This window comes from Hesperophylax consimilis, chromosome 8, assembly GCF_061612785.1.
Source record: "Hesperophylax consimilis isolate HC1 chromosome 8, BYU_Hcon_1.0, whole genome shotgun sequence".
Taxonomy (NCBI): Eukaryota; Metazoa; Arthropoda; class Insecta; order Trichoptera; family Limnephilidae; genus Hesperophylax; species Hesperophylax consimilis.
The window spans coordinates 31,132,577-31,276,755 of NC_142843.1; the positions used below are offsets into that span (position 1 = coordinate 31,132,577).

The 144,179-nt window shown below is 33.8% G+C and overlaps 3 protein-coding genes across 3 annotated transcripts; all 3 read left to right on the forward strand.

The window, feature by feature from the left end:
* The first annotated feature begins 903 nt into the window (after positions 1–903).
* LOC149421879 (nose resistant to fluoxetine protein 6-like) lies at positions 904–57,953 on the forward strand. The gene is made up of 13 exons (XM_089634124.1): positions 904–1,245; positions 15,580–15,815; positions 24,960–25,153; positions 25,589–25,725; positions 25,813–25,993; positions 34,830–34,985; positions 35,350–35,472; positions 35,606–35,851; positions 37,859–37,954; positions 38,360–38,489; positions 39,941–40,115; positions 52,860–53,002; positions 54,200–57,953. Exons 1-13 carry the CDS (start codon positions 1,035–1,037, stop codon positions 54,365–54,367), a joined length of 2,196 nt encoding a protein of 731 aa, XP_089490250.1. The 5' UTR covers positions 904–1,034; the 3' UTR covers positions 54,368–57,953.
* Positions 57,954–61,453: 3,500 nt separating this feature from the next.
* On the forward strand, positions 61,454–66,310 carry LOC149421880 (uncharacterized). The gene is made up of 4 exons (XM_089634325.1): positions 61,454–61,744; positions 64,446–64,681; positions 65,499–65,692; positions 66,163–66,310. Exons 1-4 carry the CDS (start codon positions 61,534–61,536, stop codon positions 66,308–66,310), a joined length of 789 nt encoding a protein of 262 aa, XP_089490451.1. The 5' UTR covers positions 61,454–61,533.
* A 131-nt stretch (positions 66,311–66,441) lies between these two features.
* On the forward strand, positions 66,442–99,637 carry LOC149421881 (nose resistant to fluoxetine protein 6-like). The gene is made up of 11 exons (XM_089634326.1): positions 66,442–66,567; positions 78,140–78,295; positions 78,665–78,787; positions 78,913–79,158; positions 80,134–80,229; positions 80,635–80,764; positions 81,539–81,713; positions 86,014–86,156; positions 95,684–95,729; positions 98,552–98,787; positions 99,497–99,637. Exons 1-11 carry the CDS (start codon positions 66,542–66,544, stop codon positions 99,635–99,637), a joined length of 1,518 nt encoding a protein of 505 aa, XP_089490452.1. The 5' UTR covers positions 66,442–66,541.
* The last annotated feature ends 44,542 nt before the right edge of the window (positions 99,638–144,179 follow it).

Sequence of the window (144,179 nt, forward strand, 5' to 3'; positions counted from 1 at the left end):
AAAATTCGTTTTCGTAAATGGACTCCTCAATATCCAAAGTCGTCACATTTTCTCTAGTTTTTGTTTTGCGTTTTATTCCGAGATAAATAATTGAAATTCCAAAATAATTTTTTAAAAAAACATCATCCATGGATCCACATAATTTTCGTAGTTGGACCCACCTCCGGGTTTTCGGGGTGTACACTTATCGGGGGTGCTATTACAGTGCCATTGGTTCAGGATATCGATTCTCCAATCCAGGCCGCTCACAATCGCCGTCAAAAGTGCATACATTGGTCAATATTCTTATTCTTAAGTCTCGTCGAAGGTACACACTTTCATACGCCAAACGTCAAAAGTCATTCCACCCGTGGGTCGATCCACTCGTCGAGAATCGAGGCCCTGAACAGTTTAGATTCATGTGCGGTGTCGCATAAAATAAATTTAGCTGGATTTGATGGCCGTGGTGCTATAAACTATACTTAATAAAGGTTCATATTCACTTAGTATAGTTTTTTTTCTAATACCTTTTACTTTTTCCGGCGCTGTAGGAGTGATATTTTCATGTGTCCGTCACTCCTCGACACACTGATCCTTCGATTCCTACCCAACCCTCATACCTTGTACCTTCTCAGAACTTCGTCTCCTTACTTTCCTTAATAAATACCATCCAAATAAAATTTCAATAGATGACATAGACCTTAATGGAAATCATTTTCCTCAGGGCCTCCTGTGTTGCGTTAAATGTAAAAAAACAACCTATGTGTAATTATGTACAGATAGGTTGTTTTTTTTACATAACAAAAACTGCACCCAATATTATGACGCACTCATAAATCAATATCTACATGCTATCATAATGCAATTTTTGGAGGTGTTAAATGCTATTTACAAAAAGCGAAATTAAATGTACTCAGCAAGCTATAAATACATAGCCGCTGTTAAAGCTAAGTACAGTATCCCGGCCTTTCTGGTTGCCTTAAGTGTTTTCCTCGATTTCTATGAAATATTTGTTTTATATTAGATCTTTTAGTCAGTCATTATATTCGGACTAGATGAGTTCAGGCAAACTGTTGGAGTGTGTTGCAGTGTTGGTGCTATTATTGTCACACGGTTGTGCGCTCAGTGAGGATGAAGGCTTGCGGAGGAGCTCGGTGTACTACGGGTTGGCTCTCACAGCAGTTGGCAGAGAAGGAAGCGTATGCCTGGATCAACTGGCTGATGCACTACAAGGAATACGAAACAGAGATATTTGGGCTATGAAATGTAACTACATTGTGATTGTACTTAGTAAATTCTTTTATTTTTTAAGGAAACAGTTCTACACACGTTATTTGACATATTGCGTGGGGTACTGGATTGTATAAACTAATGATGTTCCATGATAAAAAAGCATTAACATCAGAAATCAAAATATTATCAACTTTTGAGTTACCTAAGGTTTATACAATTTAAAATTTTGTTGACTTTTGAGATACCTAAGGTTTATAGAAAATAAAATATTATTAACTTTTGAGATACCTAAGGTTTACACAATTTAGAATATTGTTAACTTTAGAGATACCTAAATTTTAAACAATTTAAAATATTATCAACTTTTGAGATACATAAAGTTAACACAAAATAAAAAAAATTGCGTTCTCCGTATATTCAGGTAATTATTATATACTCCCAAAGCATGTTTGTTTTGCAAAAAAATAAATGGAAAACATAATGAATAGTGAACTATGTATTATAGTTGAATAAAAACAACATTGTGTTTTATATCTTCTTTCTATCTGTCTTCCATTAATATAAAGAACACCTTTTCAAAACAAGAGTATTCATATTTGATTTAAAAAATGCTGTGTCTTTGCACACCGGGCTTTTCCAAGCAACGCCGGGGGCTTTAGCTAGTTTGTTATTATTTCGGGTAAAGGCCTGGTTATTAATTTTTTTCATTCCTTCTGCGGCTCTAATCAAACAATAATTTAAAACATAGAAATTCTTTTGTAAACAGATAAACAATAATATGATTTGCTTGTATGTGACGACTGTGGACCGTGAGAGACATTTTTAAACACATGTTTCCGGACGAAAAGCATAATTTGCTCCTGAAAATTTTTAAACGATATTTTTTGGCTTAATTTAAATTTAAGGTTTTAATATTTTTATTTACTGTGTTTTTTTAAATGAATTACCTACTCTTTAAGATACTTTGAATTTTTCTTTTCGTTTATAATATCTACCTATCATTCCTAATATTTTATTTTATTTTTATTTATTTGTTTAACGCCCAGAGGGCTTTTACATGGTTGGTAGTATAATTTTAATTTGACTGATACTTTGAAACATAAAAAATAAGAATAAAATTACATTTGATAAAAGCTATGCAACAAGTCATACAAAAACAACAAACAGAAACAGAAAATTACAGCTATTTGTAGGTTTACATGATGTGTTTAGGAGTAGTGTTGAAATAAATGTTTTAAATAATCCACAAAACTTGCCAAGTTGGTATTGAATATGTCAACATCACCCAAGTAATGATTTCCCATGGTGTAAAGTCGTTGTATCGGAGAGTGGGCAATGTAGTTACGTTTATGTGTGTTGCTGTAGAATATTGTATTTTGTCGTGTTGTTACTGTGGGTGTATGTAAGTTTATAGGTTGCAGGAGTTCACAACAGTCGAATTTAGAGTTTAGTATTTTGAATAAGAACGTTAAATCGTTTATATTACGTCTATCTTCTAAAATCTAATGTATGTATTTTTACAGTATTTAATAATAATAATAATAATATTTTTATTCCAGAATGTGGAGAGTTTAGTGCAATCCCACACGTCCCTTATAGATATACATTTTTTTGTATAGTAAATATAATGAATTAACAAATAAGGACAACTATGCAGGGTGTGGTCTTGAGTGCGCTTGGGCCCAGCGCTCACTCAGGAGTGGCGCTTGGTGCTGGTAGGCTGCGTTCACCAACGTGTTGGCGGAGGCCATTAGCCGCATCCTGGCTCCAGTGACCCGGTGTCTCATCAGGCCGGCAAATCCATTCAGTCCTAGTTCCGTGAACATTTTCGATGCGCTGCTGTAAATAAATATTATTCTTGATGATCTCATCAAGGATAGATCTCTACACTAACAACCTAGAGGTAAAAACAAAAACATCCAAGAAGGATCACCTTCGCACAATGAGGAGAGTCTCCTTGTTTGGCAGAAGAGATATGGCGACAATGAACATGATCATCACCTGCCACCCTGAAGCAAGGAAAGTACTCATTGACAGCGGGTTGTGCTATCTAGGGTGGAACGCCTATCGCACTCGGGACTACCTGGGTGCAACCAGGTGTTTCAAATGCCATCAATACGGACACATCAGTAAGGCCTGCACCCAGGAAAAGGAGACTTGCTGCTACTGCGCTGAAGTGGGGCACAACTTAGAGGATTGCCCCAGGAAGGTACAGCCTGCTGTCTGTGCAACGTGTACCAGATTCAAAAAACCTACTTCTCATCCCACAGGTGACAGGATGTGCCCTGCCCACCAAGCCGCTATTGAGTTCCAAGTCCGTATGACCGATTATGGATCCAATTAACCCCATTCGTGTAGGTCAGATCAACCTGCAGCATTCCCGTTTGGCCACGCTGGAGCTTCAGCGGGTCATGCTTGACCTCAAACTTGACATTTTGCTCATTCAGGAAAAATACACCTGGGAAGGTAAGACACGTATAAGTTTTCCAGGGGCGGTGCTCGAAGTGGGCCATGCACCAGGGGCGGGTGTCCTGATTAACTCTTCTGTGATCAGCCCCCTCCTTCTGGCTGGACTGTCCGACGAGTACCAAACCTGTGTATGTATTAAAGACGGTGCAACTGAGATCTACTTGATCTCAGTCTACTTACCAGACCACGTATCCTGAGTCTGACGCGCGCCCTCAACGCGCTTAGAGGACGCAACGTAGTTGTGGGAGGAGACTTTAACGCTCGCTCGCCGATGTGGTTTGACTCTTGTGACTATAGGACGGAACGTTCAGACGCCGTTGAGGACCTGATTGCGGCGCAGGGTCTTTGCTTATTAAATGAACAGAGTTCTCTTTCTACATTCTCAAATTCACATGGCGAGAGCAAAATAGGCTTAACTATCTGCTCTGGGTCTGTTGCGGACAGGGTATCTAACTGGAAGGTCCACGAATTCAAAATAACCTCGGACTATAGACTCATCACTTTTACGGTTGGACTCAAGAAATTCACTCCTCTAAGATCCTCCTGGAGCTTCAAAACATCAAACGTAAATTGGGAAAACTTTGGGATCGCACTACGCGATACACTAAGGGACTTTAATCACGTAGCTGCCAGGGATCCGGACAATTTGGGGAACTTTTTTAATGCGGCTGTGGTTTCCGCTGCAGACTCATCCTTGGGAAAAATAAACCCAACGTTGAACATAAGAACTCCTTGGTGGTCGCCTGAGCTGACTTTGCTAAAGGGGGCCTACATAAGGGCCTACAGGGCCTTGGGTTCCGTCGGGCGACAGAATCACACGCAGAAAGAGGCTGATCGACGCCTGACGGAGCTCAGGAGAGCCCGCGGGTCCTTCAAACGGGTTATCCTTCTAGAAAAACGAGCTGCTTGGCAAAAATGGGTTAATGAAATAGGTAATGCCAACCCTTGGAATGTGCATAGCGCCATCAAGAAAACGGGTAAAGGTTCTGACCGGTTTCTTAGTATCATCATGGGGGAAGGGAACGCTGAGACCTTGAATGTGGCCTCCACTCTCAAAACACTTGTGGGTAAGTTAGTTCCTGTAGACTCAGTAATTGAGGAAAGCGACCACCACAAACAGGTAAGGAACCTGTCAAGAATTCCACCTTGTGACCTCGCCCAGGAGGATAGCTTCATTCAAGTCACTAGACAAGAATTTTTTTTTTTTTTGTTTATTAACCAATATACATTTAATACATAACTAACCAATATATATAATATATAATATTAGTGGTAACAATACCTCCCTAATTGAGAAATTCTTGTGTTTAGGGAAGGAGCACTATCAAATTGACAGTACTATACATACTTATCAGTTGTTACAATTTGGATTAGATGTAATAATTAAGGGTTTGGGTCCTAAGAAGGCACCAGGGCATGACAGGCTCAACGGTGCGATAGTGAAGCAAGTTTGGATCTACGCTAGGGAGGAACTCTTCCAAGTGATGGACACGTCCATGAGAAGAGGGGTTTTTCCCTTGGAATGGAAGAGAGGCGTGCTCAGAATTATCCCTAAGGGAAACGATAAACCGATGAATGACATCAAGGCCTACCGCCCTATTACTCTCCTACCAACAATGGGTAAGATTCTGGAAAAACTACTCAAAACACGACTACGGCAGACTTTTTCGGCTCCTACTGACAGGCAATTTGGATTCGTCCCTGGGAAATCCACCGAGCACGCTTTATTGTTTGCGCTCGATTGGGTGAAGGTTTGTCCGAAGAGGTATGTTGTGGGAATATTCCTCGATATAACTGGTGCCTTCGATCATGCATGGTGGCCGTTGATACTCACCAAGGTCAAAAACAGGGGCTGCTCCAAACAACTCTTTAAGATGATCGACAACTATCTCTCAGAGCGATCATCATCATATCCTTTAGAGACACCACCATAGAACGTAAAGTAGACATGGGTTGCCAACAAGGTTCCAACTTGGCCCCGGATCTCTGGAATATTGACTTTGATGACTCCTCCAGGTTACCCTTGCCTGAAGGAAGTATCACGGTGGACTATGCTGATGACAAATTGTTATTGGTTTTGGAGAACAGCAGAAAGGAAGTCGAGAGCAAAGCTGAAGAGGGTTTGAATCTAATACTTGAATGGGGAAAGAGAAACCGCATGACCTTCGCTCCCCACAAAACCATGGGTCTCCTGATGAAAGGCTTCATAAGCAGAGCAAGGAACCCGACCATCAAAATGGGGGATACCTCTATCAGATTTGTCGAAAATGCAAAATACTTAGGCGTTACTTTGGATCGATCGTCCTCCTTCCTGTCACACGTTAAGACAGTGTCCAGCAAGGCACAAGCGCTATTCCTTAAGTTGAGGAGAATCTCCACGGCGGTTTGGGGATTGCGTTCTCCGGCTCTCCGGATCCTATATAGGGGGGTGTATGTTGCGCAAGTTTCATTTGCGGCCTCTGTGTGGGAACACCGACTGGAGAACGCACTTATACTCTCAGCCCTCAAACGGGGTCAGCGAACCCCCTTGCTGGCTCTTTCCGGCGCGTATAGAACAGTTGCTTCGGACGCTTTGCCAGTTTTGGCCGGCATCTTGTCTATCAATCTGGAAATCAGGGAAGTGCTCATCAAGCAGAGACTCACCAGAGGACGCCCAACCACACACCTAGGAGTCACTCTGACTCCGGGTGGCGCAAGGACTCTCGTTGGGCTGCTTAGGAGAATGAGAGAACTGTCACTCAATGTGTTGCAGATCAGGTGGGATAGTTCGAGAACTGGGAGATGGACTCACTCCTTCTTCCCGTCAGTTAAAGCCAGAATGGAAGGGGCTTATCTCACACGGGATCACTACGTTACGCAGCTCCTTTCGGGACATGGGGAATTCAGGGGGAGACTTCACGCTCTCTCACTGGCCCCCCATCCCAGTTGCGCCTGCGGTGACTTAAACCAGACAGCGTAGCATATTCTGTGGCACTGCGAGATCATGAAGGATGCACGTGATGAACTAACGGCCGATTTGATTGTCGATAACAGACCAGTGGTTAACGCTGATCTAGTCGCTAACAGAGTTAATTTCGAATGTCTGAGGAAGTTTACAAGGATCTGGTTTGAGAGATGGCCTGTGCTTAGAGTTTCTGACTATTTGAACATAAAATTTTAGTCCCCGGGTGTATTTGTTCCTGAACTTCCACGGTTTAACTCTAATTCCTATTTTACACCTCTGCCTTATTTGTACTACGCTCTAATAATCGCTTTTAATTCTTCTTTCTTAATATGTTTTTGCCTTTAATCTCAATATGTATGTTTTTCAGCTCCTTATTCCTTTTTTGTTTTTTTTTTGTTTCTTCTTTCCTTTTTGTTTTTTTTTCCTCTAGCTCTACCTCTCGTATTAATGGCTCCTGAGACTACAGACATTTCTTTTCTTTTTTAACGATCATGCACATTTTATTTATTTTAATTTTTTTTAGGTGTTGAATTATTGCATAGCAATAAATTTTCTGCTTTCACCCTTTTAGGCCAGAACTGAACTCCGTGTCTGTAATGTAACATCCTGATCCCCAAAAGGGGTTGGTCAAGACCTGTCCCCACATACGTTCAGGTGACGTACAGACAGGAGGGGCTGACTCTCCTTGCCAGCACTACCCCCTGGGTCACGGGCGGAACTGAAGAAAGAGGGAACGAAGCCCCACGACCTTCCGTCCTGCCTCTGAAACTCGACGTTTTTCTCCTTGGGGTCTTGAGTTGTCCCCCTTTCCCGCTTACTGTCTTCAAGGCACCACCGAGTACCCAGCTTAAGGACGCGGTAAAAAGGCCTAGTAACTTCGATCGGATTTTCGCACCGTGCCCCGGGGACAGCCTAGCACTGAGGGATGCAGCTTCTCCATTTACTGTCTCCCCAGCTTCAGACCATTTACATACATGTATATTTCTTTTGTAAATTTAGGAGACGCAGTGCCGGCCGAACATGTACATCACTTTTCAGTAACCTGTTCTACCAGCTCATCATTATATATTTTAAAAAATTACTATTATTCCCCTCTTGTATATGTTTGGCGCTTGCATACCGCCACATAACCATGTATGCGGGGACATTGGAGGTCTAGAGTCCTTTTTTATGAAATTGTAGAGTCATTTATACCAAAAAATTAGCTTCCTTACGAGAGCCCCGAAGGGGTGATAATAAGTCACCTATACCGGGACGGGAAAATGGTGGGTCCCTCCAAAGTCCTAGTTCCGTGAACATTGTCGATGCGCTGCTGTATCTTTGGTATCCAAATATTATTCTACAGGCGTCATTATATTGAATTTGGAGTCGTTCCATCGAGCAAGTTTTTAATAAGAAATTGTATTTTAAGTCTTCGACAGGGATATTTAATTTAAAATTTATAAAACGTAGAAATTTTTTTTGTATTCGCTCAATGTTGTTAATGTGAATTTAGTAAGATGGAGACCAAACTACTGAGTTATATTCAATTAGACTTCTTACTAGAGATGCGTATGATAGTTTAATGGCTTGTAAAGAATTAAAGTTTTCAGTTGTTCTTAATACGAAGCTTAGTTTTTTCATACCTTTGTTAACAATTTGATGGATATGATTGGTGAAACTTAGTTTTTCTTTCAAAATAATTCCAAAATCTCTCATTTCCGTGACTCTTTCTAAAGCTATGTTATTGATGGAATATTCGAATAAAACAGTATTTTTGTTTCTGAAGAAAGTCAAGGTTTTGCACTTTACTACATTTAAAAATAAATTATTTTGAACGCACCAATCTCTAAACTTACTAATATTTGACTGTAGTATATGGCAATGATTTATATCAGTTATTTTCTTGTATAGTTTGATGTCATCAGCAAAGAGCAATACCTCGACATCGTTGAAGCAATTGGTTATATCATTGATGAAAATGAGGAACAAAACCAGGGCAAGGTGACTACCTTGCAGTAGGCAGATTTTATTTTAACGAACAGTTTACGATTTGAAAAATAGCTACTAAACCATTTTAAAATGTTATCCCTTATTCCTAGAGCAAATAGTTTTTGGATTAGTAGTTTATGGGATACTTTGTCGCATGCCCTCGAAAAGTCTGTATATATACAGTCGACTTGTTTATTTTCTGCAAATGATTTTATAATGAAGTTTTGAAATACCGTTAATTTAGTTGCGGTGGATCTTTCTTTGATAAAACCGTGCTGTTTTTGATAAATTAATTTTATTAATTTGGGATAGATTTCATAAGGACCAATGATTCAAAAAGCTTTGGCATTACTGACTGTATACAGATGGGGCGGTAATTAGCTATGTAAGTATCGTCTCCTTTTTTGTAGATCGGTGTAATGAAGCTAGATTTCAAGCGGTCTGGAAAATGTCCAAGGGACAAGAGACGGTTAAATAGTAATGTGAGTGGTTTAGATAATGTATTCTAATACATTATCTAAACCACTCACATAGAGCATTTTTTGAAGAGTATTGGTGGAATGTTGTCTGAGCCAGCGGATTTGTCAGTGTCTAAGGAAAGTAATTTTTTTCGCAACACTTTTGTGTGATTTGGCAGTTTGTTAAGTTCGTGGTCATATTAAATTTTTTTCGGGTATTTTATCATCTGGAGTGTCTTCATCATATACATTTTTGAAGAAGTCCGAAAAAAGGTTTACAATATCCTGTGTATTGTTTGCACTGATTCCATTCATTGGCATTATTGGCGGGTAGTCTGTGTTTACATTGTTCATTTTTTTAAGAAATTTCCAAAGGTTTTTGGATTTTAAGACAGTGTCCTCGACAGAGGTTATGTACATTTTGTAATATTGTTTGGAAAGATCTTTACATTTTTCCTAGTTTCGCTAAAGATTATATAATCATTTATGGATTTACTTTGTTTGAATTTTTTGTGTTGACTCTTTTTTTGCTGAAGAGAGGCTATAAGCTCTGATGAAAACCAAACCGGGTGTTAAATAAAACACGGTCTTTGTTCAAGGAGACAGGATGAACTAGCATTTATTGAATAGGTTATCGTACACACACAGATGGCGTTAGTAGTATTTTGATAACTAAAATGACACCTCCACTTATCAAAATAACGTACACAATACCTTTATTACAAAAGGAATATAAACATGTTATTTTTTCACATCCTGCATACCCAGCAACTGCATAAAATAATAATGCTTGGTTTTAGCTAAACCCTTTGTAAATATATCTGATGGCATTTGAGCTGTTTCCAAATATTTCAGTTGTACAATTTTATCATTCACACATTCTTTACTTATCACATTATAGTTTACTGATCACACAATTTTTCTGATGACACTATAGTTTTCTGGTCACCCTATAGTTTACTGGACACACTATAGTTTCACACTGGTCACACTGTAGATTGCTCATCACTGTCTTTTATTATTTCCCTGTAATGCTTCTTCTAAAGATAGTCCATTAGCATCATCAAACACACCCTCAGGAATACATATATTTAGCATCCCATACCGTTCTGGCTTCCTACTGATTCTGCTGGATCCAACACGCTGCTCTGGTGAATCGTCAGTATCTTCATAATCACTAGTGTAAGATTCAGAAGTGCAGGTATCAGGAGTGTAAGTATCATCTCATACATCTTCGACTAGTGTATCCTCATCTAAGGTTGTATCTTCTGAATTTCAATGTATCTTTGCAACTAGTGTCCCCCACTGGACTACAGTTTTCTCCATTCTCAGTGATTAGTATATTGACCTCTCGGTTATTTTCACCCTCCATGATAATTACATCTCTACTTGTTGTGATATATTTAGTTCTGGGGTTGTATATTCGGTAACCTTTTATGTCATCTGGATAGCCCACAATTTGCTTCTCAGACTTTTTATCCCATTTTTGGCGCTTTTCTTTAGCAACATAAGCCATAACATTGCTACCAAATATTCTTAAATGACATATCTGGTTTACATCCAGTCCAGATCTCATATGGAGTTTTTTCATTTAAACTAGGAAGTACAGTACGATTTTGTAAATAAACCGCTGTATCTGTTGCCTCTGCCCAGAATTGTTTACCTAAATTCTCATCAAACAATAAGCATCTAGCCTTTTCGAAAATTGTTTGATTATTACGTTCTGACAATCCATTCTGCTCTGGTGTGTATGGGTTACTTCTTTGGTGTGTGATACCTTCCTTCTTGTGATAATGATCAAACTCTTTGTTGCAGTATTCACCACCATTATCGCTCCTTAATATTTTTATCTTCTTATTTGTTTGTTTCTCAACTTTTGCTTTAAATTCTGCAAAACATCTAAGTGCTTCATTTTTGTGATTTATGAAATATACAAATATCATGCGACTGTAGTCATCAATAAATAGTATGAAGAATCTTGAACCTGCAAGCGATCCATGCTCCATGGGTATACATATGTCAGTGTGGACTAAATGAAGTAATTCTTTGCTTCTTGTACCAGCATTTGTGAAAGACGACACTGCTTTCCCTCACAGCAAACTGTACATGATGTCTTGCCAAGATTAACTTTTTCTTGAAAATTCATTCTTTCTACAACACTGGTCATTTTATTCAAGTAATTACTATTAATATGACCCAATCTGGGGTGCCAAGTATTGCCTGATACCGCTAAATTAGATATTATACTTTCAGGAACTTTTTACTTGTATTCCATTCTTAGTTTATAAACACCACCTGCTATAGCAACTAATTCTTTCTGTTTATTAAAAATATAGAAGCATTTTCCTTTGAAATCCACTTTATTGCCATTTTTAATTAACTGACTGACAGAGATCAAGTTTGCGGTAAGTTTAGGTACGCACGAAACATCTTTTAATGTAACTTCGTACTTAAATTTAGGGATAATCGTCACAATATTTACGTCTCCTGAGCATAAAACTGGCATAGCCATTTTATTAGCTGCTATTATCTCCTTAATACTCGTTTCATTCGACGGATTACAAACAATGTTTTCATTCGGTGTCATGTGAACACAAGCACCCGAATCTATAAACCAGTCAATTTTATTAAAGTTTCCACTCAAAGAAACAACAGAAAATGCATTAGACTTCTTCATGTTATGCTCTGATTCACTAACAGGACACTGATTTTTAAAATGTCCTTCTTGTCTACAACGATAACATCTGATAGATTTGACAGATTTCATTATAGTTTTGACTTTCGGTGTACTTCCTGCAACAACATTGCGACGCTGGCGCGCTCTAGCAGAGAATGCACCAACTGATTCGGCGTCATTTCCTGCCATGTCGATTAATTTCGTTTTTATTACATCTGCACTGATTGTTATTCCACTATGCTCGATGGCCAATATCATTGGATAAAATCTTTCTGGTAAACCTGCAAGTAATAAACTAATTAAACTAATTAAATTAAACAATAATTTGCGTGACGTAGCTCTGCATTGTTCCACAAGTTTCAAGGCGAATCGATATTAAACTCCTTAATAAAGTAATGCGTTTAGAAAAACCATTATCATCGAACATTTGTTTCAGCCTTTCCCATAAATCTGCAGTTGATTTAGCTTGCTTGATATGCACGTACAGACACGGATCCATTGTGAGGATTAACTTGGCTTTTGTCTTCGCATCGTCTGCTACTGATATATCCACAGTTTTCTCGGACTTTATGCACTGCTCCATACCTTCCAATATCAGTAAATTTTCCACAGCAAACGCCCACTCATCGTAGTTTTCTCGTCCTTGCAGCTTGGTTATACTTGCGAGGTATGAATTTGACGCCATTTCTGTTAAAATGTCCAACACTTTATGAGTTCGTAACAACTCCTTAACCCTATTCCCAACACGAAAAATATATCCGCGACAACAAGAAATTAGTTTTTAACACACACACAATTTGACTATTATCGCGACTGATTATTAAAACGCCTGGAATTATCTGGGCCCATAACCTGTTAAATGAAACACGGTCTTTGTTCAAGGAGACAGGATGAACTAGCATTTATTGAATAGGTTATCGTACACACACAGATGGCGTTAGTAGTATTTTGATAACTAAAATAACACCAGGTAGGTATAGCTCCTCGGTGTGTAAAAAGGTACATAGGATTCAATTGTATTAGAAAAATATAAATAAAGTTTATCTAACGATTCATAAACGTTTTCATCGGATAAAAAAGACCAGTCTGTATTTGAGAGATGGCAGTTAATTGAGTCGAAGTCGGCTCGTTTAAAGTTAAGGACGCTTTGTGAAGGTTTCCTTTCATTGTCACATGTCATATTTAATTTAATGTATAGGGGAGGATGATGATTATCTATAGGTAGAAGTGGATCATTTGAGAGTTCAGCAGACATTTTAGTATAGTTTGATAAAGCTTAGTCTTATAAGCGATTGTTACTGTTATATATAAAATTATGTTGATGAGAGCTTAGAAAGTTTACCATGTCCAAAATTTCACATGCACGATTGTTTTCACTTTCGTTTATGATAACACCACAGTTATTTGCTTTCCATATTAAGTTTGGTAAGTTAGAATCCCCAAGAATAACAATTTTTGAGTGAGGATATTTTGATGAAATTGTTTCGATGTCTTCACAGTGGTTTCTATATGACTGAGGGTCAGATAGTGGTGGTAGATAGGCCGTTCCAAATATAATTTTCTCGAGAGGAGTCATTATTTGCACAAAAAAATGTTCTATGTTATTGTGTTTCGTGGTTAATTTTCTTCCTGACAACTTTTGTTTTATTGCAATTAAAACTCCTCCACCTCTTGACTTGGAACTTGATCTGACGTTTCTGTCGCAACGAAATACTTTGAAATTAGTAAGACCGAGTTCAGTCGATTTGATTTCCGAGTTTAGCCAGGTTTCCGTAATTATAATTATGTCATGATGATGAGAAGGTAGAGCTGCTTGTAGGTCATCGAGTTTTGATCGCAGTCCGCGGATGTTTGGATAATAGTATTTTATAGTTCTGGTTCGGTTAGGTGGGATTGCTTGAATATTTTTGTAACTTCCTAGTTTTTTGGTCGATTCGGCACGATTCGGGGGGTGGAGTCAATGTATTTTATGGTGACATCTTCACCAATTTCTTTCCTTTTCTCCAGCTGAAGCCTCAGATCGCTTATAAATTTTTGTTGCGCCGGTGTTGAGAAGACATTGTTCTTGAGAAGACTTCGTTTGCTTAGAATATTTCTCGATTGTATTGAATTTTGTAGTTCAATTTTTATTGGTCATTTAATAATTTTCCAACCCTATAAAATTTAGAAATATTTTCATTTGCTGAATTGTCGATTATACTGATGACAGCTGCCTGGTCATCCAATATCCTGCCAGCTTCTGTCGTCTTAATGCTTTCGGGCACATTGCAAATAATAATATTTTTAGATCACACTTGTTGTTCATTCATTTCCGAAATTTCCTCGCAAATACTAAAGTATGCACGCAGTTCACCTTCTAAATCAGCAGTTTTGGATGCTACAGCTGAAGACATGGTACTTATGGAACTTAAAATTTCACATGCAATTGGGGGAATTTTAGAGATTTGATCCTTATTAAATTTGTTGGCCGGATCAAAAAGTACCTTATTTAAGGCATTGACAGCTATTTCTTTGCTTTGGAGGTGAGATTTTGTACATCCATTGTGAAACGTTTAAAAATTCACTATTCACTGCTTATCGCTGTTGGGAGTCGATGATTTGTTATTGCTTTTATTGACACAGTACACAAGCACTTCCAATGCTAAATACTGCTATGTTAGTAAATAAGTGCTGCTTGTTAATATTCGATAATATTTATGTGTAATAATTCACTGTAAATAGTTTAAATGTTTAATTTTGACAGGAGTAGATTAAAATATGTTTGTACTGTCAAAAGAGTATTGTTGTAATATAAAACCGATAAATGAAAAAATTACACAAATCGTATTTTTTCTTGCAAATTCAATATTTGGTATATTTCTTGGATAATTTTCTCGAATTTAAATAGGCATATGTTTTGCTATTTAGTAATTATGTGTGTTCGTTCATGTTTGATGTTATCGGCATAAAATAGAATGTTTCTATATTTATTTATTAAATCTCTTTATAATAAAACGATAATTTTATACATTTCGTGTTAATAAGAAAATATTATTGTTTAATATTAATACTTTTATTTTTTATTCCAGGGTGTTTTATTTTAAAAACAAATGCCTACAATTCTTTTTAAACAACAATAATCATACCAAATTAAAAATCAAATCAATATTGAAAGACAAATACCAAAACAGCATAAAACAATAACAAAATCAGAAAATTTGAAATAAAGTTTTTTTTTATATTAAGAAAATATTTTTGTTACGTAAAATTTCTATCAAAATATGCTAAAACATGAAGTTGTTACAGCTGCCTAGTCTTACCATGAGCGAAAAAGTGCGCATGCACGGTTCCTAATGGGTTCCTCAAACTCTTTCTGCAAACATTTTCTACAAACAGTTATTAAAATAGAAAAAAAATCATAATTCAAAAAATCGTGGAATTTACATGTGGGTGATTTGGGTAGACCTAGAGGTCTTCTATCTTTGCACTTCCACTTGACACTAATTTTGGGACACCTGTAGAAGCACAGACTTGGAAAAAAAATTTAGCTCGTTAAGGGAAAGCACTAGGGAAAGTCGTCTTCAGTTAACAGAAATACTAAAATCTATTAATCAATTTTATTTAGAACAGCTAAAATGGTAAATGACGTCCATCATAATTAGCAGTCCCCTGAAACAAAACAACGTTTCAATAAAATCATTAATCATTTTGTTCTGTAGCTGGAATCAATCATACTTCCAACACGTAGATAGTTAGTGTATGCAGTTATGTCTGGGATGCTATTATAGTGTCACTGACTTAGAGCAGTTGGGATAATTAATGTGTGGTTTCCATGGAATCCGATGCTAAAATGATTAACACCTCTCCAGTGATGGACGCATCCGGCGTGCCCACCTCCAAGCTGTTCTGGGGGAACACTTACTGGCTGGGCTCCAAGCTGCAATGCAACGCCGCGGGCTCCTCTGCGCGCGCCCCAGTGTCTCCCAGCCCGCGGGTCGAGGCCCTGTTCCTCCCCTCCTCGCGGCCGCCCTTCCCCGTGGCGTACTATGGGGCCTACTTTCTCCACGACTCTACGATGATGATGCCTAACAACTTCGAAGGAGAGGTAACAATGAAATTTATAACAATGAATTTGGTGAGGCTTGAAGAAGTGGGGAAGGATGCTCCACTCTGGAATGAAATGCAATATGCAAATAGAAGAAGTCGGGAACGCCCGAGGAAGACATGCATCAAATAATTTGAAGTGGTAATATGAGGTGTACTTGATGAATGAAGAAAGGCGTGTAAGGAAAATGCATGACGTGGAAATGAATGGTAGAAGAAGTCGGGAACGCCCGAGGAAGGTATGGCACGATCAAGTGAATCAAATACTTATTTGCGATAAAATGAGGCTTAAGGCGAAATATATAGTATAGTAGACTTGACCTGAAATTTGGCATTTCTGAGGCCACTTTTAGACGTATGTACACTTTTCTAGAAAAAAACACAAATTTTATTTCGAAAGATCGTTATTTTATCTAGTAAAGTAAGATGTTAAATTTTGAAAAAGTGTTACCGTTGGACGATGCCCAGATTTGTTGCATTTTCAAATGTGAATTTTTATTATACAAAAATATTTCAAATCATATAACAATACAGTATAAACAATCAATAAATTATCTATCATAAGTTTGTATAAGAATTTTGTTTTAATTTCAAATGAAATTACTAATAAATAAATCCGAGCACGCGTTTTGTGACGAAAATCCCTCAATTGGACTATTTATTTATGGTCTTACAAATTGGTATAATTCAGATTTTTTTACAAAAACAATTTACCAAGACATTATTGAAACATTAGAAATAATTTATGACCAAAAAATATATTCTTAAAGTATATAATAGTAATTAATTTTGATTCGCGTTTGTTGTTTGTTCGTTGTTTGTGATTACCACGGCGCAAGCCGAAATTTTATCACTCCCCGCTGCGACAGGGCGGCGAGCGGACGTCTATTCCACGCTAGTTTACTTGATAACATTTTAAAGAAATTCCTCGCTTAAAAATGAGGAGGAAAATACCCTCGGAAAAAAGTTTTATTAGATAGCACAAATTACGACATCAAAAACGTACGTGGGAGATATATTTTCAGAAAAAAAAGGTAAGTGATATTTAATTATCCGTGTACATTGTACGTACTCATATGCTACAGAGTCGTTCGAAAGAATGAGTCAGAATAAGCACATATTTTTTATAACATTTGGCGATAATTTTGTGTTGTTTAATTTCCAGGGAAAAGAATCAACTATGGACAGGAGTTTATGTCTGTCATCGTTTTTTTCATGTATAAATGTTAAAACTTATGCCAAAGTACGTGAAACTGTTTGTGATTGGTGGTCAAAAAGCGCCACGAACCAAATGAATTTCGATTCGTGATGTGCGATTCAAATCATTTTTTTGTTCATAATTTCTATTTTATTGTCCAATTCACTACTACATTGGTATAATTCAACATATTTAATATTTTTTGTGTTACCTTTTGTCAGTTTCATTATGTCATATTGTGAATTGAGCTTCTTGTTTTAGGAAAAAAGACAAGGTTGTTTTTGACATACTAACCTATGATTTTTAAATAGAAATTTACTCGTGAATTTAATAACATTTCGAAAATTAGACGAGTCAGGTCGCTCCGTTAATCATGAAAACAAATACATGAAAGCAATACAATATTATGCAATCGCATAACTACATATGTAGGTAGATACCGTAGAAAATAGTTTGAAATAAAACCTAGTTTTATTATATATACTACTTCAGTTGTAAGGAATAAACCCTCTTTTCAATGTCATACGTATCAAATTTTATATATTTTTATTTATTTATTTATTTCTATACATACATTACAGTGTCTACCAAATATTTACATTTGTATATAATACATAAATTAAGAACTGTTGTTAATATGGTGTTTTATGCTGGGTGTGAGGTAGGTTTGAGTAGGTGACACTATGGTGGATAATGTTATATGCTTCGTGAACACCTTACTGGGAGAACCTGTGCTGAAGTGTTTACGTGGTTATGATTAAATGGTACATGTATTTATGTGTATTGGTTAAATTTTCTTATATAAGTGTAAGTTGGGATTTTAAATTATTATTTTTTTTTAAATGGTTATTGTACATTGTTATTTAAATAAAAAGGAAAAAAAAATTATACGCACATATATATATATACACCCATGTATACATACATAAATACACATATATGCATGCATACACACATATAAGTAAACACATGGATACATACATACATACACATTCATCCATGATTATGTTTGGTTTGGTGTTATAATGTTTTGTATAAAATGGATATCTTTTTTTTGATCCAGGCTGTGATCAGTTTTTTGTGAATGTTTGTGTATGTATTTCCCATTAGTAATAGTTTCAGAGTGGTGGGCATACAATTAAAAAGTTTTGTAGCGTAATACTGGAAGTGTCTTTGTCCGTGTGTGGTGTATGTTATCGGTATGTTCAGGGTATTGTTTGTTGTCGACCTTGTTTTTATTGTTGTTTGAGGTGGCATTGGAATGTGTAGTTTCTGTTGGAGGAAATTTAGTAGTGCAGATTTGGCATAAAGTTGTCTTATTGACTTGACGTCTAATGTTTTGAAAATTTCGCTTGAATTTGTGTAGAATGGTACTTGCAAGATGATTTTAATTATTGCCTTTTGAATTTTTTGTATTGGGTCGATTGCAGTGTTTGTAGCGCTTCCCCAAGCCAGTATGCCATATGTAACAATCGATTGACAGAGTGCGAAATATATAGATCTAAGTATTGAATGTGGGAAAATGTTTTTAATTGACTTTATTAGGTGCATGACTCTTCTTTGTTTATTAGTAATGAAAGTTATGTGGTCAGTCCAGCGTAAGTGTGAATCAATAATCACCCCTAGGTATTTTGTTTGGTTTACCCTTTCTATACGCTCGCACTGGCAATTGGGTGAAGTTTGTTCACAGTCATGTAGAAACAGGTCTATGTTAGGTGGGGGTTGACCTCTTTGTGTAATACTATGTGTGATGTACTTTATTTTTATTGTATTAACGGTAAGAGTATTCCAGTTTAGCCATTTTTTGACAACTGATAGACTTTTTTCGGCAATTATAAATACGCTTTTGACTACAGATCCGAAGGTCGCGGGTTCGAACCCGGCGTGCGCAAATAAATTTTATTTGATTAATTTGTGTTATTTCACAATTAATTAATTAAAAATAATATATAGTATATTTGCGGCACGTTCCAGAGTGGAAGATACTCTCAGTATCGCCCTGGTGTAAGACCACCATTCAGAATTGAAACGTTGCTTGAAATGGCTTTAGCCGTGTTTGGTGACCAGATCTGAATAGCCAGGTACTTCCCCACCTTCCTCTTCCCCATCTCCCTCCCCTCCCCAATACCCTCAGCCTCACAACATACCCCAATTGGGGATGCCATAGTCTCACTGGCTCCAGACGGGAGCAGTTGGGACTCTTGTGCGGTAATACTGTAAAAAAAAATAAAAAAAAAAAAAAAAAAAAAAAAAAAAAAAAAAAAAAAATAAAAAAAAATGTGGCTGTTTGTCAGAGAAGTACTGTGTCGTCAGCGAAGGTCACGATTTTACCTTCAATTTTAATGTCACATAGTTCGTTTATGTAGATGAGGAACAATAGAGGGCCGAGTACACTCCCTTGTGGGACTCCGTACGTGATCAAAAGTGGATGACTTGTCTTGCTGTCAATTTTTACTTGTTGCGTTCTATCAGACATGAAACTTTTAATTAGATCGAATTCTATTCCATTAATGCCCATGTTTTTTAGCTTTTTGAATAGTTTTTCGTGTGAAATTGTGTCGAAGGCTTTACATAAATCTAAATAAATAGATACAACTTTTTTCTTAGTGTCTAGATTTTTGTAATGAAGTCCGTTACAGTAGCTATTGCATGTTCTGTGCTCATGTTTTTCCTGAAGCCATGTTGGTTGATCGAGAGTATGTGATTTGATTCTAGATAGTGTTGAAGCTGTATTTTAATAGTTTTTTCAAGAATTTTCGAAATGGTATTTAGTAGCGTTATGGGTCTGTAGTTGTTTACATTATTTTTTGGTCCTGATTTGTAAATTGGAATAATAAGACCTTTTTTTGTAAGCTAGGGAAGATTCCTTCTTTTAGACTAAGATTAATTAGGTATGTGAGTGGTTTTAGTAGTTGTAGACTTAGGACGGGTTGTTTCGGAGAATTTGAACAATTCATCAAATTTCAACGTTCATTTCTGGGTTCTGTGAATGTCTTATTCAAGTTCTGTTATTATATCATCATAGGCTAGTTGCATGACAGAACTGAAATAATAACAGAACTTGAAAAAATCTTTCACAGAACTGGAAAATTAACTTTGAAATTTGAAGAATTGTTCAAATTCTCCGAAACAACCCGTCCTTAGTGTTAAGATAGTTTTAGAGTTAACACCATCCGGTCCTGTAGTTGTGTTATTCTTTAATGATTGAATTATTTTATTAGTATCTTCTAGCGTAACATTATGTAATTTGAAATGTCTGTTGTAATTATCATTACTGATGTATATTTTTTATTTATTTATTAATCTTAAGTTAGCTCACATCTTCGTGTGTGCTAATAGTTTTATAAACATATAAACATGTTCATTGTTTGGCAAACATAATCTTTCTTTAAATATTTCACTAAAGTCACAAAAAAAAGAAACATTAATAATTGAAATAGACATATTTTCTGTTTGTTGTATTGTTTTGAGGTTCCTGGATATCTCTGAGAGGAAACGTAGTTTTTATATTTTCAGCTAGGCTAACACCAATATTAGTGTAGTGTTTGTTTATAAAATTGAGGATACGTGTGGAATTCTCGTGGAAGTGGAGTTCTTCATCATCAATAAGTAATTTTTTATGGTATCATCTTTTGTTGCGGCGTGAATGGACTGTAATTTGCGATTTGCACCGAATAAATTTGCTACAACAACATCGATAAATAATTTAATTACCCAATATATCAAAGTGTACCTATACCTAGGCATGTAATTTCAAATAGCGGGTCAGTATTGCTAACCGAATCATTGCACAAAATGAATGCAATTAAATAGAAACAAATATGGTTCTCGAATTACCAAATTGTAATTCTCTATTTAAATAATGCGGCTCAAATGACCAAATGTTGTGGCGTGAATGGACTGTAATTGCGGTATTTTGTTTATTTGTTTGATTTGACTTATCAATATCTCCAAGCTGTCGGCACCTTTCCACTTTGCTCTGCGGTAATCACCGGTAGGGTAATTGTTAGTATTGGAAGAGAGTTCAAGAAAGGGAAATCGAAGATATTGGTTCGGAACCAGTTCACAGCCTCGAAGAAAAAGAAGCTGAAGACATTCCAAATGTTGCGGCGTGAATGGACTGTAATTTGCGATTTGCACCGAATAAATTTGCTACAACAACATCGATAAATAATTTAATTACCCAATGTATCAAAGAGTACCTATACCTAGGCATGTAATTTCAAATAGCGGGTCAGTATTGCTAACTGAATAATTGCACAAAATGAATGCGATTAAATAGAAACAAATATGATTCTCGAATTACCAAAATGTAATTCTCTATTTAAATAATCCGGCTCGAAGGACCAAATGTTGCGGCGTGAATGGACTGTAATTGCGGTATTTTGTTTATTTGTTTGATTTGACTTACCAATATCTCCAAGCTGTCGGCACCTTCCACTTTGCTCTGCTTTAATCACCGGTAGGGTAATTGTTAGTATTGGAAGATAGGTCAGGAAAGGGAATAGTGATATTGGATTTGCGAAATGGTCAATGCGTTAGAGATTGCTATTTTTATGCACTTTTCACGGCGATCTTTTGCGGTATAACATTTGCTGTTTACAGCGCCGCGCGGTGGTTTTAATAACTCAAGATAGTAGGTTATGCGGAAGCGATAGATCGGTGCATTGCGGGCGGCGCGATGATTTTAATACAACTGACTCATGTAGGTAAAAGGCGCGGAACGCGGGCGGGAAACAATAGAACCAAATACTATGCAACAATTATAACTGGCCCGAGCATCTTTGTTCTTCTGTGAATGCGTACTTTTCCTCAAAATTGACCATACGGTTTTAGGGTCATAATTTGCTGTTATCAGTTTGTTTCGGTAGTATAATTCTTTGGCTTTACGTATTATAAGGGAAAAAATATTTCTGTTTCTTTTATAGAAGAAATAAAGTGAGATATCATAGGGGTTCAGTTTAAATTGTTTGTGTAGTTTGTCCCTTTTTTAATGCTATTTATGATGCTTTGAGTAATCCATTTTTTAAGTCTAACTTTGCGGTGTGGAATAGATGTGGATGTTTTAATAGTATTTTGTATAATGAGAGTTTGTAGATATGTTAAAAAATAATTCCAGGCTTCTTCTGTTGAGTTAATTTTTGTAAGATGTTCCCATATCTGATTTTCTAAACATTGTTTTAGGTTTTCGTAGTTAATTTTTTTTTTGCGGTGTTATTTTGGAAAGTTGATTTCATAGTTGGGGAAGTCAGGCCTATCATTGTTGTGTAGTGATCTGTGATTGTTGATTCGTATACTGCACTACTTTTTGGTCTTTTTGATTTAACCATAATGTGGTCTATACATGATTCTGAGTCTTTGGTTACCCTGGTAGGAGTATTAATGGTGCTTATAATGCCTTGTTCCAGAAGCATCAGTTGGTATTCAATGTTTTGAGGGTGACCATTAGGAAGTATGTTTATGTTTAGATCACCAGCTATGATGATGTTTTTGAATGAAGTTAATTTTTTTAGGTGAGAATCCAGAGCCATTATAAATGGTGTAATATTGGGTATGGGGATGGTGATCTGTATAGGGCAAGGATACATGTATTACAGTCGGTGATTATTTGTGGACAGTTTGAATTTACTAAGTCAATTTCTGAAACAGATTTGTCTTAATACTGTAAAGCAATACCTTGCAAAAGCGTATTTAAACAAAATTAATTAATTAACGCCATCTGTGAAGACGTAGAAAACAACGAGCGTTGCGTTTAACCTTAATGTAGAGACGTGATTTGTAATATGTAATTTTAAAATTTAAAAACAAAAAAAGATTTTGCCAGACTGAGGATCGAACCGAGGTAGCCTAATTAATAGAGAGCACAAAACCACGGCCCCGATGTGCAGTTGGGCGAATTATAACTGTATGTATTATTATGAATGTTAGCTTTGAGTTTGTGTCAATAGATGTCACTGCAGTTTTTTTGTTTTTATTTTAAGGGGGTATTTCACTATATCTGATTATGTTCTGACTAAGCACTAATCCGCAGATTAATCATTTTTTCGTTTTCACTATATCTGAATAACGCTAACGCTCGGGTTAAAGTTCGATTTGACTAATCAGTGCTCGAACCTCACGTTAGGCGCTATTCCTCGAATCAAAGATGGCGTCAAAACATTCCGAGTTTGACAACGGAGAAGTGAGTCGAATTTTGTTGCGAATTATTATGGATACCGAGGTTTTTGATTTACAGAAGCAGGTGAAAGGGCGGCGATGCGAAGGCCGCGAGTTTTAAGAGCTCGAATGAATTTGAATGCTTGTATGATCCATCCTGAATTATTTGATTGTGTTCAAAATAAGAAACAATGTATTAATTCGACACGAATCTATCTAAAATGACCTGATAATCAACATAACATAACCAAAAAAATGCACACTTTGCGGTGTGGCAGGAAACTTGTCAATTGGCGTTGACGTTAGCATTCCATAGACATTGCGGCAAAACATGACAGCCGTTGTAGTAGATTGGGTAACTGCAAACATTTTGCGATGTTGCCAGACTATTTCAAGTGTTATCTATCCGGAAGCTCGGCAACAATGGTGAAACGGTCGCCGTTGAATAACGAAGTTATTCTGATCTCTAAAGCCAGCCAACGGCTAGCTAGTCAGATATTTAGCCCGACATAGTGAAATGCCCCCTAAGAGTAGTATTTAAAAATTAGGCAATAATTGGTAATTATTTGTTGTTTTAGCAAGTTATTTTACTTTTATTTAACTTTAGTTTAAGTTCAATTGTTTTTATCACAGTAATCTTTCGTTTCCGATGGTGTTGTTGATGTCAATGATTTGACAACTTAACCTCGCAAAATGTCACAGTGTTGCAGCGATTTGCACTAAAAATTTTTAAGTTTTTAAAACTTTTGTGCACTTTATTTAGACGATGGTTGTTATTGAATTTTATTTTTTACTTGGGATTTCACAGATATCACATTTAACACCCAGTTTTCGCACAATATCGTAGTGTCACGATTACCAGAAGTGGTTTTTATTTTAGTTTTTTATCGCTTTTGGGCACTGTTTTAGACAAATATTATCGATGAAATTGAGATTAGATGTTAGAATTTGATATTAGAAGTCGGGTTTCGCTAGTATCACGCTTTACACATAGTTTTCTAGGTTTTTATAGGAGCAGAAATTTTGACTCCTTCACAGTTTGACACTTAGTTTGTTAATCAAAAATCGTTTTAAAAAATCGTGGTTTTAAACAAAAAATATTGTTTTATTTCATTACAATTTCATTATTATTTCATCGGAACCATGCTGTAGTTTTCGTCAGCCGCGCGAGTGTACGGCTCGCAGTGGAATGAATTCGGTATTTCTGTCTCGGTCTAAAAAAACGTCCGATCGCGAGACCGTCTTTTAACGAAATTTGAATTCTCGTCCGCTGGTTAAACCGCCTTAAGTGATGAAAAAAGAAAGAGTGTGGAACAATTTTATGACGTGAAAGCGAATAGTATAAGAAGTCTAGGACACCCGAGAAAGACTGAAACAAATACTTTAAAAAATATAGTCTTGAGAATATTATTATTTACAACTTAAAATTACACCCAGTTTTCAGGAAAACTAGAATTCACAACCTAAAAACTATACTCCAAATCATTCGTAACCCCGAACAATGCTGTGGACTTGTCAGCTATTAGTATATATGTGTGAACAACTTATATTGGGCTATAAAAATGCTTTTTCTATTTCATCTTATATTTTTGGCATTAACTAATTATTAATCAAGATTGAAATATTATTTATTGACATCACTGAAAAATATGTATCTCATGCGAAAATACAAAACAGTTGAACAGATCATATTTTTTGATGTTCTGTAATAAAATCAACAACTTCTTGCCCATTCACTTTTTCTTTTCTTTTCTTTTAATGAAACTTTTTTTTTAAATGTTTGATTTATAGTACCGAATTACTCTAGGCCTCTGCCTACCGGCATCATGTTCTGAAGCGGAGGTTGCCGATCTTCTACAGGAGTACTTCGACTCCAACGTTCTGTTCTTCCAGACTCTGTATAACACAACCCTGAAGATGGAAAGCGTCAAGAAAATAGATTATGACTATTCGTGGATGGTTTCACGGAGATTTCTTTTATTTGTGTAAGATTTGTAAAAAATTGTTATATTTCTCAATCGTTTAGCATATCTTAAAAATATGAAAGTATAACTTTTGACATAAGAAAGAAATTCCGAAAAAATACTTTCAAAATTCTCTTCACGTAACTTAAAATTTTCTTTTTATGTAAATCTCTGAGTAGAAGCCTTACAAATTCAGATTATTTTATAATATTTGTTGGTGTCTTTCCGGAAAAAAAGATTATGTAAAATTAATTCTAAATACTACTTTCGATTACTCAAAAAAACCATAAAACCGTCATATTTTAAACCAATGTTTTGCAGTTCGAATAAGTACTATTGGAACATTTACGTGTCGAAACTTTATATTTTAATTAATTCATTATGTTTAAAAGGTTAATAGATTTTTAAAAATATTTCTGCAGAATTTGTCATCAAGTAAAAAGATTTATTTTATAGATTTGCTATTTCACTGACGATTGCTTTATGCATTTTGGGAACGGTTTATGATATCCAAATATCTAGTAAGCCAGTTATGGATGAAGACACAGTAAAAAAAAACGTTGTAAATTTGACAGCAGAAATATCTAAAAATGGTTTGTTATAAAATTATACCTAACATGGCGTTCGATATTGAAATCGGCCAGTGACAATATTATTTTAATATCGGTGTTTATTTTCAGGAGATGAAGTCCAACAAGAAAATTACATCAATGACATTGCCTTATTGAAGAAAAGACAAAAAAACTATTCTTTTTGCAAAAAGCTACTTCTATGCTTTAGTTATAAAAGTAACACCGAATTATTGTTCGATACAGATATCAAAGAAGACAACAAAATGTGTATGCCGTTTTTCGGACTTCGGTAAGGATGTTATTTCTTTGTATAATTTTACGTACTTATTAATATTTTATAAAATAGTTTTCAGATAACATTTATATTAAATCTCAGATTTTGCTCTACTCTTCAATCTTAAGCATTTACGAGTATATAGATACAGTACTGTTCGCTCACACGTAAAAAAGTCTGAAATCGACTTCCATCCACGCCACTGCATAATGTTCTCAGTATGATCTTTTGGTCGCGCATATCAAAAATAAGCCACCTTCTACTCTATTCTTTATTCTTCTATTCTACTCTTCCATCTTAAGCATATGTGTGTAAATGTATACAGTATTGTTCACTCACACGTAAAAAAGTCTGAAATCGACTTCCTTCCGAGCTGCTGCTTAATGTTTTCACTATGATATTTTTGACGCTCATGTCAAAAATAAGTCATAGCCACCTTCATAGATGGCACTGTTCGAAGAATCAACAACAGAGAAATAATTATAACCATTTATATTTATGATGGTTATTAACATATTCACTTCAAATAATTTTTTACATGAGATGTATTTTAATATAATTAATACATAAAAACGCTATTCATCTCAATTTAGATCAATGTGCTATTAAATATAGACATAACAAAAAACCTCAAAAAAATCTGTCCTCAGAAATCAAGTATTGAAATTTTGACCTAGATTTTGACACCGTATTGTAAATTATGCAGAGACAAACGTTATAAAAAATATAATTATAGATTCACATTTATGGATTTTATTGCATAACAACAACAAATTACGGTAAGATACCTATGTGATAATTATATTTTAGAACATATTTTCTTTGCTTTTGGATATACAAATTGCCAAAATTCTACTATCAGGGAACTCGGGCGAATCTAATTTGCGCGAATCCGAACAAAATGTCGCATGCTAGGTTTAGTGAAAATAGTTTTTTTTAAAACATTTAAAAGGCCATCATACCCGAATCGATTTATTAATATAATCTGGAATGGACAGTTGCACAAATACGAATTAATCGACGGTAAAACTCGTTACGTTATAATCTGTGGCGATTTTCTCTTAAGTGCGTTTGTGCAGTAAACAAACTTGCATTATAATAAAATTTGAACATTATAAACAGCGCGCCAAAATTCTGCCTCTAAAATTAACGCGACTTCAAATACGGCCCTGTGAGTTATAGAATCACTGGAGGTTATCCACCGCTTACCCGCTCTGGTATAAATAATAGATGGTTACTCCTTCAGGGCTCTCACAAGGACTCTAATTTTTTTTAACGACTCTACATGTATTATAAAATGAATCTAGACCTCCGATGTCCCTACATAGTGGTTAGGCTGCAGGATGCCTACAATATGCCCAAAAACACAAATAAAAATATCAAAATATGTACAGGTATAGTTAAATAAAATAAGCCTAAAAATAATACAGGACGAAATAACTGCTTTAAGACTAGGCCATCTGTAGAGAAAGAAAAAAAAGAAAATAAACACATATACATTCATGTTTATATTGCAGGAATCTACATTTAAACATACATAAATATTACCGGATTACACCCGTCCACTGGCAGTCCCATCGAGAATGTCATGGCGATCGGTCTGTCCGTACACAAAGAACGACTACCGCGCCCCTCCGCCGGATCGCCTGATTATGCCCTGAAGAAAAAGTATGTGGGAAGGTTGGGGGCGTGCCAGAAGACCCTATGGACTAAGTGAGCGTCAGGCATTCGGAGGGTGGGCGGAAGGTTGCCGAGCTTGCTCGGCCATTCCTCAAGCCCACCATGGCGATGGAGGAGGCGCAGTCGACTCTGTGTGAACACTTGTCCGGTGTGGGAGGCGTCTGATTAGGCAGGGACGATGTCTATTTCACACCCAAAACGGGTTGAAGACGGTACAGGACGATTAAAGTTCAGTTCCAGCTTACTGCACACACTCCTCATAATATGTAAAGCAAAAAAGAAGAAAAAATGATAAAGGACAAGTTAATTGAAAACTCAAATTAAATTCATTATGACGGATTGTGCGATGGTGTCATCACTACCATCGCTCAAGGGGTCAGTCTTATATGGAATTCTTCTGAAATGGAAAAAATCATAACAAAAGAAATAATCAAAATAATAACAGATACTATGGAAAGAAGAAAAGCATTAACAGAAAAAATTAAAAAGAAAACAGCAAAAACAAAAAAAAAATCAAATATATAATGCATAGGTGATTGCAAACCTTAATATAAAATGAAAATAAAACAGACATCATATCGAAGGTAATATGAGAGCAAGAAAAGAATTAACCGAGGAAACCAGAAGCAGTCACACATGGCACCTGAAACTCTGAATGATTTTAATCTAATCAGCGACTCTAAGATCAGGCCATCTCTCTACCAAAACCTTTGTAAACTTCCTCAGGCACTCAAAGTTCACCTTATTCGAAACGAGATCGGCATTCCATACCGGTCTTGTGATGACGTTCAGACCTTCCAACATTTCCTCTCTTGCATCCGTCAAAATATCACAATGCCGCAGAATAGGCTCGGCAGTCTGGTCAGTATTGCCACATGCGCAGTTTGGATGGGGGGACAGGGCGAGACTGTGAAGTCTCCCCTTGAATTCCCCATGCCAGGAGAGAAGTTGGGTCACATGGTGATCCAGGTCTAAATATGCCCCTTCCATTCTGAGTTTAACAGACGGGAAGAATGAGTAAGTCCATCTTCCCGAATTTGACCTGTCCCATCGGGCTTGCCATTCACTCAGCGTTATTTCTTGCATCTCTCTAAGAAGAGCAGGGAGAGACACAGATCCGCCTGGTATTAAGTTAACACCTAGGTGAGAAGCAGGTCTTCTTCTGATAAGCTTCTTCTTTGTTAGCACCTCCCTAATTTCTAAATCAATTGGCAATATGTCGGCCAAAACTGGCAAAGCGTCCGAAGCAACTGTTCTATAGGCACCAGAGAGTGCCAACAGGGGGATCCGCTGGCCCCTCTTGAGTGCCGACTGGATTTATACACTATCCATTGGATGTAATACTGGTTAAATGCCGGTCAGAACCTTTTTCGGTTTTTTCAAGGGCGCTGTGGATATCCCACGGGTTGGCGTTTTCCACTTCTTTAACCCAATTATGCCATGTCGCTCGTTTCGCCTTAAAGACGGCCGATTTAAAGGCACGGAGGAGACGTCCATGAGGGTGGACGTCTCCTCCGGTTAGAAGTTATAGAATTAGCACAAAATACTTAATATAAAAAAAAAATGATCCTCCTGACGGTGAAATCTTATTATCTACGACATCTCAAGACTATTTTTGTGCTCCGCGATAGAAAATGTTTGATGCCGCGCGCCGGATGTTGAACTGTGCACTACACGCAAGTTGAATATTATTTTTCTTCAATAGTTTATTTTTAGTATATTTTTAACCCAACCATGGAATTTTGTTAATCTACTAGGAAAACAGATTTGGTCTTAATTGTTTTTTCTTAACTTAAAAGTCACTAGTAATGCAATATTGTGTTGCGCTTTCTCTAGTTTTGTCTCGGCTTTCGACAATAAAGCAGTTGCATTTAATGATTTTGATGCAATTATTCTTGTAAGTATTATATTGTAAATACCTAATATTGTACAATAGCAAATACCCAAGCAGTTGTTGTTTACATAAAAAAAATAATGCGTGTTGGTATGAAAAAGGGCTTGAAATTAAAAAAAAAGGAAATTAGGATAATTTTATGAAATAGGCATACAAATATATAAACTTATCTTGATTATCTGAACACCCAGTGAAAAAGACCACGAACTGCCACTGATTATAATCTTATGATTAATGATTATTGTGATTAAAAAAATTATCTTAATTTTTCTTTATTCAGTGCATTATTTATTACAGTCATTTAATGACAACAGTGATAACAATAAAAAATAACAATTTGTTTTAAAAATATAAAAACATATACACAACAGTGAAAGTATCTACCTATAGTTTGTGTTAGACTCTGATACAAACTATTTCTTTCAGCGAGCCAATTTTGCAACATAATATTTGTTTTTAGATTTGTACATTTTTTTTATTTCAGCAGGTAACATATTTAAGCAACTAGGTATCATGTAGTCCAGTGTTCTTTGTCCATATTTGTTTAAATGCTTAGGTACAATTAGTCCTTCATTTAACATAAAACGAGTATTGTAAGTGTGGTCCAGTCTATTTATGTATATAGGGCTATTCATATGCTGAAATATAATTTTATACCACAGAATTGATCTTACTGAGAAAATTTTAAGATTCTGATAAAGGTATGGAACATTATGCCTTTGTTCGTATAAACTTTTATGAGCTAATAATTTAACTTGTGAATTTTGAACTGATTGAACATGGTTTATATTTGTTTTACATGAAAGTCCCCAAGCTGTGATTCCATACCTTATAATAGATTCAGCTAGAGATAAATAAATTATTCTAAGTGTACGTATTGGAACATAGAATTTTAATTGATATAATCTATTAACAATAGATCTCAGACGTTTTTTTTTTTTTTTTTTAAACATACAACAAACGATGTTGTATTCCCATGAGTTATTAAACTCATTAAGGGATCGCCAATTGGTAGTTTTCAAATAGAAGAATAAAAAAATTAAAAAAAGAGTTTTGTACAGAAAAATTAGATTAAAAATTAAAAATAACCAACCCAACCCAATGTATGAAGAAAAAATTTACAAAACATTTCACAGAAGCGACATACAGACACAACATATGAAGAATCACTTTACAGATATGTTACAAAAACAATTGTCTTATAAGACTTTATGAATTTTTATAATAACTCATTTGATTTATGTACTGTTGGTGTCAAAAAGTTGAAAAAGTATACTCAATGATGGATTATATAAATGCATAAAAACAAAATCAGGAAAATACATTAAAAAGTACGGGGTCAAAAAAGTCACAGACTTTATTTATTTGTAAGTCCCATTTGAAAAAACAATCAATAATAATACCTAAATATACATACTCTGTGACCAGTTCAATATTTTCACATGTACATATTGCAGGAATACCAACATGTAAGCAATTTGAAGTGTGTGTCTTTATTTCAGGTGTAATAATATTTGCCTTAGCATTGGGTGATCTAATATGTATCAATTTAGTTTTGGCATTTATAATTAAACCAGAGTCGTGAGACCATTTCAAAAGTTCAATGTAATCTCTTTGTAATAGTTTAATACATAATTGCAAATCACTGCGAGAAATCACCAATGCAGTATCGTCCGCATATACAAAGTGTTTTACATGTTTAAAAATGTACTTAATAAAAGATACATAAATAATATATAAAATTGGGCCTAATATGGAACCTTGAGGAACGCCTGCTAATATTTTCCTTAGTTTACTTAAGGTGTTCAAAAGTTTTATTTTCATGCATCGGTTGTTTAAGTAATTTTCAAAGAGTTTTAGAAGTTTCCCTCTTATTCCTATGATTTCTAATATTTTATGATTAATACTGTCAAATACCTTGGAATAATCTATAAATAAGACTAATACATGTTTTTTACTATTTAATTCATTATGTATTAGGCTGGCATACTTCTGAATTAGCATTTCAGTGCCCTTTTTTCTGGAAGCCGTATTGATTTGTACCAATAATAGAAAAATCTTAAATATTTAATCAATTTCAGCTGAATGTATTTTTCTTGAAGAGATTTTTTGAGAATGCTTAGACCACTTAGCTAGGGACATTCTCGCGCTGTGTTGGTTGATTATATATAAAGTACATTAAAATAATATTTTAAGTATGATATATGAAATATAGAAGATATTAAAAGAAATATAGAATGTCTTCAATATAAACGAAAATAAGGAGGATAGAATTTATAAGAAGTGTATAATTTAGAAAAAAAATATAATGATTCAATTTACGAAATCAATGTAAGTACCGACAAATAAGAAAAAAAATAATCTGACTATTTTAATGTGCGAGTTACATTGTTATATGAAGTACATTAAAATCATTTGTAGGAATATGTCAAAATTTTGAAATATAAGGGAATTTAAAAATAAAAAAAGTGTATAGTATAAAACAAAATAAAGAATATAGAATTTAAAAGAATATAATAAGTTAATGATTTAAATATATTTGTACCCGACTAAATGTCGTGTGCATACAGACTGAAAAAATAGGGGTTAGTTACACGACTCAAACGACTTTGTAAATGCCAATCAATTGACTTTCGTCCTGAAAAGGACGTTTCTGGAATATACACGACTTTGTGCAAAATGCAAATCAATTGAACCTCGTCCTGAAAAGGACGTTTCTGGTATATAGACGACTTTGTGCAAATGCAAATAAATGAAAGATTGCCTTTAAAAAGGCAGTTAAGTATGTCAGCTTCTTAAGCCACGTGGTGCCCGCCGGAATCTTGTCGATGCAGGATTCTTCAGTTGAAGGAGAAAGGCCAATAAAATTCTCAGAACTTGGCAGAAAGGGGCAGCGGCAGGTAGCTCGTAGATGCGGAGGTCCGAGGCGAGGGTGATCCAATGGAGAAAGAGGATTCAGAATTTAAAAATGCTGCTTTTTGTCAAAGTTGCGACTCGGCAACGGCACATAAAAAAGGTCAGCCAAGGTCCAGCGGACCGTTTATGGCTTCTCATTGGTCGGATTTCTATAGCCGTTGGAGCGTACCAGCCAGCCTTGGACCCCACACTTTCTAATTTGCTACCCGCCGGCCAATTGTTTATTGTTTATTTTTTTACAAGTTACATTTTTTACATTTCAAGGAATTTGACAATCTTAAAGCTAGGTACACAATGCAGAGTTCCGTGAATGTGGACAATTTCAAAATAGTTTATTAATGTCACATCCACGGATTAACATTATACGCAAACAATATTTATTTATTTCTTATAGTAGTAAATAGTAGCGAAAGATGTAAACAAAACAATATAAAGTCATTCTTAAATTATAATGAACAAGCGTCCGATATAATATTTATATATAAACATCAAAGTGAGTGTTTATTACTAAATAATAAAAATATGGTAAACTGATGATATTTTGTTTGTGCGAGTTACAATGAAATATGTGAATACATTTTACTATTCAGAATTTTTTGTATAGATTCTTGTTTGAACTCAGGCAAATACTAGAGTGAAAAAATTATTGTCACAATATTGTTTTCAACAAATACTGACGCGACTCTAAAGTACATGACACGTATCAGTGGTGTCGAACAATTTTCAATAATGAATGTAAAAAAAATGAATCATTCTGCTAATATAGTTGATATTTAAATACAAACAAATGCAATTGCATCTGCAGAACTACGGTCTTTGCGAAAACCATACTGGTTATTTGATAGGATTTTATTATCTTCGAGGAACTTGAGGAATCTTAGTTTCACTACATTATTCAAATATTTTGGAAATTGTGTTCGATATGGATATTGGAGTGTAACTATTTAGGGAAGATCTGTCACCTGATTTGAATTTGGGGGTGTTAGAAGCATGTTTGAGAATATGCCAGATTGGAGGCTTAAGTTTATAATATGCTGAAGAGGTTTCGTAATAAAAAAAAACTTTTTGGTGCTTAGGAAGTTTAGTAGAGATTTTGTCTATTTCTGTTGAGTAGTTACTTTTTAATGCTGAAATAATTTCTATAATGTCTAGTTCTGTGGTGGAAGTAAAAATAAATGGACCATATCTAAAGGGGGCCAGGGATATTTCTTTTTTTAGTGTCATTACATTTAGTTTTGTGAGTTGTGTCGGATGTGGCGTTGATTAGAATGTTATGTTTTGTGTCGACAAGAGATTCGCAAGCAGAGTTGTAATCATTCTGTTTGTAAATATTTGAACAATTTTCCTGAGAGACCAGCTGAAATAGTGTATTATGGGATATTTTCTTTCGGCGGTAGTTTGTGTATTTTGTGTGAAAGATTGGTTATTTTAGCGTAGTGGTCTGTGACCGTGCTTTGGTCTACAAGAGATCTGGTTTTTAATTTACATTATTGAAAATACATGATCAATACAATTTACTGACGAGCCAGATACTCTGGTAGATAATTTGATGGCTAGGACGAAATCTTTTTGAGTAAGTAGATTTATAAATTCTTTGGCTTGAGGGTGTTTGCAATAATTATATTTACATTGAGATCACCAATAACAAGGAAATTATCACAATCATTCTCGCACGATAAAGAGTGATTGAGTTAAATTAGAAAAGAGACTATGTTTGATGTGTTAGGTGATAGATATCTATAACAATTTTGGACAAATGATTGATTACGATAATTAATTTATTTTATTTTATTTCACGGCAATTAATTTAAGCAACTCGTTTAAATATTTGTATTTAAATTGAATAGCGCATACCTAGAGACAACCATTAATTGGTTAAAAATAGCTTTTATAGCATTAATTTTGCGTTTTCATAGCGTTTATAGCTAAATAGGATAACGTCAAGGAACGGGAGTCGGCAAGAGGGGAAAAACAATTAAATTAGCAAAATCACTTCAAACATGTTTACTGTATTATTGATTGAAATTCAACATGGCACATGTTTCTACAGTAGAGTGTGTCATATTCGTTCTACGATCTGTCAATACAAGATTATAGCGACTAAAAATTCTTTTTTACAATCGCTAAAAACACCATTTATCGCTTTAATTCGCGAAAATATCGTTAATGATATAAATGGGTGTTTATACGCATACCCCATGAGCAAGAGTCAAAATACAGGGAGAAAGAAAAATAGAACATGTAATACTTAATTATTTAAAAAAACCTGTTACAACACGTTATGGCTTGGTTAATATGGTGAACATCAATGTACCGCACCTACATCATTAACTGAGTCCTAAAACAAGTATTTATTTTCAGAGTTATAATGGAGAGCTGGATTATAATGAACCACGTGGCGTTATACTCGGCGGACATCACCCACGATAGAGGTTTTGGCTTCTACTTAACTGGTTATACAGTCATGCAAATATTTGTTAACTCCACCTATTTTGGGGAAAATTTTATTACAATGAGGTAATAAAAACTATTTAACTAAAATATTGATTCATAACTTATGTTTGATAAAGATAGTGGTGATCGCTAGCTCAGTCCCAGTCGGGGGACACTCGGCTGGCAGTCGGGCAGATAGAGTTCGAAACTCACAGCACTCGCTAACTTTTTCCCTTTTCAGAAATACTTCTGCATATCGTCAAAGGTCTGTTCAATAAATCTTATGGTTAACAGCTTATTTTTTTAATAAGACAAAATTAACTGGAGCCCTTATTATTCAAAATGCGAGAGCCAAGGTTTTATAAATATCGTTTTGACATTTGTTTCTTAAACACATATAAAGCATCGTCTAGATACGGTTATAACGGAATAATTTTATGCTTTTCAGTGGATTTCTAATGGGCTACATGTTCATGGATATGGAAAATAAAAAAAGAGAAACTGGAAAAAGGGACTCCGCGCTGAAGAGAAGTTCTTTCGTGCTCCTGGGAATTTTACAAAGATATATAAGGTATTAAAACACTCTATATTACTCTGTATTATTACTCAAATTAGGTGTTGCACCGGCCAGTATTAACAAATTGCAGAAGTAAGTACAAAATATGTTGACCCCTGGACTGTGGAAACTAGAACTTTGTATTCAGATTAGTTCCAGCCTATGCAGTCGCCATCGGTGTCACTGAGTTCACGGCCAAGTGGAGATACCGCGAGACCATTTCTTGGAGCACTGAAAGGAACGACGTCTACTGCGAGGAGTTCTGGTGGAGGAACCTTCTATTCATCAACAATCTGTTTCCCAAGAGTGAGATGTGCATGACTTGGAGCTGGTTCCTGTGCACGGACATGCAGATGTTCATCATCAGCTTGTGCCTCCTTGTTCTATCAACTTCGTAAGTATTTATGTGCAAATCGGTTTTTTTACCATTGTTGCCAATACTCCAATACAAAAACTGTGTAAATATGATGATGCGTAGGTCATCTCTTTTTGCTGCTTTAGAAAAAAGATTTTCCTCTAGGAAAATTAATATTTTTCTGTGAATAATAATAAATAAAGAAAGTTCGTCTAGTCATGTGAATTGTGAATTTTTTTTGAGCCGTTATCGTTTTCTTTTTTGCTGCCTTAAAAAACAGATTTTACGCTTGGAAAAATAATATTTTTCTTTGAATATTTTTTCTAGTCACGTGTTTTAGAAAAACACATAAATTTTTAAAAAATACGCTATCAATTTCTAAATCTTCTTTATTTCGAGTCTTGTGTTGGGAACCAAATCATTTTTCCTTTTCTATGTATTTCTCTAATTGTGATGTATCATTATACACGGTGTCCGGAAACTCGTAGTTCAAGCGGGAAACTGGTGAATCTACATTTAATTTGGAGTCGATTTTGTGGTATAATTTTTTTTGATTTGAGCTTTCGTTTTCGAGTAAATCGAGTCAGAAGTTGATTTTTTTTGATCAAATTCTTATGAATTATTACTGAAAATGAAAGTACCCAACTAATTAAAACTATTTTAAAGTAAAACAAATAAAGAAACCCGGATTTAAAGCATTATTTTGAAATCACCCTTCATTTAATCCGGTGTAATCATAAAATATTTCTGCTCTGCAGGGTTAAAACATCTGTTGTTCTTAAATGCATACCTATCTCTGACAAATTCGCAAAATATAGCTTTCTCTAGTGTGCTGGGTTCAACTCACATATGAAGGAAAGAGACGCACGATAAGCAGATGTTCTATTTCTGTTAAATTGTAAGTAGGTCTTTGTTCAATCTTTGTTTGTGGGAAGCCGCAGGTGGTCGTATTTTTTGTGAATGTTTATACACTGTTTACATTGCATTTATCTTTAAGAAATTTTCTCGTTTATTTAAAGATAAAAGCGAATTGTGGTCGAAATTTGTGTATTTTAATATTCGTTATTATTGTTTTGATAGTGATTCTTTAAGATTGTTGGAAAGTTGTTGTGAGTGTTTGAAAACAGTTGTACGTTTTTAATGTTTTGATTTTGAGACTTATCATCAAGCCTTCAACGAGGTAAAAATTAGCTCCGACATGATTAAAATAGTGCGATAATCAATCATCAGACGGACCCAACTGTGCTCGGAAGTTAACGGTGAACATTTAAAATAATTTATGTGACGTGTTTGTGTGTTTGAATTGGAGATCAGAACATCGCTATATATTGTGAGGACCTACCTACCAATGCTAATAATAATTTCAATCCGTTGCGTCGCGTCGGCGTCTCAGATCGAATGACGAAAAAAATTTAACCCTGAAATAGCCGAAAAATATTTTTTTTTGTTTTTTTTTTTGATGAAATTCTCAAATCAAAAAACTTTATGTTTATTTGGGTTCCCCATGTGGTGTAGATTCTCCAGTTTCCCGCTTGTACTACGAGTTTCCGGACACCGTGTATACGGTTTGAATGAACCGAAATAACGTTTAATCATGAATAAATATGAAAAAAAAGTTAATGTTTTTGGTGAATTAATTGATCAAAGGTTAGAAAAACTATCTTTCTTAGTAAGAACCAAAGATATTAGAAGAACCTAATATCTTTGGTAAGAACAAATACTTCTAGCTATCAAATTTACATTAAAAGAATAACTAAACAGCCAATGAGAGATTATTCATAATCCTGTTTGAACTTATTTACGAAATTTATTGACATTGACATAGTGGTATTGACCGCAACAAGGTTGTTCTTTTTTTCTTTTGGTTATTGAATTTCGGTTCTTAAATTTTTCTTCTCAAACAAATAGTTTACAAAATGAGGAATGTGTTAATTGATGACATGTTTTCAATACCTGTCATTGTTATTATACGACACTTATGTTAGGTCTGCAGTCCGAAGTCAACAACATACAAAATATTACAATAATTCATTATTTTTATTACAGACATTTCAAACTGGCTGTGGGAATTTTCGGAGGTCTTGTTTTGTCAACTAGTATCTACGTAGCATATCTGACACACGAAATGAACTTTGTACCGTAGTAAGTTTTTTGTAGTTTACTTATATTTTATTGGTGACGTGGAACGCCTTTGAGCGGTGTGATTAAAAATCTGGTGACGGCAAAGAACATTTTATTTTGATGCCTTCCATAGAAATCCAATAAGGACCAATCGACGTCCAATAGCCCAGCGCCCTGCCTTAATTACACTCACCACACATCGTAGATCTCCATCCCATTTGAATTTCGAAAAAAAAGTTATCCGTAGGTTTCCTAGTTTTTTTCTTCATATTTCCATTCCCTTGATTAACTTGATTCTCCCAGAACAACATTTCCAGAATTGGGATGCCATAGTCTCAATGACTAGTTCATTTCTCACATCACAGTTCATTTCAAACTATATTATAAAATTAACTAATGCATTTAATATTTTTTCATTATTTTTAGCTTGGACAGTATGTGGCAACATTTTGAGTTGTTTTACAGTCCTGTATGGTGTCGACTAAGTGGCTATATCATCGGCTTGACTGGCGGATATTTACTTCGAAAATTAAATGGAAAATTACCGCTTCAAAAGGTAAACAACCAACCAACCAACAGCTGACTCAAAACACGCCGATATCCTGTCTTGGCATTCACTCCTTGTTTCATTCACATTCAAACATCGTCTACATAGTCTTCTGTTATTCTGACTTTTGAAATGACCCGATTCCAGAATTTGATTCGCATTACCATATCATGTCGTCCTCGGGCGTCCCCGAATTCTTCTACCATTAATTTCAGAGTTAAAGTAGATTCTTAAGCCAAATAAGAGCTTTTTTCCTAAGAGGATCGGCTGCGCGGCCTTTTTCATAGACAACTTAAATTCGGATTTCAAGCCAAAATACTCATTTAAACTGAAAATGTCTTCTGAAGGTATAGCGAATATCAAAAACGGATATGTGTTACTTTGACTGTGTTTTTGTTTAAATTAAGGTATAACGGCCATTATAGAATTCAATGTTGTATTATTTTAGAGGCGAATCGACACTTTAATTTAAATTCTTTTAAAATAATCTTGCCCTACCTACTGTGATAATACGTAAATATATTAAAAAAATAAAACATTGTAAAATAGGCGTTGTTTGGGTAGAAATTTATTATTTATTAACAACACATTTGTATTTGAAAATCAATCGATTAATAGAAATACGATAACATAAAGCATAGCCATCTCTTTAAATTGGGGCTATCGTCCGGCAATGGGAAGACTTCGCAGCTCCGCGGGACATACGCGACTCTTATTCTTGGGATAAAATAAAGCTAGCCATGTCTTCAAGTTAACGTGAAGCTTAATGCTAAATCACTTTTTTGATTCATCTTTATAATGAATTGGTGTACAATATGAATACCAAACTATATGCTTTAGATAAATTGAAGGTTTTCCTATCGTTTCGCTTGAGTGGAATACAAAAAAATTACTCAATAAAATATATAAATGTAAACTACTAAAAAAAATTTTTTTCAATAGAAATTTATGAACGAGTAAAGGAAACCACCTTTTAAAAATTCAGTATAATAGCTATTATTATCTGTGACAGTTTCACTTAAATATTTTGCTTTCTTTTAAAATTATTTACAAAATAAATAAAAACCAGTTTTGTTCTTTAAATCGAACAATCGTTTGTCAAATGATTTTAATGCCTATTACCTACAATATAAGATATACCAAGAATATACACATTTTTGGCTTGTAGCTTCCTCTTAAGGTTTATCGTCCGCCAACGGGAAGGTTTCGGAGCGCCACAGGACACAGACGGATCATATTCTTGGGACCCTTCATTCCCGTGAATATTTGCTTGTTATTTCATTTTATAACCAAATATGATAATCCAGCGAAGAAATAGATTGTAAACATAGTGGAAACGTTAGTAGTACTCAGATGTTGCATAATGAGGCGGTTTCTACACTTTTTTTGGATAAAAATACTCACCTTGCAAATGAAGTTCGGGATTGTATGACTCTCTTACCTAATAAAATGTATTTCAGATGACGATAAGGATATGTTGGAGTATGTCGATAGCCACCATGCTTGCATTACTGTTTGCTAAAGCCGACAGGAACTACTCGCCTATCGGGAGTATGCTGTACATGTCGCTCTCCCGGCCCGCGTGGTCCCTGGCGGCTACGTGGTTCCTGATGGCCAGTGCGGCGGGGCATGGAGGTAAATTGTACCTATTTTGTGAAAAATATGATAAAAAAACACAATATAAAATATATATAAATAGAAAACCTTTTGCGATGAAGCAGCAAAAACACGACCACTCTGGTGTGTGAAGTTTGAAAATCCTTTTAACGTTTTTCGCTTGAACCAAGTTTAGCCTAAAATACATGGTGTCGCGAAGCTGCGACTCCACTATATATTTTAAAGGTGGTGTGATATGCCACACGCCCAAAGGACCAGTCCCAAACTACTCCGAATGATAGGTTATGGGACGATATATGCATCCGACAAACCCGATGGACAGTGCAATAATCAAAGGTATAAATCTGGGCTTCTGGAGCACAAGATAAGCCCAGATTGGAATGCAGGAAAGATGGACTCACCCGTTGATGACTATCACACGTCTCCAGGAGTATTAGTTGATTTCACTTCACAAAATATATGTATATTCGCCCTGTCTGATATTAATTATCACTCCGAACTCTGATAAGCAACTGACCCCACTTGTCAGATTTTACATGTGTCGCAACAATATTTTTAATATGGTGACATTTTGGGATGGGTAAAAAGGTAGGTAGGACATTTGCAGGATTTGGTATTGACATTACACTTGTCCTTTAAGCCTGTGGATGCATACCTAACAATCCCATATATATTGCGCGAACATTCTCCCGGCGTTGAAAGTACCTTCCGAAATTTTAAGTACTTTCAAATAAAGTAAAAAGTTAAATGTAAAACGAAAGATGAAATATAAATATTCTTATCAATACGCTATTAATATTGCAAAGTTAAAACGAAAATTTATAAAATAATGAAATAAAGAAATAATGAAATAAAGAAATAATAATTATTGTGTAGGCAAAGGACACAATTTTACGACTGGTCGTTTAAAGTTCCCGGAAGGGGTCCTTACGCGTGCGACACGAACCACTCCGTCCTTACCAGGGAACACCTCCTCAACAACACCCACCGGCCAATAAAGTGGAGGCGCATCCTCTTGATGCACCAATACTATGGTACCTACTAGAATGTTATTCGCGGGCCTATTCCATTTTTTTCTCATCTGCAGAGAGTGAAGATACTCTATATGCCACTTCTTCCAATAAGATTGAACGAGGTGGTCCAAAAGCTCTTTCCTTTTCAGTAGACTAATGCGTTCATTAGTCAAATCATAAGCAGGTAGATGCTGAATCGGGGTAGACATCAGAAAATGAGCCGGAGTAAGAGCTTCTGGATAATGAGAACTGCTTAATAAACATAATGGCCGTGAATTAAGTACAGCCTCTATTTGTGTCAGAACTGTGAGAAGCTCTTCATAACATAAAAGTTGAGTACCCACAACCCTATACAGATGCGATTTAATGCATTTAATATTTGACTCCCATAATCCTCCAAAGTGAGGAGCGCGGGGTGGAATCGTCTTCCATTCAATTCTCCGAATGTTAAATTCATTGCGAAGAACTTCTTTAGTTGAATTTGCCTCTAAAAAATTATATAAGTCATCCAGACAATTCTTTGCGCCTATGAAATTTGTCGCATTGTCACTGTACATACATGAAACCGGTCCGCGTCTGGATAGAAAACGCTTAAATGCGTTTAAAAAATTGTCCGTGCTTAGATCTGATACCACTTCCATATGTATAGCCTTCGTTGTTAAACAAATAAATAGACATATATATGCCTTTTGACTTTTTACCCCACGACGCCTAGAAAGGGTTATATTTATTGGTCCGGCAAAATCTACACCCGTATGTGTAAATGCCTTTGCTTCCTGAACTCTAGCTGTAGGTAAATCTGCCATTAGCGGTATAATATTAGAAGGTGCAGTTTTAAAACAGAAATTACAAGCATGTACTCTTTTGCGTATTAGATTTCTCCCCGATAAGATCCAATAACGCTGTCTAATTATTGACATAAGGAGATGTGCACCAGTATGACAATTCACACGATGGTGAAAGTCTATAATTATATCGACAATATGATCCTGTCTTGGCAAAAGTACTGGATGTTTGTTTTCAAAAGGTATATTCGCGTTTGTTAATCTACCACCTATACGTAACAAGCCATTATGATCTAAGAACGGGTTTAGTTTTCGGATTGAAGGTGAGCATAATTTATCCCTCTGTATTAATTGTATATCGGCACTAAAATACCTATTCTGTAAAGCTTTTAATACATTCATTTCAGCAATGTTTAATTCCGTGGAACTTATAACTGTTGAGCGTGATAACTTTCGCATAAATCGTAAAATATATACCACAATTCTCAGCAGTTTTGGCCATGAGGAAATTTTTAAAGCGAGATTATATATCGGAGAATTTTCCTCTATTGACGTTATCGTAAATGTATGCGATTTTTTCAATTCCAAAGTATTCTCCTCCTCTCGTGAGGGGGAAAATATTTCGACAGGCCACTCGGATACTGGGTTCGCAGCCCAGGGCGGACCGTGCCACCAAAGAGAATGATCGACCAGCTGAGCAGGCAGTAGTCCTCGTGATAAACAATCACTAGGATTGGTAACGCCATCTATGTGATAAAAATGTTTCGCGGGTAAATTTTCCTGAATTTCACTAACTCGATTAGCTACAAAAGTTTGCCACCGGTGCGGGGACGAGTGAATCCAAGAAAGTGCTATTTTTGAATCTGAAAAAGCAAATATATCGTTTATCGAAACGCGATTTCTATAAGTATCTATAATAGATCTAACGAGTCTAGATAAAATAAGCGCAGCGCATAATTCCAATCGAGCGAGCGATACTGTTTTCAGAGGGGCCACCTTGGATTTAGAACATATCAAATTCATTGTAGTGTTGCCACCCTTATCCGTGACATGAAGATATATTACACAACCGTATGCTTTCATACTCGCATCTGCGAAGGCGATAATATTTATCGTGCAGTCCTCCTTTACTCCCAAATATCGAGGTAAATATAAATTAGAAAGCATCGGTAATTCTTCCTTGAATTTGACATATCTATTAACAATACTTTGGGGTAGTTCCTCGTCCCATCCTACTTTCTCTAACCACAGCTCTTGTAAAAGTAATTTGGCATATAAAATTACCGGAGCAACCAAACCTAATACATCGAATAAACGAGCTATTGTGGAAAGAATTGATCTTTTACATATAGTTTTTTCCTCCGTCGGACATATCATAAATTGAAAACAATCAGATATCGGATCCCATTTTAATCCTAAAATGCTACATTTATCCGAAAAATACATTGTCGCGCGGTGCGACTCTGGTAATTGGGCCAGTAAATGAGGAGAATTACTCGACCATTTGACTAATTCAAATCCTCCACACTTGAACATCGCCATTAAATCTGTAGCCAAAGTGATGCCTTCACTTATAGTATTTACAGAATATACAAAATCGTCCATATATAAATCATTAATTGCAACTTCCGCCGCTTTCGGATAACGATTTCTTTCATCGCTCGCTAGCTGCCGTATAGTTCGCATTGCTAGAAATGGTGAACAGTTCAACCCAAACGCGAGTGAATTAAATTGATAAACTCCAATTTGTTCATCTTTGTGAAATCTATAGAGAATTTTTTGATATTTTCGATGGCTTTCCGTTACCATTATACGTAGATACATTTGCTTAACATCTGCGGTTAATGCTACAGCAAATAAGCGAAATTTAATTAAAAGTGTAAATAAATTAGATTGCAAATTTGGACCTGTATACAAAATATCATTAAGTGATAACCCTGAACTGGTCTTTGTACTTGCATCTAATACAACACGAGTTTTAGTTGTTGATTTATCTTTACGAATTACTGCGTGATGAGGAATGAAATATCCCTCATCAATATTAGATGAAGACGGAACTTCAACCCTCATATATCCCTTTTCCAGATATTCAGAAACTACTTCATTATAACTGCAATGCAATTCTGGCGACGTATTAAATTTCCGTTCTAAATATTCATATCGACGCTGCGCGACACGGCGCGAATCACCTAAATTATTAGGATCTATCTTAAACGGTAAAGATACAATATACCTTCCCGATTCATCCCGTTGGACTGACTCGAGGTACATTTTCTCACATTCTGCATCTTCAGCACTCATCAACGACTTAATAGGCATGTCTTCCATCGTCCAAAACTTGGATAACGCATTATATAAATCTACATTGGTTATGGGGCCGAACGTCCACGAAACCTCCGGCGTACACGTAGGTATTTCACCCATTACAATATACCCGAATACTGTCTGTATAGCCGGTGGTGCATTCGTATTATGTTTAGATAAAACCTTATTCCCCAGCAGAATATATGGAAATAACTGTGCACCTAATAAGATATCAACATCGGATGGAACGTTCCAGGATTCATCCGCTAAGTTTAAACCCACTAAATGCTCACATGACTTTGTGTCAACATGTTGTGTAGGAAGCTTATCAGTTATTTTATCGACAACTAATAGACTAATTTTATAAGTATCTTCTGAAACGCGGGATTTAATTTTTAACGCAACGTGTCCCAATATTGGTGTCTCTACTGAACCAACACTTTTAACTACTGAATTATTTAAAGGAATTATTTTAAGATTTAATTCATTACAAGTGTTTAAACTGATTAAATTTTGTTGCGAGGCGCAATCAATTAAACACCTTACGGTTACTTGATTATTTTTATTGTCATAAGCAAATAACTGCGCGGTTGACAGTAGTACATTCGTAGCTATATTACCCGCAGAAAAATTATTATAATGTTTATTATTACGCGCTATTAATGTAATGGCTTCGTTTTTCGATTGACTTTCAGTATTCACCGTGCTCTCAAAATGCAGAGCGGTGTGATGTCGTTTTTTACAAATTCTACAATCCGATTTAGATGGACATTTCACAGTTTTATGTTTATCGCTTAAGCAGTTTACACATAAATTATTTAATTTCACAAACTGAAAGCGAGCATTTGGTCTTAATTCGTTAAATTGTTCACATTTAAACAATTCAACATGATCAGAATGATTACATTTCCGACACCTGTTACGATTATTATTACTTGACTTCGGTTCGACCACAGCGAATGAATGCGTAACTTTGTTTTTATTATTAACAACTTTATTATCATTTTGCCCAGTTCGTTCTAGGATTTTGACATGCGACCGAATGTATTCTATTAAATCGGTATATGTAGGTATAGCTTTCTCCCGTATAGACATTTCGAAATTTTGCACCAACTGTATATCTAATTTTTTCAGTGCAACATGTAATATTATAAAATCGGTTAGGTCATCAATACCTAATTCCTTGAGTGCAGCTATGGAAGACGCAAACCTTTCGATAAAATTAACTCATTTGGGTTACTAGGTGCCAATAATTTTAAATTCAAAATATTGTTCAGATAAAAGGTACCTAGCACGCGTTTGTCCTGATATTTCTTTTCGAGAGCTTCCCAAATTAAAAAATAATTTTGTTCATTCGGAAGTATTCCCGCAAAAACTGATAACGCCTTTCCTTGGAGTTTCCCTATCAGATATTGCATCTTTTGCGACGTATTCAAATTTTCATTTGAGTGAATGTTTAATTTAAAAGCTTCATAAAATATCGACCAATTCTCTTGATTACCATCGAACGATGGCATCTCGATCGGTGGGAGTTTAATTAATGGTGAATTATTTAACTTCTGTCGATCACGTGATGAATCTTGCTTTGCTATAATGCTTTCGCGTATAGAAACTACAAAACAGTACTTATTTTCGAATTTACTCCATAAATCGAAATTCATATTGTAATTTGAATCCTTTTTCAACTGAAGTGTATGAAATTCATCACAAAATGTGTTAAATTGTGCATAATATGTAGCTATATTAACCGTTTGTTTAAGAAAATCCTCCGAACTTCTCGTCTCCCTGTCCGCAATACTTTTCGCTTTCTCGTATAATTCATTAACACGATTATGCATCAAATTAATCTTCGATTCTACTAACTTGATTTTAATATCCTGAGTACTATCGCTAGTCGCCATGATTAATTGTATGTAGGAATTTAAACACAACAATAATTACAAATGCAACCTAGTACATACAAATTAACAAAGTATAAAGAGGAAATAATATTTATTTATAACTTTAAATATGTTAATTTTAAATACCCCGTTGGTAATCCGGCTCGAAAGAACCAAAAATGGTGTCGCGAAGCTGCGACTCCACTATATATTTTAAAGGTGGTGTGATATGCCACACGCCCAAAGGACCAGTCCCAAACTACTCCGAATGATAGGTTATGGGACGATATATGCATCCGACAAACCCGATGGACAGTGCAATAATCAAAGGTATAAATCTGGGCTTCTGGAGCACAAGATAAGCCCAGATTGGAATGCAGGAAAGATGGACTCACCCGTTGATGACTATCACACGTCTCCAGGAGTATTAGTTGATTTCACTTCACAAAATATATGTATATTCGCCCTGTCTGATATTAATTATCACTCCGAACTCTGATAAGCAACTGACCCCACTTGTCAGATTTTACATGTGTCGCAACAATATTTTTAATATGGTGACATTTTGGGATGGGTAAAAAGGTAGGTAGGACATTTGCAGGATTTGGTATTGACATTACACTTGTCCTTTAAGCCTGTGGATGCATACCTAACAATCCCATATATATTGCGCGAACAATACAATTTACAGATTAATGTTTACTAAGGATTGTGTTTACCAATAAGACAAAATTTTACAAATATTCAAAAAGAAATTTAAATAAAATTTACCGCTGAAATCTTTATATCTTTAACTTACACAAAAAAAAAATTCGGATTTTTTTAGTGAAAATATTATATTACTTCTATGTAACGTGTTCTATTACACATTAAAATGAACCGTAAATCAAATCTATAATAAAATAGGACAGTAAAGAGCTCATTCAATTGGTTTTAAATAAATCACGGGAAAAGTGGAATGAAGGAAACAGCTTACCTGGAATTTCCATGAAACCGGGCAATAGGACTCTCGATGCACTTGCACTGTTCGGGTGTAATTTCCTCCACAAAGAGAAAAAACGAGAGAATTTTGGAATTTAGCACAAAGCATGTGAATAATACAACGACTATACTAAGATTGCACCTTCTTGTTATACGACACGAATTCGACTGACTTGCGACAATTTACATTGCAACATAAATCATCTTATACTTTCCAATGTGGGTAAGGCTGTTTTAAGAAAGGGGATATATATTTTAATTTTTTTATTTTATTTTATTTTATTTGGGAAACAAACAGTTATACAAATATATTTTAATACAAATCATTTTTACCATGTTGCATAAACCAGTAAAGTTTCCACAGAAGATTTATTTATGTATAGGTAGAAAAACATATGAACATAAATAATACAATACAATATAAATACTAACTAGTAGAAAAGGAAAATCTCCAAAAAAATAAAAATAAAAAAAACTACAGATTCAACCCATACAAAAACAATACACACACTAACACTACTAAGTTTCCCGCAACGATCGAACGCTACTCTCTTAGGAATGCTATGAATCCTGCGAGGCTCGTATTGAACACATCGATATTTGTGCATAATCTATTAAAGGTGCTACAGCTTCTTCTTATAAATACATTTTCAACATAATTAGTATTGCTCTTAGGAATATAAAATGTGTCCGGAGATCGAGTTACTCTTAATGGACATCTGAAATGAATATTTTGTAAAAGGTATGGGCTATCAATAAAATAGTGGATTATCTTATATAGCATTACTAGGTCTCTGATATCTCGGCGTTGATCAAGAGTTTTAAGGTTCATGGACACATTGTTTTCATCATTTCGCATGCGATAAGAGACATATTTCAAAAACTTTTTCTGAACTCTTTCTATGTTTGATTTATATGTAGAATTATGAGGGTTCCACACTGTTGATGCATACTCTAGGTGGCTTCGGACGTAAGATATGTAGAGAATCTTAAATGTTTGTGGATTTTTGAAAACTGAACATACTCTAAGTATAAATCCCAGCATTTTCAAAGCCTTCGACGTAATATGCTCGATATGAGATTGAAAAAGAAGCTTACTGTCCATTAGGACTCCAAGATCTCTAATCACATTTACCCTGTTTAAGAGTTTGTTTTTAATTTTGTAGGGATATAATATTGTGTGTTTCTTTCGAGAGTAAGATATGACGCTGCATTTGTCTGCATTCAAAAGAAGGTGATTTTTTAAACAATATTCATTCACCAGAGAGTCAAGGTCATGCTGGAGTTCTATGCAATCCATCTCAGACTTTATGATTTTGACTATCTTTTTGTCATCAGCATATAAGTATAGCTGAGAATTACGGATAATTATGCTAACGTCATTCATAAAGATATTAAATAAAAGGGGGCCAAGGTGAGATCCCTGGGGTACTCCTGAGGTTACGGGCACGAAACTAGAGCAAAACCCTTGAACAGTTACAGCTTGTGTACGATTGTAGAGGTAAGAGGCTAACCAACGAAGGAGGTCACCGTGTATACCCATTGCTTCGACTTTCTCAATTAAAATGCTGTGTGGGATTTTATCAAAGGCTTTGGAATAGTCTGTGTAGACTACATCTATTTTATATCCGTTATCCATAGCAACAAGGACTGTGTCAACAAACTCACAAAGGTTAGTTTCTGTTGATTTTTTGGTCATGAAGCCGTGTTGATTCGGAATAATGTGTGGCCGTATACAAGGAAAAATATTATCATAAACAATTTTTTCAAAAAGCTTACCCATTACATTTAGTTTAGAGATCGGTCTGTAATTTTCAATATTGTGCTTGTCTCCTTTTTTTAATATAGGTACAACATATGAGCTTTTCCATTGCTGCGGAAAAATGCCAGAAGACAGTGAGGTTTTAAATATTTGACTTAGCGGATAACATAAAACACCAGCGCAATTCTTTAAAAACACTGGGTGTATACCATCAGGCCCACTGCCTTTGGTAGGGTCTAATGATTTAAGATATTTACAAACTAATTCAGCGTCCATATTAACATTACTTAGATTGAGTACTGAGGTGTTTGGATTATATACTCGAGAGGTAGACGTGGTGCACGGGGTGTGGTATTCGAAGGAGGATTGGAAATGTATATTGAATAAGTTACTTATAGCTTCCCCACCCGATACATGCTGAGAGTTAAGATACATATTGTTAGGTAGTTCAGAGCTTTTTTGCTTAGATTTTACAAATGTCCAGAAATGTTTGGGATCGGTATTAATATTAGATTCGGCCATATTAATGAAATTGTCATAGCATACTTTCTGCATGCACTTTTGTCGTTCTCGAAGAAGAGAGAAAGTATGATAGTCTGAGTAACGGTTATAAATTTTGTATTTTTTATGAAATTTAAGTTTTTCTTTAATTACTTTTTTTAAGGCAGAGCTGTACCACGGAGGATATCTAGAGTCTATGTTAACTGTTTTGGATGGTACGTGTGCGTCAATTACCTTATTTAATTCAGAATAGAAACGCGCTGTGAGTGAGTCTACATTACTGCTGTTTAAGGTCGTTGTCCAGTCAACGGCTGCCAAGGCGCTATTAATCAGTACATAGTCAGCGCGGTGATAGGAGCGGACCGTGCGCGATCGCGGGGTTTGGAGGGAAGGCTCGTGGGATATGCGCAGCGCCAACTCTAAGGAGCGGTGATGTGCATCTTCTGGCACTAGGGGAGTGTTGCAACCACTTACCGTGCACACGTTACTCGAGATTACCAGGTCGAGAATACGTTCGTTTATATTAAGTTGGTTGTTGAATTGACGGAAGCCAGTAAAGTCTAAGAAATCAGAGAGAGTTGTAGTAAGTGCATCGATTGAGGATCCGTTAAGTAATAGAGCACCGTCTGCGGTCAAAGGCAGAAGCCATGGGGCATGTGATATGTTGAAGTCTCCTAATAGAAGGAATTCATCATTGGGGAAATTTGTATACAACTCAGATATAAATTCAAAAAAGTCACTTAAAGATTTAATCTGCTCCGCGCCCTGCACGAAGTATGAACAGTATATACGTAGTTTAGAAACATGCCCACTAGGGCCTAGTGCAAGAGTTGCTGTCGCTATTTCTGCGCGTTGGACAGGACGGAGAGAGGTTGAGGGGCACGTCGGCAGTTCGCGGCGCACTGCAATCAGTGATCCACCGCCGAGCGCCTGTCCCAACCGCACATAGTCGCGATCACAACGATACACTACATAACGGTTATCAAATAATTCCGAGTCAAATATACTTGGCAGAAGCCAAGTCTCAGTCAAGCATATTACGTCATAATTGGCATTAAGAACGCTGGAAAGAAATACATGAGTCTTAGTTCGCAGACCTCTAACATTTTGATAATATATATTCAATTCACCGAGAACATGCATTTGAATGGAGTATATAGGTCAAACATATGTGTAAACAATAATAATGGAATATGTTGAATTTCGAAAACATAGAAGAGATTAATTGAATATGTAGAGATATAATTGAAATGTTGGTATTGAAAAATGTATAATAGTATTAAAAAAATTAAAAATTCTAAAGGGATCCTAAGTTTAGAAATCCAAAACATTACATTTTCATGGTTACAATAATAATACACATTTGTAGCGATTGCAATAGACTGATACAAAGATAAAAAACCGGTTAAGTACTTGCTATAAACTAAAAGATCTGTCAGTATACTAAGAGTGAGAAAAATAAGAGTAATCACAATCTTTTCTAAATACTCGTACATATTTAAAAAAAAATTATTTTCATGGATAAATTCCTTTAGCCAAGTTTCGCATATAAGATAAATATCAAAATTGTTCAAAAAGACCTGATTTAAGAAGTTATGAGTTTTTGTGGGAAGACCTCGCACATTTTTAAAATTTAAGTTAAGCATTTTATATATTATGTTTGTGAAATTGGCTGGAAAATATTTTATAAATATAAAATAAATATTTTGTGACTGGGGGTAATTTTGAACATCCGAATTATGTGTTTGTTTCTGGTAAATTATATTGTCTATGATTCCAAGAGACGTTAGTTTTGACAGATTGATAGGTATATCTATGGACATATTCACATGATTGATGAATTGTAAACAAGCCCTAAAAATAACAATATTACTATGACTTAACATTATTTCATAAGTATTTGGTAGTATTTTGTACTTAACACATGGTGATAATTCGTGTGTTGCAACGAATGACAAATTGTGTACAATATTCAGATATTTCCATCCTTGCCAGAGATTATATTTGACATGTAAGGTTAATTTTCTAAAGGGGCCTGCGTTTGTAAAGCAGGTTGAAGTGTCTTCAATTTGGAGAGTCTGTTGACATCATCTTGATCAAAAATTAACATTATAGGGGTTGAATCACTTACACGAACGAATATTTTGGAGTTTTTTAACCCAGCAGTAGCGATTTTTTTTTTCCATTTTTATATCTCGACATTGTTTTAGAAGATGTTGGTTTTTAGAGGTTAAGTGGTCATTAATGTAAATTCTACTGACTCCAGGAAGCTGCAATTCTGAAACAAACATCCCTTTTCTCTTCCTTATTGCAGCTAATAGTTCATCTTTAAGATATCTGCGCGTGAATTTTACAACAATGTTCCTCGGTTTTCCATTTGTTACGGTACGACTTATTCTGGGGGAAATTCTGCTGGCGAAGTCTACTTCATTTCGGGTGATTTTGCATCCAGCTGTAGCACCGATTTTAGATAGAATGTCATAAACATTTTCATTTTTGTTTTCCGGAATACCACTTATTATAACGTTGTTTGAGCGATTATATTGATCACTGTTTTCAATTTGTCTTTCCAACTGTGTTACTTTCTTCTTAAGTTCTTCAATTTCCTCCTTGTACTCCTTTTTTATCACTTCAACTATAGTTTTTTTAAAGTCTGCAAACGATTTTTCTAGGAATTCAACTTTAAAGTCGTCGAACTTTTTATCCAGAATTTGTAGTAGTTCCGGACTAAAGTTACTGGTGGACTTGGAGTTTGAACGTGTAGTCATTTTTATTTTATATGAAAATTGTTTTTTTTATTATTATATTATTGAAAAACAAAGGAAGAGCAAAATTTGACAGTAGTTACAAGCAATGGTATTGTTGTAATTGATATTATATATATTATATAGTAGATATTATCCAAAACTGTTTCAATACTAAACAGTTTAACTTGCGAATTGTTAGACATAATAATACATATTGTTTCGACAATACAGAAACATGTACACAAAATACTTTTGTAAGAACATTTCAAAAATGTAGGTGTAAATGTATTCCTCGATATTCTTAACTTTTTCACGTCAATCAAACAACTCTTTGTTTTAACCTAATACAGAGTAAATTTGTTTCCAATAAACTAAGGTACCTAATCTTCTTTAGGGAAGCCACAAAACGAAACAGTTTTTTTACGAGAAGGTAAGGGTTAGTACCTGAGTGAACAAATTTATCGGGTTAGGTTAGTGTGTTCAATCCTCTGCTATCTCGTCTTCCATCATTGCACAAGCAAAAAATTTCACTATCCTTTATATCTATTATGGAAGTAAAACGAAATAAAATATTGTTAGGTTATTCGTTGTCAAGTAATACTATTGTATACATATCTTTGGTGGGTTTTAAGGGCCTGTCTGGAGTTAAAATAATATCATATACATACAAGGCTTTCCAATTCAAGGTCCATTCAAGTTTCAAACGAGGAACGTTCTTGATTTGTTCGTGTTTTATCAGTGAACGGTTCTATGCTATAGAATCTGAAATATGATGGTGGTCTATTTCAGGAGCCGTGGCCCGTTTTCTGTCCAAAAAGTGGTGGATCCCGCTGGCAAGGGTGACTTACTGCAACTACCTCCTCAACCCTATACTCATCACTCTCACGGTCTCATTCCTGGAGGCTGGCCACGAGACGTCAATACCCGATGCGGTAAGAGCACGCACCTTGTCTTTAATATTTCAGGAGGCGTGGTCGGTTTCTTGTCCAACAAGTAGTGGATCCCGCTGGCAAGGGTGACTTACTGCAACTTCCTACTCAACCCCATACTCATCACTCTCACGGTCTCATTCCTGGAGGCTGGCCGCGAGACGGCAATACCCGCTGCGGTAAGAGCACGCACCTTGTCTTTAATATTTCAGGAGGCGTGGTCGGTTTCTTGTCCAACAAGTGGCGAATCTCGGTGGTAAAGTTGACATACTGCAACAACCTCCTCAACCTTATACTAATCACTCTCACGGGCTCATTCCTGGAGGCTGGCCGCGAGATGGCAATACCCGTTGCGGTAAGAGCACGCACCTTGTATTCCATATTTCTACGAATGTCACCTTTTTCTTGTAATTAAACTTTCATCAAAAGCAATCTTTTTCTGTTTTTTTATTATATCTTAAATACATGTGTACATTATCTGTATATTGTTTGAAAATCATTTTAAACAGCTCATTTTTGAATGTATTTTTATAACCCCGCGGTAGTTGGCATATAGTATACTGGGCATGTACTTTTATTATTTGTTTTATCAATATTTATGTTTTATAAACATAATGATTGAATTAATAATTCATATTTTACCTAGCATAAGAACGAAAACTCGCGATACTCTGTGGGCCATCCTGACAAACAAAAAAATTTCTCCCTGGCAAAATTTATCAAAAACAGTTCAAAATCAATCTTCAGGTCGGGCCCAGGAAAAAAAAGTTGTGATTTTACAAATCAAGAAATGTAAAGTATTATAATGCAATTACATGCCAAATTGGAGGTTCCTATTATTCAGAATAGGAACCTCCAATCTGCATAGAAGAGGTTCACCAATAAATAGAGGGTATTTTAGAAGTATCATTGTTTAGTTATTTTAAAACTAAGAGAAATACAATTTTTTTAAGATATAACAGTATTTATCTCTAACAACTCCTCTCTGATAATTCAGTCAATTATTCGGTATTTAACTCTTTTGTTAATACATTTTTTATTCTTTTGTATTGTTGTGTACCTACCTTAAAAAAATATATTAATTTTAAAAACCTCAATTAGCGCGTATTGACGTGCTGAAGTTATGCAATAAAAGTATTATTCTTTCTTTATTGTTGTTATTATGCGTAATTAATTTCAGTAAAATTTATTTGATTTCAGTTTATTTTCGCACTTGGAACAGTCGTCGTGAGTTTCGTATTGTCAATTTTTTTCTCATTGACATTTGAGACTCCCTTAATAAGAGTATCCAAGATGATGCTGGAAGGATTTGAGAAAAAGGAAAAACCAGTCGAGATCAAGAAAACCGCAAGTTATAAGAGAGATTAAACTAAGTATGTTTTCAGAACTACCATCACAGTGGTATTATTATTTGGTATTCACATGTACTAAAAGTATTAATGTGAAATTTGTATAATAAAAAAATAATGTTTACAGAATACGGCTGTAATCGAAATAAGGTTTAAAGAAGAAACACGCTGGGTCGGCGTACGCGATGTATGCATTACTACGTTTCCAGGTCAACGTTCACAGTGATTCCAAACATGCAACGCTTGTGACCCGTGACAAGTTATCTCTAGTTCTAAAGTACGCGGCGCGCACGCGAATCAGTTGATTTAACAATTATTATTGTTTATGTGTTTCACTTAACAGACGTAAATCGTAGCTTTATCATGTCTTGCGATTTAGAAAGCGATTTTGGTGATTATTTACTTAGTTTATTATTTTATTAAGCCAACTGTCAAAACAAAAAAAAACATAGATATACCAAACATAACAGTAGATGCATAGATAATATCACTCATGGATGTGAAATCAACTCGTTGGAGGCGTGACGCCACCCCTCCATCTTAACACGTTTCACGCCTATTTGGACAGCTCTGAACTGCGCAGCGATGGAAGCGTGGATTTGAGTTGCGTGTGACAAGTGTATTTCTAAAGTATCTATTTCCATAGAAATGTATAAATTATAATTAATCTAAATATCTTAATGCATTGCTCATATAGCATACGTCGATCCAGTGTGTTTTTTAACTTTAAAGTGACGTGCTTTTTAATTCATTCTCTCACGAGTATACCTACACTAAATTGATTCCTTAACATTAAATTTACTGAAATCTAAATATGTTTCTGTATATATTTTTTAATGTTTTCTTAATCATTTCCATCCTTTATTCCGTTATAAACGGCATTCAAAGTTCGAACCCAAACTTTGTATTCATATCCGTAAGAATGATGAATTTTCCACAAATGCAGCTTCATGCAGATGTTGTCATTGATTACACTTAGACCAAAATCTTTAGCGAGTAACAAAAATATATCTCTTCGTTCAACTGCTGGACATCAAGATTCAAGACTACTGCTAAGTTATCTTCAGTAAATAAGTGACTAAGTGACAGAGGAAGTAGGTCTCTTCATAATTAAATTTTTTATATAATGTCACCACTGTAAGTTCTAAGCTCCGTCAAAATAAGCAGTTCCCTAAAAAATCAACTGAACTAAAATAAGGTTTCTATATGATACATAATAATTTTGATTTGCTGCTGGAATCAACCGTATTTTTCACATATTACCAACTACATCTAAAGCGTAGCGCCGCGGTAATAGTTTGTATACTTATCGTGGGTTCTATTACAGTGCCATTGGCTCAGGATATGGATTCTACGATCCAAGCCGCTCGCAATCGCCGTCGAAAGTACATACATTGGTCAACATTCTTATTCTTGAGTCTCGTCGAAGGTACACACTTACTCACGCCAAACGTCAAAAGTCATTCCACTCGAACAACTAGTGGGTCGAACCACTCGTTATTTGAGTGGAATGATTTAGTCGAGAATCGAGGCCCAGAGTAGTTGGGATTCATGAGCGGTATCGCATAAATGAAATATGTCCATGGAAACCGATACTCATCCAGCTCTTCGGTGGTGGACGCATCTGGCATCCCCACCTTCAAGGTGTTCTGTGGCAACACGTACAGGCTGGACTCAAAACCGCGGTGCTATAACTTATACCAATGCAGGAGTATGCTGCCACGTCGGAGGACAGTGTCTGAATAACGCCAGTTATGCGGACGACATGGTCCTCATGTCACCATCTATAAGGGGACTGCGCAATTTTTCTGAAAATCTGTGAAAAGTATGCTGAAGAAATAAATATGTTTTTTAACCCCACTAAAAAGGCTCAATTGGTCATAAGCATGGGCAAAGCCCGAAAAATATTCCCCCAGCTACCCCGAACGGTGTGAACTTGAAGGTTACCGAAGGAACTAAATACCTTGGATACGCTCTTCGTCTCCTTCTGCGCAACGTTGTACACGTGCGAACTATGGGCAAACTATAAAAAGAGTAGTATAGAACAGTGCTCCGCAACCGGTGTGCCGTGGCACACTGGTGTGCCGTGAGCCGGACACAGGTGTGCCGCGGTCAAATTCAATATATTTGACATTTTACAATATTTCATTATGTATTTAATACACAATGACAAAATATTTTTCATAATATTGTCTATTTTTCATTGTCTGCCGATACTGTTAAAAGAGGTATTCACGATATATTAGAAACACTGATTAGAAAACTGTTATTGGCTGAAAAATTTGCGCTTCAGATCAACGAAACAACCGATATTAAAAATAAAGCAGAGTTGATAGCTATTGTACGTTTCGTTGACGAGGACTTTATTAAAGCACACTATTTATTTTGTAAGGAGGTTCCAGAGCGAACTACCGGTGAAGAATTTTTTCAAGTAACCGATGATTTCTTCAAAATTTATAATATTAAATGGAGCAATTACATTGCTGTTTGCACGGATGGCGCTGCAGCAATGACGGGTAGTAAAAAGGATTTTGTCTCTTGTGTAAAACAAAAAAATCCAACGTTACAATTTACACACTGCTGCATACATCGAGAAGCATTGATGGTCAAAAATTTACCGGAGGAACTTTTGAACAAGATGAATGAATGCATTAAAATCGTAAACATAATTAAATCAAGAGCCCTAAACTCACGAATCTTTGGAATACTCTGTGCAGAAATGGGAGCCGAATATGAATCCTTATTGTTTTGTACTGAAATTTGTTTGCAATCCCGAGGCAAAGTTTTGGCTAGATTGTTTGAGCTTCTTCACGAGGTGTGTGAGTTTCTTTTAAATCAAAATATGCCCAAACTATATCAGCACCTCGATGATAATTACTGGATAGCCAAACTTGCATACATGGCTGATATATTAGAGCATTTGAATGAACTTAATAACGAACTTTGGCAGAAAGAGTTGCAAAAAGGATGTTTGGAAATGTACCAAATGACCAACCATAGTACAATTGAAAAAAAAAATTAACTGTGGATCTGGCCCAACAACATTTAAGTCGGCTTCAGCCAAAATTTGATCAATATTTTTATTCCATTAATACGGAACAATACGATTGGATTCGAAACCCTTTTGCAACCAATGTAATAAATTCTATGGAAGCACTGCCTCTGCAAATTCGAGAGGAATTTACAGATTTAAATAATTACATGACATTAAAAATTCACTTCTCCAAAGATCCATTAGATTTTTTCTGGATTTACGTTATAAAAGAATATCCTCGCATTTCCGTCAAAGCATTCATAACACTACTTCCATTTTCAACGCCATATTTATGTGAGCAAAGTTTTTCAACGCTTGTATTAATTAAAAATAAAAAAGGTCTTGACCAAGAACTTCGGGTTGCGCTGTCAAAAATCGAGCCGAATATAAACCTTTTGTGTTCATTGAAACAAGCGCAGGTTAATTTAACAATTAATCGCTCATTAATTTATTATTATTTCATAATAATTATTAAGATTGCGTAAAAATAAATATGTTATAGTTATATGTATTTATGTATACTTTTCAAATAAAAAACAAAAAAATTATTGTAAAATTTGTGTATCAATTTAATACCTATATATTTTAGCTTTTGGTGTGCCGCGGAATTCTAGGAATAAATTTGGTGTGTCGTAGGTGAGAAAAGGTTGCGGAGCACTGGTATAGAAGATACTGCAACGCTTCCCGTATGTTCACGAATGGGCGAGTTTTCGGATATGCAGCCCTTATTAGATCCACGGTGGCAGGAGGGAAAGGATAAGCAGCTCTGGAAAGCGTAAACGAAAGCGTATTAGGACCTCTACTATTTCTAATTTATATAAATGACCTTATAATAATAATAATAATAAAATTGGATAATTTGTAAAGCGCCGTTTTTGTGAAAAATCACCTCAAGGGCGCTATGAATCTTCCTATCAAAGGAAACATAATGAGCTTTGCAGATGATACTGTTATTATATTCCACGAACAAGATTGGGCAAGAACCTATAAGGAGACTGAAAATGGCCTAGCTGTTCTTCAAAACTGGCTGAAAGCTAACTCCCTTACATTAAATGTTAATAAAACCAAATATCTAACTTTCTCAAAAAACAAAAAGAGGACAACCAATGAATGAGCATACACTCAAATTACATGAATGTCAAAACAATTTTCCTCAATGTTCCTGCCCGCATATAACATAAACCAAAAGCGTTAAATATCTTGTGATCGAAATTGACGATAAACTACACTGGGATTCACACATTAATCGAACCTCAAAAAAGCTAACAAAACTCATATACTACTTCAGTAAATTACGAAACATTTTGTCAATAGAGTATACTAAGCTAAATTGGAATATGGAATAATAGAATGGGGCTTGGCAGCATCAAAACACGAAACAACTGAAGGTAACTCAGAATTTCAACATAAAGACCATAATAAAAGTTCCCATAAGAACGTCAACAACAGAAATGTTTAAGCAATTTGTTGTTCCAAATATACAGAAAATCTATGCCTAAAACATTCTGGTACATAACTAAAAATTTTATTTACAGGCAAACACCTCACATACTCCTCACATAAACCATAGCCAAACAAACAGAGATACTAAATATACCAAAGTGTAACTCTACCTTTGGACAAAGAAACTCTGAATTTTTAGCAGTAAAGGTATATAACAAACTCCCAATTAGTATCAAACAATTCAAAACAGAAAATAACTACATTAAAGACATTTAATCTAGGCTTAAGGAACTACCGGATAAATAACTTACTAGCATACTTAAAACATCGTCGTAGAAGTTTATGGAAATCCTTACCCAAAACATGTAGTCGAATCATAGAAGTCGCTGAAAAACTTCCAAAACTTAGTCCCCCTCAACACAGGATCTCCTAGTGGGAGGACTACGAATATAATCAAAATTTCTTATACATAAATATACATAGTTTTGTAAAAATAAAAATAAAAGTAAAAAAAAATATAGCTATTAAAAACAAACAAAAAAATAACCTCCCGTGGAAGCCCGCCTCACTCCATCCTCCAGCATGTGCGTCAATGCTGGAGAATACTGGAGAAAAATACTATCTCCTAATACAGTCACAGCTCCCTAAAGGCTTCAACTTACTATTATTACTATCATTCTATTCCGTTTTATGTACAATTCATCTTTTTTTTGTTTTATTTTTGATCATATATTTATACTGTTTTTATCTCTATATGGAATGTGTGGGACTGCACTAACCTCCCCAAATACCGGAATAAACACTTATAATTATTATACTTAATTATTGTTCATATTTAAATAGTTTAGTTTTCTTTATAATACCTTAATATAAACTATTTAATTTTTTTTAATAATAGATAATTGGGTGTTTTAATGTGGTCTGAAAAATATTATGTTTCCAACAAAACTTTTTTTATGAGCTTATAAAAATAGCACGATAATTTATTACTACTATGACATCCTTAGCCCAAAGACAATTCTATTACCTTGGTCCAAAATTATTCAACCTCTTACCCGATTTATGGAAATCGAAAAGCATAAGCATTCTGCGTAAACTAGTTAATGTTTGGCTTCTAGACTTAGGAAGAGTCGAAAGCGAATTTATGATGACCAACAGATAAACAAAAATGTTCTGTACTCACATTTATTCATTGTTATTGGCAGTTAAATAAAAAATTCCTACCATGCATCTGATTGATACAATGCGATTGATAATTTTTGTGATTGATAATGTTTATACAATATGTTTTCATGTACCTTGTTTACATTTTTCTTGATTATGTATATTATATTTTATGTACCTTGATTATGTAAATTAATACACAGCATAGTAACAGCTAACAAATTAAGAAACCCACCTAATATTTTCTTATATTGTAACTATAAATTGAATTAATCCAATATGTTATCATGTACCCTGATACAGTGTTCCTTAATTATGCATGAACCTTGATAACATTTATCAGGTGTTTTCATTAAAAAAAAACCTAATATTCGGGTGTACAAATATGTCTGAAAAAGTTTTTACTTTGAAAAATATATATGTATATAGACTATTCATTACTAGCTTAACTATTAATGTAAAGTATGGAAATATAATTCATAACAGCAGCGTGTACAAATTTTAACTAAACCAGGCAATTTGGCTGTCCTAAAACGGGAAAATTTCCTAGTTGGACAGCCAAAGCTTCCTTAATATGTATGTAATTATATGTTTCTAATAAATAAATAAATAAATTTCAATTTTTTAAAAAGAACAATTTTTCTATTCGAATCAGATTCGATATTTTGTATCAAACCTATTTTGTTATTTAATTCATTCACAAAAATAAAATAACAACGTACAATCTATGTAACAGACAGATTCTCCACGCAGCAACCCCAAAGATGATACAGGCCCTGAAGGAAAAATTGGTACTGAGTGGGTAAGGGTACGGCCGCCCCGGGAACCATTTATTGGATAACCAACATCTATACCATAGGTCACTCCAAGTGGTTCGCTACGTTTGGTGATATAGCAGAGGTGCCCGGGTTTATCGGGTGAGGTGTGTTCGGGATGCGCTTGCTCACCGGCTGCGTGGCGTGCCAGATCGGGAGAGGCTGGTTTGGGGAGATCCTTTAACCCTAGAACTGGTCTCTCGACCAATCGCCTTGTGCCGCAGTAGGAGGGATATGTTCATATGTACGTCACTTCTGGACACACTGATCGATAGATTCCTACCCAGCCCTCATACCTTGTACCTTCTCAGAACTTCGTCTATTTACTTTCCTTAATAAATACCCTCCAAACAACATTTCAATAAATGACATAGACCCTAATGGAAATTATTTTCCTCAGGGCCTCCTTTGTTGCGTTAAATGTAAAAAAAAACAACCTTTGAGCCGTTACCTATGGGTAGTTATGTAAACATAACAAAAATTGTACCCAATACTATGACGTACTCATAAATCAATATCTAAATACTATAATAACGCAATTTTTGTAGGTGTTAAATGCTATTTACACAATGCGAAATGAAATGTACTCAGCAAGCTATAAATACATGGCCGCTGTTAAAGCAAAGTACAGTCTCCCGGCCTTGCTGGTTGCCGTAAGTGTTTTCCTCGATTTGTATGAAATGTTTGTTTTTTCTTAAATCTTTTAATCAGTAATTATATTCGGATTAGATGAGTTCAGGCAAACTGTTGGAGTGTGTTGCAGTGTTGGTTCTATTATTGTCACACGGTTGTGCGCTCAGTGAGGATGACGGCTTGCGGAGGAGCTCGGTGTACTACGGGTTGGCTCTCACAGCAGCTGGCAAAGAAGGAAGCGTGTGCCTGGAGCAACTGGCTGATGCACAACAAGGAATACGAAACAGAGATATTTGGGCTATGAAACGTAAGTACATTGTAATGTTATCGCTTTGGTGCTATTTGTGTCACCTGATTGTGCGTTCAGAAGGAAGCGTGTGCCTGGAGATGATACAGAGATATTTGGGCTATGAAATTTAAGTAGATCGTGATTGTACTTAATAAATTCTTTTATTTTTTAAGGAAACAGACCCACACAAATTTTTGACATATTGCGCGGTTTACTGGGTTGCATAAACTAATGAAGTTTCCAGATTGAAAACATTGACATCAGAAATCAAAATATTATTAACTTGAGAAACCTAAGGTTTATGCAATATAAAATATTATTAACTTTTGAGATAACCAAGGATTATACCATATAATATATTATTAACTTTTGAGATACCTTAGGTTTATAGAATATAAAATATTATTAACTTTTGAGATACCCAAGGATTATAACATATAATATATTATTAACTTTTGAGATACCTATGGTTTATACAATATAAAATATTATTAACTTTTGAGAAACCTTAGGTTTAAAGTATATAAAATATAATTAACTTTTGAGATACCCAAGGATTATACCACATAAAATATTATTAACTTTTGAGATACCTTAGGTTTATAGAATATAAAATATTATTAACTTTTGAGATACCTTAAGTTTATAGAAGATAAAATATTAATAACTTTTGAGATACCTTTAGTTTATAGAAGAAAAAATATTATTAATTTCAGAGATACCCATGGTTTATAGTTTATAAAATATTATTATCTTTTGAGATACCCAAGGATTACACAATATAAATTATTATTATTTTTTGAGATACCTTAGGTTTATAGAATATAAAACATTATTAACTTCTAAGATACCCAAGGTTTATAGAATATTAAATTTTATTCACTTTTGAGATTCCTAAGGTTTATACAATATAAAAGATTATTAACTTTTGAGATACCTAAGGTTTATACAATATACAATATTATTAATATTTGAGACCTGAGATTTATACAATATAAAATATTATTAACTTTTGAAATACCTAAGGTTTATACAATATAACAAAATTGCGTTTTCCGTATATTAAGGTAATTATTACATACTCCCAAAGCATGTTTGTTTTAAAAAAAAATTAAATGGTATACATAATTTATTTATTATACGCCATAAAAGGCTTTTACAGTAATGTGATACATTAGATTATAAGTACACAGTGGTACGTACGCGAATATTAGTATTACATTTAAGAACACAACAATATGTATACAAAACGACATTGAATGTGATACAGCTGAAATTTTCTTAAGGCATAGAATGCTACAATAATAGAAAACACCTCATTTAAACAGGATAAAATATACAAAAAGGTGACTTGCCAACAGATATAATCTAGCAAAATATTATAGTAGCGCAAATAGTAGTGAATCATAAACTATATTTTGTAGTTAAACTATATGAAAACAACATATTGTTTAAATATATCTTTTTTCATTATGTCTTCCAATAAAAAGCATCTGTAGAAAACAAAGAGAAATCACATTAGATTTCGAAAAATGCTGGTGTTTTTAAAACCGGGTTTTACCGAGCAACGCGGGGGCTTCAGCTAGTTTGTTATAATTTCGGACAAAGACCTGGTTATTTAATTTTTTCATTCCTTCTGCGGCTCTAATCAGACAGTAATGTAAAAATAGGAATTCTTTTTGTGAGCAGATAAACAATAATTTCATATGCTTGTCTGGAACCACTTGGGAAGCTGAGAGAAATTATTCAATTTTTAAACATGTGTTTCCGGACGAATGGCATCATTTACTCGTGGAAAATTTTAAATAAATTTAATTTGTCATAATTTTAATTTAAGGTTTTAATATATTTATTTACTGTTTTTTTAATAAATTAACTAATCTTTAAAATCCTTTTAATGTTTTTTTTATAATATCTTCCTATTATTTTTATAAAAAAACCTTAAATGAAAAAATTACACAAATCGTAATTTTTATTTCGAATTCAATGTTTTGTTTATTTCTTGCATATGTTTCTAAACTCTTGAATTTACGTGAAGATTTTTTAAATTTAAATAGGAATATTTTTTGCTCTTTAGTAATTATGTGTTTCGTTCAAGTATATTGTTATCGGCATAAAATTGAATGATTCGGTATTTATTTATTAAAGCTCTTTATAATAATAACGAGAATTTCATACATTTCGTGTTAATAAATTAATATTAGGCCTACAATTCATTTAAAACAACAATAATTAAACCAAATAAGTAATTGAATTATCATTGAAAGACAAATGCCAAAACAGCACAAAACCAGAACAAAACCAAAAAGTTCAAAATAGTTTTTTTTATTAAAAGAATTATTTTTTCACATAATATGCATAAAAGGTGGAGTTGTTACAGTTTTCATGAGCAACCAGTGCGCACGCATGGTTGCTCATAGGTTCCTCTGGGTTCACCATTGTAAATAACGTCCATCAAAATTAGCAGTCCTCTGAAAAATGAAATGAATAAACAACGTTTCAATAAAATCATTAATCATTTTGTTCTGCAGCTGGAATCAATCATACTTACGTAATTTTGAAAACTAAATCCAACACGTAGATCATTGCGGCCGGGGAGATAGGTAGTAGATGCTATTATATTGGAATGCTATTATAGTGTCACTGGCTCAGAGCAGTTGTAATTATTAATGTGCGGTTTCAATGGAATCCGATGGTAAAATGATTAACACCTCTCCAGTGATGGACGCATCCGGCGTGCCCACCTCCAAGCTGTTCTGGGGCAACACTTACTGGCTGGGCTCCAAACCGCAATGCAACACCGCGGGCTCTTCATCGCGTGCCCCTGTGTCACCCAGCCCGCGGGGCGAGGCCCTGTCCCTCCCCTCCTCGCGGCCGCCCTTCCCCGTGGCGTACTATGGGGCCTACTTCCTCCACGACTCTACGATGATGATGCCTAACAACTTCGAAGGAGAGGTAACTATGAAATTTATAACAATGAATTTGGTGAGACTTGAAGAAGTGGGGACGGATGCTCCACTCTGGAATGAAATGCAAAGTTCATAAACTTAGACATGTTCTCCTTCCTAATTGATGAAAATTACATTATTATTTTCAATTATTATTATAATACCATTATACTTTATAACTACTCAAATCAGCGATGGTCGGAATAACTGCAACTTTCTTTAATATCAATCTTTTATTAATATATTTCTCCATATTTGTTTGTAAAGATGTACGTTTGTTTCATCACTATTCATTATCTCGGCACTGGAATGACATAGAGAGAATGAATAGATATTAATTATTAAACGCAGTGTTGTAACAGTAAAAATGTGGTACACTTCAAGATTCTGCATGACGTGAATTGTTGAAAAACTCGGAGAGTTGGAGAGGAGAATTGTTGAAAATCAAGGAGAATGCATGACGTTGAAATGAATGGTATAAGAAGTCGGGAACGATCAAATGAATCAAATACTTATTTGCGATAAAATGAGGATAAAAAAATATCGTCTTGAGAATATTATTATTTACCCCTTAAAATTACACCCAGTTTTCAGGAACACTAGAATTCACAACCTAAAAACTATACTCCAAACTATTCGTAACCCCGAAAAATGCTGTGGACTTAAACTAAAATAAACATAAACTGAAATACAAAACAGTTGAACAGATCGTAGTTTTTTTATGTTTCGTAATAAAATCAAGTGATTACAAATGGGCGAGACCCATTTGCTTTTTCTTTTCTTTTCTTTTAATCAAACGGTTTTTTTTAATGTTTGATTTATAGTACCGAGTTACTCTTGGCCTCTGCCTACCGGCATCATGTTCTGAAGCGGAGGTTGCCGATCTTCTACAGGAGTACTTCGACTCCAACGTTCTGTTCTTCCAGACTCTGTATAACACAACCCTGAAGATGGAAAGCGTCAAGAAAATAGATTATGACTATTCGTGGATGGTTTCACGGAGATTTCTTTTATTTGTGTAAGATTTGTTAAATATTGTTATATTTCTCAATCGTTCAGCATATCTTAAGAATTTGAAAGTATAACTTTTGACATAAGAATCATCAATTTCTTCACTAACTTTCTTTCAAATCTCTAATAATTCCCAAAAAAACCCTTTCAAAATTCTCTTCAAGTAACTTAAAAATATCTTTTTATGTTATTCTCTGTGTGGAAGTCATAAATTTTTTGAATATTTCATAATATATGTTGGTGTCTTTCCGGAAAAAAGATTATGTAAAATTAATTCTAAATACTCCTTTCGATTACTCAAACGAACCATAAAGCCATCATATTTTAGACCAATGTTTTGCAGTTCGCATAAGTTCTATTGGAACATTTACTTGATTTCGAAACTTTATATTTTAATTAATTCATTCTGTAAGGTTAATAGATTTTCAAAAATATTTGTACCGAATTTGTCATCAAGTAAAATGATTTATTTTATAGATTTGCTATTTCACTGACGATTGCTTTATGCATTTTGGGAACGGTTTATGATATCCAAATATCTAGTAAGCCGGTTATGGATGAAGACACAGCCAAACAAAACGTTGTGAATTCGACAGCAGAAATATCTAAAAATGGTTTGTTATAAAAGTATACCTAACATGGCGTTCGATATAGAAATCGGCCACTGACAATATTATTTTATTAGCGGTGTTTATTTTCAGGAGATGGAGTTCAACAAGAAAATTATATCAATGACATTGTCTTATTGAAGAAAAGGCAAAAAAACTATCCCCTTTACAAAAAACTACTTCTATGCTTTAGTTATAAAAGTAACACCGAATTGTTATTTGATACAGATATCAAAGAAGACAACAAAATGTGTATGCCGTTTTTCGGACTTCGGTAAGGGTGTTATTTTTTGGCATAATTTTACGTTCTTATAAATATCATAGAAAATAGTTTTCAGAAACAGTCATATCAAATCTCAGATTTTATTCCACATATTAAGCATTTACGAGTATTTAGATAGAGTACTGTTCGCTCACACGTAAAAAAGTCTGAAATCGACTTCCATCCGCGCCGCTGCATAATGATCTTTTTGACGCGCATGTCAAAAATACGTCATAGCCACCTTAATAATAATAAATAAATAATAATAATTGGATGACTTGTATAGCGCCGTTTTTGTGCAAAATCACCTCAAGGGCGCTTCCACTCTATTCTTTATTCTTCTATTCAACTCTTCCATCTTAAGCATTTACGAGTAAATATATGCAGTACTGTTCACTCACACGTAAAAAAGTCTGATATCTACTACCTTCCGCTCTGTTGCTTAATGTTTTCACTATGATCTATTTGACGCGCATGTCAAAAATCAATCATAGCCACCTTGGTAGATGGCACTGTTCGAAGAATCAACATCCCGAGAAATAATTATAACCATCTATAATTATGATGGTTATTAACATATTCACTACAAATAATTTTACATATGAGATGTATTTTAATATAGTTAATACATAAAAACGCTATTTAATATGCATTATTTCTCTCAATTTAGATCAATGTCCTATTAAATATAGACATCTAAAAATACGGTCCTGTGCATTATAGAATCAGCACAAAAAACTTAATATAAAAAACCAAAACAACACAATCCCCCACGGTGAAATATTATTAGCTACGCCAACACAAGATTATCTTTGTGCGCCGCGATAGACAATGTTTGATGCCACGCGCCGGAAGTTGAACTTTGCACTACACGCAAGTTAAATATTATTTTTCTTTAATTGTTTATAGTCCAAGTTTTGATCCAACCATTTGCTTTTAATTACATTTTGTTTATCTACTAGTAAAACAGATTTTGTCTTAAGTCACTAGTAATGAAAAATTGTGTTGCGCTTTCTCTAGTTTGGTTTCAGCTTTCGACAGTAAAGCAGTTGCATTTAATGATTTTAACGCAGTTATTCTTGTAAGTTATACTTTATATTGTACAATGGCAAAATACCTATAAATTTGTCATTTACATTAAAAAAATAAAACTTGTTGGTAAGAAAAAGGTCTTGAAATTAAAATGAGGAAATCCGTATAAGTTTATGAAATATGCATACAAATATAAAAACTTATCTTGATAATCTAATAACACCCAGTGAAAACACCACGAACCGATCTTGTGATTTAAAAGAATCTTAATTGTTCTTTATTCAGTGCATTGTTTATTATTAGTCATTTGAGAATCTTAGGACCACTTAGCTAACCACATTCCCGCGTTTTGGTGGTTGATTAAATATACATAGTACATTAAAATAATATATTAAGTATGATATATGAAATTCGTTTATATTGTCTACAATATAAACGAAAATAAAACGTAAATAATTTAGAAAAAATCTATAATAATTCAATTTACGAAATCAATGTAAGTAACTACAAATAAGAAAAAAAAATCTCACCATTTTAATGTGCGAGTTACATTGTTTTTGTGAAGTACATTAAAATCATTTGTGAGAATATGTCGAAAATTTGAAATATAAGGGAATTTAAAAATAAAAAAGTGTGTAGTATTAAACATAATAAAGAATATAGAATTTAAAAGAATATAATAGTTAAGTTAATGATTTAAATATATATATATAAACATCAAAGTATTACTAAATAATCAAATAAGAAAAATATGGTAAACTGTTGATATTTTGTATGTGCCAGTTTCAGTGAAATATGTGGAGACATTATTATTCAGTATTTTTTGTAAAGATTTTCTTGTTTGAACTTCGGCTAATAATACTAGAGTGAAAAAATTATCGTCACAATATTGTTCTCAACAAATACTGACGCGATTCTAAAGTACATGACACGTATCAGTGGTGTCAAACAATTTTTAATAATGAATGTAAAAATTAGGAATCCTACTGCTAATATAGTTGTAATTTAAATACAAGTAAATGCAATTTCATCTGCAGTACTACGATCTTTGCGAAAACCGTACTGGTTATTTGATAGAATTTTATTATCCTCGAGGAACTTTTACTACATTATTCAATGATTGTGGAAATTGTGTTCAATAGGGATATTGGCGTGTAACTATTTAGGGAAGATCTGTCACCCGATTTGAATAGGGGAGTGAATGAAGCATGTCCGGGAATATGCCGGATTGTTGGCTTAAGTTTATAATATGCTGGAGAGGCTTCGCAATAAAAAACTTTTAGGTGCTTAATAAGTTCAGTAGAGATTTTATCTGTTCCTGTTGAGTGGTTATTTTTAATGTTGAAATGATTTCTATAATGTCTAGTTCTGTGGTGGGAGTAAAAATAAATGGACCATATCTCAACGGGACCAGGGATATTTCTTTAGCAATGATATGATTGGAAAGTTTGGGACAGTAAAAAATTAATTGAAATTGTCTACGATTTTTTCAGATTTATTACTTGTATTAGTTAGTGAAAGGTCTTCAATGTTAATCTTATTTATGGGTATTGTCGTTTGTTTGGTGTAGGAGATGTCCTTTATAATATCCCATATTATTTTTCTCATTTTCGGCGTTATTGATTTGTTTTTTATAGTAATCTTTTCTGGCCTCTGAAGTAATTTTTTGGGAACATTTCTGTATTTCATAGTCGTTGCGATTTTGTTTACAGATAACGTGAAGTTTAACGCGCATACGGATATAATGAATTTTACCAACAGTTATCCGAAGTTTGAGTTTAGTGTCATGATATTTAGTTTTGTGAGTTGCGTCGGATGTGGCGTTTATTAGAATTTTATGTAGTGTGTCGACAAGAGATTCGCAAGCAGAGTTGGAATCATTCTGTTTGTAAATATGCGACAATTTTCCTGAGAGACCGGCTGAAATAGTGCATTATGGGATATTTTCTTTTGTGGGATTTCACGCGGCGGTGGTTTGTGTACTTTATGAGAAAGAGAGGTTATTGTAGCATTGTGGTCTGTAACCGTGCATTGGTACACAATATATCTGGTTTTTAATTTACATTTCAAAAATACATGATCAATAAAATTTACTGACAAGCTAGATACTTTGGCGGGTACTGTGATACCTAGGACGAAATCTTGTAGAGTTAGTAGATTAATATATTCATTGGCTTGAGGTTGTGTGCAATAATTATATCTAAATTGAGATCACCAATAATAAGGATATTATCACAATCATTCACGCACGATAAGGAGTGATTAAGTGAATTTAGAAGAGGGATTATGTTTGATGTGCTAGGTGATAGATGAATACAAGAAATAGTTACATGTTTATCCACAACAATTTTGAGACAAATGATTGATTACGACAAAGAATTTATTTTATTTTATTTCATATTATTTATTAAAATAAGTTGAGCGGGCGTGCGCTCTTAGACTATGCTTTCAATAAAGCTGGTAGCTGTATACATTGTATTATTATATATACTGTTCTCAAATTTCAGAATTTAGGCTGGCCGGATACATACGTTTTCCGTATTCGATTTCCGAATTCGTTTTCCGTATTCGGACATCCGAATGCACGGAATCAGTAGAAAATACATTAACTGCCGCACACGTTCGTTTTAGTTCCGAACGGAACAAATTCCTTACGCACGTTCCGAATGCGAGCCGGTGCGTTCGGAGAAACCGAATGGAAAAAACCTAATGACGTCATTCGGAACGCAGCTATTGCATACAGTTTGTTTGTTCCGACGCAAACGTTCGGAAATTTCTGTTCAGTAATTCAGTGTTGCCAACGGATCTGACCTAATATCGCCGTTTCTCATACATAAGGTGTAGCGTAATGTAGCCGAATTTGCTGTTAGGTGGGACATGTTTAAAATTGATTTTTTTACGTGAAAATAAAAATTTCGTGGGGGGGGGTGGCTAGAGAATTCCAAAAAAATAAAATTTGTCCCCAGAAAATAAAAAAAATTCATGGGGAGGGTGGCTAGAGAATTTCTAGAAAATATAAAATTTGTCCACAGAAAAATAAATTTCATGGGGGGGGGGGGGGTGGCTAGAGAATTTCGGGACATGTTTAAAATTGATGTTTTTGAAGTAGCTTAATTGGCGACCAGTCGCCTTTTAGATTTTTTCGTCGCCGATTCCCGCTCTGAGTAGCCTAAATGGCGATATATCGCCCTTGTTGGCAACACTGGTACTGACGTTTATACATTCCGAATGAAGAAAAACGAACGTTTGCGCTAGTCTCACGGAATTCCGAATACGGAAAACGAATTCGGAAATCAAATACGGAAAACGTATGTATGCGGCCAGCCTTAAGAATCATAATAATAATATTTGCAACATCATTTGTTTATTCTCGGCGGTCGTACGCCAGTAGTAGGTGGATCTATGTACTTACACTGCGCAAACGTTTGTTTGGCCTGTTATTAACTGTTAGCCTGTTAGGCCTATTTTAGTATTAAAATTAGTAGTTATATTTCAAGTAATTAATAATGTGTATATCAGATTATGTAAATTTTGGAACAATAATGTTCGGTTCTCAATAAACAGCGGCAATAATGTGATAAAACCATTAACTCACCTAATTAATATAAGTCTTAAAAATAGAATATTTCCGTCTAATTATAAGAAAACAATTATTTAACCTATATTTAAAAGTGGAAATACCCAAAATGTAACAAGTTATCGACCGATTTCCCTCATTTCAAATATAGGAAAAATATTTGAAAAAATTGTAAAATCTCGACTAATGGAATTTGTTGAAAACAACAAAATACTTCACAACAACCAATACGGATTCCGAAACGCGTGAGTAACACAAGATGCAATTGCAAATCTCACATCTCACAAATACGAAAGCCTAGACATGAGCAAAAAATGTGCTGGGATTTTCTGGGATCTATGATAGATCTGAGAAAAACTTTCGACAGTATATCCCACACAAAACATATGGAAAAATGAGATAATCTGAACATTAAAAAGAATGTAGGAAATTGGATAAAAAGCTACCTAAATAATCGCCCTCGATATGTCAAAATAAACAATGTATATAGCAATGAAGATACATCTAATTATGGAATCCCACAAGGTACGGTACTGGGTCCAATATTATTCATCTTATATGTAAACGGGATATTATCTCAAACACTTCATGGTAATATAACCTCTTATGCTGACGATACAGTCATCATTGAAAGTGACAATACATGGGAATTAGTAAAACTTAAAGCAACAGAAGACATAAACACTCTTAAATACTAGTTTGACGTAAACTTACTATCTCTAAATAGCGAAAAAACTCAAGTTATACCATTTGCAATAACATCAAATGACGTTCCACAAAATTTTATCATAATTATACATGACAATTTAAAAAAACATTATAAAAAAAATGTACAATAAACTGTTCCACATTGAAAATTTCAAATAAAATTAAATACTTAAGAATAATAATGGACAAAAACCTAAACTGCAAAGATCAAATCAACCAAACCGTCAACAAAATAAGAAAATTAATTTATATATTTTTGAAAATTCGAATTTTTCTCTCACTGGCAATTCTAACATCAGTCTACCACGCTTTAGTACAATCAAATCTCCAATACGCTGTCATCAGCTGGGGAGCTGCATACAAAACAAATCTACTCCCTGTTGAAATTGTAAAACGTCTAATTATAAAAATAATATTGAAAAAACAAGAGATTATCCAACACACATAATTTTTGAAAAATTTGAAGTATCAAAATTTAATGATCTTGTCCAAAAAAACATAATAACTCAAATAATAAAAGAAAAACAAAATCACAGCTTTTTAACTGAAAATCGTACTCGTCAAAAACATGTATTTCCAACACAAAAATGTAACACCACTTTTGCTCAACATCATTACATACATATATCTAAGGAAAAAATACTTCAACAGCCTACGCGAAAATATCAGAACAATAGATAACGATAAACACCTACTAAAAGCAATTAATGAGAAGTTCAATGTAAAAATACAAAATTATCAAACTTTCTATTTAATTAATTATAATTTTTAATATTCATTATAACATACAAACACTAAATATTCTTGATCTTGATGCTCACCACTCTTCTAGACACAAGCGCCAGCTTCTATAGAAGAGGAACATTAAAAAATCCAAAGCAGTTACTAATTGTATGAATTATTTTAGTTAACATTATTTATTTTTTTTATCTTTTCCGATTTTATGTCCGGGTTAAATCTTCCCCGTAGGAAAAACTAAACCCTTCCACACACTTTTCCACAAATGATCATCTAGTCAATCAACATTATGCAAGTGCATTATATAAGCAAAATAAACACAAAAAAATACAAGAACAACACGTCAACTCACCAGAGATCAAAAATGGGAAAATAATTCACCGACTTTAGATATTTTCGTATCAGAGGGTTCTACTCTGTAGAACTCCTAACAGGGCCTATAAATCCTACTGATCCCTCAACATAAATATTTAAAAAATCTTTCGTTATCGTACATGTATTTAAAATGACTGATTTTTTCATTTTTATTTATAAATTTTTTGATAGATCTAATACGCCTAAATTTTTAATGAGAGTAGCCGAAATAACGAATGGTAATATTTTTATAGTCTGAGAATGCCAAATCCTTTTTATCTCACTTCCTAAATCTGTGTATTTTCTTATTTTTTCATTAACAGTTTTTTGAATATTACAGGAATTTGGAATAGCGACATCAATGATATAAGTTATTTTTTTTTAATTTTGTCATGGAAAACTATATCGGGTCTACTATGACTAATCGTTCGGTCTGTTAGTATAGTTTTATCATAATATATTTTATAAAATTCGTTATCTAAAAATAAATTTGGTTAGTTTATTATATTAAGGCAGTCAATCAAGTTATGTTTAATTACTCCGTAATACTATTATACTGTAAATTGATTACTTATTTAATAAATAAATAAATTATTTAATAAATAAATAAATTATTTAATAAATAAATAAATTATGTAAAAAAAAATAATAATAAAAAAATAAATAAAAAAAGAGTCAAAATACACGGAGAAAGCAAAATAGAACATGTAATAATTCGTAATATAAAAAACCGTTATGGCTTGGTTAGTTTGGTAAACATCAAAGTACCGCACCTACATAATTAACTGAGTTCTATTTATTTATTTTATTTATTGTAAGAAACAAACAGCAATTTTATACAGGATGAGTTACACAAGAAGTTAAATATGAGGTAAGCCAAAATAGTTTCTTATGCTAATGTTGGTTAATATGATATATTACAAAATTGTAATTGGTTATAACCATTAACTGAAAATGAAATTAACAAAAAAGAAAAAGAAAAAATCATATAAATATATTAGAAGGAAGAAGGAATAGGAAAGGGCAAGAGGCAGAGGAAGATGGGATGGGGACAGGAGATGCTCATGTTGTCCCTTTTCTATAACTGTGCATTAATTTAATTAACATTTGTGATCGTACGCTTGACTTCGTTTCGGTATTTCACAAGAGTATTATTAAGAATATCGATATTGTTAAATTGCGTGTTATATTGCGCGGGGGATTAAAGAATTTTTTAAGGTTGGTTCTGCACGCAGGCAAATGAAAAAAATTGTTTTGTCTGGTTGGCCTTGTAGGTATGTGAATTTTTAAATAATTTACGTGTTCAGGAGAGTCCAGGCCGTTATTCAGAATTTTGTATAAAAATATTTGATCAGATATTAATCTACGTGTTTGAAGTGGAGTAAAGTTGTGAAATTTTAAGGATTCGGTGTTATTTGCAAAGAGTAATTTGAATTTATAATTTATGTGTTTAAACAATTTGTTTTTCACACTTTCGATTCTGTCAATATGGCATTGGTAGAACGGTGCCCAAATTAGTGTGCAGTATTATAAGTGGGGGCGGATATACGTGGTGTAAAAGGAATACATAGTTTTAATATTGCGAAAAGGTTTAGATATGCGAATTATAAATCCCAAAATTTTATTGGCTTTATTGATTACTTCGTTAATGTGTTTGATAAAATTTAGTTTTACATCCAGTACTACCCCAAGGTCACGGATTGATTCTATTTCATTGATATGTGTATCATGAAAGTTACAATTAAAAGAAATTTTATTTTTGTTACGCGTAAAAGATAATTTGTTGCGCTTAGAAATGTTTATGATTAATTTGTTTGATTTACAGTATGCAAAAATACGATTTAGGTCTTCTTGAAGTTTTATGCAGTCATTGATAGATTTGATTACTAAGTATATTTTTTTGTCATCTGCATATGCAAGGTAGTTAGCATGTAAAAAACATTTATAAATATCAAATATTTATACATTAAACAATAATGGTCCCAGATGAGAACCTTGCGGTACGCCAGAGGGCACAGTAAAAAAACTAGACTTAGTTCCCTCAACTGATACGCACTGTAGTCTTTTCTGCAGATATGAAGTTAGCCACCTAAGTAAGTCGCCATGGATTCCTAATTGGTGTAATTTTTTAATGAGGATAGAGTGGTTAACTTTATCGAAAGCTTTCGAGTAATCTGTGTAGATAACATCTACTTGGTGTCCATTATCTATATTGCTTGTTAAGTATTCAGTAAAGTTGACTAAGTTTGTTATTACTGACCTTTTTTGTAAAAAACCATGTTGTTGATTTTGTATGCTGCGGACAATAGTTATATAAATTTGATCGTACACAATACGCTCAAAGAGTTTACTAAATATTGTGAGTATTGAGATTGGCGATAGCTTGCAATGTTACTTTTTGAACCAGTTTTGTGGATGGGGATTATAATGGCTTATTTGAATTTTGTAGGAAATATTCCTTTTTTTAAGGACATGTTAAATAAGTTAGTTAATGGAAATGCAAGATTTTTGGCACATTTTGAGACAAAATATGGCGAGATACCATCACTGCCCGCACCCTTTGTAACATTCAATTCATTCAAGTATTTATTGACCAATGAGTTGTTTATTTGTACGTTCCCGATCAGGTTATCATTATTAACGCAGGTAGAATTATCTATATTACTTGGATCATCCGTCCCCTCATCGCTTACGTAAGTAGATTGGAAGTGTTTACAGAACAGTTGGCACACTTGATGAGCACCGGTGCCTGACTCGTCTTTTAGGTTCATGATTTGTGGTATGCCATTTGTCCTATTTTTGTTCTTAGCCTAATTCCAGAGACTTTTATTGTTAGTTGGAATACTAGACTCAACTAAATTTATATATTGGGTGTAAAAATGTTTCTGTAAGTGTTTTTGTTGTATGCGTTTGATAAAAAACTCTATGTAATCTACTTTATTATTATATGATTTCCAATTTTTTGTGTAGTCTTTGTCTCTCATTTATGATTTTGATTAGGGGAGGTGAGTACTAGTTGGGAATTTTTTTCTTTTCGATGAAACGTTTAGGGACAAACTGGTTAATGGTGTTATTTAAAATGTCATAAAAAGTAAAAATTGCTTCGTCAACGTCAGCATTATCGTGAGTAAAAGACCAGTTTGTTTTAGACAGGTGTTAGTTTATTAAATCATAATCAGCTTTATCATACCGATAAATTTCTTTTGGTGGAGCATTGATAGTTGGAAGTGTGTCTAATTGTAGTATGAGTTTGAGCGATGGATGGTGTAAATCCTATTTGACAAGAGATTGTATGCTTGAGATACAAGGCATTCCTCATTACAGATAAATAAATCTAGTATACGTTTATTGGCATTTTTGATGGAATTGTATTGGTTCAGTTCAGAGTAATGGATTGTGTCAGTAAGTAAGGAAGTAATTGAATTTAAATTTTCAGGTGTTAAGTGTGAATTTTTATCTTGTGGTTTCCATCTTATGGTGGGCATATTAAAGTCTCCAATTAAGAGAATAATATCATCTGGGTTTTGATCTTTGACGTTAGCAAGCAAACAAAGGAATGAACTGAGAGCATTTTCATATCCATGTTCCTGTGGTAGGTATAGACAAGAAACATGGATGGTACGTTTTGAAGTATAGTTAGACGGGGGAATAGTTACCCAGATGCATTCAGCATTACAGACCAAGTCTTCGCGAGGATATGCGTTAAGATTGTTATGAGTTATGATCATGACTCCACCGCCTCGACGAGAATCTGATTGGGTATTAATGCTATTAATTGTAATGTTATTTATCCTATCCCGTCTAAAAATACTGAAAAATTTAGTTGGTGCCAGTTCCGGATCTAAAATAGAATCAATAAGCCAAGACTCAGATATACCGAAAATGAAGCAATCGTCATTCAAAAGAATATTATTGTGAAAAATCTCAGTTTTAGTTCGTAGTCCTCCACAGTTTTGGTATATAATATTTAACATTGTAATTTATATGAGTTATAGTTAGGTACAATTTGGTTATAATATATGAGTATAACTCAAGAGTCGTATATTATGAATGACATGTACGAGATTAAATTGATAGAATAATGTATAAAAGTGAGCATCAAGTACAGGGGGAGGGGGGATAGTGAGATAAAGATGGGTAAGGAGAGTGTAGGAGTGTATCTTCTATATTGGGTAATATACAGGGTGTATCGGCACGTACCCGACAAACTTTAACCAGCTATTCCTTAGCATATTTGGAGTAAAAAATCTTATGTGCACTTTGCTGTCCGGTAACGTTTTTTTTTAATAAAAAATTTACTATTCATATTTTCACCACATTTCACCACTGTTTTATCCTTTGTCAAAGTTTGAAAACCCATCTGGCAAATATTTTATTCGAATTCCGTTGAATAATGCACGTGTGTACCTAAATTGGCGCACACTTACAATCGCAACGAAATGGCACGGCACCATTCGTCTCATTTTTAAGTATTATTATTTAGCGTGTGCGAAAGAGCGAAGACGCTTTTTGACATACTTGCTTATAACAGCTGTTGAACACGAAACGCAATGCCAATGACAGTGATGTAGTGTGGAAATTTTAAATTTTAATGTTTTTAATTGAAAAAAAATGCTACCGGACAGCAAAGTGCCCATAACATTTTTTACTCCAAATGTGCTAAGGAATAGCTGGTTAAAGTTTGTCGGGTTAGTGCCGATACACCCTGTATACATTGTTTATAGTAAATATACTAAAATCAATATTGAAAACAAAACAGACTATTTAAGCAAAATATATAAGATAACTAGGTATAAACGAAATAGGAAATAAAAATAATAACATTAATAATAACAGTACGTTAAAATTAAAAGAAAAATGCAGATCGTGCAAATGATCTTAAAATATGGTTATAAATACAGGAAATAATATGAACAGCTTGCTTATGGCTTGTAAGTATATGAGTAAAATAAAGTACAGACCGTATCAAAGGTATCAGGATTATTGTTAGTAGGCATTCTTGAAATATAGACAATATCTATTAGTAGCATTGTAGATAGATATGTACATGAAAGATATACAATGTTATAGTATTATTAACATGATATACATGGAAAACATAAGATATACATGAATAATAAACAGTAATAATGGTATCACTGCATTTCTCATTCTGAAACAAGTATTTATTTTCAGAGTTATAATGGAGAGCTGGATTATAATGAACCACGTGGGGTTCTACTCGGTGGACATCACCCACGATAGAGGCTTTGGCTTCTACTTAACTGGTTATACATTCATGCAAATATTTATTAACGTCACCTATTTTGTGGAAACTTTTATAACAATGAGGTACTTAAAACTATTTAACTCAAATATTGATTCATAACTTATGTTTGATAAAAATAAGGGTGATCGCTAGCTCAGTCCCAGTCAGGAGGACACTCGACTGACAGTCGGGCAGATAGAGTTCGAAACTCACAGCAATCGCTATGTTTCTACTTTTTCAGAAAAACTTCTGCATAGCCTCAAAAACGGTCTGTTCATTAAATCTTTTGGTTAACAGCTTATTTTTTTTAATAAGACAAAATTGACTTGAGCCCTTATTATTCAAAACACGAGAGTCAAGGTTTTGTAAATATCATTTGGACATTGGCTTTTTAAACACATATAAATCATCGTCTAGATACGGTTTTAACGGAATAAATTAATCTTTTTTAGTGGATTTCTAATGGGATACATGTTCATGGACATCGAAATAAAAAAAAAAGAAACAGGAAGAAAGGACTCCGCGTTGAAGAGAAGTTCTTTCGTACTCCTGGGAATTTTACAAAGATATATAAGGTATTAAAATACTCTATTTTCAAATTAGGTGTTGCACCGGCTAATATTAACATATTGCAGAAGTGCCTGCATGAGTACAAAATACATTGGCCCCTGGAATGTGGAAACTAGAACTTTGTATTCAGATTAGTTCCAGCCTATGCAGTCGCCATCGGTGTCACTGAGTTCACGGCCAAGTGGAGATACCGCGAGACCATTTATTGGAGCACTGAAAGGAACGACGTCTACTGCGAGCAGTTCTGGTGGAGGAACCTCCTCTTCATCAACAATCTGTTCCCCAAGAGTGAGATGTGCATGACGTGGAGCTGGTTCCTGTGCACGGACATGCAGATGTTCATCATCAGCTTGAGCCTCCTTGTTCTGTCAACTTCGTAAGTATTTATGTGCAAATCTTTTTTTTTACCATTGTTGCCAATACAAAAACTGAGCGAATATGATGATGCGTAGGTCATCTTTTTGGTACTTCAGAAAACAGATTTTCCTTTAGGAAAATGAAATTTTTTTGTGAATAATATTAAATAAAGAAAGTTTGTCTAGTTATGTGTATTGTGAATTTTTTTTAAGCCGTTATCGTTTTGCTGCTTTAAAAAACGGATTTTAAACTTTAAAAATGAATATTTTTCTGTGAATAAAAATAAATAAAGAAAGTTTGTCTAGTCATGTGTATTGTGATTTTTTTAAGACGTTATCGTTTTGCTGCTTTAAGAAACAGATTTTACGCTTGGAAAATTAATATTTTTCTTTGAATATTTTTTCTATAACGTGTTTTGGAAAAACACACAAATTTTTAAAAGATACGCAATCAATTTCTAAATCTTCTTTATTTCAAGTCTTGTGTTGGGAACCAAATCATTTTTCCTTTTCTATTTATTTCTCTAATTGTGTTTAAACATTAAATATTGTTTGAATGAACTGAAATAACGTTTAATCATGAATAAATTTGAAAAAAAAAGTTAATGTTTTTGGTGAATTAATTGATCAAAGGTTAGAAAAACTATCTTTCTTAGTAAGAACGAATACTTCTAGCTATCAAACGTACATAAGAATAACTAAAGAGCCATTGAGACATTCTTCATAATCCTGTTTGAACTTATTTACGAAATTTATTGATATGGACATAGTGGTATTGACTGCCACAAGATTGTTCTTTTTTTCTTTTGGTTATTTTGGACTTTCGGTTCTTAAATTTTTCTACTCAAACAAATAGTTTACAAAATGAGGAATGTGTTAATTGATGACATGTTTTCAATACCTGTCATTGTTATTATACGACACTTATGTTAGGTCTGCAGTCCGAAGTCAACAACATACAAAATATTACAATAATTCATTATTTTTTATTACAGGCATTTCAAACTGGCTGTGGGAATTTTCGGAGGTCTTGTTTTGTCAACTAGTATCTACGTAGCATATCTGACACACGAAATGAACTTTGTACCGTAGTAAGTTTTTTGTAGTTTACTAATATTTTATTGGTAACGTGGAACGCCTTTGAGCGGTGTGATTAAAAATCTGGTGACGGCAAAGAACATTTTATTTTGATGCCTTCCATAGAAATCCAATAAGGACCAATCGACATCCAATAGCCCAGCGCCCTGCCTTAATTACACTCACCACACATCGTAGATCTCCATCCCATTTGAATTTTGTAAAAAAAGTTATCCGTAGGTTTCCTAGTTTTTTTCTTTATATTTCCATTCCCTTGATTGACTTGATTCTCTTAAAACAACATTTTCCGAATTGGGATGCCATTGTCCAAATAACTAGTTTATTTCACACATCTCAGTTCATTTCAAATTATATTATAAAATTAATTAATGCATGTAATATTTTTTCATTACTTTTAGCTTGGACAGCATGTGGCAACATTTTGAGTTGTTTTACAGTCCTGTATGGTGTCGACTGAGTGGCTATATTATCGGCTTGACAGGCGGATATTTACTTCGACAATTAAATGGAAAATTACCTCTTCAAAAGGTAAACATAAAAATTAACCGACAATTGACTGAAAACACGCCGTTATCCTGTCTCGGCATTCACTCCTTGTTTCATTCACATTCAAACATCGTCTACATAGTCTACTGTTATTATGACTTTTGAAATGACCCGATTCCAGAATTTGATTAGCTTTATCATGTCATGTCTTCCTCGGGCGTCCCCAACTTCCACTAGCATTGAGTTCAGAGATATAAGTAAATTCCTCTTAAAGTAGATGCTCAAGTCATATAAGAGCTTCTTTCTGAGGAATGGCTGCACGGCCTTTTTGATAGGATACTTAAATTCGGATTTGAGGCCAAAATACTCATCTTAACTGAAAATTTGTATAATAAAATCAATCGTTCAATAGAAATACGATAGCATAAAGCATAGCCGTCTCTTCAAATTAGGGCTATCGTCCGGCAACGGGAAGACTTCGGAGCACCGCGGGACATACGCGAGTCTTATTCTTGGAATAAAATAAAGCTAGCCTTATTTTCAAGTTAGGGCTATCGTCCGGCAACGGGAAGACTTCGGAGCGCCGCAGGACACACATGGATCATATTCTTGGGACTCTTCATTCCCATGAATATTTGCTTGTTATTTCATTTTATAACCAAATATGATAATCCAGAGAACCTAGATTGTAACGTTAGAAGTACTCAGATGTTGCATAGTGAGGCGGTTTATACACTTTTTCTGGATAAATAATGTTATCTTGCAAATGAAGTCCGGGATTGTATGACTCTCCTACCTAGTGAATATGTATTTCAGATGACGATAAGGATATGTTGGAGTGTGTCGATAGCCACCATGCTTGCATTGCTGTTTGCTAAAGCCGACAGGAACTACTCGCCTATCGGGAGTATGCTGTATATGTCCCTCTCCCGGCCCGCGTGGTCCCTGGCGGCTACGTGGTTCCTGATGGCCAGTGCGGCGGGACGTGGAGGTAAATTGTATCAATTTTGTGAAAAAAATGATAACAAAACAAAATATAAAATATTTAAAAATAGAAAACCTACGCGATGAAGTAGTAAAAACTCGCGACCACTCTGACGTCGTAAAGTTTGAAAATCCTTTAAACGTTTCTCGCTGGAACCAAGCTTTAACACAGATTAATGTTTATTAAGGATTTTAGATATTTCCATTAAACTGTGTACCAATAACACAAAACCCCCTTAATGTATGTAGGCATTAAATTTTACAAATATTCAAAAAGAAATTGAAAAAAAAACATTAACTTTTGAAATCTTTATAACTTTAACTTTAACAAAACTTTATTTATAATTTTTTTAGTGAAAATATATTACGTGTAACTTGCGTGTTATTATACGTAATAATATATATTGTTTCGACAATACAGAAACATGTACACAAAATACTTTGTACATTACTTTAAACATTTAAAAAATGTAGGTAGCTATTCCTCAAAATTCATAATTTTTTCACGTCAATCAAACAACTCTTTGTTTTAACCCTTTCACTCCCGCATTATTGTTTCCACATGTATAAAATATGTAATGCTTGAGAATGCCTCAGAAAATTATTTGAAAAATTTTCAATCAGCAAATGTCAAAATATTTATCTTTTTTGTGGCGGGAATAAGGATTTCAACGGAGCGAAAAAAATAGACGCCACAGAAAAGATAACAAGCTATAAGAAAACAAAAATATGGCTTTTCTAAATCGCTACCGTTACTCTATAAAAAAATCACAAAGTTCGTGTTAATTTGAATTAACACTGGGGCTGAAAGGGTTAACCAAATACAGAGAATATTTGTTTCAAATAAACTAAGGCACCTAATCGTATTTAGAGAAGCCACAAAACGAAACAGTTTTTTTACCAGAATGTAAGGGTTGAGTGAACAAATGCTTCGGGTTAGGTTAGTGTGTTCAATCCTCTGCTAGCTTTGTCGTCCAACATTTTTCACTTATCATTTCTATTATGGAAGTAAAACGAATTTAAATATTGTTAGGTTACTCGTTGTCAGGAAGTACAATACATATCTTTGGTGGGTCTTAACCCTTTATAGGACAACTTTTGTTTTTAACGATACACCCTTAATGGTTTTATTTATGAATACTATATTCATTTTGATGAACAGAAAAAACATTTTTTTTTTTTGCTTAGTCTTTTTGAAATTTTTCGATTTTCCAGCGGTCTTTTTTCTGACCGGTGTCCATTTAGGTAAAAAAAAATAATATATATTTTATAAAAATTTTGTTTACATTACAAAAAGACAGTTTGGTAAGAAAAAATGTCGTTTTATTTATTTGCGTTACAAGAGAATAACTGCTTTGATAATTTTATAAAAAAAATTCAAAATAATAAACGGTTCTAGGGCCTCGAAGACTTCTTCTTTTGAACAGATTAATGGTACAACATAAAATCATAAACAAAAAATAATAAACAATTCTAAGGCCTTGTTGGTTTCTTCTTTTGATCAGATAGGTACATGGTGCGACATAAAATGTTAACAAATTCTAAGGCTTCGTTAGTTTCTTCTTTTGACCAGATAAATGGTACGGCATAAAACACGGTATGCAAAGAGCTACTTTGCAAATGTTGCATGCTACTGAGCTTCGTACCACTTTCAGCGACGTGCTGCAATATCCACATCTACGAAGTGTACATTTTTCAGGATAATGATTAGAATTGATATCGTTAGCTAATGAAGTCTGAGGACGACCAATCCTTTTTCTTGAAGTAAAAGATCCTATCAACTGATCAGCCAATTGGTTGCGGAAGTGAAGATGTGTAATAGGTTTTTTTTCTTTATCCAATTTCTTCAATTTTTCCCTATATAAAGTGTACGAATTAACAATGGCACATTCAATAAGGTAATACCAGATTTGTAACCACCACCGCCTTGATTTCCACGTTATGTTATATGATGAAGCAAGTTGGTCAAATCGATCAACTCCTCCCATATACTTATTATAGTCTGCTATGCTTATCGGACAGGGCACATCATCTTTGCCGCCTTACTTGTTGGTTCGTTTTATTGTTGTTGTTTTCGAAGGATCGTGAAAGTTGGACGCCATGCAAACTGCTTTCGTACCCCTGTCTTTCCATTTTGTTACAGATATAGAATCTGCCATAACACTATCGTGCTCACCAAGTTTCATGTATTTATCTTGCTTAATTTTTGCACTTGGAAAAAATTTTCTGTTTGTTTGAATCGTGCCACAAGCAAACAACTTATTTGCTAGTAACTTCGATAGTAAAGGAATGGAAGTGAAGAAGCGGTCAAAAAATAAACAATATCCAAATGTTCAAACATCTGTGACAATTGCATCACAACACGTTCTCCTAAACCAATTTCGGGGTGTTGAGATGTAACTTCTTTTCCTTCGTAAACTTGGAAGTTGATCATGTACCCAGTAACTGCACAACATATCACCCAAACTTTGAATCCTCGCTTTATTGGTTTCAAAGGTATGTATTGTTTTAGTGTACATCTCCCTTTGAAACCAATCATACTTTCATCTACAGAAAGAAATCTGCTTGGTGAAAATGCAGTCCTAAATACGGCACTGAAGTGAGTCAATAGTGGCCTTATTTTATGTAGACGATCAAACAGCGAACTTTCGCGAGGCTGCATTTTTTGATTGTCATTCATATGAAGGAAACGAATAACTTTTAAAAATCTCCTGAGGCTCATAACTTTTGCAATACGGGCAACATAAAAATTAGCATGGGTTGACCAATACAATCGTAAGCTAGGTAACTGGTGAAATCCCATTATAATAATGATGCCAATGAACGCTTTTAATTCCTCTATGGATAAATCTAGGGCAAAATTTTTTTGCCTAGCATATTTATTACTTTCGTTAATCATGTGCTGCAGAATAGCGTGAGTAACAAAATTGAAAAAAATATTGATTGGTGAAGACAAATCTACCTCAATATGAATTCCTTCGAATTGTGAAAACTTGTGAGAAGTATACTCGGGAGGCGCGTGATGCCTTCGTTTCCGCCATTTATAGTAGGTCGCACTAGAAGAAGGAGTAACTTCCGGTGATTGATCGGGAATGTTTGGGTCTTCATCTGAAGAACAATCAGCTTCCATAATCCTTTCAATATAAGTAGGGTCCGACACCGCATTGACAGGATTAGAATCGAAATTATTCTTAGCAGCGCTCCTATGAACTGAATCCCGAGGACTTGAAAGAACCTGGGAAATCTCATCTTCGGGATCGGAGACTCCTCCAACCTCCGAATCCTCAGCTTGGTCCTCCGTAATTCCCTCAAATAGTGATAGGAATGCACCTTCACCCATGTCTTCAAGGTCTTTCACACTAAAACCTCCGCCACTCTTATTTTCCATCCTAAAACAAAGTAAAAACATAGTTTTGCGCTGCAATAAAGGCTTTTACTTATACATATAATATTTCATAACTATTCTACTTCAATTTGAGATATGTATTTCAAATAATTATTACAGTTTGAATGAAAACAAAAACAAAAATTTTGATAGGAAATTATTACGAAAATCATTTTATCAAGGATGACACATATCATCAAGAAACTCGATGGCGGGAAAATATCCACAAAAAATAATTATTAGTTGTAAAAGAACATAATACGAAATTAAATGTATTGTGGTTAAGAAATTATTTGCAGTGTCTATAATATGATAATCAAAAAGGGCCTACATTTTAGCTTTTGAGGTTAGATTTTAGACATGATGGTAAATAATTTGACTTTACTCGATTATTCCACATACAATTTTTAATTAAAACTACAAAAACTATACAGTATTGTGTATATAACAAATGTACTTACTTTGTTTTCAGAAATAACTCTCAATGTTAGAGAAACAATAACATAAAAATGAGTGTTCTTGTAAAACTGGCAGCTGTCGTGTTGCTAAATGGACGCAGGTCTAGAAACTGACCAGGACGCGGTTTTCGTAAATTTACTCAACATGTACGAACTTCGGGGCGGTTTGTTTGATTCAAGACCTCCGTGCGTTACCTGAGAATGATTACAACCCATAAGGGTGATTATAAATAGTTAACACAAAGAAATATAGACCTTAATATTGCAGGTCTCAAAACTATCCGTTTTTAGCTTATGACCTATAAAGGGTTTAGGGCCTCTCTGGAGTTAAAATAATATCATACAAATACATGGCTGTAAAGTCCATTCAAGTTTCAAAAAAGGAACGTTCTTGATTTGTTCGTGTTTTATCAGTGAACGGTTCTATGCTTTAGAATCTGAAATATGAAGGTGGTCTATTTCAGGAGCCGTGGCCCGTTTTCTGTCCCAAAAGTGGTGGATCCCGCTGGCGAGGGTGACTTACTGCAATTACCTCCTCAACCCTATACTCATCACTCTGACGGTCTCCTTCCTCGAGGCTGGCCGCGAGATGGCAATACCCGCTACGGTAAGAGCACGCACCTTGTATTCCATATTTCTACGAATGTCACCTTTTTCTTGTACTTGTACTTTCATCAAATGCAATCATTTTTTAGTTTTTTTATTACATGTTAAATACATTTGTATATTATCTGTATATTGTTTGAAAATCATTTTAAATAGCTCATATTTGAATGTATTTTTATAACCCAGCGGTAGTGAGATACTGGGCATGTATTTTCATCATATGTTTAATCAATTTTTATGTTTTATAAACATAATGATTGAAATAATAATTCATATGTTACCTAGCAAAAGTACTAAAACTCGCGATGTTCTGTGGGCCATCCTGACAAACACAAAAAATTTCTCCCTGGAAAAATTTATCAAAAACAGTTCAAAATCAAAATTCAATCAGGTCGGCCGAGCAAAAATAGGTGGTGATTTTAAAAATCAAGAAATGTACAGTATTATAATGTAATTAATCAAAATTCCTACCATTCGTGATTTATACGTAAAATTATTCAGGATATATTCCAATCTGCATAGAAAAGGTTCACCAATAAATAGCGGGTATTTAATAAATATCATTGCTTAGTTATTTTACCAAGAGAAAGACAAAATGTATACGAATTAACTTATGTAATAAAACCACATAATCCATTTATATATTATTTATCTCCAACAAGTCTTCTCTGATAATTAAGTCAATTATTCGGCATTTATCTATTTTGTTAATAAATTTTTGCTTCTGTTGTATTTTAGTGTAAACGTGTGATATTTTTTTTACTCTCGTCATCTTACTTATTCAAAAAAATTATAGTAGTTCTAAATTCAGACAAACCTAAAACGTAATTTGTGCGTAATTTTAAAAAAATATTATTGAAGCCTTAATTAGCGCGTATTGACGAGCTGAAATTATGCAATTAAATTATTTTTACTATGCGTAATTTCAATAAAATTTATTTGATTTCAGTTTATGTTCGGACTTGGAACAATCGTCGTTAGTTTCGTATTGTCAATTTTTTTCTCATTGACATTTGAGACTCCCTTGATAAGAGCATCCAAGATGATGCTGGAAGGATTTAAGCAAAAGGAAAAACCAGTCGAGATCAAGAAAACCGCAAGTTATAAGAAAGATTAAACTAAGTGTGTTTTCAGAACTACCATCACAGTGGTATTATTATTTAGTATTCACATGTACCAGAAGTATTAATGTGAAATTTGTACAATAAAAAAATAATGTTTACAGAATACTGCTGTAATCGAAATAAGGTTTAAAGAAGAAACACGCTTTGTCGGCGTACGCGATGTATGCATTATTACGTTTCCAGGTCAACGTTCACAGTGATTCCACACATGCAACGCTTGTGACCCGTGACAAGTTATCTCTAGTTCTAAAGTACGCGGCGCGCACGCGAATCAGTTGATTTAACAATTATTATTGTTTATGTGTTTCACTTAACAGACGTAAATCGTAGCTTTATCATGTCTTGCGACTTAGAAAGCGATTTTGGTGATTATTTACTTAGTTTATTATTTTATTAAGCCAACTGTCAAAACAAAAAAACCATAGATATACCAAACATAACAGTAGATGCATAGATAATATCACTTATGGATGTGAAATCAACTCGTTGGAGGCGTGACGCCACCCCTCCATCTTAACACGTTCCACGCCTATTTGGACAGCTCTGAACTGCACAGCGATGGAAGCGTGGATTTGAGTTGCGTGTGACAAGTGTATTTCTAAAGTATCTATTTCCATAGAAATGTATGAATTATAATTAATCTAAATATCGTAATGCATTGCTCACATAGCATACGTCGATCCAGTGTGTTTTTTAACTTTAAAGTGACGTGCTTTTTAATTCATTCTCTCACGAGTATACCTACACTAAATTGATTCCTTAACATTAAATTTACTGAAATCTAAATATGTTTCTGTATATATTTTTTAATGTTTTCTTTATCATTTCCATCCTTTATTCCGTTATAAACGGCTTTCAAAGTTCGAACCCAAACTTTGTATTCATATCCGTAAGAATGATGAATTTTCCACAAATGCAGCTTCATGCAGATGTTGTCATTGATTACACTTAGACCAAAATCTTTAGCGAGTAACAAAAGTATATCTCTTCGTTCAACTGCTGGACATCAAGATTCAAGACTACTGCTAAGTTATCTTCAGTAAATAAGTGACTAAGTGACAGAGGAAGTAGGTCTCTTCATAATTAAATTTTTTATATAATGTCACCACTGTAAGTTCTAAGCTCCGTCAAAATAAGCAGTTCCCTAAAAAATCAACTGAACTAAAATAAGGTTTCTATATAATACATAATAATTTTGTTTTGCTGTTGGGATCAACCGTACTTTTAACATATTGGAGAGGACTACTCCATGTTGCAGATTGGAAGACGACGGCCGAGGACAGAGGGCGGTGGAGGCTCATGTTAAAGGAGGCCAAGGCTCGAAATGGGCTGTAGAGCCATTGAAGAAGAAGAAGGCTCAGGATATGGATTCTACGATCCAAGCCGCTCGCAATCGCCGTCGAAAGTACATACATTGGTCAACATTCTTATTCTTGAGTCTCGTCGAAGGTACACACTTACTCACGCCAAACGTCAAAAGTCATTCCACTCGAACAACTAGTGGGTCGAACCACTCGTTATTTGAGTGGAATGATTTAGTCGAGAATCGAGGCCCAGAGTAGTTGGGATTCATGAGCGGTATCGCATAAATGAAATATGTCCATGGAAACCGATACTCATCCAGCTCTCCGGTGGTGGACGCATCTGGCATCCCCACCTTCGAGGTATAACCCCACTAAAAAGGCTCAATTGGTCATACGACATAGGCAAAACCCGAAAAATATTCCTCCAGCTACCCTGAACCTTGTGAACTTAAAGGTGACCGAAGGAACTAAATACCTTGGACACATAATCACCACTAATCTGATCTTACGATGATATTATCGATGGACAAAGACGAGCTCTCAGCGTAAAAGCAAACAAAGTAACTCAGTAGAAGATTTCGCCTTTGCAGTACCGCTGTAAAAATGAAGCTATTCCTTTCCTTCTGCGCAACGTTGTACACGTGCAAACTATGGGCAAACCATAAAAAAGTAGTAAAGAAGATACTGCAACGCTTTCCCTATGTTCACGGAGGGGCGAGTTCCCGGATATGCAGCCCTTATTAGATCCAGGGTGGCAGGAATGAGGGAAAGGATAAGCAGCTCTGGAAAGCGTAGACGGAAGCGTATTAGGACCTCTACTATATCTAATTTATATAAATGATTTTATGAATCTTCCTATCAAAGGAAACATAATGAGCTTTGCAGATGACACTGTTATTATATACCATGAACAAGATTGGACAAGAACCTATAAGGAGGCTGAACATGGCCTAGCTGTTCTTTAAAACTGGCTGAAAGCTAACTCCCTTACATTAAATGTTAATAAAACCAAATATCTAACATTCTCCAAAAACAAAAGAGGACAACCAATGAATGAGCATACACTCAAATTACATGAATGTCAAAACAATTTTCCTCAATGTTCCTGCCCGCATATAACATAAACCAAAAGCGTTAAATATCTTGTGATCGAAATTGACGATAAACTACACTGCGATTCACACATTGATCGAACCTCAAAAAAGCTAACAAAACTCATATACTACTTCAGTAAATTACGAAACATTTTGTCAAGAGAGTATACTAAGCTAAATTGGAATATGGAATTATAGAATGGGGCTTGGCAGCATAAAAACACGAAACAACTGAAGGTAACTCAGAATTTCAACATTAAGACCATAATAAACGTTCCCATAAGGACGTCAACAACAGAAATGTTTAAACAATTTTATGTTCCAAAAATACAGAAAATCTATGCCTAAAACATTCTGGTACATCACTTAATATTTTATTTACAGGCAAACACCGCACATACTCATAAAACCATAGCCAAACAAACAGAGATACTAAATATACCAAAGTGTAACTCTACCTTTGGACAAAGAAGCTCTGAATTTTTAGCAGTAAAGGTATTTAACAAACTTCCACTTAGTATCAAACAATTCAAAACAAAAAATAACTACATTAAAGACATTAAATCTAGACTTAGGAACTACCGGATAAATAACTTACTAGCATACTTAAAACATCGTCGTAGAAGTTTATGGAAATCCTTACCCAAAACATGAAGTCGAATCATGGAAGTCGCTGAAAAACTTCCAAAACCTAGTCCCCCTAAACAAATCTCCTGGTGGGAGGACTACGAATATCATCAAAATCTCTTATACATATATATAAATATACATATTCTTGTAAAAATGTTAAAAAAAAATATAGCCATTAAAAAAAAAATAATAACCTCACCATGGAAGCCCGCCTCACTCCATCCTCCAGCATTGACGCACACTGGAGAAAAATACTATCTCCTAAAGGCTTCAACTTACTATTATTATTATCATCATATTCCGTTGCAACCTGGCAGGCAACGGACGCGTGTAACTGTACGTTAGTCGCACTAACACGTTGAGACCCGAATACAAAACAGGATAAATAAAACGTTGCGATGGAGGAAGAAGTTGATCCGCATGACTACATATCCAAAGCTAAGAAAGAAATTGCTGAAATGACCGCATTATTCGATGAATCAAGAATCACAAAAGAAACAAAAATAGAAATCTCGAAAAAAATTAGCTCTATTATGGAAAATATTTCGCATATGGCGATAGACCTAGCAAAACTGAAAGAAAAAAATACAATGCTGAAGGAAATGCTAAAAACTAAAAATGAAAGAGTAACGTACGCGTCAGCAGTAAAAACCAACTATCACCAAGAAGAGATTGAAGAAAAAAACTTTCCAATTATAATAACTTCATTAAATACGAACCAAAATCAAGACCAACTTAAGGAAACAATACAAAATAAAATTAAAATATCTGCTCTGGGCATCGGAGTAAACAGCATGAAAAAAATAACTAACAACAGATTAATTATAACTTGCCCTAAAAAAGAAGATGCAACCGAACTGAAAAATGAAATAAACAAAATATCAAAAAAAGACATTACGGCAGAAGAAATACAAAGAAAAAAACCGTGTGTAATATTCAAAGGAATACAAACAAATTACACAAAAGAAGAATTTTTAACAGACTTAAGACTCCAAAATGATGACATTAAAATAATGACAGATCAAAATCCTGATATATTTCAGGTGAAAGCTATCACCGACAACAAAAGAAATAAGTCCCACAATATAATTATCGAAACAAATGGAAACATGAGAGATTACCTTATAAGAAAAAAACGTGTCAACTTAGGATTCTTGAGGATATATGTTGAAGACTGCTACCCTTTAACGCAATGCTACCATTGTCTAAGATTTGGCCATACTGCACATAAATGCCTAGATAAAATAAAGGATCCAAGATGTATGCACTGCGCCGGGGACCACCAATACCGGGAATGCAAATCTCTGGACTGCCCCCCCAAATGTGCCAACTGCTGGGATTCTAATCAAAAGAAACAAAAAAATTTCCCTACGGATCACCTACCAAATAGTATAGCATGTAAGTTTAGAAATTATATGTTAAAAGTTGCCAAACAAAAAATTGATTACAATGCAGAATAAATTAACTATTTTAATTAAAATTAATAATTTAAATTTTCAGCCTGACGGCATAGTGTTAAACAAGCCATTTACAAATCATGAGTCACTGCCGATTGCTTATCAACGGCGGCACTCTTATTTTAAATATATTCAGACGACAATAAACAAAAATAATAATAGAGGTGTTGCAGTACTCATTCTGACGAAATTCATTATTGTTAATATTTTAGATTACCCAATAATTCTTACAAACTGCATTAAAATTGAAATAAATATAAAAATGACATATGTAAACCTACCTTTCAATCATTACTCAAATAAATACTTAGGTATAGTAACCAGAGAGGTTGTAATAAATTATCATATTAATAGCACAGAATTTGAACTAATTATTTTATAAAACATTGCTTTAAGTAATTATCTAGAAGAAGATAATGAAGTAGATTTTTTAAGAACTAACGATCTACAACAGTGGATAAATATTAAAAAAAGTGATGTAGGGGAATTAATTTGTATTCATGTAAATATCAGATCATTATGTAAGAATTGGGATGTTTTGCATGTTTATTTAAGAAATTGTTGGGAGCGTATAGATATTTTAATGATCAGCGAAACAAATATACAAGCTGACCAAATTAATATGTATGAGATTCCGGGCTATTCAAATTACAACTATTGTCGTAATAATAAATCAGGTGGCATATCGCTATATATAAGAAACAGTATGGTATTTAAACAATCACCACTAGAATCAAATTATTTTGAAAATGTTTTTGGTATAATTACTCTTCCAAATAAACAAAGTTTGAGTATATTAGCGATATATCGACCACCGAATCTTAACAAACTATCTTTTATCAGGGAAATTGAATCTATTCTGACGGATTTCATAGGCCTTCGAGACAATGTTTTGTTCTTTGGGGACACTAATATAAACTTGATGAATTTTAATGATCCTGTAATAAACTCATATGAAAATATTCTTGCAAGCAATTATTTGATCAAATGCATAGACGGTGTGACGCGTGAAGCAATTGTTAGCGGGCGCATAACACAATCATGCATAGATCATATATACGTTAGGTACAGTAACGGGCTTAAAAAAGTGGACTCGCTATCAGCGTGTGTATGCGAGATTTCCATAGCAGATCACTATATGACAGCCGTTAATATTAAATATGATGTGCAAAAAGAACCATTAAAAAACATGAAAAAGATAACAATTTTGTCCCAAAAACATATTGATAATCACATCCGAGAAATACATTGGAATTCTTTACTTAATGAACAAGAAAGTACCTTTTTGTATCATCAAATTAAAAATAATTTCATTAATTTATATGAAAAAAGTACTGTGTCATTTTTTGAAAAACCAACCAAAAGACCACATGCGATCAAAAAATGGATAACTACAGATATTTTAGAGTTAATAAAAAAAAGGGATTTATTGTTTCGAAGATGGAAAAATTCTCCTTGTAATAAAACTTATGAAAATGAATACAGGTACATGCGAAATAATGTCAACAAATTAATTACTAAAAGAAAAAATTGTTATTTTAAAGATAAATTCAAACGTAGTTTCAATAATACTAAGCAAACATGGGATGAAATAAATAAATTGTTGGGAAGAAAAACTAAAAGTAATTGTGATGAAGTCATCTCACGATATGTGTTAAAGGAACAAACGGTGGAGAGTGTAACAAACCAATATGTAAATTATTTCTCAGATAGTATAAGCCAAATGTTGCACAGATGTGATTTTAAGGCATCCAATGTTAATCAAATAGAATTACCTCACAGTATGTATTTACCAAAGGCAACTCTCACTGAGATAAAAAATATTGTTAAGAAAATGAAAAATTCAAAATCCTTGGGAATGGACAACATAAGAATGTACGACATAAAAAGACATATAGATATTTTAGGACCTATTATAACGCACTTAGTTAATAGACTCATTATAGAAGCTGAATTGCCAAATGATCTTAAATGTGCTATTATTAGACCTATATACAAAGGAGGAAAGCACTCAGAAATAGGAAACTATCGACCTATCAGTATAATGCCTGCACTTGAAAAAATTTTTGAAAAATATATTTCCTTAAAATTAAATAAATACTTAGAAAAATTTGACATTATAGACCAAAAACAATATGGCTTTCAAAAGAAAAAAAGCACAGAGCATTTATTACAGGATTTTTCAAATTATATTAATAATGAATTAAACCATAAAATACATGTTTTAGTACTATTTATAGATAACTCCAAAGCGTTTGATACAATTGACCCACAAAAATTATTAAAAATCTTAGAAGCAATTGGAATTAGAGGTAACCTACTTAATTTGTTTAAAAATTATTTATCTAATAGACATATATGTGTAAAAATATTAGAAAAAATGAGTGGGAGGAAAAAAATCTGTGCTGGAGTCCCGCAGGGGTCGATTTTGGGTCCAACCCTTTATATTATATTTGTATCAATAATGAAAAAATTATTTAAATATGTAAGACACTTTGTATATGCTGACGACACTGCTCTTGTCATATCTGATGAACAATTATCCATTGCGATTAAATATATGCAACATGACTTTACGTCCCTGATAAAATGGTCACATGACGCAGGTCTAATCATTAATACCAAGAAAACTAAATTGATGCACATACGGTCTCCACATGCTTCATTTCAGATCATGCCTAAAATAATTTCACATAACTTTATATGTATTCATCAAAACATTTTACAGCCATGTATGTGTGAAAGTATTGAACTGGTAAATGAATACGTTTATTTGGGGGTGACTGTTGATTGTCATTTCAAATGGGATACACAAATAAACAAAACTTGCAAGCGGCTGAGAGCGATAGTGGGTAGGATATACAAACTGAAATGTTTCGTTCCGGTGAATATTTTAAAAATTATTTACCTATCACTCGCAGAATCAACTTTACGGTATGGTTTAACTACTTGGGGTCACTCTTGTAAAACTAATTTAAACCACCTGCAATCAGTACAAAATTCTATGGTGAAGTTATTAGCCCAAAAACATATTTTTTCACAGAGACGAAACATATCATTGTTGTATCGGAATTTAACAATATTACCGGTGCAGGCCTTATTATGGTACAAAATATTGATTCAACATTATATCTGAGTCTGATTATAAAAGAAAAGTGGAACATGAATATAATACAAGGTTTACGAAGAATGAAGGAATGCTTGTTCCAAAATATAATAATAAATACGGACGGCGAACCCTAGAATTTAACGTGCCAAAAATGCTTAACATGTTACCCATCAATATAAAAAATTGCGATTCCACAAATAGATTAAGATATATACTGAAACAATGGTTACTAAATAGAGATAGTTTATATTAATTTATGTGTGTTAATTGTATAGTTATAGTAATAATATTATGTGTGTATGTATGTAATTGATCATTAACATCCTGTTGACAAACTGCTTTATTGAAGTTTAACGGGATTGTAACTTGAAAACCAATAAAAAAAAAAAAAAATGTACAATTCATCTTTTTTGTTTGTTTTATTTTTGATCATATATTTATACTGTTTGTATCTCTATGTGGAATGTATGGGACTGCACTAACCTCTCCAAATACCGGAATAGACACTTATAATTATTATACTCAATTAAGGTTCATATTTAAAAAGTTTAGTTTTCTTTCTCTTGGCTTAATTTAAACTATTTTAGATTTTTTTAATAATAGATAATTTGGGTGTTTTAGTGTGGTCGGAAAAATATTATGTTTCCAAAAAAACTTTTTTTATGAGCTTATAAAAATAGCACGATTATTTCAATTTTTTAAATAGAATAATTTTTCTATTCGAATCAGATTCGATATTTTGTATCAAACCTATTTTGTTATTTAATTCATTCACAAAAATAAAATAACAACGTACAATCTATGTAACAGACAGATTCTCCACGCAGCAACCCCAAAGATGATACAGGCCCTGAAGGTAAAATTGGTACTGAGTGGGTGTGGGTACTGCCGCCCCGGGAACCATTTATTGGATAACCAACATCTATACCATAGGTCACTTCAAGTGGTTCACTACGTTTGGTGATTTAGCCCTAACCCTAACCCTTTAACCCTACAACTGGTTTCTCGACCAATCGCCTTGTGCCGCAGTAGGAGGGATATGTTTATATGTACGTCACTTCTGGACACACTGATCGATAGATTCCTACCCAACCCTCATACCTTGTACCTTCTCAGAACTTCGTCTCCTTACTTTCCTTAATAAATACCCTCCAAACAACATTTCAATAGATGACATAGACCCTAATGGAAATTATTTTCCTCAGGGCCTCCTGTGTTGCGTTAAATGAAAAAAAAACAACCTTTGAGCCGTTACCTATGTGTAGTTATGTAAACATAACAAAAATTGTACCCAATACTATGACGTACTCATAAATCAATATAAACATGCTATAATAACGCAATTTTTGGAGGTGTTAAATGCTATTTACACAAAGCGAAATGAAATGTACTCAGAGAGCTATAAATACATGGCCGCTGTTAAAGCAAAGTACAGCCTCCCGGCCTTTCTGGTTGCCTTAAGTGTTTTCCTCTTTTTTGAGAAACCTTAGGTTTATAGTATATAAAATATAATTAACTTTTGAGATACCTAAGGATTATACCACATAAAATATTATTAATTTTTGAGATACCTTAGGTTTATAGAATATAAAATATTATTAACTTTTGAGATACCTTAAGTTTATAGAAGATAAAATATTAATAACTTTTGAGATACCTTAAGTTTATAGAGGAAAAAATATTATTAATTTCAGAGATACCCATGGTTTATAGTATATAAAATATTATTATCTTTTGAGATACCCAAGGATTACACAATATAAAATATTATTATTTTTTGAGATACCTTAGGTTTATAGAATATAAAACATTATTAACTTCTAAGATACCCAAGGTTTATAGAATATAAAATATTATTCACTTTTGAGATTCCTAAGGTTTATACAATATAAAATATTATTAACTTTTGAGATACCTAAGGTTTATACAATATACAATATTATTAATATTTGAGACCTAAGATTTATACAATATAAAATATTATTAACTTTTGAAATACCTAAGGTTTATACAATATAACAAAATTGCGTTTTCCGTATATTAAGGTAATTATTACATACTCCCAAAGCATGTTTGTTTTAAAAAAAAATTAAATGGTATAAATCATTTATTTATTATACGCCATAAAAGGCTTTTACAGTAATGTGATACATTAGATTATAAGTACACAGTGGTACATAGGCTAATATTAGTATTACATTTAAGAACACAACAATATGTATACAAAACGACATTGAATGTGATACAGCTGAAATTTTCTTAAGGCATAGAATGCTACAATAATAGAAAACACCTCATTTAAACAGGATAAAATATACAGAAAAGGTGACTTGCCAACAGATATAATCTAGCAAAATATTATAGTAGCGCAAATAGTAGTGAATCATAAACTATTTATTGTAGTTAAACTATATAAAAACAACATATTGTTTAAATATATCTTATTTCATTATGTCTTCCAATAAAAAACATCTGTAGAAAACAAGAGAAATCACATTAGATTTTAAAAAATGCTGGTGTTTTTAAAACCGGGTTTTACCGAGCAACGCGGGGGCTTCAGCTAGTTTGTTATAATTTCCGGCAAAGACCTGGTTATTTAATTTTTTCATTCCTTCTGCGGCTCTAATCAGACAGTAATGTAAAAATAGGAATTCTTTTTGTGAGCAGATACACAATAATTTCATATGCTTGTCTGGAACCACTTGGGATGCTGAGAGAAATTATTCAATTTGTAAACACGTGTTTCCGGACGAATGGCATCATTTACTCGTGGAAAATTTTAAATAAATTTCATTTGTCATAATTTTAATTGAAGGTTTTAATATATTTATTTACTGTTTTTTAATAAATTAACTCATCTTTAAAATCCTTTTAATGTTTTTTTTTATAATATCTTCCTATTATTTTTATAAAAAAACCTTAAATGAAAAAATTACACAAATCGTAATTTTTATTTCGAATTCAATGTTTTGTTTATTTCTTGCACATGTTTCTAAATTCATGAATTTATGTCAAGTTTTTTTAAATTTAAATAGGAATATTTTTTGATCTTTAGTAATTATGTGTTTCGTTCAAGTATATTGTTATCGGCATAAAATTGAATGATTCGGTATTTATTTATTAAAGCTCTTTATTATTATAACGAGAATTTCATACATTTCGTGTTAATAAATTAATATTAGGCCTACAATTCATTTTAAACAACAATAATTAAACCAAATAAGTAATTGAATTATCATTGAAAGACAAATGCCAAAACAGCACAAAACCAGAACAAAACCAAAAAGTTCAAAATCAGTTTTTTTTATTAAAGGAATAATTTTTTCACATAATATGCTTAAAAGATGGAGCTGTTACAGTTTTCATGAGCAAACCAGTGCGCACGCATGGTTGCTCATAGGTTCCTCTGGGTTCACCATTGTAAATAACGTCCATCAAAATTAGCAGTCCTCTGAAAAATGAAATGAATAAACAACGTTTTGTTCTGCAGCTGGAATTGATCATACTTACGTAATTTTGAAAACTAAATCCAACACGTAGATCATTGCGGCCGGGGAGATAGGTAGTAGATGCTATTATATCGGGATGCTATTATAGTGTCACTGGATCAGAGCAGTTGTAATAATTAATGTGCGGTTTCAATGGAATCCGATGGTAAAATGATTAACACCTCTCCAGTGATGCACGCATCCGGCGTGCCCACCTCCAAGCTGTTCTGGGGCAACACTTACTGGCTGGGCTCCAAACCGCAATGCAACACCGCGGGCTCTTCATCGCGTGCCCCTTTGTCACCCAGCCCGCGGGGCGAGGCCCTGTCCCTCCCCTCCTCGCGGCCGCCCTTCCCCGTGGCGTACTATGGGGCCTACTTCCTCCACGACTCTACGATGATGATGCCTAACAACTTCGAAGGAGAGGTAACTATGAAATTTATAACAATGAATTTGGTGAGACTTGAAGAAGTGGGGACGGATGCTCCACTCTGGAATGAAATGCAAAGTTCATGAACTTAGTCATGTTCTCCTTGCTACTTGATGAAAATTACATAATTTTTTTTAATTATTATTATAATATCATTATATTTTATAACTACTCGAATCAGCGATGGTCGGAATAACTGCAACTTAGCAATCTTTTATTAATGTATTTCTCCATCTTTGTTTGTAAAGATGTACGTTTGTTTCATCAATATTCATTATCTCGACACTGGAATGATATAGAGAGAATGGATAGATACCAATTATTAAACGCAGTGTTGTAACAGTAAAAATGTAGTACACTTCAAGATTCTGCATTACGTGAATTGTTGAAAAACTCGGAGAGTTGGAGAGGAGAATTGTTGAAAATCAAGGAGAATGCACGACGTTGAAATGAATGGTATAAGAAGTCGGGAACGCCCGAGGAAGGTATGGCACGATCGAATGAATCAAATACTTATTTGCGATAAAATGAGGATAAAAAAATATCGTCTTGAGAATGTTATTATTAGAGACCGGATTATATGCATTTGCATATTTGCATATGCAAATGCATATTTAGACCCTTTTCAGCGGTAGTTGCATATTTTAGCAAATGATTTGAGATCTTGCATATTTACGCTTGATATCGTTCAGATGCCTCACATAGCGACACTATAGACGTCAGATAGCAAGGCGCGCGGCCAGCGAAGCTGAGCGAAGAACTGATCTTACTGATCGCTACGGCCGGCGGCCGGAGGGGGGGGGAACCTCTCTCATCTTCGCCTGCTCTCGCGCCTACTCGGCTTAATTCGGCTAATTGCCGAAAACAATTCATTCATTCGTATGAGGGGTGATTTAGTATATTTTGATGGTAATTCAGTGAATTGCGAATTTTGTTTTTGACTGGTCGCACGCGCTGTTCTTTAGAGTTTCGTCTAGTGTTTTGTTTGTTTGCACGAAGTTGTACATTGTGAAAATGAACCATGCCCCCTGATAAAAAAGTGCCCATACGTGGATAGCTGAATATCCTGGAATATTTACATACGACGGAAAAGTTTTATACTGCCGAGTTTGCGAGAAAAACATTTCTAGCACAAAAAATTTCCAAATAGACCAGCAATTTTGCCTAAAACAGTGCCTAAAAGTGATAAAAAACTAAAATAAACACCACTTCTGGTAATCGCCGTGACACTTCGATATCGTTAAAAAAACTAGGTGTTAAATGTGATATCTGTGAAATCCCACGTAAAAATCAAATTTAAATAACAACTATCGTCTAAATACAGTGCGCAAAAGTTTTAAATAACTTAACACAGTTAGATTAGTGCAAATCGCCGTTACGCTGTGTCTTTTTGCCAGATTAAATTGTCAAATCATTGATACCAACAACACCAACGGAAACGAAAGTTACTGTGAAAAAACAATTAAACTTAAACCAAACTTAAATAAAACTATAATAAAAAATAAAAAAAATAAAAAGAAATTATTATCATTTATAACTTTGAAATAATAAAAACTTTAAAAAATAAAAATAAAAGCACTCCAGTGACATCTATTGACACAAACTCAAAGCTAACAACAATAATCATACTAACGCCATCTGTCAATTAATCCTAGTGCCATTAAATAATAATTATTGAGAAACATATTTCTATGGGAGGTGCAGACCGGCAAAGACTATTTTTATTTTAAATTTGAATATTTCACACTAACAAAATGCCTAACGTCGATTCTCCAATGAATGAAGCCAACCCATTTGGGACATCTAGTCTAACGCCAAGATCGCCTAATCAAAGTAAAAGAAGGAATCGTGCCGTACGCACAACATCTGAGGTTGCGTCTGATCCTGAAGATTACACTACAAGCCCGAAAAAATCAGGGGAAATTAGTGATGATTCATTACAATTGGATCCTATATTTACTAACAACAGAAATGCAATGACAACAGTAAGAAAATATCTTAATACAATAAAAACAACGATTATTGAATGTAAAGGAAAGATATCTGTAATACAAAAAGAAACTATTTATGTTGTTATGGAAAACTTATTTGATTTGGTCGGCCATATGAACACGGAAATGTCTGAAATGAGGGGAGAGTTAAAAAATTTACGACCACTGGCCAAGCATATTTGTGAGATCAAAGAATTAATTATTAAAGAAAATAAAGCTGTCACAACTAAAATTGACAAAAACATTGAAGATATTAAAATAAATGCGGAAATAAAATCGTATGCGGAAATAACAAGAAATGACAAAAATAATGTGGAACCACCAAACTGCAAAAAACATGAACCAATAGTCATTGTTAAGCCGAAAGATAAACAACAAAAAAATACAGTTACAAAGGATGAAATAAAACAAAATATAGATCCAGTTAATTTCGGTGTCACCGGAATAAGAAATTTTAAACAAGGAGCAGTAATCGTAGAATGCAAAAATACAGCTGCAACAAAGAAGATGGAGGAGCAAATAATCTCAAAGATGGGAGGAAAATATGTCGTGAATACACCTAAACCTAAGAATCCTAAACTAAAAATCATTGGTTTAACAGATAAATTCACTCCGGAAGAAATTGTATCGAAAATTAAAATGCAAAATGATTACCTCGAAACAATTGAATCAAAAATTGAAATAAAATTTATAAAAGAAGTCAAAACGAAACGAGGTGACGTTAACTACATCATTTTCGCGGAAGTTGACGGAAAAACATACCATAGAATGTTACAAGAAGGCAGAGTAAATATTGGATGGGACAGATGTCGAGTATTCGACAACATTTCACTTTTAAAGTGTTACAAGTGCAATGGCTACATGCACAAATCACAAGATTGCAGAAATGAAAAAGCATGCACTCGTTGTTCCGGAACACATGACGACGACAATGAAAACTGTCAAAACGACATCCAATGCATTAACTGCAAGAAAATGAATGATCGACTAAAATTACAACTGCCAACTGACCATTTTGCTTGGAGTGATGAATGTTCTGTGCACATGAGAAAAATTGAAGCGGAAAAAAAGAAAATTGATTTTTTATGTCACTAAAGACCTGCTCTATGGTAAACAGTAACATAAAATTATCTTCGGACAACCAATCAGATAACGAAGAGAGTTTTTACATCCATAACATACAAAGTTCGCCTGCTCACCATGAAGAGTTATCCGCCAGAGCCGGAAAAACCATCAATATAATGCATCAAAATGTACAATGCATTCGAAATAAAATCTTAGAATTAGAAAATATTTTGTGTGAAAAAAATATCGACGTTTTTTGTGCTAGCGAACACTGGTTACAAAAGGGTGAAGCGACATCTATCAATTTTAAGGGCTATAAATTAGGTTCAATTTTTTGTCGAGAGAGCCATATTCATGGAGGTGTCTGCATTTACCTAAACGAAAACATTGCTTTTACAGAACTAGAAAGTGTTAAACAAATAACGAAAGAATTTGTATTTGAATGTGTTGGTATTGAAATCCCAAAGCTTAAAATGATAATTTGTACAGTTTACTATAATGACTCTGATATAAATATCTTTTTTGAACAACTTGAACTATTATTAAACAAAATTTGCAAAAACAACAAAAAACAAATAATACTCTGCGGTGACTTAAATATTGATACAAGCTACAAGAACAAAAACGCAGATTCACTCAAAAACACACTAAAATCTCACAACATACGCTTGATTATTGATAAACCTACTCGTATACAAGGAAATAAAAAAAGTATAATTGATCATATAGGTACAAATATATCAAAAAGCTCTTACACATGGGAAGTCACAGAATTAGCTGTATCAGATCATATGGCACAGTTAATGCACGTAAAAACAGAATATAATATAAACCAAACGTGGTATACAAAAAAACAATTATTTAACACAGAAAACACAAACATTTTTAACAATTACATATCGTGTATATGTTGGGAACCACTGAAATCCTTTAAATCCATTAATGACAGCTACGAATACTTCATTAATGAAATAAATAATGGTATGAAGCTTTGTTTCCCCTTTAAACAGTATAAATATCCCCAAAAACGCAAAATAAATTGGGTAACGACTGGTATTAAGATATCTATTAAACAAAAAAGACATCTGTACATGAAACAAAAAAACACAAATGACCTCACAATCATAAACAATTACAAACAATACAAAAAAATTCTCAGTAAAGTAAAACAGGTAGCTAAACGGAATTACAATAGTAAACGAATTCAAAACGCGCAAAATAAAACCAAAACATCGTGGAACATAATAAAAGAGAACTCAAATAATTCTAATTCTAAAAGTAAACCAAAAATCTGTCTTAAAATAAATGATAACCTGGTATCAGAACCAAAAAACATTGCAAATGAATTTAACATTTTCTTTGCACCACCGCCACCACCACAAAACACATCTCTACATCCACAATCTGCCAAAACAGTCAAAAACAAACAGTCGCGATCATTCTTTATAACGCCTGTAAACAGGGAGGAAATTATTAAAATCATCGTAAAACTGAAAAATAAAAGCAGTGTCGGCACTGACAAAATCCCTATAAAAATTATAAAAGCATGTGCAGAAGCGTTAAGTTACCCGTTGGAAATATTAATTAACAAATCTTTTGAATCAGGAACCTTCCCAGAACAATTAAAACAATCTATTATTGTACCTTTGTATAAGAAGGGTCCTAAACAGGAAATCTCAAACTACAGACCGATATCCTTATTACCAAACTTTTCAAAAATATTTGAAAGAGCCATGTACAATCGCATTTATAACTTTCTCGAAAACTTTGAGATAATATGTCCACAACAATTTGGATTCCGTAAAGGCCGTTCAACAACACAGGCAGTTTTCAATTTTTTGAACAAAATTCTAGAAAATATTAATATTAGTAAAAAAACTGTAGGTATCTTTCTCGACCTCTCAAAAGCATTCGACAATGTTGATCATGAGCTTCTTCTAACTAAACTTGAACATGTGGGTATTAGAGGTCTAGCATTAAAATGGTTTGAATCGTACTTAAAAAATCGTCAGCAGAAAGTTCAAATTTCAAATATCAATGAAAAAATGGTCCAGTACATGGTAGAATCCAAATGGAGAACAATAAACAAGGGTGTGCCACAAGGAAGCATTCTTGGGCCTCTCCTCTTCCTTATCTATATAAACGAACTTCCAATAATTGCTGGCACAGAATGTTCAATGTTTGCTGATGACACCGCTTTGTTGTTTGAATGTAATGGAGACGTTGACGAATTTAACAAACAAGTTAACGAGACTTGCCAATTAATAGCAAACTGGCTGTTATCGCAACATCTATCACTCAACACAAACAAAACCCAAATTTTAAAATTTTGTCCAGTGCAAGCTACACCTATAAATATAAATGTAAACATTAATAATAATATTATCGAACCTTCCCAAACCTGTTCACTACTGGGAATGGAATTAGATATAAACATAAACTGGAAAGAACATGTCTCAAAAATTGTAGCAAAAATCAGTAGTTTTTCTTATGTTCTGGGTACCTTAAGAAAAATATTAAACACCGAATCAGTAATAGCCGCATACTATGGTTATGTATACTCAATAATAAAATACGGTATTATTTTTTGGGGAAACTCGGTAAACGCTAAAGATGTTTTCATCATACAAAAGAGATGCATAAGAAAAATTACAAACTCTGATCGTTTAGATTCATGTAGACCTATGTTTAAAAATCTGAAAATTCTGACAGTCACAGACATATATATATTGGAGTTATGCATGTTAGTGCGATCATCTACAGACAAGTTCCCACTAAAAAACTCAACACATAAATACGCTACAAGGCTCACAGAAAACTTACTAATACCAAAAGCAAACAAAACAATATTCCAAAAAGGACCATACTACATGGCCATTAAAGTATATAACAACCTTCCACATAACATTAAACAAATACAAGATACACACAAATTCAAAACGTTACTAAACACTTTCCTTGTTAATAAATGTCACTACACGTTGAGTGAATACCTCACGTAAATGAAACACCTATTTTTATTGGTATATATATTTGTATTTTTGTATTTTTTCATTGGTATATTGTTATTTTATCTGTATAAACATTGTAATTAAATAAATGTGGTTAGCTGGAAGAAATGGGGTCTACCCATAAGCTATACCTTTTGTAATTTTAATTTTACAATAAATAATTTTTGATTTGATTTGATTTGATTTGATTCATGTCAAAACCAGTGTTCATATCGCAGGAGTGCAGAAAAGGGGCCCACGACAACAAGTTTTTACAGTGGCAAGTAGCAGTAACAGTGAAGTAACCTCCAAAGGTAAACAACAAAATCACTTTAGCATGGATCTATGTGAAGCATTTCTTGCATGCAATATCCCTCTATACAAACTGACAAATCCTGCCTTGAAGGATTTTCTCAGAAAATATTGGATAAATCAAAATATACCGGATGAATCTACTTTACGTAAAAATTACATACCATCAATTTATCTACATGTGCTGGAAGAAATACGCAATGAACTCAAGGATAACATCATATGGATATCAGCTGACGAAACCACCGACACTTGCGGCCGTTACATTGCAAATTTGATTGTTGGTGCATTAAAACTTGAACCTTCACCTTCTACCTATTTGGTGGCCTGCAGAGAACTTGAAAAGGCAAATCATTCTACGATCGCCAGATTTGTGAATGAGGGTTTAAAAAAAATATTTCCTGAATCTTCTGCGGATGAAAATGTGTATGTGTTGCTCTCAGATGCTGCCCCCTATATGATCAAAGCAGGCAAAGCCCTCCAAGTATTTTATCCCAATTTGATTCATGTGAGGTGTTTTGCTCACGGAATTCACAGACTCGCCGAAGAAGTGAGATCCACGTTTGCGAATGTAAATAACCTGATTTCATCAGCAAAGAAAGTGTTTCTTAAGGCGCCTGCTCGTATTAAGGCCTACAAAGAAAAACTGCCAAATATCCCTTTACCTCCTGAGCCAGTAATAACACGTTGGGGTACATGGATCGAAGCTGCGATGTTTTACCATGAACATTTTGAAGCCATCAAGGGTGTTATCAATGACTTCGATAGTGCAGAGGCTTTGGCAGTTTTCCAGTGCAAAGAATCGTTTGACGACGCCAGTATTAAAAAAAAACCTAGCTATGATTACCACTCATTTCGCCTACATATCTGCAAGTATAAAAACGCTTAAAACTCATGGATTGGCGTTGAATGCATCTATTCAGGTTATGAAGGAAATTCGCCTTATGAATTCCTCGTTGCCAAAGCTATTCCCGAGTAAACTCAAAGAAAAAATTGAAAACATACTGAATAATAACCCAGGGTTTGAACCTTTGTGCTAAATTGATAACTTCATCAACGGGGCAGGTGAAATTTTGCCCGGAACAATAAGTTCAAAAAACGCACCCAAATTTAAATTCTGTCCAGCCACATCAGTAGACGTAGAACGTTCCTTTTCCGCTTACAAAAATATATTAAGCGATCGTAGACACAATTTTTCTACAGAACATTTAGAACAGTACTCAGTCATATACGTTTTTAAAAGTAAATTCTAAATTTTATTGTTAAATACATTTTATAATTGATATTTTCGAAAATATAATTGTTATCCTTGAGAACTAATAGCTTACTAAAATAAAAAAAAATATGTAAAAATACGACTTCCTGTATTATTTCATGTTGCATATTTTGACCCTTTTTATGGATTTTCGTGCATAATTTAGCTATTTTTATTGCATATTTGCATGCATATTTTGGGCTATTTTTGTTGCATATAATCCGGTCTCTAGTTATTATTTACCCCTTAAAATTACACCCAGTTTTCAGGAACACTAGAATTCACAACCTAAAAACTATACTCCAAACCATTCGTAACCCCGAACAATGCTGTGGACTTAAACTAAAATAAACTTAAACTGAAATACAAAACAGTTAAACAGATCGTAGTTTTTTTATGTTTCGTAATAAAATCAACAAGTGCTTACAAATGGGCGAGACCCATTCGCTTTTTCTTTTCTTTTCTTTTAATGAAACGGTTTTTTTTTAATGTTTGATTTATAGTACTGAATTACTCTTGGCCTCTGCCTACCGGCATCATGTTCTGAAACGGAGGTTGCCGATCTTCTACAGGAGTACTTCGACTCCAACGTTCTGTTCTTCCAGACTCTGTATAACACAACCCTGAAGATGGAAAGCGTCAAGAAAATAGATTATGACTATTCGTGGATGGTTTCACGGAGATTTCTTTTATTTGTGTAAGATTTGTTAAATATTTTTGAAGTGAAACTTCTTTAGGCGCGTAATTCGGGGACGGAGTAAAACCGAGTCAGGATCGACACGAAAATGCGGGTACCCCCACCACCGCTCACCGTTCACTGTCCCTCTCTCACCATATGCGCTTGTTGAGGTGGGGGAGCCGCTCACGAACGTTCTCTCCCGACACGGGACAACAATCGATGCAGTTTTTGCACGATTCATTAAGGATTTAAGTGCTCATGTATATATCTCGCACTTTAGTTACCATAACCCAATTATCACGACATTAGGAAATGATATTCATGAAATTGACAATGAAAATGGCACATGATTGGTAAATTGTCATTGTAATTTCTTTGTAATTTTTAATTGTAATATTGTTATTTATGTAATATTGTATACTTGTGAATAAATTGAAAATTTTTGGAACTATACATTAATCGAACGTCATTCATCTATAAGAAAATATTAGAAAAAGCAAATCCATGCTTCGTCGTTGAATTATTTAACCTCTAATTTTCAAACTAACCTAAGAGAGAAAATAGAGATGATGAAATGAAAATAGAGAGAGAGGAATACTAGAAGTTTCACTTCTGTCTTGCGTAGGCTTGACACACCCACTTTTTTATATTTCTCAATCGTTCAGCATATCTTAAGAATTTGAAAGTATAACTTTTGACATAAAAATCATCAATTTCTTCACTAACTTTCTTTCAAATCTCTAATAATTCCGAAAAAAACCCTTTCAAAATTCTCTTCAAGTAACTTAAAAATATCTTTTTATGTAAATCTCTGTGTGGAAGTCATAATTTTTTTGAATATTTCATAATATATGTTGGTGTCTTTCCGGAAAAAAGATTATGTAAAATTAATTCTAAATACTCCTTTCGATTACTCAAAAGAACCATAAAGCCATCATATTTTAGACCAATGTTTTGCAGTTCGCATAAGTACTATTGGAACATTTACTTGATGTCAAAACTTTATATTTTAATTAATTCATTCTGTTTAAAAGGTTAATAGATTTTCAAAAATATTTGTACCGAATTTGTCATCAAGTAAAATGATTTATTTTATAGATTTGCCATTTCACTGACGATTGCTTTATGCATTTTGGGAACGGTTTATGATATCCAAATATCTAGTAAGCCGGTTATGGATGAAGACACAGTCAAACAAAACGTTGTGAATTTGACAGCAGAAATTTCTAAAAATGGTTTGTTATAAAAGAATACCTAACATGGCGTTCGATATAGAAATCGGCCACTGACAATATTATTTTATTAGCGGTGTTTATTTTCAGGAGATGGAGTTCAACAAGAAAATTATATCAATGACATTGTCTTATTGAAGAAAAGGCAAAAAAACTATCCCGTTTACAAAAAAATACTTCTATGCTTTAGTTATAAAAGTAACACCGAATTATTATTTGATACAGATATCAAAGAAGACAACAAAATGTGTATGCCGTTTTTCGGACTTCGGTAAGGGTGTTATTTTTTGGTATAATTTTACGTACTTATAAATATCATAGAAAATAGTTTTCAGAAACAGTTATATCAAATCTCAGATTTTATTCCACTCTTCAATCTTAAGCATTTACGAGTATTTAGATAGAGTACTGTTCGCTCACACGTAAAAAAGTCTGAACTCGACTTCCATCCGCGCCGCTGCATAATGCCACCTTCCACTCTATTCTTTATTCTTCTATTCAACTCTTCCATCTTAAGCATTTACGAGTAAATATATACAGTACTGTTCACTCACACGTAAAAAAGTCTGAAATCTACTACCTTCCGCTCTGTTGCTTAATGTTTTCACTATGATCTATTTGACGCGCATGTCAAAAATCAATCATAGCCACCTTCGTAGATGGCACTGTTCGAAGAATCAACATCCAGAGAAATATTTGTAACCATCTATAATTATGAGGGTTATTAACATATTCACTACAAATAATTTTACATATGAGATGTATTTTAATATAATTAATACAAAAAACGCTATTTACTATGCATTATTTCTCTCAATTTAGAGCAATGTCCTATTAAATATATACATAACACAAAACCTCGAAAAAATCTGTCCCACTCAAAAATCAAGTGTTGAAATTTTGACCTAGATTTTGAGACCGTATTATAAATCGTAAATTAAAAAAATATAATGTAATACAATATTCCGGCAAAATAGTGCCTACTTAAAAAGCATAAGTCATTTATTTGGTTATTATTATCATTATTATTTTATTTAACCTAACCCCAAATAACCCAACCTAACCTAAACTATAATAATCCAGCCTTACCTATAATAATCCAACCTAACCTATGTCCCAACCTAACCTATAATAATCCATCTTAACCTATGTCCTAACCTAACCTATAATGATCCAACCTCACCTAACCTATATCCTATCGTAACTTATAATAATCTAACCTAAACTAACCTAACCTCACCTATAATAATCCAACCTGACCTAACCTAACCTATCCTAATCTAACATATAATAATCCAATCTAACCTAACCCAACCTAACCTAACCGAACCAATCCTAACCTAACCTAACCTATAATAATCCAACCTAACCTATATCCTAACCTAACCTATAATAACCCAAACATACCTTACCTACCCAAACATAAACTGACTTATCCTAACCTATAATAATCCAACTTAATCTAACCTAACCTATAAACTAATTTAATTTATACTAATCCAACCTAACCTAGCATAACCCAACCTAACATATCCTAAACTAACCTATCGTAACCTATAATAACCTTTTTTTAAATATTTCCTTATTTGTAAAACAACCCTAAACATCTTTATTTTATTTTTCGAGCTTGGATAAATTAGTACCACCTACCTAGTATTTACATACAGTAAATGGTAAAAATTATAGCCACTCATATCAGGAATTCCAAAAAAAGAAATCAATAAAAATTTTCCGGCTGTCATCCAATGCAACGAAAGCGAATTTTCATTTAGCATACCTAATTAAAAATAAAAATGCTAAAATTAAAAATTTCCCAAATGCATTCAGATTCCTTTTATATTAATTAAGGTAAATCAGAAGGTTTTATTTAAAGATATATTTCGTATTATCCTTGTCCAGCGATTCCGAATATTGGTAAACTTTCGATCGCGCTGGCCTCGCTTATTATGAATATTTTTTAGATAAAACCTTTAGATTCACCTTAATTACTGTACGACACAACTTTTAACCTTCGGGGAGGTGGAAAATATTGCAATAAAAATTTCAATTACGTAAAACTAAAATTAGCTTTCGTTTTGTGAAACGAGACCGTCCATTTTCAAACTTTTATTTGTTTATTGTCAAATGTCATTTTGTTTTGTTGGTATTTCTGTTACTATAGGACAAAACGAACGGCTAGAAGTAGCTAGAGACAATCGCGCGGGCGTTTTTTTTAATGTTAAAAAATTCTGTCAAATTAGTATTTACCTAATATGCATGCATTATGTGCGTTGTGATTGAAATTTATTAGCTGGATTTTATTTTTTTACGTTCAAATTTTATTTAAGTAAACTATATCTGCGATGTTGAGCGGCTACGCTAAGTTTGTAATACAAAAGAAAGTGCCCCTTTTATAGCGCCTGCTCGCGTCAAGGCAAGAAAAACATCCCAGTTTTCAATTAGTTTAGCGGCTACGCTAGGTTTGTGTAACATGGTTTGTGATTCAAAAGAAAGTGTCCCCTTAATACCGCCTGCTCGCGTCAGGGCAAGAAAAACATCCCAGTTTTCAATTAGTTTAGCGGCTACGCTAGGTTTGTGTAACATGGTTTGTGATTCAAAAGAAAGTGTCCCCTTAATACCGCCTGCTCGCGTCAAGGCAAGAAAAACATCCCAGTTTTCAATTAATTTAGCGGCTACGCTAGGTTTGTGTAACATGGTTTGTGATTCAAAAGAAAGTGTCCCCTTAATACCGCCTGCTCGCGTCAGGGCAAGAAAAACATCCCAGTTTTCAAATAGTTTAGCGGCTAACATGATTTGTAACATGATTTTTGAGATATATATATATATATATATATATATATATTTGCATGCCCATTAACGTAATCACAACATAAATTTAAGATTATTAATATAATTTAGATTATAAGGTACATAAAAAAGAGAATTATTTGTATTTTCGTAAAATTTACTTTTTTGACATTCTTTTCTTTTTGAGTTAAGTTGTCAGCATAACAAAAATTAAAATTAATGGTAGATCAGTTTAGACAGAAGTACGAGCCCTTGACTATAGTTTCTTACTCCTAGCCCTGAATAGCTTCTTCATCTGTCTCACCAATCAAATTTGTGGCGACCGGGTCATCGTATTCCTCGTCATCGTCATCAACGAAGCAATGAATGCAGAGTAGGGAGCATTTCAAACTCGATTTTCTGCAGATGCACTTTCGCATGTCAGACCTAGCTGCGAGTATAAATGTAGTGGCTTGGCCTATTTTAGTGGTCTTCCCATTGGGAATGTATGGCGACCGATATGCTGAAATAGGCCATCTACTATATTTATAGCTAGGTCTGACACAGGCATGACGATTGTTGTCAACGTATATGTTTTCACAACAATAATTGTTGAAGAAAAATAAAATTAAGGAATGAAATTTAAAACACTTTACCTCTGTTTCAATATTTGGCCTGGTTTTGGTGGATTAGAGCTTGGATACGTATTAGAGTTAAAATACATAAATTATATACCTATTTATTTTATGAAATTTTATTTTCTACAAAATTAGTATCTATAATTTTTTCACAAAATTGTACTGGAAACGAGATATTTACAAAAAACCAAACCTAGTCGCGCAAAAAACTTGTATTTTTCAAAAATATACGCGCCTTTACGACTTTCTACCTCGGTACCTATTAGAGATTGAAAAAAATTGTTTTCACAAAAGTTGTAGGTAATTTTATGTTTTACTTTAATTGTTTAGCTAATTTGGCCAAAAATTGCATTGGGAATGAGATATTTTGGAAAAACTAGATTTTGGCGCGAATTCAGCCGGTTTTTTTAAAATCGTGGCGCGAGCACAGGTGCGCCATGGTTGGAAATTCAGATTATACATCATGGGATCAGTTTATAAAACATTGGGACTACCGGAATAATTACGATCGCAACCCCCCTTTTGGCGCTAAGCGTACTGGCCTATAATACGGAATCCCCAAATATATCGACAACATTCTCAAATCTATAACCCAGATAAAATGTAGGTGCGTTTATCATCAACAAATCAATACAAAAACCGACCAATATCATATAAAAACAAAGAAAAAGGCATATGGCAACAAAGAAAAAAAGAACAGGTATGCGCTAGTAAGCAGGGTGAAAAAAATCAAAGGCAGAATCAAGAACACAGAAAAAATGTGCAATTAATGCTTGCTTCTAGACTCAGCGATATATCACCTCTATCTATATTACAGCAGGTAATTTATACACTTGTATATACCCGTCTATACGTACTTATACGCTCGTGTGTATAATGCCAAAATTCGATTGAAAAGTGAATTAACATAATTTTTCTAATATTGTTTTTATTTCATCGCGAAAATACTTAATATATCAATAATCCGATGTCGAAGGACCGATTTCACCGGAGAAAAATTCTGAGCAAGTAATAACTGATTTAAACATATAATTTTACTATGAACGTATTGAAGTCTTAAAAAAATTTCAAATACATATTTCCCATACATATTGTTTTCAATTGACGTAAATAAAGTAAAAGTTTTGTTTACACAGGAAAATAAGAAACCTGTTATTCTGGAAGGAAGGAGAATAGAAGACATATTTTTACTTTAAATGTATTAAATAGAATTTTGCAGCACGACTCTTTTTATGATTGTAATAATCTAACTTAGAGATAGTTGAGCGTATACTTCGAGATGACAAGTTCTGGGAAGAAAAAATGCTTATTAAATTAGCTAATTTTTAAATGGATTGCATTCTTGTCGAGCTTATCGATCCTGGAGTCACAAAGTCTATGAATGTTCGTGATCCTCCACATATCTTAGATATTGTATGTAAAGAACGTCAATTTGGAAAGCGTCGTTTAGATTTCGACGAAATGCTAGTTTATTGAATAATTATTTTCGTTTTTTATATAAAATTATTTTTACTATTTCTAACGTATATTATAATAAATGATGGCCTTTATACAAAAAAGTTGCATCTTATGCTTTTTACATTACATAATTATTTGTTTTATTTAACTTTTTGTAAGCGATAATAATAAATATTGAAAATGACTGATATTTTATTTATCCTGTCAATATATTCAGATATCAATATATTCTATCATCAAACCAATCGCCCGATAATCCCAACAGCACGTGGAGCTCGATTGTCTCCAACCAAACCCACCCTAAAAATTATCCTCCTAACACCAGAAATAATCTACCTATGGGAATTGGTAGTGAAACAATGTAAGATATGGATGTTGTTGTTGCAGTGTTTATTGAGTCAGGATAATACATTTTTTGAGTCAGTTGCCGTGACGAGGAGATGATGTAGGACAGATGTTGAATACTCCGGTTGCTGCGATGATGTGGTGGTCAAGCGCGGGTCAGTGAGTCGACGCCGGGCGCTGGTGACCGGGACTCGATGAAGGTTAGGTACTGGCGAAGAACGTAGGTCTTCAGGCACTCCAGTGCTGACGAGACGGCCAAAGGTGCGGTGGACCTTGTAGGCGGTTGAATGGGCGCGGTGTGACCAGTGAGGATGCTGCGTGTCCTCGGGGTGGTCATGATGCGTGGAAGAAGCGCTGGTCAGAGACGCTGGGACCAGGGCGATTGTAATCCGAGAAGCGCTTGCCAGGGACGACGATCCGGACAAGGCGCTATATTGATATCCCGGTAGAGTCCATGATGGTAAGGGCGAAGCCGGGTATGTGTTCTTTGCGGAGGGGCGCAGGGCTCCCCAGTTGTCACTCGTGAGATTAGTAAATTGTTGGCGGCAGATTGATGACTGGCTGACTACTGACTGACTTGAGGTGAAGAAGGATCGAAGCGTGACGTGGGGGGAACCGGCCATGGTGGCCGATTCCTCCATTACGCCGATTCGGAGATCTCGAGTAGGATGATGTCACGTGGAACTTGTTGATTGAATGTGGTATGAAGACCGATGATGACTGACTGACGTACTTAGGTCCTCTACCGCTTAAATAGCTGCTGATTCCTTTGTTCTCGTCTTCCCACGGGTTGGAATAGCGTCTGGACTTTGAACCTGCCGGACCGTTGACTCGGTTTATTGTCTGGGCGTTTGCATCATCCTATATGCAAGTCAGCAGTTTACGTATGGCGGTACCGATATTATTATTGAAGTCTCGAAAGAATAATTGCTGTCTCGGCTGTTTAGCACATGCCGTCTGGTTATGATTTTGATGACTCTAGGAGCGGTGACATAACCGCTACATACCTATTCTCCCTGCAAGACCCGCAGTACTTATCTACCCTAAAGACGACACGGAACTTACCTCTAATAATACCCTTGAAACACTGAAGACGTCCACTAACCCATCATCATTGGGAATTACAATCACGGGAGTACGAGAAATTAGGAATGGAGGTGTAGTCGTGCATCCCAGTACTGAGGCCTAGGCCATTAAACTGGCCAATGCACCGACCCTATCCAACGCCGGTCTGAAAACGGCCGTTGCTTCCCATAAACTTCCTCGGATAGCTATCCACGGCTTACCTCAAATTGTACCCTTCGAGAACATCACCTTGGCTATACATCAACAAACTCATGAAGAAACTGGTCTACAACTAAATGATTTAAAAGATAAGTTGCAGTTCTCACATAAAGTTGGACCTCGCACTGGACGGTGTATCCACGTCTTTCGAGTTCCTCCCTCTGTTCGCCACTCCCTCATTCGCTTCTCCAAACTAGCTATGGACTGGCAGGTACATTCTGTAGGGGACTGGATCGACAATCTTAAATGTGGACATTGCCAACTCTATGGACATACTGCGACAAAGTGAAGCGCAGACACGCCAACCTGTTCCCACTGTGGAAAACCTGGACACAATCGTGATACTTGCCCGACGCCCGACAAGCCACCATCATGCGCCACCTGCAAGTTCTTCAGGAAACCGGCCACATACAACACTGGCTCCCCTGATTGTCCAGCCCGCCAAGCCGCTGAGAGACGGGAACTATCTCGTGTAAATTTTTTAGGCTGAACCGGAAAAGTCATCTCAGTAATACAATTTTTTATTCCTATTATCAAAATATTCGCGGTCTCAATACTAAACTAAATGGCTTTAGATGTTCCGTAAACATAAGTCCTTATGATTTCTTATTTTTCACTGAAACATGGTTATCAGACAATATTGCTTCAACCGAACTTGGACTGCATAATTATAATATTTTTCGCTGTGACCGCTCTTCATCTTCAAACAAGTCTAGAGGTGGCGGGGTCATGATATGTGTTAAAAAAAAATACTCTTGCCACATTCTTGATTCTCGTAATGATGTATCTGAAGAACTATTTGTTTGTGTTCTTCTTGGCTCCAAGAAACTTGTCATTGGTTGTGTCTACATTCCCCCATTCTCTTCAACAGATATCTACAAGTCACATACTGAAGCTGTTGAACGTATTTCCATAAATGCCGATTCATTAATTATTTGCGGTGATTACAATCTACCGAAGGTAATATGGCTTAATGACAATCATGGTGTGAAAACTCCTAGTAATATTTCTATTCAAGCTTCCATAATAATGAATCTATTTGCCTACTTGAACATGTTCCAATTAAACTCGATCCATAACTGTCAAGGTTACTGTCTTGACCTGATCTTTACTAACACGCCTAGCGTTTGTGTAAGTGAAGCTCCGGACTCATTACTACCAATAGATAAATATCACCCACCACTCGATATCAACATCACTAATCCTTTAAAAAATGTTACCTTAAAATCAACGGTTACTTACCACTAAAAATTTAACAAAGGTGACTATACTAGCATGAACAGATATCTCGCCCAAACTGACTGGACATTTCTTGAATCGAACATCAATATTAACGATGCTACATTTAAATTCAACGAATTTATAACTCATGCCATAGACTTATTTGTACTTAAGGGAACTTATTCCCAGCCTAAGTTTCCCATTTGGTTCAGCATAAAACTAAAGAAGTTGATAATCGAGAAAAAAAAAATACACAAATTATTCAAATGTACGAACAACTTAGCATGTTATCAAAAATTTTCTCAGCTAAGAGAACTATCCAAAATCGAATCTGTTAGGTGCTACAAATCCTATATCGAACTCACTGAGACACAATTAAAGCTTAACCCTAAACAATTCTGGAAATTTGTTAAACAAAAACGTACTGATGATAATGATCTCCCTCCAAGTATGTTCTTTAATGAAAATCATGCTACCAACGGTCTCGACATTGCTAACCTTTTCGCTGAACACTTCTCCTCCGTCTACTCTGATACCTCTTGCACTATCCCTCCACTCAACTATACTAATACTATTGATTTAAATAATTGCCAAATCACACTCATAGATGTCTTTAACTCCTTAAAAAATCTCCCCAGCAAAACAAGCACTGGTCCTGATGATATTCCAGAAATATTACTGAAGGAATGTAAATTTACTATATCTAAGCCAATTTGTTTGTTATATAACTTGTCAATATCATCTGCCACTTTTCCGGACTCCTGGAAAGTTTCTTATATCAGACCTATTTTAAAATCCGGCAATAAGTCGAACGTAGAAAACTATAGACCCATATCGATATTATCCCATATTCCTAAAATATTTGAGTCAATAATCACGAAGAAAATCACACCTATCTTTAAAAACGTATTGATCGAGGAACAGCATGGATTTAGATCTGCTAAATTTACTACTACTAACTTACTATTCTTTACCAATTCCATCGTCAATGGCCTAGAAGATAACCCACAAATAGATGTTCTATATACCGACTTCTCTAAAGCTTTTGACAAAGTAAACCACTCAATCCTTATGGCCAAACTATATGCTATCGGTATTAGAAACCCCTTGCTATCCTTCTTTAATTTTTTTTTTTTTTTTTTTATATTTATTATAAATTTTTAAAGATACAGGTATATGCAGTCCCACAAAGCTGTCACACATGACGGCTTGTCTGTAGGTTCTACAAATAATATATATAAAACATTTTTAATTTTTAATACATGTATGACACAAAATTATACAATAAACAATATCACATAATAATATATATCAAAGTACCTACCTATATACAAATTATTTAGGCAGGTACGTTGTGATGTTCAGGAATACATCAATAATAATGTTCAGAGATACATTGATTCATCGCTTATTAGCCAACGCTTAGTGTTTTTGGGGCAGGGTCTCTCATTATTCTGAGGTTTAAAATAATTATTAAATTTATTGAAAATCTCTGGTATTAAATATTTAAGCGTTCGGCTTCCATACTTATTTGTTACTCTTGGAATAATGAGGCCCTTATTTTCAGTGAATCTTGTTGTGTGATTATGCACCGGTTGCTTTTTATATTTGCTATCTCCCTCATTATTCATTATAATAATGTACCAAAGAAGACCCTTTATTGGAAGTAGGCCCTCAGAACCATACAGTAGTTTTAGATTACTTCTTTGTCTGTAGATATTCGGTGGTACAATTTTTTTTATTATAGCAATTTGTAAGTTTTGTATATATTTAATATAAATATTGCTTGAGTGCCCCCATTACTTAAGCAATAGAAAACAACGAGTTAAATTAAACAACCTTGTGTCTACTATTATTGAAGTAACGTCCGGCGTACCTCAGGGAACACATCTAGCGCCGCTTCTTTTTAACTTATTTATAAACGACATTACAAGTTTTTTCTCTCATACAAGCTTTTGGCTTTTTGCGGACGACAATAAGATTCTAAAAATAATAAAAAATCACGATGACTGCCTTCTTTTCCAATCGGATATCGACTCTTTCTATGATTGGTGTAAAATTAATTGTTTAAAACTAAATGTCGATGAATGCAAAATAATGTCCTTCTATAGATCAAAAAAACCGATTGTCTTCGATTACAAACTTAATAATATTTGCTTAGCAACTGTTACATCTATTAAAGACCTTGGTGTCTCTCTAGATAGCAAGCTTTCTTTTCGGGATCACATAACTGCAATCGTTAATAAATCCCTCAAACTACTTGGTTTCATCACTAGAATCACTTCGGACTTCAAAAACGTAAATACCCTTAGAACTCTTTACTGCTCTTTGGTTCGCCCCCATCTTGAATATGCTTGTGTAATCTGGTCTCCTTTTTATGCTGTCTACATTCGACGCATTGAATCTGTTCAACATCGGTTCTTAAGAAGGATTGCTAGGAGGCTAGGATTAGAAAAAGGCAAATACTCATATGATGAAATTGAACTAACTCTAAACCTCTCTCCTTTGGAAGTCCGTCGGGAAAGAAATGACCTCATTTGCTTCTTCAAAATTATAAATTGTATTATTGATTCACCTACTCTACTGCAACTCATTCCCTTCAATATCCCCTCGCACAGACTCAGAAATAATGAACTGCTCTTCCTCAACCATCATTCGACAAATTTTGGATATTATTCACCATTGTCCAGAATGTGTAGACTGGTCAACTCAAGTCAAAATCTTAACTTCTTTGGAATAAGTCTGAATGATTTTTGCCGGTCGCTAAACAAGTTACGGAATATTATAAGTGTCCCGTGGTCCTGACCCACGGCGTAGTCTTGACTTGATTCGACTTGTCACTTTATTTTCTTATATTATATCTGCCTTATGTCTTTGCTTTCATGTACCTTTGTCTAATCCTGTATTTTTCATTTTATTGTTTTCGTGTTATTATTTTGTAATTTGGACGATGTCCGTTAATAAATAAATATAATTATGATCAGATATTATGAAAATGATTCGTGATTGAATACCGTATTGCTTTGACATCTGTCAATGAAGAACACGTCGGTTACGAGTCATAAGTTACTGCCTACCGTCTAGCAGTATGGTTACAGAAATCTGATAAGAATCATAAAATCATGAGCTCCTTCTGCAATAGGTAACGTTTCTATCAAAATTTACCTAAAACATGCACATTCAACTTAATATTACTATTCACATAGTTTGAAAGACGCCCATTATTAAGCATTTCATGTTCAAACCTTACTCATGGGTACCATCTAGTGGATTTCATCGCTGCTCTGACTTCGAACTGTTCGTGGTTTTGCGTGTTCCCCGTTCCAACTTACTTCATTCCTCTCCACCCCGAAATATTATAATATTTGATTCTAAGCGGAGCGCATGGAAACTAATTTACTTCGCCCACTTAAAGCGCGTTCACGCCCATAACTGATATTTTTTTGGGATCTTATTTCGCCTTAATGTGAAATTTGTTCGATAAAAAAATATGTTTACAGAATACGGCTGTAATCGAAATAAGATCAAAGATGAAACAACGCATCAGCGTACGCGATACACGCATTACTACGTTTCCAGGACAACATACACAGTGCTTCTACGACCACGTGACTAGTGATCTCTAGTTCTTAAGAGGGTAGCAGAGATAACGATTTTGTCGAAATTTGGTAAAATAGTTAAACAATTGGTCGACTGTGTCGCCCTCGTCGTATTTTGTAGACAATTCCGCCAAAAGTTTACTGAACAAGTGGTTTGATGCTAATATCCGGGCATAAACACCCGAGGTCTCCCGATCGACAACAACGAACATTCCCGATCACAAATTAAAAATAGCGTGTTTTATCTTAGCCGTTTACGTGGTAGCTGGCTTTCAATTTTTCCCTATAATGTGTCAATTTTCCCTTGGGATTCCCTCATGTGTTGAAAAACATTATATGAACGGCTTTTTAAAAACTGGCGGATATCCACGATTAAAATAATTTGATTTTTTAAGTAAACTATGAGCTTTTTACTGAGTTTAACCACTACTATTTATGCTTATTTTAGTTTCAAAATACATAAATGTCGAAAGAGATCTCCAAGTTTTATGTAAATCTGCATCTTCTCCATATGAAATAATTATTAGAGAGGTATTGATTTAATTAACATGTAAACTAAAATTCCCTATAAAATTGGAAGAATTTAGGAAAAAATATTTTTTCCCCAAATATTGGAAATATTTCAATTCCATGAACACACTCCCCAGCGGCCGGCTCTTCCGACTTGCGACTGATGAGGGCTGTCACAACATTGAAATATAAAACACCGTTGAGAATACTTTTATTTATTTAAAAGTTTAGGTTTTTACAGTGAGTAGACTGTCACAACATTGAAATATAAAACACAGTTGAGAATACATTTATTTAATTAAAAGTTTTGGTTTTTACAGTGAGTAGGCATATAAAAAACAGTTTTTATAATTTTTTTTATGCTTCCGATTTTGTTGTCCGGGTTAAATCTTCCCCATAGGAAAAACTAAACCCTTCCACTCACTTTTCCACAAATGATCAGCTAGTCAATCAACACTTTGCAAGTGCATTATATAAGTAAAATAAATACAAAACAATACAAGAACAAAAACACGTCAACTCACCAGATATCAAATGGGAAAAAAAATCACCGACTCCAGATATTTTCATATCAGAGGGTTCGGCTCGGTAAAACTTCTAACAGGGCCTATAAATCCTACTGATCCCTCAACATAAATATTTAAAAAATCTTTCGTTATCCTACATGTATTAAAAGTGACCGACTTTTGCATCTTTATATATAAATTTTTTGATAGATCTAATACGCCTAAATTTTTAATGAGAGAGCTAGGTATGATGCCAGTAGCCAAAATAACGAATGGTAATATTTTTATAGTCTGAGAATGCCAAATTCTTTTTATTTCGTTTCCTAAATCTGTGTATTTTCTTATTTTTTCATTAACAGATTTTTTAATGTTACAGGAATTTGGAATAGCGACATCAATGATATAAGTTATTTTTATAATATTGTCATGTAAAACTATACCGGGTCGTTTTATCATAATATATTTTATAAAATTCAATTTATTTTATTATTATTATTATGCATTTTTATTAATATTATTATTGTTTTTTGTATTTCTTTGGCATTCACTATGTAACAATTTCTAGACATTTTTTGTAATAGCTAGTTAATGACACGGACGTGTCGAAACCGGTCGCTAATTTAATAAAATTTATACGTAACAAATGTACATTGTGAATAATAAAACTCGTTAAAAACAAAAAATGACTATTATTGTTTCCTATGAAATATTGATATTTTCATATAAACACTAATGATTCCACTTTTACGTAAAAACTTTTTAGGCTTATAAATAAATACACATTTAAGATTCTTCCAAAATTTGGTATGGTAACAATCACTTTAAAAATATACTAGAATAATGTCTTTCCCTTCTTGGTGGATATTGTGGATAAGTGGATATTGATATTTTTATTGTAAGTAAGGTTCTCGACTTCGATTGCAGAGGTTGCGGGTTCAAATCCCGGCATGTGTGAATAATTTTTTTTTGGGAAATCAAATAATTGAGGTCAGGTTTGTGTTGTTTGCTTTATCTGGTGTTTCTGATGTGGGAAAATTAATTTAAGGGATATGTACAGATTAGAATATTCCAAATAATAGAACTTTTGTGCTATTTTTTTTGCCTAGATCGTGATAGTGAAAAAGTTTGGCAGTAAAATGATTTACGAATTTTTTACAATATTTATGTATTTTTATAACGTCCCGATAAACCATTTTTTGGCAGATTGACTAACGGGTCCTTTTTTAAAGAAATCTGATATTAATATTTCATAGATTGTACTACATAAATATATAAAATAAAACATAAAAACAACAATAAAACATTACATAAAGTAGTATTTCAGAACTTAAACCAATACAAACAATTTCTTTCAGCTAGCATGTCTCCAACAATTATGTTGATTCCGTTTACATCTAGACTATAGACTAAGCGCATACCACGTGATGCATACGGTTGTAACTGGTGGCGACAAGTTAAATAATTTTGTTTTTTATTTGAAAACGTGTCAGTGGGTGGCAAAATGAAAATTACATTTTTAACGTATAATAATCTCAAGAATTGCTGGGTAAAGTCTTAGGTCTTGATATGGTATTTATTAATAATAGTATTCTTAATATATTTAAAGTAGTTATGTTATGAAGATATAAAAAAATCATACTTTTTCTTCTTTCTGTTGAGCTGACGGAAAGTTTTGGAATGCCATTTGTTTCCATACATTGAAAAAAAATTAATAAGCTAATTTTCATCTTCAAAATTAAATTAGCAAATATATTCAAAGAATAACTAGGGTTATATATAATTCAACAATATTTTTCACCTCTAATTAATTTTTCAAGAGAACTTAATTTAACTAAGCAAATCATTAATAATAATAATGGTTATAGACAAAAAATTATTGTCAACACTTAAAACAGTCATATTATTCAAACAGTTATGTATAATCTTTTTCAAAAAAAATATATTTATATAAACATATATTATATTATATAATTATATTTTATTTTCATTTGTTCAATTCACGAAGAGCTATAATAGCCAAATTAAATAATCAAATAATTATTATAATTAAACATCTATTTGCACAGCCCTATAACACCAGGCACATGAAATACGATACGTCTGCCCGTCTATACTGCTGGAAGCAATTATAATACTGCTGTCTCGTTCGTACATATCCACAGCGGGCGCCAGCAAATGAGATGGGTTACAATAATTAAGACCTGCTACATATTGTTCAGCTGGAAGGTAATATATAAGAAGGTACAATCATCTCAACAACGTTCGCCTCAACGCTATTCACATTCTTGTTCACCTTTGACACGCTCCCTTCAAATTACATGAACAAAGTCTACGTTTTGATTTTATGTCTACAATATATACGTATATCGAAAATAAACTAATACCCTTACGTTTTTTAACACTACTTCACAGAAGACAGCGTCGCGAAACGACCGCTTGTGGCGAACGATCTTCGCGTTATGATTGAATATGTAAAATGCAATCATTTATATGTGTTTAGGGTTTAAATGAATATAGAATATCACCAATTAAATCTTTAAATTAATTTAATTTATTTATCAATTAAGATAGTATAAATACTGTTTAATTATACGGTATTTTTTTTTTCAAATTGCTGTTTTTTAATACATAAAATTGACTTCAAAGTAAGTTAATTTACATAGTTTTTCAAAATAATATCACACCGTTACTTAGCTATTATATAAAAATATAGAAATTGGGTCCTATAGGTTGAGATATGTTCTATAAAAAAATATTTTTTATATATTTTTGTCATGTTGTATGTAGTAGCAGATGAAAGTAATCTTGAGGTCGATTGGCGATTTATTGAAAACTACTATTTTATAAACAGCTGTAAAGTAAGAAAAATATTTTTTTAGATTATTTATTTTTAACAGGTTGTATATAACATACATGTATCTAAAAAATATACATGATAAATATTTTTTGAATATGCTGTTACGGACACAAGTGACTTCGAAAATACGAAAAAAACCGCAAAAATAGAAAAAGCCCTCTTGGACTGTTAAGTACGCGGCGCTCAGGCGAATCAGTAGATTTAACAATTATTATTGTTTGTGTGTTTCACTTAACAGACTCAAATCGTAGCGTTGTCATGTCCTGCGATTTAGAAAGTGAATTTGATGACGATTTACTTAGTTTATTATTTTATTAAGCAAACGGTCAAAACAAAAAAAAAAAACAAACATAACAGTAGATGCATAGATAATATCACTCATGTAAGTGAAATCAACGCGTTGACGGCGTGACGCCCCCCTCCATCTTTACACTTCTACGCTGATCTAGACATCCCTGATCCGCGCAGCGATGGAAGCGTGGATTTGAGTTGCGTGTGACAAGTGTATTTATAAAGTATATATTTCTATAGAAAATGTATGAATTGTAATTAATCTAAATATCGTAATGCATTTCTTACATAGCATACGTCGACCCAGTGTGTTTCTACATTTAAAGTGACGTGCTTTTTTTAATTCATTCTTCATTCCTTAACATAACATTTATTTAAATCTAAATATTTATTTATTCATTTATTTATTATTTATTATTTATTAACGCCGGTTATAGCGGCTTTTACAAAAGAATAACAATTTTTTTACATATGAATACGGAATATACATAGATAAAAAATAATAAAAATATAAAATACATAAAAGAGAACAATAGAAATAGTTATTATAAATACAATACAACAATATATATGTAAATATATAAAAAAAATCATATACAATAAATCCCAGATAAATTAATACTTTAAAACTGTATTTGATTATAGTCAATCTGAGAAGCGGTGGCATACAGTTTTAATTAAGTAGTGTTTGTATGAGGTTAAACTAGCAATGTTTATAGATTCATCCAAAACATATTTATTACCAAGTACATATAGGTGATTCATTATGGAATTGAGTTCAGCGTTAGATCCTGTATTGTTGCAATGATAGGGTAATTTGAAACGAACTGATCGACTAGGTACATGGTCACATACTAACGAAAGAAGTTCAGGGGAGTTCAACAGGTTGGTAACGATTTTAAATAAATAAAATAGGTCAAAACAAATTCTTCTTTCTTTTAATGTATCGAGTCCCAATAATTGTAACAGAGAGGGGTCATTAATGTTTTAGATGAATATTCCCAATTTAAAATTAATATAACGTAAAAATTTATGTTGGACTCGCTCAAGGGAATTCTCATGTACACTATAATAAGGACTCCAAATGGTGGTGTTAAATTCTAGTTGGCTTCTAACAAGTGAAGTGTAAAGTAATTTCACAGTTTTTAAATTTTAAAAATCCTTTAAAATCCGTAAGACAAATCCTAACATTTGCATTGCTTTACTGGTTATATTATTAATATGTTTAATGAATGTTAATTTAGTGTCAAAGGTTATACCAAGGTCTCTTATTTCATCAACAGATAATAAGGTGTGATTATTGAGAAAGTAGGTGAGTAACAATGGGTTTTTTTTTCTGTGGAATCTCATAAGTTGACATTTTTTTACATTAAGAGTTAATTTGTTTTTAAGACACCAATCATAAAAGCTATTAATATTAGATTGAAGTGTTAGACAGTCCTCGATATTGTCAATAATTCTATATATCTTCATATCATCAGCGAACATTAGAATGAGAACACGGGTGAATATGTTTGTTACGTCGTTAATGAATAAATTAAAAAGTAAAGGACCAAGATGCGAACCCTGGGGCACGCCACTGGTAGCTTCGAACATGTAGGATAAGTGATCATTAATACAGACAGTTAACTGACGCCTAAGTAAGTAACTCTTAAACCAAGATAAAAGGTTACCATTAATGCCGAGTTTCAAAAGTTTATTAATGAGGATTTTATGACAGACCTTATCAAACGCCTTACTGAAGTCGGTATATATAGAATCAACTTGTTGTTTGTTGGCAAGTGATAATTATTATGATTTATTATTATGATTAAATATGTTTCTGTATAATTTTTTAAATGTTTTTTTTATCATATCCATCCCTTTTTCCGTTATAAATGTATACTATAACTTTATTTATTGATGATTAAAAGAAGAACGAAATACCAGCTCAAATCAAACCTTGGCTTCCAGGCCGTGTCACGGCTTTGTTTTTTATCTACGTCGTAATTTTAATGTATTGTTCATCCTTAAAAAAGTCACAGAGAATTAAAATCTGTAATTTTATAATGTATTATTTACAGCAAATTTAACATCAACACTCATCGTCAATTTAAGTCGCCCCTATGTAGCTGCATTACTGGCTGCATAATTATATCAAAACGGATTTTTAACACACGAATAGTTGCAAAATGTGTCATAATATCTGTGTGCAAGAAATTTGATTATGGGATCCGTCTTTAACCATTGCTTGCAAAATACGCAGATAGGGTGTCACAGTAAGTATTCAGAATTAGAAAATATGACCAAAAATATGAAAATATGCCCCCATCAACATGGTTTTTTTCAAGGCAGATCTGTTGTTTCGAACCTAGGACAGTTTACTGATTTTTTTCTTAACTCTATGGATAATGGGAAACAGGCAGATTCCATCTACACAGATTTTTCTAAGGCTTTTTTGACAAAGAAAATCACGACATACTGTTAAACAAGCTCTCGAAGATTGGTATATGTGGAAAACTTCTGAGATGGTTCTCTTCATATGTTTAAAATAGAAGTCAAGCTGTTTCTTTAAAAGGTTACATGTCACAAATTATAATTATTCCCTCAGTTTATACATAAACGACATGAATCGCCATACGAGATGTAGACATTTTCAACCGTAACTTGATATCATATAAAATTCAGCTTAATAAATTAATAAATTAAAATACTTTTATTTTATTCGATTATTTTGTTGTTGTGAAAATTACATTATTATCACCCGTAGTGAATAGTATAGCTATGCGAAAAGTTGTTTTTTTTTATATAAGTACATTTTTGTTTATTTGTTACAATATAAGATAAAATATTTCAGGACCCCTCTTCCATAGAAGCATTAGCTTGTGGCTGGAAGAGGAGTGTACATTGTTTTATTGCAATAAGTATGTAATTAAAAATAAAATGATTTTAAAGTTATTTAAATGAAGTGAGTTATTTTTCATGAAGTGAGTTATTCTTAAGATTAATTCAATTGGAAACATTTTTATTTTTTGTGAGTTTGTCTTTAAAATATTTTTTTACAGTGTTTATTATTTTGATGTTATCATTAATGTTTCTAATTTCTTCAGGTAGTCGATTGAAAAAAATTCTTGCCCGGTAAGTGTAATAATTTTGTGCAAAGGAAGTGTTTAATTTTGGGCATGGAAAAATATATTTAAGTCTAGTACGGTTTTCAGTAATTTGTATTTTCTGTTTGTTTTTAATTTTATGTATTTCTTTATTATGTTTATTTTTTTGCCATTTAATATGTTGTGTAGGTAAAAAATACTTAATCAACATTTGACTCAATCGAACTTAATTGGTCTAGAATATATGAATGTTTATTGTTATAATTTTTTACTGTACGACTGTTTGCTTCCTAAATAAAAAAGAAATAAAATGACTCTAATTCCTTAAACATATGATCCTGACACCTAAAATATATCACCCTGTTACCAAACAAAAACATGACACTGATACCTAAAAAATATGTTACTGATACCTAAAACATATCTCCCTGATACAAAAAAAATGATCCTGCGATACTGAAATAAAATACATGTCTCAAATTATAACATTAATACAAATTATGTATTTTTTAATTAGTACTTAAATAGCTTTCGACATCATATCTCATGTCAAACTGATGCAAAAATTACGTGTAGAGGGTTTTAATGACAGAGCATTAAATTGGCTAAAAATTTATCTTCACAATAGAAAACAAGTTTTAAAAATAAACAATATTTTAGGTCTGCCCCTTACAAGTGATTTTGGAATACTGCAATGCACTGTATTGGGTCCATTACTTTCCATATTACACGTTGAAAAGGCACAGAAAACAATTATGAAAATTATTCTCAAACTTCCTCAAACTGCAAACAGTAACTTAATTTTAAACATAATCAGAGTATTTGATGTTCGACAGATCTATGCAAAAACTATCCTCATGCATCTTTTAAAAAACAAACACGTGCTTTGCGAAAAAAAAAATAACTTAAGATTTACGCGTAATTCGAACAAAGACATATTGCAAGTTCCAGCACTTTCTTCCACCTTTGGTCAACATAGCTTTAGAAACTTTGCCACAAAAATATTCAACATGCTTCCGGAAAATATTAAAGTGAGTCAAACACAGAAAGAGTTTAAAAAAAATGTTAAAATTTGGATTTATTCAAATGATCGAGCCTATACTGGTGCCCTCACCCAAACGCCTTGTCATTGACAGTTATTGCAGTATATACGGTGCTAAAACTTACTGTATATGTATTGTGTAAATGCAAACAATAAAAAAAGTAACCAAATGCCTTGTTACTGTAAGTTATTATAGTATGTATTGTGCTTAAACTTGTTGTATTTGTATTTTCAATATGTAAACAATATTGTAATCTAAAATAATGGATTTCTGTATGGGAACCCATTTTAAACATTTACATATAAGCAAACCATAGACAAAATGGAGAAATAATTAACTAAAAATTCTGCCTCAATACAGGTTCGCCTAGTGAGGCAGGTTATTCACAACCAAAGCTTTTTGAAAATTTTTTTTATGATAATATTTTTCCTTGTATACGGCCACACATTATTCCGAATCAACACGGCTTCATGACCAAAAAATCAACAGAAACTAACCTTTGTGAGTTTGTTGACACAGTCCTTGTTGCTATGGATAACGGATATCAAATAGATTTAGTCTACACAGACTATTCCAAAGCCTTTGATAAAATCCCACACCACATTTTAATTGAGAAAGTCGAAGCAATGGGGATACACGGTGACCTCCTTCGTTGGTTAGCCTCTTACCTCTACAATTGTACACAAGCTGTAACTGTTCAAGGGTTTTGCTCTAGTTTCGTGCCCGTAACCTCAGGAGTACCCCAGGGATCTCACCTTGGCCCCCTTTTATTTAATATTTTTATGAATGACGTTAACAAAATTATCCGTAATCCTCAGCTATACTTATATGCTGATGACAAAAAGATAGTCAAAATCATAAAGTCTGAGATGGATTGCATAGAACTCCAGCATGACCTTGACTCTCTGGTGAATGAATGTTGTTTAAAAAATCACCTTCTTTTGAATGCAGACAAATGCAGCGTCATATCTTACTCTCGAAAGAAACACACAATATTATATCCCTACAAAATTAAAAACAAACTCTTAAACAGGGTAAATGTGTGTGATGAAAGGCTTTAATCATAGTGAAAACAAATAGACCGTAGCTTCTCACTTCGCGGATTAAAAATATACAAATTATTTATAAAAACGGACATCCTAACGACATCTGGTGAAGAAAAATTAGATCCAGTTTTGATTGCAGAAGGCATTTGTAAGAGTTGAACTTATGTCGAGGTTCTAGAGCGCCAACATAGAGGTCGTTAAAATCGTCTAAGACAAGGATTCCCCTTTTTCTTAGGCCTAAAAATAAACATTGAATTTTGTCAACTAATAGATCTAAACAAAAAGTTATAAAATTTTGAGTAACCAATCAGTGAACGGAAAGGCGTGTGTCTACGAAAGACAAAGAAATGAACTTTGGACCCGACATTAAAAAAGATAATTAATGACATTTCCATTCCCACAGAAATTAGAGGTAAACGCACTGTAGTGTAAACATCGACGCTCACGGTAACAAATCCTAGGGAATGTTTAGAATAACTGATACATTTATGAGATAGCGAACCATTGAAATCGAGGGCTTTGGGGCCTTTTCATGTTGAAAAACACACACACGAAAATGCAATGGAAAAATTATAAACGTGATAGTATAAAAGAAGGGCGGGAAAGCGAAGAAAAATTACTGGCAGGATTTTCAACCGTCGTGCAATTACCTATGATAGAAGGAGGGTGTCAAGTTCGATGAAAATCGTACTAAAGAGAGGTGAGAGTGTTGGAAACAATGGGAACTAATCGTTATCAATTTAAGATGAAGCGGACATATTGGGAAATCAATTTTGAATGAAAATTTCGCGAAAAAATAGACATTTTCGAAAGAGTGCAGCGACTGGACGAATTGGCAATTCAGAGATTTCAGGCTGCTACAAAGGTCCGAGGAATATGATAATTGAGTACCAGAAGAAGACAGTAATACTAAACATATAACGATAGATTAAATTCAGAAAAATAGGCGTTTTAAATTATTATCAGGGTAGATAGATATTAGAGTTACACAAGACAACAGAAGAAATGACACGAGATAAAAGGTTGACGGTCTCATGTGTATTTTATAGGATAAACAATCGAAATTCAAACATGATTTTTGTTTACGTTAAAGTAATAAGCCATTAGGAAAACAATTAAATTTAACATGGGGCTTATGAAATGTTTAGATAAAGCAAAAGATATAAAAATTAACTGCTCTAAAATAAAATGAAATTTACGAGCGTATTACCAAAATTTGAAACGTAAACAAATGTCAATGCGTATGTTTTATGTGAATCCTGGTATGAAAGGGATGGAGAGTGGGGAGGAGTCTAGGTCGAACAATAAAAATGACGGATATCTCAGAATCAAATTAGGTATATCTCCCAAAGAAGTGTGGAAAATTATATATTAATTAATAATAAATAAAGGATGAAATTTTCCTGGAAACAACACACATCAGGAAAAGTGTGGAAAAGATAAAGAAAGGGTAAAGAACGGGGATAAGGAATGATCCAAGTGGAGAAAAGTGATACAATTCTTATTTATCCGTGAAATTAATAAATACGACTTGTAAAATAAGTAATTATAGAGTTATGAGAAATAACATAAGAATAAAGAAGAAATTTGTGGAGGAAAACGTCGCGAATAAAAGAAAATTCAAAAAATAAGGAAAAACTCAAATCTGCGACATAAAGAGAGAAGGTACGGGTGAAAATGGAAAAGTTCATATAGGTGACAATAAAATTAAGTAGGATTTAGACAAATCGAAATTCAAAAATGCATAGTAAAGATTTCGACATGGATTTAATCATTTTTCGCACGAGATGCATAAAATTGAGATCTATTTATATGTTATTGAGGACGGACCTATCGCAAATTGAGAGAAAAAAGGAACACAAAATCATGATATGCTAACTAAATTTTTTATGAACAGGAGAACAAAGGAAGTTTGGGCGATTAACGCAGACTTACTCGATTCGGACCTTATGGGGTTTAGGACAAGGAACGAAAAATATTCGACGCCCATAGTCAAATGACTGAAATGTTACAAAAGGTCATATGTCGGCACAATCGAAATTGGTGGCAGATATGTTCGAATTTACGAGTTGATAGAAGATGGAATTAATTGTCAAAAGAAATTCAGATACGTCTTTTGGGACCTGAGAGGGGTATAAAAGTTCGTGCACATCAGTTTTCAGGGAGTCAGTCGAGGTTTTTGAAAAGGGAGGTTACGCCGCAGTACTACGTTCTTGGTAAAATTACAGTGGAATATCCTCTAAGTGCATAATTAATCAAGTCCCTGGACTTGATAATTATGCACTTAGAGGAGACACTGGAGAATTTTGTGAAAAGTACAAGTACTAAAATCAGTGAAATTTTATTAAGTCAGTTTTAATTTAATCAAACAGTGTTAGTAAAAAAATAGAGTTTAGACTCAGTGCTTAAAAGTGTTAAGTGAAAAATGGAAAAAAGTGAATATTGAATTATCTAAATTTTAAAATAATTATTTCATTCAAAGTGAAAACATTCAAATTCAATTAAGAGTTTTCGGAAATCTAAAGTGAACGTGATCGCGGATTGATATTTAAAAATAGATTATAATTTAACATCAATTTTGTAAAAAAAATATTCATAATAAATACTTACATCTTAGTTTAAAATAAACACAATTTAGACAGTTCGAAAAGAAATAACAACAAATGTTCAAACCTTAGTTCTAAAAGTAACAGTTCGGGAAAAATTTAATTGTGGATAGTTTAAAATATTGGTGAAAACAGTGCAATTGGGGAGAAAGTTTAAAAGATATTTAATTTATTAAGAATCGAGTTAATTAAAAGTTTGTGCAATTCGGAATAAATAAATATTTATGTTGAGAAATCAGTAGGATTTATAAGCCCTGTTAGAAGTTCTACCGAGCCGAACCCTCTGATATGAAAATATCTGGAGTCGGTGAATTATTTTCCCATTTGATCTCTGATGAGTTGACGTGTTGTTCTTGTATTGTTTTGTATTTATTTTGCTTATATAATGCACTTACATAATGTTGATTGACTAGATGATCATTTGTGGAAAAGTGAGTGGAAGGGTTAAGTTTTTCCTTTGGGGAAGATTTAACCCGGACAACTAAATCGGAAGTTATAAAAAAAAAAATTATATAAAAAGAAATTTAGAATCAATAAATTGATCAATTAAAATCCATCGTGCATATAGCGACAGTGTTAAAAGTGTTTGTCGTTTTAACCAGAATTTTAACATCAATCTACCATTTCGAAAAGAATTTGAGACAGCTATCATTCAAAGTCTAAACTAGAAAAGTGTTATTAAATCAACGGGTTTTCTGGATTAAAATTTCGTTTGGAAGAAAAATTAAATATCAGCTAATTTATATGGATCAAGCAAGAATAAAATATTAAATAGGAATAAATAGTCGAAAGCATTTATTTTGAAATTAGTTGGAAAATACAGTTAATTAGGTAGGATTTCTTCGACAAGGTTTTGTTGTGTAGATCCCAACCGGAAAAATCTCGATGGGGGTAAGTTTTCCTTTTATAAATAATTTTCCGGTCCCAGGAGGCAGAGAAGTGCTGTGAAGTGGAGGTATATCAATTGAATATTAAAATAAAACAACAAAAGGAATTACACATTAATGTATGCATATTATGTATTTATCTATAAAAAAATAAAGTAATATATTGTATATAAAGAATATATATGAGTAATGTATGTACCTACATGTATACGTATATATATATTTATCATTTAATCGAAACATTGGAATGGTAACGATTTAAATACCTACCTATGTACATATCTAATATATTGAAATGAAAATATGTATTTATTAATGTTCAAGTCCAAGTAGACTCATATATTTTATATTTATTTATTAATATATGTACTATTACTTAACATATTTTGGCAATCGATATATATGTGTACTTATATTTAAATATATATTTATTCTTCATTTAACCTCTAGTAATTTTACTAAATTCGGAAAATGAAATGAATAGGTCAACTTCAAAAAAAAGGGACTGATTTAAATACCAAAGTTGTGAGGTTTTAATTAATTTGCACCATAAAAAGACCCCAACTGACTTATAAGGAGAGGTAGAGATATTTTTTAAATAAAAAATCTCACATCTGGGTTAGTGTGTCAAAGGAGGTGTTTACATTATCGATTTGTTTATAAATAAAGCGCACACTGGAGAACTGGGTCAATTACATAGTTTGAAAACGACCTTGGCTGCAACTAGACAATTATCAAGATGTTATTGTGCAATTCGCAAATACCTATCATTCACAAACGACAGTCGAAAAATCACGGGTTAGTAAGATTTATGTCGAAATATTACATGAAACATTTGAATATCATTGATTGAGAATTCGCGTAGGTTTCTATTAGTTACTTGAAACAGCTGTAAGTTACGCACTCTCAAATACCTATCATTCACAAACAACAATTGAAAAATCACGGGTTAGCAAGAATTATATCGAAATATTATACGAAACATTTGAATATTATTGATTGGGTGCTCATACAGACCCCCATCAGTTGCCTGAGACAGTTGAGAGTCGTGTACCCTCTTATGTGGCAATCAATTACATGAAACAGTTGAAAAATCACGGGAAAGGATGAACTAAATCTAATGTTGAACCCTGGAGGAAAAATTAAAAAAAAATACAGTTCATCCATAGGAGGCAGTGGTCACTCCTATAACAAGACCATTAACCAAACAAAATAGAGATGGCGAATCTCTTAAATAAAAACGTCAAAACCAAACAAAAACAAAAAGCCTGGAGTTCGATAGCTCTCCAAAACAAACTATCAATAAGATCTTATTATATCGTATTTATTCGTATCACCTTATTCTTATGTATCTATTCGGTAACCAAACTTAGAGCTTCGCAGAGTTCTTTGCACGAGATCCGAGCTTGGAATGCAAAGTAGATAGCCTCGTATTGCAAGTTATAAACCTTTCCCAAAACGTATGTATACATATATTTATTCATATGTACTGTTTACTGGAGAATGCGGACCTGCATACAGCTTGCATTTTAGGTCTTCTGGACCACCCTCGCATTTTCTCTTAAACTTGGATTGAGGATTCACGACCCGTAATTCCACACCAACCGTGAGTAAATGATTGCATATAGGACGAAACCGGTTCGCCCTAAGTAAATTGTAGTCCAAGAAGGAGTCGGAATTTGGGAGTATCAAGGCTCGAGAGAAGACCTGAAGGCAGTGCATGATGACGAAGGAAGATTTTTTTGGGACGCGGTAACTTAGGTACCAATCAATTGAATCGTGTCACAAGATTGTGTGAATTTCTAGTTGACTCTCGATCACCTTGTTTACTTGCAGGAGGATAGGAGCCAAATTATGCCAGCAAAGGGCTATTCTGAGTTCGTCAAATATACAATCAACTAATTACATTAACCTACTAAATCAATCTTTACATGTACCTTATAGCAGCAGAGTCATAAAGGAGTGGCGCCAAACAGACACAATAGTTAATCAAAATCTAATTTACTAACAATTAACCATTTGAGTTATATTAAATTACCTGTCCAAATAAACATGTATAATATCTTTTATCAGCGTTTAACTACGACTTTGTTGGGGTGCAGGGAATCAGAATAGTTACAATATGAAAGCTAGCTCATTCAGAGAAATCATTTAAGTCTAGATTTGCAACGGAAAGACCAATTCAATTTTGAAACTCAACGCCTTGATCAGAATCAAAAGGGTTACCACAAAATGAAAGTAATTAAAATCCTATATCATAAACAAAAAAATTACACAACGTTTGATGGAATTTAATTACAATATAAATACGAAAATATTTGCGTTCAAGGTCGTAAATAACGTATTAATTAGTTAAGTACATATGTCTATAAAGATATATAGTACAAGAGAGCTTTAACTAGCTTTCTGTAGATATCAAAGAATTTAAGGGTCCAATTTTCATGGAGGCTTATGTGTTGTAGGGGAGGAATTTTCCATCCCTGCGAACACATATGCAAAGCCTTAGAGAAAAAAATAAATATCGGTCATAGCCAAGAGAGAAGAAAATTTGATATTGTTTTAAACAAATAAAAGAATGGAGAAAAGACGAAAATATCACATGTGATTAGAGATCTTGGAGTCCTAATGGACAGTAAGCTTCTTTTTCAATCTCATATCGAGCATATTACGTCGAAGGCTTTGAAAATGCTGGGATTTATACTTAGAGTATGTTCAGTTTTTAAAAATCCACAAAAATTTAAGATTCTCTACATATCTTACGTTTGAAGCCACCTAGAGTATGCATCAACAGTGTGGAACCCTCATAGTTCTACATATAAATCAAACATAGAAAGAGTTCAGAAAAAGTTTTTGAAATATGTCTCTTATCGCATGCAAAATGATGAAAACAATGTGTCCATAAACCTTAATACTCTTGATCAACGCCGAGATATCAGAGACCTAGAAATGCTATATAAGATAATCCACTATTTTATTGATAGCCCATACCTTTTACAAAATATTCATTTCAGATGTCCATTAAGATTAACTCGATCGGACACATTTTATATTCCTAAGAGCAATACTAATTATCTTGAAAATGTATTTATAAGAAACAGCTGTAGCACCTTTAATAGATTATGCACAAATATCGATGTGTTCAATACGAGCCTCGCAGGATTCATAGCATTCGTAAGAGAGTAGCGTTCGATCGTTGCGGGAAACTTAGTAGTGTTAGTGTGTGTATTGTTTTTGTATGGGTTGAATCAGTAGTCTTTTTATTTTTTTGGAGATTTTCCTTTTCTACTAGTTAGTATTTATATTGTATTGTATTATTTATATTCATATGTTTTTCTATCTATATATAAAATGAATCTTCTGTGGAAACTTTACTGGTTTATGCAACTTGGTAAAAATGATTTGTATTAAAATATATTTGTGTAACTGTTTGTTTCCCAAATAAAATAAAATAAAATAAAAAATAAAATAAAATAAACCTAAAATAAAGTATATTATGCCATTTCTATATAACACTCTTACATTCATATCTACTTTTTACTTATATTAGAAACTGCTGTATTATTGTAACATTATTCTTTCAACAATTTCATTGTTTCTAACTGACATATAATTATACAACTTACTAATGATATATTTCTGTAATTTTTTGATTAAAATAAATAAATTTAATTCAAATTTAATGTTAACGATATTCTTCAACAAAACCTCAATGGAAGCATTATTTCTTACGTGGATGACACTGTCATCATAATAAAGGGTCGAGACTGGAACAGTATAAAGGAAAATGCAAATAATCACATGTGTACTGGACGGGAGTCCGCACAAGACTGTAGATTTGGGCGCCGGTTCCAAACCGTGTCTTCAACCGATGAAAATGCTCCTTTACGGCCGATGATGATGATAGTGCTCGTTGAATGTTGGGCACTGGGTGTGTTTTCGTCTCTGCTCACCTATGGCGTTGGCGGTTTTCCTGAGCAGGGCCGGCTGGTCTTGATGAGGTAACACCAAAAGGTTTGGAGCAAAAGACTAGGCGAGGTGAGGCAGTTGGTGGGCAGGAGTCACTTGTTGATAATAAAACGCTTGTTTTGGTGGTAAAGATGAACTGATTTAATATTTTTTGTTTTGCTGCTTATATGCAGTAAGCTTGACTCGCAGCCGACATTGTGCTGTCAGCCAAAAGGTGGTGGGGATTTTATCCGCGCCAGAAACGCGTTTATATGCCCCCGCAAAATGTCGCATATTAATTTTGCCGGTGGTATAGCCGAAGGCAGACGCTTAATTTTGGGAGTCTGCAAAGATTTTGCAAGCTCGCCTGAATAACAATTACATAGTTTAATTACATAAATAGATTATGCACAAATATCGATGTGTAGCATAATTACATAGCAGTTATAAGAATGTTTACCTTGACAACTAGATTTTTAGTTTGCCAAGATACGACAGAAAATAAGAGTTTGTAAATAAAAGTGTAAAAATGATCTTGAAGCGATCGAATTTGTAAAAATGGTTAAGTTAGTATTTTTCTCAGGTTTCCCGTGGCATAGCGCTCAGAAAGAGAAAAGATTCACTATGCTACGATGTTCCTGGATTTTTGTACAGTCCAAAAAGTAAAAATAATTGTACAATAATGGATATACAAATATGTTAAAAAACAGCATTTTTAATATCTCCTCAGTGGTAGCACATAGCAAATAGTGTTTATTTAACTACCGCCGAGGAGATGTACAAGTAAAATATAGGCATTTGCAACAGTTAATAAATTGATATTTCTTAGTAAATTGTACATAGGAAAATTTGGACATCGTTCCGCTCGGCAGAGGTAGGTGCGCGATGCGGTACCGATGCCTTTCGGAGTCAAAGTTTTCAGGCCGCTTTGGCCGAAACGGGGACAAAATGAGCAGTGGTGGAGAGTGAGGATTTCGCCAGTGGCGTGGGGTAGGCACATTTTATAAATGTAAAACATATTTTGATAAAAATAAATAATGTGGCCAACAACGTCCGTTACATCTCTTTTGAACACCATGACCTTTTACTTACTTTTGAATTTAAAAAAAGAGAAGTCTAAAGATATATATTTAATTTGATAAATAAATTTAGTATGAAGCAGGCGCCAATCGTGTTAAGGTACGAGACTAGTTATTTTCTGTCTAATTCCGATGAAAATGTGGCGTCCTCTTCCCCCGCACTCCTTTACCAACCCGTCCGCTCCCTTTCCGCGCGATATGAGTTAATGTTTATTTTATTTCATCGTCTATTAACTGAGTTATCTTTTCTAGATTAAAACGATTAGTATATTTACGTTTTTTTTCAGTTGTTACATACGGTTTCTATGAAATTATGTTTTATTTATTGGCTCAGTACAGTTATTATTCAGGACTTCTGTGTGCTTTAAAGCGAACCAGATAATACCGTATTATTTACTTTGACTACATTGTGTGTTTAAATCGAGTAACGAAAAGCGTTTTTGTGTTGATAGAGAGTGGGAGAGAAACTTTCATTATTCTATTAATCATTTTAGAAATAATATGTTCATGGTTTTGTGGTTAGTTTGTGGAACACCATATAATTTATGATTTATTAAATTTTAACAACGGCTTCGCAGAGCGAAACGACAACTTATGATATAAGCAATATAGAATAACATCATTCTCGTATTAGAACAGTGTTTAGAGTAAAAGCCTAAGGGCCAATTGTTAGAATTTTAATAATTCATAAAATTTCAAAGTAAATTTTCAAGTTCCATGAAAGTTCTGTGAACGTTCTGTTATTATTCTACTATGAACCAGTTGTTTCAAAGAACTGAACTAAGATCAGAACTTAAATGGAACTTTGACAGAACTTGAAAATTGAGTCTGAAATTGAAATGTCATACGACATGACATAATATATGACATTAGATATGACACAAGACATGAAACAAGACATGACGTAAGACATGACATAAGACATGCAATAAGACATGACATAAGACATGACATAAGACATGACATAAGATGAGACATAAAACATGACATAATATTTGACATAAGTCATGACATTACACTAGACACAACAAAAATACGCAAGGAATGTATTGTTAAATCAAATATAAATTAATAAAGATAAAACTCCTATTACAACCGACAAATACAATATAATCGACCTAGTGTAAAATTACAGCTGACCTTCGCTTCGAAATCTGTATGATCGGTATTATTGCCGTTCCGATGAGTTCTTCTAGGCTACAGTTACCAGGGTGAAAATGTTAGGCAACATTAGATAAAAAACGACACAAGAAAAAAATAATACGAATTAATAAGATAATTTATCTTTTAAGTTTACATTACGTTTTTGAAGCTATCAAAATATTACGTTTAACTTTAGAACAAGAGAGGAACAACGTTTTTACCAGATCTATTGAGAGCATCTCCAAACGGAGCGCGCGAGGCTCCAGTAGTAGGAAAGTTCTTTGCTTAACTTTGAATGGTGCAATTCTGGAGTTTGTTCTCTCAAGAGGGGGCTAGCCGCTCCCTAGAGAACCCCCCAACCCCACCCACCCTCGTGTTTGACTTAGAGCCGCTCTAAGTCATTTAAGGCGAAATAAGACTCCAAAAAAATATCAGTTGTGGGCGTGAACGCGCTTTAAGTGGGCGAAGCCAAAGACCGATAGATTTAGTATCAAGTTTCACTGGAGCGCCGCAACGAACCAAATATTGCACAGTGTGACATGGTTTGATTTCACACGGACAAGTTTTAATAAGGGGGTATTTGAAAAAACCGAAATAATATTTCGGGGTGGAGAGGAATGAAGTACGTTGGAACGGGGAACACGCCACGTGCGCTGGTCAACTCAGTTCGAAGTCAGAGCAGCGATGAAATCCACTAGATGGTACCCATGAGTAAGGTTTGAACATGAAATGCTTAATAATGGGCGTCTTTCAAACTATGTGAATAGTAATATTAAGTTGAATGTGCATGTTTTAGGTAAATTTCGAAAGAAACGTTACCAATTGCAGAAGGAGCTCATGATTTTATGATTCTTATCAGATTTCTGTCAAACTTTTTTGATGAATTATTCGATACCATCAACGATACTGCTAGACGGTAGGCAGTAACTTATGACTCGTAACCGACGTGTTCTTCATTGACAGATGTCAAAGCAATACGGTATTCAATCACGAATCATTTTCGTAATATCTGATCATTATTATATCTGAATATATTGACAAGATAAATAAAATATCAGTCATTTTCAATTTTTTTTATTATTTTACAATAAAAACACATAAATTTGTTTTTGACCAATATTGTTTTATTTTCACTCTACCGGTTTCGGAAGAACCCATCCTTTGTCAGGAGAATATTAAAAAAAAAATTGTTTTTGACCACTATTGTTTTATTTTCAATTTAATTTTTTTTTTTTTTATATTCTCCTGGCGAAGGAAGGGTTCTTCCGAAACCAGTAGAGGGGAAATAAAACAATAGTGGTCAAAAACAAATTTATGTGTTTTTATTGTAAATTATGATGAGCCACAAAGTGAATTCTTTTTACAATTATTTATTATTATTGTTTACAAAAAGTTACATAAAACAAATAATTATGTAATGTTAAAAGCATAAGATGCAACTTTTTTGTATAAAGGCCATCATTTATTATTATATAAGTTAGAATTAATAAAAATAATTTTATATAAGAAACGAAAATAATTATTCAATAAACTAGCATTTCGTCGAAATCTAAACGACGATTTCCCAATTGACGTTCCTTACTTTTTTTATTTGTTTTATTTGTTTATTTAGGAAAACCAACAGATTTTTTACATCTTTAAATAATTAACTTATAAAAAATACAAATAATATCTAATGATAGGTTTTCACTTAAGAAATTAATTATAATAACAAACTAAGGGTCCAGTACCCGTGGGCAAAAAATATTTACAGAAAATACAAAATACTAAATAAAGTAAACAACATCGGATATAAGAACACAAGTAAATTACAAAATAACAATTTTATCTTCACACAACACCAATAATCACCAATATATGTATATACCTACAACTAAACTGAACAGATGTTTATAAAATGAGTCACTTGTAACTGGACAGGGTTCATATCAACAACATGATAATTTGCAGTATGTTATTAATTATTATTTAATTATAGCTAAGGTATCTTTTTTAAATGTTCCTAAACTACACGAAAATATGTCAATATAATTAAAATTCTTATTGTATAGGGTACAAGCTCTGAAAATAAAAGCGTTTTGTCTGAGATTAGTAGGGCATTTTTGAAGATGAAAAAGTGACTTATCTCTAGTTCTAAAGCTTGGGACTCTAAAATTAATCTCAGACAAAAGGGGCGAACAATAAATAAGGCCACTGATAATTTTATAGAGATATATTATATCTGCGGAGTCTCTTCTAGTTTTTAATGATATTAGTCCATAATATTCCATCGAGCTGTTAATCCCGTGGTTACCAATATTCATCTTAAAATTTAAATGATTGACAAATTTTTTTTTGGATGGCTTCAATGCGCTTTACATAAATGTTATATTAAGGATTCCATATCTGAGAAGCAAATTCAAGATGACTACGAACATAAGAAAAATACAATATTTTAAGTGTTTGAATATTATTGAATTCTTTTCCAATACGGAATAAGAATCCTAACATTCTAAGGGCTTTCTTCACAATTATATCAACATGCGCCTCGAATGTAAGTTTACTGTCAAGCAGAACACCTAGGTCACGAATTTGTGTAACCTTTTTAAGTACTTGACTGGCTATGTAGTAGTTATGTTCAAATTTTATTTTGTTTCTAGTGAAGGTAATCACATAACATTTTGAGGTGTTCATGTTGAGATGATTGATAATGCAGTAGTCATCAAGTCTATATAGATCTTTTGAAGTGAAAGTGAATGGATTTTCGGGGACGGAGTAAAACCGAGTCAGGATCGACACGAAAATGCGGGTACCCCCACCACCGCTCACCGTTCACCGTTCACTGTTTTCAGTAAAAGCAACAAATCATTAGCATGCGCATAAAAGTTTTTATGTGTTTTATTTAAGTACTTTTTTACTCGGTAGTATAATTTTGTTTGGCGCATGCCTTAGCTGTGGTACAGACGTGGACAGGGCTTTCCTGTACCGTCCGTCCGCCGTTCAGTCTGGTTTAGTCGTCCGTTGAGAGCGCTCGCGTCGCGCGCTTTGCCGTTCCATTCGTATTCCAGTATATAAATATTGTTTACTGTCGAGGAAGTTGTTATAAACTTTAAAAAATATGTTTAAAATGCCGTGTAAATATACGTGTTGTGCGTTCAGCTTGCTGCTGCTGGTTTTAGTGAGTAGTGCTGCCTCCAAAAATGTGGATAATTCCGATAGAACCTTCGAGGAAAGCAATTGCAGTAAGGTGAGACAGTTTCTCGAGACCAGGAACATCTCGGCTGTACCGGCTCGAGGCGCAGACGACAAAGGTAAGAAACCGACAAACCAACAGAAGCCACATTCATAAATTGTGGTTCATACGGTTTGGTACAGAATTTCAGTGTTAAAAATGAGTAGTGACGAGATATTTAATTGTAATATTGTTATTTATGTAATATTGTATACTTGTGAATAAATTGAAAATTTTTGGAACTATACATTAATCGAACGTCATTCATCTATAAGAAAATATTAGAAAAAGCAAATCCATGCTTCGTCGTTGAATTATTTAACCTCTAATTTTCAAACTAACCTAAGAGAGAAAATAGAGATGATGAAATGAAAATAGAGAGAGAGGAATACTAGAAGTTTCACTTCTGTCTTGCGTAGGCTTGACACACCCACTTTTTTGTAATTTATAACAGTCAATAATAGAATTAATAGGAAAGAATATTTTCATATCGTCAGCGAAGATTTAATTTAAGATTTTATTTTGCATAATTAAAGCATTTTATAATGTCGTTGATGAAAATTGTGAACAGCAACGGTCCCAGGTGAGATCCTTGGGGTACACCTGAAGGTATATTTACAATCTCAGATATGAAGCCATTAATAGTTACTCCTTGAGTGCGCCCATTAAGATAGGAGACCAGCCATCGATACAAATCCCCGTGAATTCCCAGAGCTAGTAGTTTAGATAAAAGAAGACTGTGATCAATTTTATCAAATGCTTTGGAGAAGTCTGTATAGATTACGTCAACTTGGATTTTATCATCCATATATTTTGAAATATGTTCAGTGAAAATTGCAAGATTAGAGACAACTGATCTTACATACAATATCTAAGATATGTGGAGGATCACGAACATTCATAGATCTTGTGACTCCAGGATCGATAAGCTCGACAAGAATGCAATCCATTTAAAAAATATTTAATTTAATAAGCATTTTTTCTTCCCAGAACTTTTCATCCTGAAGTATACGCTCAACTATCTCCAAGTCAGATAATTACAATCATAAAGAGAGTCGTGCTGCGAAATCCTATTTAATACATTTAAAGAAAAATTATGTCTTCTATTCTCCTACTTTCCAGAGTAACGGGTTTCTTCTTTTCCTGTGCAAACAAAACTTTTACTTTATTTACGTCAATTGAAAACAATATGTATGGGAAATATGTATTTGAAAATCTTTTTACGACTTCAATACGTTCATAATAAAATTATATGTTTAAATCAGTTATTACTTGCTCAGAATTTTTCTCCGGTGAAATCGGTCCTTTCGACATCGGATTATTGATATATTAAGTGTTTTTCTGATGGAATAAAAACAATATTAGAAAAATTATGTTAATTCACTTTTAAATCAAATTTTGGCACTATACACACGAGCGTATAAGTACGTATAGACGGGTATATACAAGTGTATAAATTACCTGCTGTAATATAGATACAGGTGGTATATCGCTGAGTCTAGAAGCAAGCATTAATTGCACATTTTTTCTGTGTTCTTTATTCTGCCTTTGATTTTTTTCACCCTGCTTACTAGCGGATACCTGTTCTTTTTTTCTTTGTTGCCATATGCCTTTGTTTTTGTTGTTATATGATATTGGTCGGTTTTTGTATTGATTTGTTGATGATAAACGTACCTACATGTTATCTGGGTTATAAATTTGAGAATGTTGTCGATATATTTGGGGATTCCGTATTATAGGCCAGTACACTTAGCGCCAAAAAAGGGGTTGCGATCGTAATTATTCCGGTAGTCCCAATTTTTTCATATGTTTATTAAATTGATCTCCTGATGTATAATCTGAATTTCAGACCATGGCGCGCATGTGCTCGCGCCGCCATTTAAAAAAAAACCAGCCGAAATCGCGCCAAAATCTAGTTTTTCCAAAATATCCCATTCCCAATGCAAATTTCGGCTAAATTAGCTTAACAATTAAAGTAGAACATAAAATTACGTACAACTTTTGTGAAGAGATTTTTCTTCAATCTCTAATAGGTACCGAGGTAGAAAGTGGTAAAGGTGCGTATATTTTTGAAAAAAAAAACAAGTTTTTTGCGCGACTAGGTTTGGTTTTTTGTAAATATCTCGTTTCCAGTACAATCTTGTGTAAAAATTATTGATACTATTTTTGTATAAAATAAAATTTCAAAAAATTAAAAGGTATATAATTTATGTGTTTTAACTCTAATACGTATTCAAGCTCTAATCCACCAAAACCAGGCCAAAAATTGAAACAGAGGTAAAGTGTTTTAAATTTCATTCCTTAATTTTATTTTTCTTCAACAATTATTGTTGTGAGAAC

What these genes read in the sequence shown, in the direction of transcription:
- LOC149421879 (XM_089634124.1), top strand. Translation starts at nt 1,035, where the DNA reads ATGAGTTCAGGCAAACTGTTGGAGTGTGTTGCAGTGTTGGTGCTATTA. An exon ending in CTCCTTGTTCTATCAACTTC is followed by an intron (nt 35,852 to 37,858) that starts GTAAGTATTTAT and finishes TTTTTATTACAG; the next exon opens with ACATTTCAAACTGGCTGTGG. An exon ending in AGACGTCAATACCCGATGCG is followed by an intron (nt 53,003 to 54,199) that starts GTAAGAGCACGC and finishes ATTTGATTTCAG; the next exon opens with TTTATTTTCGCACTTGGAAC.
- LOC149421880 (XM_089634325.1), top strand. Translation starts at nt 61,534, where the DNA reads ATGAGTTCAGGCAAACTGTTGGAGTGTGTTGCAGTGTTGGTTCTATTA. An exon ending in CTAACAACTTCGAAGGAGAG is followed by an intron (nt 64,682 to 65,498) that starts GTAACTATGAAA and finishes TTTGATTTATAG; the next exon opens with TACCGAGTTACTCTTGGCCT. An exon ending in CGGAGATTTCTTTTATTTGT is followed by an intron (nt 65,693 to 66,162) that starts GTAAGATTTGTT and finishes TTTATTTTATAG; the next exon opens with ATTTGCTATTTCACTGACGA.
- LOC149421881 (XM_089634326.1), top strand. Translation starts at nt 66,542, where the DNA reads ATGTGTATGCCGTTTTTCGGACTTCG. An exon ending in GAAACTTTTATAACAATGAG is followed by an intron (nt 78,296 to 78,664) that starts GTACTTAAAACT and finishes AATCTTTTTTAG; the next exon opens with TGGATTTCTAATGGGATACA. An exon ending in GAAATGAACTTTGTACCGTA is followed by an intron (nt 80,230 to 80,634) that starts GTAAGTTTTTTG and finishes CATTACTTTTAG; the next exon opens with CTTGGACAGCATGTGGCAAC.